Source organism: Hyaena hyaena, unplaced genomic scaffold (genome assembly GCF_003009895.1).
Source record: "Hyaena hyaena isolate Hyena2069 unplaced genomic scaffold, ASM300989v1 scaffold_452, whole genome shotgun sequence".
NCBI lineage: Eukaryota > Metazoa > Chordata > Mammalia > Carnivora > Hyaenidae > Hyaena > Hyaena hyaena.
The window spans coordinates 648,814-792,992 of NW_024081085.1; the positions used below are offsets into that span (position 1 = coordinate 648,814).

Genomic DNA, 144,179 nt, shown 5'->3' on the forward strand with positions numbered 1-144,179 from the left:
AAATAATATTCTATCCTTTTAGTTGTTTTTAAGGTGGCTACTAGAACCTGAAAGTTTTATTTGTAGCTTGCATTATATTTCTATAGGATGGAGCTAGTCTAGAACCAGCAGTTCTCAACTCCATTAGTCTCAACCTTCCCTTATAACAATCAACTTGTAACATGGCCTTCACTCTCCTGAAGTGAAAGTTATATATAATATAATTCGCCTGCATGCATAATTTTAAAAAATCAATATAATATAATGGCCTAACTGTAATATGAAGGATAAATGAAAGGAAAGCAATCCATAGGAAAAAATATATTTCAACTTAGATTAGACATGAGTACATGAAGACAAAATCATCACACTTGAGCACAAACGCAGAATCGTCATTAGTGGGGTAGCTATTTAGGCAGAGTAATAACTCAAATTCTAGGAATGACATTGCCATCAGAGATGTGATTTTCTGAAATGCAACAACTCAGTCAAGTTCCAACAAATCAAAGTACAATTTTTTATTTTTATGATGAAACGGAGTATAAATTTAAAATGGAGCAAAATATATATATATATACATATATATGTATATATATATGTATATATATATATGAAAGCTTAGATTTTAGGCTCAGAGACTTATAAATAGAGTTTTCACTTAAGTGAATGTCCAGTGGGTTATTTAGAAATCAAGAGGATCCCAGAGTGACTCTGCACTGGGCAGAGCTGTCTCATCCATTGTAGGACATCTCGTATCCCTGTATACCCTGGGTGTCTATTGAAGACCAATGACATCTTCCAACCACTGAGACAACCAAAAACAACCCCTCCATTTCCCAGTGTTCACATCAGAGGTAGTAGAGTTTCCAGTGGGAAGCAGAGATACTGTATCATGAGACCCAAAGGCTCAGTGCTCAGGGGGCTGCTCTGTTTCCTTGTCTGGTGTCCCATCAGTCCTTCAGTATGCCAACCAAGGCTGGTCCTCTGGTCCAGCACTGACCACTCTCCAGCACAGACCAGAAACCTAGACTCCAGTTCTTCCAGAACCTCAAATACAACAGATTCAGCATCTTTCCTTTCAAACCCATGCCTTCCCTTGACATCCAGGTTTCAATGTTTTCTTAGTCACCAGTGTCACCAATGTTTGCTCATGACCAGAAACTTCTTTTCCTCTCCCTCCCAACCTACTCCTGAACCTCAAATGTGGCAGTCACAAATATGCCCTGTTTCTAGCTCACTGCTACTTCCTTTAGTCCTTGGGTTTCTCAGTGGCTCCTCCTTGCTCTTCCTGACTCTGACCCCCCACCCCTGCAGCAAATCTATCCTAACCCTATATTGGGTTTGTATCCAAGCTTCACTTCTTATTAGCTGCCTATGGGCAAGTGTGTTAGCCTCTATGTATCTCCTTCTTCATCTATCAAATGGGATCACAACGCCTGCCTTGTAGTGCTGTTATAGACAATAAACAAGAACATGCTCATATGACATCAAGCTCTAGGGTAGAACATAGGGAGAATAAACAGTGCCAGTTCCTTAGACCTTATTTTCTCGTATTCATTTTTATTCCTTTTCTCTATGCACTGAGCCTAATATTTGCCCATTTTTCATGCCATCCCAAGTAGGCAGTTGTCCAAGAATAGTTCATAAGGTTGCTAAAGCATCATTAGAAACAGTACAAGGTGAATAAATCTGTGTTTATTAGAACAAAGGAAGGGCACTTTCAATAGACTCTAAGATTCCTGAAGGGCATGAAAAGTCACAACTGGTCATCACCGAATAGGCTAACAGCTGACTGACTGGCTTGGGTTTGCTGGGTAGGGTGGATGGGTTTGGGTAGAGCGGAATTGTAGAGGTGATAGAGTCCATGAGTCCTGCCCCCTTCGGTCCTGCATGCCTTACCCACTCAGTCCTCAGTCTCTCATCCAATAAACATCAAGCAAATATTTTTAACACATCGATGTGAAGGGGTTTCCAAATGATGCCAGCCCAGGGTGCCTGCGTCTTCATCTGGATATGGTCAGATCAATGCTCAGGCTGTTATGCCCAGACCCCAGGGCCCAACTGCTCTGGGAAGCTTGCCCTGCTCTGTTTGTCTTTGACCACCCTCCACTTCTGGGAAGTCCTGGAATCCACACCAAGCACACACCTGATAGACTCACTTGGATTACTTTGTGTCCCAGTGAAATGATGAGCCTCTCAGGGATAGGGACAGCACCTTCTACTTCTTCCCTTCCTTCACAGCCCCAGAACAGCTACGCTAAGAGCTGCACAATAAAATGTGACATGAATGAAGCATGAAGTTGAATGTCAGCAAATGTAGAAAAAGTGTCAGAGTGGGAGATGAGAGAGGTTGTGAGTTCACAGTCTCTGAGATGGCTTGGGCATGGTCCTGATCAAAGGGGCAGGGAGGTGGTCCTGCCCTATGGCTTCGCAGCACCTGTTTTATCATGAAACTTTGTTCTTTCTAACATACATCTTTGGAATCTCCAAGGATCCATCTTGCCTTGGGCAGATTTTGGCACAAATTATCAGAAATCCAAATTAGGTGTGGTTTCTTCTAACTAAAAAGTTGAAGACCACCTTCAAGGAATGCCTGAACGAGATGGACTTTATCTATCTAATTGTGCCTACCAAACAACAGCTGAAGAGCCAATTGTTTTGGCATGAAAATCCAAGCACCCATCTGGAGGTCCCTCCTAAAAAGAATTTAAAAGGAAAAGAGCTCATTCCTAAAGTGGTTTCTTCTGAATATAGAACCTCCTTGAAACAAAGTTCAACCTTTCTGGGGTTCAAGTTCATTTACTCTTTGCATATAACAATTTCAGCAGCCTCTTTATTTGCAAGAACAAAGGCTGTTCAAAAGAAAAAAAAAAGTCTCTAAAGTCTCCTTGGACATCAAATAGCTCTTTAGAGGAAATGCTTTGATGAGTTAAGTGTAAATGAGTAAGAAACATATGGATTAAATTTCTCATATATTACACATGGATTTAAGAATTAAGGGGGAAAATCTTTTTGGAAAATATGGTTTGGATTTGGGTTCTGCCTACTCCACAAACACTGATTAAGTTAAAGAATATGGATTTTCCTTGTGTCTCACTCTACACCTTCAGCCGCGGGCATTTGCCATCATTCTTTCCAAAGAGCAATGTCAGATCAGGAAGGCCAAGGAGGATTTTTAAATAGGGAATTTAAAGATTGCTAATGTTTAAGATCCAGATAGTTTTTTGGAACAGATTTTCTTCCCATCAGACAGGTTTAAAGCATTTTTCAGAAACATCTCTCTGTTGGCCAATGCAACTAACCAGAAGGAACTCGGAGCCCTGCGTTTTGGTGAATTTGAAAACACTATTCTCTGGAAAGTAGGCTCTATGGCAGGTAATCCCATTTCAAGGAGGCCTCCTCCTACCCTGGGGTAGAAGATTTTACCAGTTGTGGCCTTGACATGACATTATGCATACACCACAAGTTGAACCCAACTGAGACAGTTTCTTTGAGTCAGCACATGCTTTTCTACAGTGTTGATAAAGGATTATGTGGGATTAGGGATGTGAGAGCAGTTAACACTGTATATGGCACATGAAAGATGCTCATCATATGTTGGTCCTGTCAGAAAACTCTGCAAATAGACTCCTAATACCTCTGAGGATGAAGACTGCTCATCCCACACAGACCTACTAAGGGATGGCCTTGCTAAGCAAACAAGTCTCCATCCAGGGGGCTTGAAACTGGGTTACAGAGATTTCTTTTCTTAAGTTTTTTTATTTATTTGAGAGAAGGAAAGCACATGTGAGCTTGTGAGTGGGGGAAGGGCAGAGAAAGAAGGAGAGAGAGAATCCCAAGTAGGCTCTGTGGTGTCAGTGCAGAGCCCAACATGGGGCTCGAACTCATGAACAGTGAGGTTATGACCTGAGCCACCCGGGTGCCCCTACAGAGATTTTTTTAAAAAAAAATTTTTTTATGTTTCTATTTTATTTTTGAAAGAGAGAAACAGAGCACGAGCAGGGGAGGGGCAGAGAGAGGGGGAGACACAGAATCTGAAGCAGGCTCCAGGCTCTGAGCTGTCTGCACAGAGCCTGACATGGGGCTCGAACTCATGGACCATGAGATCATGATCTGAGCCAAAGCAGGACGCTTAACCGACTAAGCCACCCAGGCACCCCAACCCTACAGCGATTTCTATTGTATGAGCACGAGCATGGGGGCTGGGTGCAAAGTAGAGTCAGTCCTAGGACAGCCACTCTTCTGCTGTGCACAGAGAAAGCCCAGCCACAGAGCGGAATGGAATGGAAGCACAGAGAGGAAAGAGAGACAACAGGCTGCACACTCCTCCTCCAAACCAACAGCTTGTTTTGTCAGTCCTGTTCCAGGTGTGGGTCTCTCTTTTTTCAACAGCATTATTGAGAAATAATTCACATACCATACAATTCGCCCATTTGAAGTATACAATCCAATGGTTTCAGTATATTCACAGGTATGTACAACCATCATCCCAGCCAATTTTAGTTTCATCACCTCAAAAATAAATCCCCCTACCCTTTAGCTGTCACCTCCCCTCCCACCAGCCCTTTGTCCTAGGCAGCCACTAATCTACCTTGTGTCTCTATAGATTTCCCTGTTCTGGACTTCCAGAAGAATGGGATAAAAAAAAATATGAGGCTTGAGTTAATTAGCACAATTTTTAAATGCTTATCCACATTGTACCATGTATCAATCCTTCATTCTTTTTTATAGGTGAATACTATTCCACTGTATGGGTATACCACAATTTGTTTATCCATTCATCTGTTGATGAGCCTTTACTTTTTGGCTGCTATGAATAATGCTGCTACAAACACTGATGTACCCCAGGTATGACTTGACTTTCCCCTCTTCTCTCTACCTCCCTGGTGGAGGCCTAAGCCACTGTCCATGAGATTCCCACTGCTGTTCCCTCTCCTGCTCTTCCCCCTTCTCAAATCCACTCTCCATCTGACTTCCAGAAGGATCTTCTAGAGACATAAAACAGATATTGTCGCACCTTAGTTAATAACTTGTCAACGGATTTCCATTGGTCTGGAAAAGAAATTCCTTCTATAGTCAACAAGGCACCGAATGATCTGGTGCCCACCATTACAATCCCTTCCTTTCCATCTGCTACACTATCCCTCACCTACCCTGTTCCAGGCTCATGGCTTTCTCTCACTTCCTTAACACAACATCTCCTCTGCCTGGCATGTGGCTGTCACCTCCTCATCCTTGCACTTGAAGCTTTGGTGTTGCCTCCTCAGAGCAGCAATCAATGATCCGCTAGTTCCCTCTGATAACTTCACCTCCCTGATATTCTTTCTCACAGCATTTGATTTTTTTTTCATACAATTTACAGAATTTGGAATTTCTTATTTAGTTAGTTGCTAATTACTCACCTTCCCCAGCATAGAGTCGGTTTTATTTACAGTTGCATCCTCAAAGCCTAGAACAGGGGTGTCTGCAATGGAAAGAACAAATGTGGGTTCTGTTAGATGAAGAGAGGAAGTTAGTTTTTAACTCAAGTTTCTGACCCAGTTCTTCCTGAGGCCCCACTTTGGATGCCATGAGACACCCCTGTGTTCTTATAAACCCTTCTCTTGAGCTAGTATGAGTGGATCCTGCTCCTTATAACTTAATAATCCATGACTAATGACCTGTTTTGGCCAACTGTTCACTGGTGTTTTTTCAAAATTGCTGTTGTTGGGCATGAATTGCTTTACTGAGTTTTTTCTTTGTCTCTACAAATTTGTTTCCCTAAATATCACCTCCCACCTTTCCAAAATCTTAACTCCTCTACTCCTTTAAAAGCATTTCTAGGGACGCCTGGGTGGCTCAGTCAGTTGAGCATCTGTGATCTCACGGTTGGTGAGTTCCAGCCCTGAGCTGGGTTTGCTGCTTCTGTCAGAGCAGAGCCTGCTTCAGATTCTCTGTCCATCTCTCTCTCTGCCCTTCTTCACTCATGTTCTCTCTGTCTTTCAAAAATAAACATTAGGGGTGCCTGGGTGACTCAGTCGGTTAAGTGTCTGACTTCAGCTCAGGTCATGATCTCACGGTTCGTGGGTTTGAGCCCCCCGTTGAGCTCGTGCTGACAGCTAACTCAGAGCCTGAAGCCTGCTTCAGATTCTGTATCTCCCTCTCTCTCTGACCCTCCCCTGCTCATGCTGTGTGTCTCTCTCTCTCAGAAATAAATAAAAAACATTAAAAAAACAAAAATAAACATAAAAAAACATCTAAAATTTTTTTTAATGTTTATTTATTTTTGAAAGAGAGAGACACACACACAGCACAAGCAGGGGAGGGGCAGAGAGAGAGGGAGACAGAATCCAAAGCAGGCTCCAGGCTCTGAACTGTCAGCACAGAGCCTGATGCAGGTCTCAAACCCACAAACCACAAGATCATGACCTGGGCCGAAGTTGGACACTTAACTAACTGAGCCACCTAGGTGCCTCCCCCCAAAAAGAAGCATTACTATATTTGCAGAGCTATATTATTCACAATGGCCATATTATTCACAATAGCTAAAAGGTGGAAGCCACCCAAATGACCATTGGTAGATAAATGAATAAATGAAATGTGATCTATCTATCTATCTATCTATCTATCTATCATCTATCTATCTCTATATCTTCAATGGAGTATTATTCATCCTTAAAAAGGAAGGAAGTCCTGTCACATGCTATAATATGGATGAACTTTGAGAACATTATACTAATTGAAATAAGCCAGTCACAAAGAGACAAATAATGTATGATCCATTTACACAAGGTATCTAAAGTAGTTAAATTAATGGAAACAGAAAATAGAGTGGTGGTTGCCAGGTGGTGGAGGGAGGGGTAAATCAGGAATTGTTTAATGAACGTTTTAGTTTTGCAAGATGAAAAAATTTTAGAGCTCTATTGCACAATGTGAACATACTTAACATTACAAAATTATACACTTAAAAATGGTGAGGATGGTAAATTTTATATTTTATTAATTGTGATTAAAAATTAAAAAAAAAAGCATCTCTATTTCATTCTCCTTCCCTTCCTTCCTCCCTCCCTCCCTGTCTCCCTTCCTGGTCAAATAACTCTAGGTGTAGGCCATGGCCCATGCTGGGCTAGGATCTAACCAAGGTGCAGGCTCTGTCTGGAGATGCTCACAGGGCCTCCAGCACATGCACAAAACACTCCTTATTCTTCAGGGGACAACCACAAAAGGCAGGACCACAGCTACGGCCAGCTTAGTCTCCAGCATGGACTGACTGCATGCCGGGAGTTCCCCCAAGACAGTGCTTCAGACCAGCTCTGGCCTCGTCATCGATTTTCTGGCCAAGGCTAAATTGTCCCCACTTCAGTGTTTCTACTTTTGCTTTATTCCAGTTGATTCTTTGTCCCCATCGTTAATGCTGTGGGAACCAGGGTAATAGACGTAAGTAGGCTTTGGGGCAAGATAACCAAAAACGCTCTTCAGGACAAAATATTAGGTACTCGGGAGATGGTACAGGAAGAATCAATTCATCCCTGAGACTCTTACAGTGTAGTCAGAAACTCTTATGTAAGTACTAAACAGATTTAATTTCACTGGCAGCAACTACAAAAATAATAATATCTAACATTTATTGTAAACTTACTATTTTTATAAGGACGTAAAATATTCTATTCATTTTATCTCATAAAGCTGTTATTGCTATCTCTATCTTACAGATGGGGAAATGGAAGCCCAGAGAGCAACTTGCCAAAGTTCACATGGCCAAGACGTAGAGCTAAGATCTGAACACATGAACGTTGATTAAGTGCCCATTGAGAACAAATCCCTGAACAAGGCTGTAATGGAGCCCCAAAATAGGAGAGAAAGCACCCATACATAGGAAATGGCCAAAGAACAATGTAAAGTATGTCTAAGTAGCTCTTCAATATATATGAATGTGGAAGTTGAATATATATGAGTTGATTACATATCGAAAAGAACAGTACAGTCTAGCTGTATCTATGAATCATGAAATCTCAGAATAGAAAGAGATCTGGGGATCATCTGATCATACTTCCAACCCAAAGCAGGGATCCCTCCTATAGAATCTGTGCAAGTTCCACTGTCAACTTAAAGGCAACTAAGTCGGTTCCTTTGTTTTCCAGGTCTCACTTACTACAAGGTCCCTATTTGTCATCAGCCAAATGTACCTCCATTAAAAGAATTCTCCTACTGGTCCCTGTTTCCCCCTTGGATCTACCACAAAGAAATCACCTTTCTGGTTGCTACGATCGCCCTTCTTTGCATGGAGAAAGGAAAGAGAAGCACATGTTGACCACCCATTCTGCTCCAGGGCATCACAATAACCCCACTAAGTAGGGATGATGATTTCTCATCTAAGGGCTTGGAAGATAAGAGACATTAAGAAACTTGTCCAAGGACACACAGGCTAGAAGTTCTAGAGCAGACATTTGAACAAAGACTCACTTCATTTCTACTCGACTACACTGCTCCCAAAGTCAGTTATCAACATGCTCCTTATCGTCTCTTCTACAGACCACCTAAATGTCCCTGGTTTCTTCAGACTTTCCTCCTCACAGCACATGTCCTGATGGTGGCCCTTCTTTAGATGTGCTCCACTTTGTCAGTGTCCCTCTCAAAATGCAACATAAGACTGGAATGCCATTCCTCGCATGACCAGACCATTTTGCCTCCCTTGCTTGACTTGCAAGCCATTTTACCTGCCAGGATGGCTTCACTGACATTAGAAGCATGGTGGCCCTATCACACATTTGCCTGATATAGCTATGACCCCATGTCTTTCTCAGATGAGCTAGTTCCAAGTCAGAGTTCATCTATCCTTTACTTACACTATTGATTCTAACAAATTTTTAATGGAATTCTGTCAGGTTCCTCTCTTGGTTTGAGACAGGATTTCAATGTGTTATACAGCATATTTGCTTCTCTCACTTTAGGATATCTGAAAAATTTTGAGGTAAGTTTGGTCTTCAATGTTGTGGTACAAGTCACTGTAAGAATGCGGAACATGTCAGGACCAGAGGCAAAGCCTCAAGCCATTCTATTAGAGATGCCACATAGAGTGGCTACTAATGACTAATCAGTGTTCTCAGTACAGTTGTCTATCCAGTTGTGAGCCCAATGAGCTATTTTAGTCCCATAGTGTTTCCTCTCCTTCACAGTTTATACACTAAAAGACTTCCACCTTGCTGAAATTTGCCCAAACCATCCCTTTTCCAAATGTGTTCTGTGAAACATTTGCTCAGTTGAATAATATTAAATAGGTTTTTTTGGTGCTGGACTTCTCAGAACCTTTAATGTGCTAACATGCACTCTCTGGGAGGTGGTATAATAGCATACTGGGTTTCTCAAAGTTGAAGTGGGCTGTTTTTTAAAATATTTTAAAATTATTTTTTAGCTTAGATGGGATTTGTACTCTGAGATTTGAGATTTGATCTCCCAGTCTGGTAATCCTGTGAAAAAAAAGGACACATTAGCCTTGTTCTTAGCGAACCTCTGCTAATGCTCTGGGATTAATGCTTTCTTCTGTAAGGATAGTCACAGACCACCTTTCATAACTTGTTCTAGTATTTTACTGTGGATTAATACCAAGCTTGTTGATTTGTAGTTTTCAAAATCTACCTCTTTCCTCCTCTCTTCTAATGATGCTTTCTTGTTTCTCAGGGTTTAACCAACAACAGCTTTAAAATTCAGCACCATGCATACATGATGTTTACCTGGAGCTGATATTTTTAACACAAGTGCTATCCTGGGTTCCAATTCCCTCCTACCAAATGCATGTTCTGCTTTTTTTCCAGGTTGTATATCATACTGCTGATGGGGAACATATAGAGGAAATCAAAATAACTCACTTGTGGTCAAGGCAAAGTCCTCATGGACTCTGCCTCAAACTTTCTTGTTCTTCCCACTGCTTCCCATGGACTTCCTGCCTCCTCTCTGCTAATTCATATTCACTTCCTTCTAGAACCAGCTGGATGATCTCTCACTTCATTTAAGTCTTTCCTGACTAACTGCATCGCCCCCTTCCTATATTCCTTTGTCATGTATGACTTGTTTCATTTGCTCTATCAACTATCCATTCAAGAATTCATTTGCCCAACAAATGTTTACTAAGTACCTACTGTGTTGGGTATCTCAGAATGGACAAGCCAAAAACAGTCTTAGAGTTCATAATCTGGCAGGGAAGACAGGTGCCGTATAGGAACTAAGAGTTACAAGAGGAGATGGATGGAGCTCTCTGGGTGGTAAGCTAGTCTGGGCGTCGAGGAGGGTTTTCCTACAGAATCAATGCTCTGACTGAGAATGAAAGGCTATGGATGAGTTTACTAGGGGGGTGGTGGGTGAGGGGCAGGATGTGATGGGAAAGCCCCTAGTGAGTATTCAATAAAAACAGGCCAGAATGGCTGGAGCACAGAGAAGAAGAGCGGGAGGCCGTACACAGAGGGGTCAGAACTTGACTTACAAGCCATAGTAAGGCGCAAAGAGGAGTCACAGAAGGATCTGCAGCAGGGAAAAAATAAAACATAATAAGATTGAACTGGTTTTTTTTTTCTAAGTAGCAGACACCAATCTATTGTTGTGCTTTCTTGTCCTATATGTGACTTTCAAAAACTCTCCCTACCTCCTTTTAAAAAATTATCCTTAGCACTTTCCAGATAGCTCAGATCACTCCAGGCTCTGGCCACTCTGATATTCTACTTTTACATGGGTTTGTCCCTCTTTTATAAGCAACCCGGGCCATGTACACTCTGGTTTTATACATGCCTTTTAAAATTCAGAACTTGTGATAGAAGGGTTCTGAGGCTGGAGCAGGCTCTAAAGGTGAGAAATATACAGTTCCAGGGAAGGAAAAAAGAAATTTGGTTGAAAGGACAAATACCTTAAGCGCATGCAGCCTTGGTGGCTGAACAAGCACAACACAGTTCATTGGCTTCTGTAACTTGTAGGAGGACGTGGCAGGGGAGGGCGAGAGGATGTCGTGGGCGAGAGTGAGAGGACATGGAGGGCGAGGGTGGGAACACTGGAACGTGGATCCCGGGGCAGGCAAAAGCCTAGCTCTGATGCAGCTGGCTGTGTGACTCTGGCCAACTTACTTGACTTCCCTGAGCCTCAGTGTCTCTCTCTTTTTTTTTCTTCAAAGTTTTTTTTAATTGTGGTAAAATATACATACATAAAACTTACCATCTTTACCATTTTAAGTGTATCCTTCAATGGTTTGAAATATACCCGTGATGTTGTGCTACCACCATCATCATCCATCTCCAGGACTCTTTTTACCTTATAAAACTGAAGCTCTTTATCCATTAAATAACAAGGCTCCACTTCCACCTTGCCCTCAGTCTCTGGCAACCACCATTATGCTTCCTGTCTTTGTGATCCTGAGCACTGTAAGTGCTTCATATCCGTGGAACCTTACAGTATTTGTCCCTCCTTGACTGGTGTATTTCACTCAGCATAATGTCCTCACGATTCTTCCATGAATTTCCTTCCTGATACACTCATCTATCAATAGACATTGGGTAGCTTCCACATTTCCCATATTGGGAATAAGGCTGCCATGAACATGGCTGTGCAAATATCTCTTTAAGACTGCTTTCAATTCTTTTGGACATATACTCAGAAGTGGAATTGCTGGATCATATGGTAGCTCTATTTTTAACTTTTTGAAGAACCACCAAACTGTGTTCCATAGAAGTTACACCATTTTACATTCCCACCAATGTGGCACACGGGTTTCAATTTCTCCACATCCTCAACCAACACTTCCTCTTTTTTCATTGTTTTGGAAAGCAGCCATCCCAATGGGTGTGAGGGGCATCGTGGTGTCTTGACCTGTGGACTGTAGGGGTTTAACCACAGGCTGAGCCCGAGCCCCTTCCTCCCAAGGTCTCCTGGTTTCCACCATCTGCATGTGTGCGTGTTACAACATGAAGGTTAGGTCACACAGGCTCTTTGCCATCCACAACCTCCTTCTTGAACAGTTTGCCAGTCAGAGTTGGACTGCAGAAACAACATCTGGGAACAGCTCTTTTTGGAGTGGAAAGGAGGTGAAAATGTGCTATTCTGTGTCATTTCCTCAGCGATCTTTTAATACAGTCCAGTCTTCTGGCTTCAATCAGCAGAAGGGATCGGTAGGCTGATTACGGGATTGTAATCTTGCAGAAAGGCAGGTCAGCCTCTCCCTGCAGCCATGGGAGTGATTTATTTTTGGCTCAGTTAACCCCAGAGAGAAGTCAGATTCACACAGACGCTTGCTCGGAAGGGGCGGATGTTGCACATGGCTTTCTTGAGGAAACACAAAAGTGCTTTATCCAGGGGATAAAACATTTTACTCGATGGTCTGTCATTGCCTATTTGGAAAGCTGGTGGTGAGCAGATGCGAGAGGGAAGAACATTTGCCTTCAAAAGCAAAAATAATTCCCCAAACTAAACCGGTCACAGCAGGATAAAGTTAGCAAGATGAAAGATAATTATTTCAGTTTGGGGAGAACCACCAATAGAAGTGCCTTTTCTTTGGGACCCTTTTCTCATTGAAGCAATAACCAGGCCTTACAAGATAATGGAAAGAACATCTTCCCTAGATGCCCAGCAGACACAGCCCCTGGCAGCCCAGCCCCTGTGGCTCCGGAAAGAACCCCTAAGAACATTCCTGTCACCATCTGAAAACTGGAAGGGCTGTAGGTCTCCTCAGGAAGGAAGCAGCGTCTATAGGAGCGGGAGCTCCTCTGTAAACTGTCAGGTCCAATGAAACAGACTCAGCCAGCTCCTTACAGGGAAGAACGGTTAACACTGGGAAACAGAACTTTTTCGGTTGTAACCTGGCACCCAAAGGCAAGCTGTTCCGAGCTTGTGGAGAGAACAGAGCTGCTGAGAGGCCAAAGGGCATGAGAGAGGGGCTGAGAGCTTAACTCTTCTCTTTTGGGGTGGTGCTTATGGGAATCTCTTGGATGGATTAGCTAGTCCCAGGCAGTGATGGATACTGAGGCCCCAAAGGAAGACTGAGCCTGAAGGAAGGCAGTGCCTGGCCAGTGAATGGGGCTCTGCTTCGATTTTCTCATTTCCCTTTATAAGTTTAACTTACAAACCTCACCCTAAATACAAGGCTGACTATATGAGTCAAGCCTCTCCAGAGAAACAGAACCGATAGGAGATACGTGTATAAATATCCTATATACGAGTTGGCTCAGGAGGGTATGGAGGCCATGGAGTCCCATGACCTGCTGTCCACAAGCTAGAGAACTAAGAAGGCTGGTGGGTGGTGTAAGCCAGTCTGAGTCTGAAGGCCTAAGAAATGTGCGTGTGGTGTGGGGGAGGGGCTAAGTCATGGTCTGAGTTTGAAAGCCCAAGAACCAGGAGCAATAATGTCCCAGAAGATGGATGTCTCAGCTCAAGCAGGGAGAGCAAATTCGCCCTTCCTTCACCTTTTTGTTCTATTCAGGCCTCAATGGATTGGAGGGTGCCCACCCACGTTAGTGAGGGCCATCTGCTCTACTCAGTGTACTCATTCAAATGCTAATCTCTTCCACAGACACCCTCACTGACACACCCAGAAAAAACGTTTTACTAGCCGTCTGGGGCCTCCCTCAGCCCAGTCAGGTCGACACGTAAAATTAACCACTCTACTGACAGACACTTTCTTTGCCAACCACTGCTGGGCTTATCTTCAGTTTCTGTTGAAACTACTTACATGTTCATCAAACGAAAGTTCTGGCTGAGCCGCAATGTGGAGACCAACAGCAGGGGTCATCCCGGGACCAAAACGTGCACTTCCGCGTGGACGTTTCTGAGAGCCTTAGCCCTCTCCTCCACGCCCTGTGTGTGGTCTGGCTCGTCCCACGCTCAAGCGGAGCCTGGCATTTTGTGAATCGAATGTGGTCTGAAGAAAGTGGCAGGAAGAGGCGACGGGCCGGTGTGGGGGTGAACAGGTGCTCGTGAGGTTCGGGGTTTCTGTGGGTGGACACGACTGCGATCCTCGGCGCCGTGTTCTCACACGCACTGCTCTGCTGTCAGCACACTTGCTGACCGCACACAGAAAACACAATCCTGTGGACTTTACTGGATGCTCTGGCGCACCTGGGCTGTTGTAACAGCGGCTTGGGAACTCTGGGGCTCCGGGTGTTTTTTCAGCTTTCGCCCCTCCTCGTGAACTAGCACGAGGTCGGGTTTAAGGGGGAAGGCGCTACACGCCAGCACAGCCATCGCAGGCCTGGCATTCTTTGGTGTGAGACCCACAACGGGAACTCCCACCGTGAGCAGGCGGTTCCTTCTCGCCTCAGCAGAGCAGGGCGTGGGGGAGGGGTGCCTCTGCCCGGCTGGAGGTGATCCCACCCCTGGAATGGAAATTCAAACTCACACCACTGTGTGGGCTTCAGGATGACTTTGTGGCTGTCCTCACTGCTCGTGACAGCAGTTAAAAAGTCTGTTCCGGGTTATAGCGGAGAGCCTTGACTGACAAGATGGTTGGGAAGAGAATTTCAAAAAACTCACAGGAAAACCTTCTCCTAGAAAGTTAAAACTGGGGTGGGAGGGGGCTTGCTAAGTGAGAACACCGGGGGTTGGTCTGGAGTAGCACCGGGTCAGCGGGAAGAGTGTAGGTATGTGACAGTCACCTACTATCTTATGTTGTGACGAGTGGCTTCCAAAGTATTTGGCTGGCGAGTCATCAGAAAATGCTATCTCTTGTTCATATCTCAGCGGGATATTTCATTGCTATCTGTTCTCTCTGGAAATATGATGGTGGTTGGGGGAGGGGGGAACCCAGCCCTTTGGAAATTAAAGCCATATGCATACCATATTAAAAAAAAAAAAAACCCAACCCAGGCCATTCCATTATTGCTGACCATAGGAATTCAGTATTTATAATTTACATTCTTTCCCATACTTTGCTGTTTTTCAGAAGTGAAGAGCAGAGGTTTATGGCCTCACCAGATCGTAAATCAGATTCCTGAAGGTAAAGGGAGCTGCTGTAGGCTGAGGAACTGCCTTTTGACAGTTTGCAGAATGTGTCAAAACATGAGGGAAAGAACCCCCAAATGGAGATGGGACCTGCTTCAAGGAATGACATCTTGATTCGCTTGAAGCCACAGAAATAAAGGGCTCATGAGGCCAGAGCCCATCCACTCATACCACACTAGTTATTGTTCCATCTGGCACATGACCAGCTGAAATCACATGAGGAGCCAACGTCTGGAGAGAGGCCTGTAGGTTTGGTCTTCCCTTAGAGAGTGAGCACCTGAGAGCAGAGTCACACCAAGCCTCCTTCCAGGGGAAGGAGGAGAGACAAGGGCCTGAGCGCCTCCATCAGAACAGGCTTCTCCCTGTCCACGTGTCAGCCACTGACACTGGCTGGAAGGAAAGTGAGGGCAGGGACAGGGAGGCTCTAGTTTGGCAATGAGGCGTAAGATCTGTGTACAAGAATCAAGTCAAAGAGCCTCCAGTGGAGGAAAGAGCATTAGGCTCTGGTTGATCTGACAGCCTCTAATGGCTCTGTGCTCTTGAGTCAAGTATGTCTCCTCCCGAAGCCTCATGACCTCGGAAAATGGGGAACACATCACCGAGCTCACAGGATTCACACACACACACACACACACACACACACACACACACACACACACACACCAGAGTGCTAGATTCATGGAGTAGGTGAGAGGGATGGTTTCAGGGACACCCTTTTCCCCCGGAACTGAAAATGCCATCCTGTTCCTTGGCTCACTAGCAAAACCAGCTGAGTGTTACTGCTGCTGTGGGAAGATTCATGGGAGCAAAGAGGTCCCAGGGGGCCCACCCAGAGGTCTTTCCAAGTTTCTGAGTCCTCTGAAAGCCTGTATGGAAAGATAGGTTAGCAGTGGCCCCCGCTCCTGGTCTGGGTTTTGTCCACTCCAAGAGAAGGTGGGGGATTCTAAACATTTTGAAAGCTGAAGATTTCTTAAGCCTTTTCTGGGTTGAACCCGTAAAATACCTAATCAGTCCATGACGTCTACAGTCAGACTGAGGAGAATGAGCCAAAGCAGCACTTTGTCAGGCAAGAGGGACTCGTTAAGGTTTACAGTCCAGATTTTCCAGTATGGATTATTACATAAACCCTGCCTGCAATTTGACACCGTAATTAAGGCTATTGTATGTATACTTCAGACACAAAAATGCAGGATTTGGGTTCTTTAGTCTCAGATTTTTCTACTTTTCTTTTAAAGGCAACCAGGTCTTATTTCCTGTGGTTTATAAAACCATTGGTTAGTTACCATTTCTGAGCATCCAGAACGGGGAACACAGACTGCGCAGAAACTCCGGTACCTGAGGCCCTGGGGAGACTGCGTGGGGAGGGGTCTAGGAGGCCAGGCAGATGGAAGAAAACCTTCAAGACATTGTGGGACATTATCGGCGCCCACAAGTTTCAGACCCTTGGAGCATGTTTCCAGAGCCTTCCAATAACAAAGAAAAGAATAATTAATACCCGGGGCACAAGAGGTTCAAGTGTGAGCCTGGAATGGCTAAGGAGGCTGGTGGCTGGCTGCATCAGCTGTGAAAGCAAAACTCCTGGGCAAATTTTCTTTTCTGAACGATCTTCTTATCCTCATTGGGTTTATAATGGATTTGCCAACACTCTTCTCCTTGCTCCAAGGGGACAGGAAGGCTGGGGACCACGAGTCCCTTTTGCCAGCGCTGCAGGCAGGAAGCTTGTCTGTCACCCACCCCTCTGGTCAGCCATGGGTGCTGTACATAGAGACCAATCTTCAACCAAGATATCATGTGTATATAATAAAAGCCGAGCTTGGCCTTGGAGCCACTTGGACCTGTTACAAATCCTTACCAGTGTGAGGCTATAACAAGTATTTTCTTATAGGCCAGGCAGCTTCAAAATCTACCCAACAAAGCTGCAAGGAAGGGAATGTCAAGATAGACAAAGTCACACATGAATTTTTGAAATGCATTAAAGGTAGTCTTTCGTAAACACAGAACACAAGGAAGCCTTTTACAATTTGGCATTCCGACAAACTAAAAAACAAACAAAAATATCACATGCAACTATTTTTCCTGTTCTTGGGTAGACATTAATAAAATCATTCCTCTAAAGTCACGGAAGAGAGCAAATTTTTTTAAAAGCCATATTTATTGCATCAAAGGTAAAAAAAAAGTTCCAATTAAAATTTTTTGTGACCTTCGTTTATGGTGGTCCTTGCATCAGGTTTAGAACAAAATGGGATCAAGGGAAATGCTATAAAAATAAAATTCTTATGGGCTAGCAGTGAGACTCTGCAGCCCATCAGTCTTAGCCATTACTAATGCTGACCCTTGCAAAGAACCAAATCTCAAAATAAAACCCTTGCAAAGGCACACGCACATATGAAGGAGAGATGCATCTAGATGAATCGCTGATGGCCAAAAGTCATGGCTCTCCTTACATCTTGACTTCAATCCTCTAAGTGGGAAATACATTGAGGATCACAATAGCTTGCCTGTGGGTCTTCTAGTTTCTCTAACAATAAGAATGCTGTATATGAAGCCCACCTGGTGAACACTGTGGTGGGGCCAGGAGTTCTAAGGAGGCGCTGAACACAATTCAAAGAGCACACAAGTCAAACCCCTGTGTTTAAAGTCCTCACTTCAGTCTGGTTTTCAATGGTTAACGGGTGGTTCTATTCCATCTTGCATTTAGCCTCCCTCCTATAAGGGCCTGACCGAGTGCACACTTAGAAATCAATGAAACAATCTGGGATCCAAAGAGAGATCTCTGACAAAGAGAGGTGTCACTCAGAGATGCAGCTTCAGGAGGAAGACAGATAGGGCTGAACCTGATGAGTTTGGTAAAGAATTTTATTTTATTTCTCCTGGGTGAGCAGTTGACGCATGAGCTCACTATAGAAGAAGTTCTAGTGGAAATAAGGCTGGCATTTATGGGATGTCTTTTATCATCAAAATACTTAACAGGTCAATGAAATGTCCTAGCATAGCTGTGGGAGCAATGTTGGCCACGTTTTTTTACAAATGGTGAAAACAGACACAAGGAAAGTGGGGAAGGGCCACGGAAAGCCCAAGAATGACAGAAAGGGAAAAGTAGCTAACACTCGGTATAATGCTACTTACGGAGAAAAATATGTAAGACGTTCTTCGAGCATTATGGCCAAAACAATGGTGTCTTGAAGAGGGCAGTTTGCAAATGGCCAATGTGAGATGATTTGCAATAGAATCATTTCTTATATTAAATGATGCCTCTGATCTATTTCCATCAACATGAGGTCCATCTCCATAGAAACGAGGGAAAAAGTAGGCCAAACCCAGCAGTATGGTGTCTAGGAGGAGTGGCAGCTGAGGGTTGGGCCAGTCACAGAAAGCACTGGTTTTGTAACTACTGTCCACAACTCTTACTGGAAGGGAAAAAATAAAATGTAAACTCAAAGAATGGGCACAGACAGCATCTGAGGGCTTTACTGGGATTTCATACACAGCTGCAGAGGAAAAATGGTCCCATGTGCACTTTGCTTTTCAAATATCCCACAGGAAAGTCAGCCGCCGCGTGCTAAACAGGTACCTCCCTCCATGCTGGCCTCGGAGCAAGGAAACACGTTACATCAGTCTGACCGAGCTAGGAGTCAGAGGACCGTTGGGGTGCCAGGCCAGGCTCTCCCAGATAATGACCTGGGAAATGCTCAGTGATGTGGCCCAGGCACAGGAAGGAGAGTGGAGGTAGACCACGTACGTGAGATTATGGTGTACTCGGGCACTCAGTGCTCAGGGAAGCAGAATGCGTGGGGAAACAAGAGGAACCCACCTACTTGCAAAGAGTTTACGTTGTGCGGATATTTACAAAAGACCTCGTGGATGGGCTGTGAAAGTGTAAGTGGGCTTATGAAAGGGGCACCTCTGCTCTCTCAGTCCTTTCTAGGGAGGCCGGGGCTGCAGTGTGGACTGCACGTGAAAGCGCACAGCCGCAGCCCCTCACAGCCAGCCCGCCACTCCAGCCACTGCGTCGGCTGAACAAACGCAGGCCTCCTCCACCAGGAAGACGCCTGGCTGCTGCAGCAAGTCTGTGCGAGGCTCTTGACCAAGTGGTCGCCAGAGGCCCAGAGCATGGGACATGACCCCGGCTTTGTGTGATTCATTTAACCCCTTCACCCCGGAATTCCTTTGCAGGAAAAGAAAAACATGACACTTCTGTGGTGAAAGATTTCCTTAAAGGGGTAGAAGACATGGAAAACTCTGCTCTCTGAAATGAGGAACAGACGGTTTTCCTTGGGCAAGTTGAGATCTATAAGCCAAGCAGCTGAGTGCCAGCCGCTTGGTAGAGAAAAAAAAATCCAACGTGGTTGATGTGACCATTACCATGTGAAAACACAATGACTATCTTGTGCATTTCCTATTGATCACTTGGGGAGCTTAGGAAATGTAACATATGTGTCTGTAAGTCCTCTAAAATACATATTTTTTCTTTTTTCTTCTCACTGCATAGAACACATGCACATTCATATTATTCTTAAAGTCACTTGAAAAACACAGTGATTGCTTACAAACGGTGAAAAACACCAATAGGATGCAAAGAAATGAGCATTTGACAGAGACTAATCTTTGATGGGCTTTAACGTGTATTATTTTATTTAAAACAGGGATCCATCGGAGGTGGTGAACTACCAGTGTAAAGGTTCTAGAGCATGGCACACAGATGAAAGGTAATACTCACCAGCACCTCACATGGGACTAAAAGACAGTGTCAGCAACACACCATGGAAGGGAAACAAATAAAATGTAAAAGGCACCTGGCTGGGAGAGAAGCCGTGGTGTGCACCGCCTCTCAAGCAGGCTCACTTCTGCGCACTGTGGATAACTCTGGACAAACGACACTCAGAACAAACAAAAAAGGTTCTGATCTGAAGCCCAGGATCCTATGTGGGTAGCCAACCTTTCCTCGGGCTGGTTTACACCCACCGTGCGGTTTAAGGTCCTAAAAGGGGGATGGGTTTGCCAGACAGTAACACAAACGTTCTCCCTGTTGTTTTCTTTAGGAGAGAGAAGGGCTTTCCCCCAATTCAATTTCAGCAGCGGCTTCTGAAGGCTTTTAAGTATCCTAACTTAAGAACAAATAAAATAACAACAATAAAAGACAGAGTGGTGGCCTGAACTTAAACCAATCAGTCAAATGGGAGAGGCAGATTCATAAAAATAAAAACCGGTCACCAGTGTTAACATACCGTTAATGCCCTGTCTGAATGAAGGTGTTTCAACTAACTGCAACCACAATACACGCAAGCAGTGCTGCTCCGGGCAGCTGTGAGTGAGAGGCCGCCCTTCCTGCAGACGCTCCGTACAGCTACCCGAGACCGGACACCAAGTGCTGAAGTTGGAGGAGACCCCGAACTGGCAAAGGATCCCAGGCACTGACCTGCCTCATGTGGCTGGGTCTGTGGGGAACAAGACTCTCTCTCTCAAATAATGACCCCAAGTCCCCTCTCCTCGTCCCGATGGCACCGCATGGTTGCCCTCCCAACAGGGAGGTGTGCAAGCCTTTCTGTTTCCCTCTCGGTTCTAGGCACTCTCTGGGACGTCTGCGATTAACCAGTTTCTTTCATTTCTTTCCAACTCCGTTGGTGACTTTTGACTTGGAATGTCGATTCCTTCTTCTGGAAGAGTGGCTCTCGTTGTTGCCCGGATGCTTGGGTGGGCTGTCTTCAGAACCTGGCCAAAGGAATGAAAATACGCCGTCACCCTGGGTGTGGGGTTTGCGGGCTTGCTCCGCAGATAGGCAGCCCCTCCCGCTCAGGCCGCCCTCTTCTGCCGATACACGTGCTCCACCTAGTGGCCTCATGGATACATGAAGACAGGGCCCTGACACCCCAGCACGAGGGAGCCTGTGTAAGCAAGGGGAAGGCTCCACAGAGCTGGGGGCGGGGGCGGGGAGTGAGGGCGTCCTGAAGTGAGTGTACACTCTCTCTGTGTAAGGTGGACTGTGCTCATGGCGATGGGGTCCAGAAGTGAGTCTACAAATGAAATCAATTAAACCACATGGGTGTCGGGTCTACCCTCTCAACCGAAGGATGTATCCCCTAGGTTTCCACACCTTGACCTGTTACACACCACAGTTTCTACATCTGTAAATGAGAAAGGATTCCTGACTTTATGAAATTAAAGACAGCATGCTCTCTCTCATCTGATCCAGAGAACACCTTTAAAACCTAGGCCCCTGGGGCTCACGACAGCTCTGGAGCCTCCCACGAAAGACGCCACACCCCCTCAAGATGTTCACACCCCCTCAAGATGTTCACAGTCTACGGGGGCGGCAGTATTTGTCACGCTCTTATTTGTTTGCGACCTCAGGGAAAAACTTCCCTGTCAACTGGATGCTGAGCCACCCGCAGGCATCAGGCAGGTGGAGGGAGGAAGTGGGGGAGCAGGCAGGGTTGGGCCTTCTGAGTAACCGTGCGAAAGGAAGGCCTGGGAGGTGAGCAAAACTTCCTGAGATAGGGCTGGCTCTGCCTGAAGACTGAGCATGTGGCCCACCTCTGGCCCAGCAGTGAAGCCAGAGAGTTCTCTGCTCCAGGGCTCAGATCCAGCCCCCGAGGAAATCTCCACCCGAGAAGGTCACTAAAAAACAAACAAAAAAACAAAAACAAAAAAACTTCCCAGAGTTTGGTCTCCATTGCAAAGGCCATTTGGCTTTATCCAAGAGATTCTTTTACTGCTCTGAAGATTCTCGTTTTTGTTTATTCTTCTGTCTACCTTTCATTTCTATCTCTACCACTGCTTACTTCATGCAGTCTTTTCAATGGAGAAGGGCCTGTAAGAGCCAAGAGCGGATCTGTGAGGGGATGGTTCTGAAGGACAGAGCCCCAGGGAACCCCTCCGTCCACTTCTATCAGCATTCCAAAAATCAGGCACCGATCGACCCCTTGATTCGCAAGTCTCGAAAAGGATGATCAGCAACTCAGAAGAGAGCATGCTAGCATTTTCCCCAGAAAGAACTCTCAAAAGCTTGACCCCAAAAGAACTCTCAAAAGCTTGACTCCAAGAACTCAGGAAAGCAACTGCAACAGTAGTGCCTTCCTCTCCCTGGGCTCACGGTTTCTCCAGGCAATTCTGTGAGCTAAAATTCACCATCTCCAGCATTTATAACTCTCTTCCCTCAGACAGCTTTCCAATCAGCTCATGAGAATTGACCAGAGATTACTGGCTGGTAGAGCCTCCTTGGTATCATTCCATAAGCCTTAATTCTTTAAAATAGCCAGGTGGCCCCAGATCTTTCCAAAAGGCTCCTTGGAGAGGCCAACGGCAGACCCCTGGCTATAATACCAGAATCTCTCTCACACAGGCTTGCCTCCTGAATAAATACAATGAAATCAATCCACCTCTTCCGAAAGACTTCTCCCAGTGCACAATTCTTCCTAACCCTTTTAACTCAGGATGAAAGCCAAGAGGAAGAACATTCCCAACAGGGTGCTTGGGACAGGAAGGGCCTCGTTATGTTTTCCTGTGTCAGAAGAGGCAGAACCACATGGTGCCTCTTCTTAAGGAGCAAGTTTCTTGGGCAGATCCTGCCAGTACGTTGCAGTTTTCATGAATAAGTAACAGGCGACACGGGATGAGTCGGCATGAGACCCTTCAGGGCATATACTTATCTCCATTCTGAGGATAAATCTTGATTCCAAATCTGCTCACTGGGCCTCGGAGGAAGAAAACCCAGGAAAGTTGTTTGTTTGTTGAATGTTTGTTTATTTTTGAGTGAGGGGGGAGGGGCAGAGAGAGGGAGACACAGAATCCAAAGCAGGCTCCAGGCTCTGATCCCTCAGCACAGAGCCTGACATGGGGCTCGAACTCACGAACCGTGAGATAATGACCAGAGCTGAAGTCAGACGCTCAACTGACTGAGCCACTCAGGCGCCCCAAGAACCCAGTAAAGTTTTAAGCGGTGAGGAAGAAATACCTTTTGTACCTTTGCCATGAGACCAAGAGATATCCGGACTGTAGGTGCCATCTTCACACTCGGAGAACGTCTGGAGAGAGAAGCAGACTTAGTGATGGAGTTTCAAGGACTGCCTGGGGCCGCAGGACAAGCCAGGAAGGTCCCTCCGCCCCTGCACCACCACCGAGTGACAGAACCTCCCATCTTATGTTCCTTGGCTATAAAGCCATGACTCTCTCTCAGGTGATACAGAACCATTCTTCTAGGAAGAACCCTTAGTTCCTCAGACGTAAGGTATGAATCGAGTATGAAAGCTATTATTTTACTTAAAAAGATCTTACGCTTTGCAGGATTGCTACAGTGTTATAAGCCTGCTCGCAGTCCACTGCGCCGTGGGCAGGGCGCATGGCTGACAGTGGGGGAGCGGCCCCAGGCTGGGTCACAGAGGCCCCCGCAAAGCACAAGAGCCAGGAACAAAACCCAGCCTTTCAAAACCCGGTCCGGGGCTCTCCCCGCAATTTTATTTTTAAACAGACACATAATTAGGTTTTAAGCCCCTTATAAAAGGGAGGGTAAAAAACACCAACCTACTCAACAGGGCGCTCACAAGCGCGGGCAGCAACCGATAGGGGAGAGGTCCTGAACCGGTTATGTTTCCAGAGCGGCAGGACTGAAGCTGCGTGTGCACACAGCGGGCTACACCACATTCTCACAGGAGTGGGCCTCCCTGCTGAAGCTCCAAGCAGGACGTCATTGTTTTACAGACAGACCATCCCTGCCTTCCCTTCCATACCTTTTCTCGGTGACCATAGTGCTCTGCGTACCAAACCATGCCGTACAGACACAGGAAGGTGGTGAAGGCCTGGCAGAGAAAACGAAGCATATTTCATAAAACGATGTTGCAGCAAAAAAACCCCAAAGCCCATTTCTCAGAACTTCAGGGTCCCAACAGTGACGCAAGGAGGATGGCTCGCTGTGGTTCTGCCATCTCTCCGAGGACACTGGTTACAAAATGACAGAGCTCAGCGGGGTTGGGGAGAGTGTTCCCCCACAGCTTTTGAAAAGAGTTAGGACAAGGCCATAGTTACTATTTATGATGCTAATAATCAGAACACAAGATCATTTTTAGGTGTAGGAGGTATTTTCTGCACAGTTTTGCAAGTCTTCCTTGAGAGGGTACATAGGATTGTATATATGCTGTATTTCTGGTTCTCACGGCCCCGTCCTCTGCCCCCATCAGCTGGAAAGTTACAAGGACTCTCAGTTTGTGACCTTCCATGGGGAAAAGACGAGTTCTGAATGAAAAAGGAGCTTCATTCAGTCTGGGATCACGGTGGCGCTGGAGGGCATCTAGGACCGAGGCCCACTGCGTCTGAGTGGGTGGCCCTGCACTGCTTTCTCGCTGTTGTTTTATCTCTGTGGACCCATCCCAACCCCAGTTCTGGTGGCTTTTGTTTCTCTTCTGTAAGTAGATGGGAACAGTCAGAGGAAACAAAACCGCTCTGTAAACCCCTGAGTGAAATGAGAAGGACATGGCCCGTGGGTGCCCAGGGGCAGGGATAACCTCTACTTCCCCCCAAGACTCCCCACCCACCGTGCACCACACCCCAAATTATACTCCAATTTATGCAAAAAATGGCATCTACAAGAGTCTGAAGTTTTAAAATGTGCCAAAACACTGACAATCAGGGAGAAGTTTCTGGCTGCCTTGCCAGAGCACTAAAGGAGAGAGGGAGGATGTGCGTCAGCAGAGGTCTGGACACAGAAGTCTCTGCCAGGCCCTTCGGGCAGGCCTGACCTTCCCAACAGTAAGTGAATCACCAAAACAAAATGACTGTCTGTCCCTCCTGTCCTTAGAATTCCTTGCCTTAGGAACTCACTGACACCAAAGCATCTGCCCTGTCTAGTCTCTAGCTCTTCTCCTACGTTTCCTGTTGAGGGCTGTCACCTTGAACCAACCATGTGACAGTCATGAAATCATGGCAGAACCTTCTCTTCTTGAATAATTTTAATTCTTTCCAAGAATCATAACTTTATTTTTTTAATTTTTAAAAATGTTTATTAATTTGAAGAGAGAGAAAGGAGTGGAGGAGGGGCAGAGAAAGAGAGAGAGAGAGAGAGAGAGAGAGAGAGAGAATCCCAGGCAGGTTCCACATTCAGCACAGAGCCTGATGTGAGGCTCGATCCACAACCATGAGATCATGACCTGAGCCAAAATCAAGAGTCAGATACTTAACTGAATGAGCCACTCAGGTGTCCTAAGATCCTAACTTTAGATCCAAAAGATCTCATTCATTGCAACTCCTCTCATTTCACAGGAGGGGAATAAATGTTTAGAGAGGCAAATGGCCTTTTCAAAGGCACACAGCTAGTATGTGGCAAAAATGGAGCCTGAACACAGGTCTTTTGCTATTCCTGGATCCAAGTTTTAGAGATGGCGGGAGAGACAAACAAATACTGATTTTATGTCTATCCATCCACCCACTCACCCACCTCTGGAGAAAGAAAAGCATCCAAGGACCAGCCAGGACTAGCTGCATCCCTGTGCACAGCCCCCAGACAAACGCATGGAGCCAAGACTGTAGGGAAGGCAGGGGCTGTGAACGCTCATCACTGCAGCGCACAGCCTAGCTCTGGCCCCGTTCCTGTCAGTCCACAACATTTGCTAAGCGTCTGTTGGGTGTGCAGTGTCCTCTTAAGTGCAGAAAGACAGGAGTCTGAGTGCTCTGGCTGGCCTTCTCCTAAGTCAGTGAAGTTTGAATTTCAGCATGGTGGAGACATTAACATGAAATAGAAGACCCATGGGTTCGTTTTATTTTAAATCCATATGCAAGCAGACATACACATGCAGATGAGGGATTTAAAGAAAAGGAAGCTCATATCCTCCCCCATCAAAAAATTAGGCAACGGTGGTGCCTCGGTGGTTCACTTGGTTGAGCATCTGACTTCAGCTCAGGTCATGATCTCGCGGTTCATGGGTTTGAGCCCTGCATAGGGCTCTGTGCTGGTAGCTTGGAGCCTGCAGGCTGCTTCAGATTCTGTGTCTCCCTCTCTCTGACCCTCCCCTGCTTGTGCTCTCTCTCAAAATAAATTTTTTTAAAAAAAATCTTAAAAATTAGGCGATGAATGAATATATTAAGATTATAAAATGATAGTAACTTATAACCTTTAACATATTCTAGTACTTACTCAGATTTCTAATATACACCACCATTACACACACCATTTTCGTGGCATGGGAAGAGAAGGGAAGACTAGACGATTTGCAGTGTGTAAGCTTATGTGTGTGTTTGCACCTTTACGAAGGGCAAAACAGACTGTCCGAGGTTTGAGGGGGTGGAGAGTGGGGGGGCAGGTTCCACCTCCGCAGACCAGTCATTGGCTGTGCCTGTGCGATGGAGGTGGAGTGGGGAGGCCGGCAGACAGCTGCGACTTCACAGGACTAAGGGGGCGGTGAGCGCGGAGCTGCCTGTCATTGTGAGTCCTGCCCACTGGAGGGCAGGCATGTGGTGCTCTGCCTTCTCCAGCCAGGTCCCTGGGAGGGCAGGCAAACACTGGCACCTCACAAGCGACAGGTGCTTATCGTCACACAAAGGGGCTGCCGTGGTTGCCAAATTTACCACTTCAACCTGGGTAATTAGAGACCCATTTCACACTTGTCCCAGGAGACAAAAGCTTGTAATTTATGGGTTTGCAATCACACCTGTGAAAATCTAGGCCCGTCTCCATTTAAAATGTAAGGTCCTGGATTTAAAATAGCAATTGTGCAGATTTTGTTTAAAGAGAGGGAAGGAAAAAAAAAGGGGAGAAAGAAGGAAAATATGTAGGATGAGAGCCAAGGCAGCACACAACGGCGTGGTGTGTGCTGGCAATGAGGGTGGAAGATCTCCCTGGGCTTCCAGTGAGAGTAATGAGCATGCAAATCGCCGATGACTGATCCCACGACTGATGAGGAGAAACTTAACAAATCAGCATGCGGGGATCTCTGCTTCTGCATTAATCTTGACGTCTGGAGATGTTCTCTTACCAAGCAAGGGAAATAATTAGGGGCTTTGTTTCTCCGAGTGGTAAGGGAGGCATGGCCAAACTCTCCTACTGAATAACGTTCACCTCACTCCAATCTTGATGTTTAATAAAGGCCATGAATACAGGCAGTGGGGACACCTAATCATCCTGGCCAAAGGTCTCATTTCAGGCCAGGACCCCTCCAGGGCACTAATAATGCTCATTAGGGGAGTCTGCTTCCTCTTGAAAGGCCTGCTCTCTTGAGGCTGTTTCTCAGGCTTGGCCTCTTAAATGCGGCTGCTCCACAGAACATTCTCAGCCAGCTTCTGCCCATGCTATGTTCCCCTACCCACATCCAGTGGCTCCCATCCTGCCCTGTGCAACAGCAGTCCCCAACTCTTTTACCTCCATTGCTGACCAAGTCTTTCCAGTGTTACTGGACAGACCGCCATTTCCAACGATAGAGGACATGTTTGGCTGCAAGTTAAGGGTCCCTCAAATCCCAACACTCTAACCCAAACCATCTCCTTTCACCCAACGGGCTTCTCTGATATCCCCCAATCTGTTACTACCTACCACCAACACAGCCACCCAGTGGCACAAGCTAGAGTTGGGGAGTCACCCTCACACTATCACAAGGGGTTGGCATCCTGTGGGGCTGACCTCTTGAACAGCTCTCAAATCCAGCCCTCTCTATGCATCTTCCATGCCACCACCCCTGGGTCAGCCTCAGTTATTTCTTACCTGGGACCCTCAACACCCTCAGACAACACCTCTGTTCCCTCCAGACTCTCCCACCCACACAGCCTTCCTCTGTGAACAGGTGTCTTCCCACCGGATTCCTCTCTTTGGATCTCCAACTTCAGACACACAGGGTGCTTCCTAAGCAGATGTCCCTTGTCCCCTCCCCCACCTAGATCCTCCTCACTCTCGCTCAGAAGCGAGTCTTCCTGGGAAGCTGGGCACGGGCACAGCTGCATGCCTTCATACATGCCTGTCTCTCTGCCTGCCTGTGTGTCTCCTGGTCCTTGTCTCTTGAACTCACTCCTTTATTCTCCATGCATTTGCTGAGTGAGTCCCAAGCATCAGGGACTGCACTAGAGTCAGTGGGAACAAAAAGACAACAAAAACTTAGGCTTCATGAGCAAGAAGTAAAATGCTGAGGAAACAGATGTAAACACCACAGGTTACATTAAACTGAGGTTAGAACTCAAAGAAATATGTACCAAGTGTGACTGGTCCCCCATAGGGGTTATCCAGGCTGCCTGGTGGATTGGGGTGCATTCATAGAGGGCGTGAATTTAGTCTGGTCTTGGCATAAGAGTCACTAGGTAGAATAAGCAGGGAAAAGCACTCAGACCAGGCAAAGAAAATGCCCTCGGTGAAGACAAGAGAAGTGTGGAAGGATTTGCTGAGGTGGCTAAGTCCAGGCTGGGGTGGCCCAAGAAGAAAGTACCAGAGGGCAGGTATGATGACTGCTCCAGATAATGACCGTCCTAAACACACAAGCAACATATTTCAGCTGGTAGGATGTACGGTAAGGATCCTTCTTCCTTCTCGATGTTTCTTTCTACACAGAAGGAGCCTTGCTGGTATAATACCCCTGCTCCTCTCTACTCCTCACCCCTTACCCCAGGGAGATTGAGTTCTCTCTTAACCGACTGGTGAATATGAAATGAGAAAGCTGGACATTTCCTGTCTTCCTTGGGTGCAAGGCCACCAACATAACACAGGGAGGCCTACTTCCTGGGGTGGGAGAGTGTCTCATTTGGGGGCTCACTATTTGGAAACCCCTTGTTGCCAGGCATCTAAAGCTGAGGTTGAAAAATGTGTATCCTCCATGATAAAGATGCTATTCTGATCTCCACATCCTTCTTTCACCCTATCTTTTGACTATTCTGAACTGTAAAGTGTTGTATTATTGGCTCCTCTCCAGCCCCCAATGTCAGGGAATGGTCCTGAGCAGGGAAAGAGATACAGATCTGAGTTCTAGAAGATCTATGCCTGGCAGCGGCATAGAAAGTGGATATGAGAGGCAAAATGGGGAGGGACATGCATGTCCAGAGAGCGGGAATGGAGAGGAGGGGACAGAGCTGGGCTACATAGTTGGGATGGACAGAACCTGGTGACCCGCTGATTTCAAGAGTGACAGAGGAGAGGAAGCAGCCTGTGAGGTTTCCAGCCGGGAGAGCATCTAAGGCAACCCTTCAAAATCCTGCTCACATGTTTTATCAGGAGCCCTCAGCAGCTCCCCCGCTTGCCTGGTGCTCTCTAGCGCCCCTTTAGCACTACGAACAACCCTTCATGATCACATATTAACATGATGAGTTTGCATGGCCAACTCCCATCTGGACTTGGACAGCCTTGGAAAGGGACACCTTTTGCAGGGGGGTAGGTGGGGGAACAGGAACTCTCTTATCAGACTATCTGGATGTAGGCCCTGGCTCTGCCACTTACTATCTGTGTGACTTGAGCCAATGAGTGAACCTCTCTGGGCCTTTCTTTCATCTATAAAAGATGGCTAATAAAGTATCTCCCCTCAAAGTAACAACTGAACATGCAATTCAGGGGAAGTGCTTAGAAGAGAGCCTGGCATGTTGTGAGCATTAATAAATCTTATCTTGACCATTATCTATCCGTGCAGGTCCAGCATTGGGCGAAGCTTTGAGGAACACTCAGTAAACGTTCTGTGAACAAATGACAGACTTACAGGGACAGTGCCAGGGGAAGGAGAGACCAATGAAGGAACAAGAAGTGATTCATGTCCTCACTGAGGTGACAATGACACAGGCACCATGGCAAACCAAAAGTCACCAACATATAGGAGCATATGCTAAGTGTCAAATAAGTAAAATAGAGAAAAGTCTCGAAAACTGAGAGACTAGAGGAGCCCGTGCAGGGCAGGGGACCAGAGAGGGCTTCTTAGACACGGCCTTTCTGGCTGCTCTTCTCAAAGGAGTCCCGCCTGCCTCGGCCTCTCTGTGGTCCACGTGGCTCTGGCACCAGGTGAGGGCCACACCCACCTCTAGCTGCTTCCATACTCAGTCATGATGCTATTCACACACCTGAGGCACGTGTGCCAGAGAAAAACGGGAGAAGCATACGGTGAAAATCTCCAGGCACAACTAAACACACTCCCCTAATCAAGTCTTACATCTAGTCTCACTGGGCTGGAAAAAGAACACTTGAACATTAATTCTGCAGTATAGGTACAAAGGAGATCATTATTTCTTTTCATTATTCAAGACAAAACAGGACAGAACAGGCTCGAGCGAGGTTCTCTGGTGCAGTTAAGATTTCTAACAAGTAACCCTAAAAATAGATGCTGTGAGAGGAAATAAAAAACACCTTAAAAAACAGTCTTGCCAAAAAAAAAAAAAGTAGACCTGAATCTGTTTAAGCCTCTAGATTCAACTACTAATTTGCAGAAAATACAAAGGACAAAGAAATCTGTTAAGTTACAGTACACTATGAAATCAGTAAAATCCAGACTGTGGGAAAATCTACGGGACAGAAGAGCTGGATCCTTCAATCAATAAATCATGAAAGACATAGAGTTTAAGCCAGAGGCTTAAACTATACATTAAGAGAATTACAGGGCACACCAACCAATTGCAACAAATGAATGTTGTTCAAAGAGACTGTTCGAAAAATATCTAATTTTGAAAAATATTAAAAGTCTGAACGCTGGATATTTGACAGTATTACGAAATTATTCTTTTTCAGATGTGATAATGGTATGGTGGTTGCATTCAACAGGAAAGCATTCTTACCTTCTTGTACAGATACATCCTGAAATATTAAAGGTGGATCCGTTTCAAAATAATTCAGCAAGAGAGTAGGGAATATAAGGAAACAAGGCTGTGCAGGAGGTGAGCATTGTTGAAACTGGAGGGTGGATGAGTACATATACTCATATATGTGGATGAGGGCTCATATACTCCATCTACTTCCACATATGTTTGAAATGTTCTATGATTACCAAGAAAGTCCAAGTTAACTTTCTGGACCAAGCAAGTAAAAGTGAAGAATCTTAAGCTTAAATGTAACATAAGACATCTGTCCAAAATAATAGAACAAATTAAGAAGGGCAGACACAGAATGCTTAAGGTAGGTTAAGATCATACTTAATTTTGTTTTTTTTTAAGATTATTTATTTATTTTAGAGAGAGAGAGAATTCTAAGCAGGCTCCGCACTGTCAGTCCATAGCCCGACTTGGGGCTCTATCTCATGAAACGCGAGATTATGACCTGAGCCAGAACCACAAGTCAGACGTCCAACCGAGTCAAGATCGAGCCCTACGTTGGTACAGAGCATGCTGGACTCTCTGTCTCCCTCTCTCTCTGCCCCTCCCCTGCTCATTCTCTCTCTCTCTCAAAATAAATAAACAGACATTAAAAAAATAAAGATGATGGAAAAGTCCCAGGACAGTGGAGCTAGAGACCCTCAAGAGCTCTTCCCTTCAGAGAGGAAGCTCATCCCATAGGGTTTGGCCCATAAAGTCAGTCTGTGGGGCAGAAACTACATGGTCTGATTACCTTCAAGGACACCTCTCTTGGGGCACCTGGGTGGTTCAGTTAGTTAAGCCTCTGACTTTGGTTCAGGTCATGATCTCACAGTTTGTGGGCTCAAGCCCCATGCTGGGCTCTGTGCAGAGCCTGGAGCCTACTTCAGATTCTGTCTCTCTTTCTCTCTCTGCCCCTTCCCTGCTCGTGTTCTCTCTCTCTCTCAAAAATAAGCATTAAAAAAAAAATCTCTCAAGGCCTATGCACCACAGTCTGTCGTTTTGTCCATAAACCTTTGTACAGCAATATATACACTATAGGGCACTATAATTGTCCTTGTTCCTTCACGGAGGCCTGCATGTAGGTGAATTCCCACAAGTGACATTAATGCACGTATGGTGCACCTGCTGAGGGCATTTGACCAGAACTTTCCAAGGTGACCCATTTTGGATGCTGGGTGGTCCCATGTATTTAATCTTGACCTTCAGACTAGTGACCAATTTAGGATTATTACAAGTAGAAGGTCTGGTCTATGAATTTCTTAAAAAACTAGGTGCACAAGAATTTTTGCTGTTGTTGTTTGTTTTTTTAAAAGAGACACCATGGGGAGTTTCACTAACACTTTTGGGTAAAAAAGGGATGTTTTTTAAAAGAAGTAAACTTACCACACAAAGAAGCCAAAGCACAACGTAGAGTATTTGGGTCTTAGAGAAGAGATCTTGTCCAAATTTTATGCACACGATGGCTTCCAGGAAACCAATGACCCTAGTTAGAATAAGAGGTTAAATATGAATCCATCTTGCCAGAGCATACACATTCTACATAAATATGCATTACGCCATCATTACATACTGCTCACACGTTCCCCACAAAATTACACTTGTTCTTTTCCACTGCAATTTCTTCAGAAATAACATACATTTATATTTAATACTAACCATATTTAACTCTTATTTCTCTATGACTTTATTTTTTTAGAGCAGTTTTAGGTTCATAGCAAAACTGAGGGCAAAGTACAGAGATCTGCCATATACCTCTCCCCTTATCACAATCCCTGACCAGAGTGGTCCATTTCTTACAACTGATGAAGCTACACGGACACATCGTCATCACCCAAGGACCAGAGTACACACGAGAGTTCACTCTTGGTGCTGTACATTCCCTGGGCTTCAACTAATACACAGTGATGTGCATGTAACATTAGAGGATCACACAGAGTAGTTACACTATCCTAAAAACCCTGTGTTCTACTTTCCCAGAAATATTAAACTATTTTTCACTCCTTCCCTCCTCCCAGACCAGAACCTCCACTCATACATTTTAATAGCTGGAAACATCCATTTGAGCACCAATCATGTTCCAGGTGAACTGTCACCACCTTCGTCAGCACCCTCTCAGCGACAGAGAACCTACTACCATGGTGGGTGGGCTTATTCTGCCACTCAATCTCTTTAGCTGTGGGGAAGTTCTCCTTGTCTCAGGCTGGTATCTGCCCACTTCTGCCTGTGGGTCCTAACTCTGCCCTCTTGGCGTACAGGGTGAGTCTGAGCCTTCCAAGTAAGTCAGTAATACGAAGGCAGCAATCACATTCCCTCCCAGACTTCCAAGCATTGCCAGGTTCAATATTCCCCATTCTGGATGGCAATATAAGTAAGCCTTTATTCTCTAAATACAAAAATGTTAAAAACAACAACAACAACAAACTTTGTTTTACTTTTTAATTAAAAGAGCCAAGAAAAAGTCACTCTTATATTCTGCACCTTCATTTATAAATATAAAAATCGAACCTTAAAATTAAAAACTCAGGAAACAACAGATCTTGGTGAGAATGTAGATAAAAGAAGAACCCACTTGTGCACTGCTGGCAGGAATGCAAACTGGTGCAGTCACTCTGGAGGACAGTATGGAGGTTCCCAAAAAATTAAAAATAGAACTACCCTATGACCCAGCAACTGCACTACTAGTTATTTATCCAAAGGATACAGAGGTGCTGGTTCATAGGGGCACATGTACCCTAATGTTTATAGCAGTGCTTTCAACAATAGCCAAATTATGGAAGGAGCCCAAATGTCCACTGACTGATGAATGATTACATGTGGTACATATATACAATGGAATACTACTTGGTAATCGAAAAGAATGAAATCTTGCCATATGCAACAACATGGATGGAACTAGAATGAATTATGCTAAGCTAAATAAGTCAGTCAGAGAAAGACAAATATGATTTCACTCATATGTGGAATTTAAGAAACAAAACAGGTGAACACAGGAGAAGGAGAGGAAAAATAAGATAAAAACAGAGAGGGAGGCAAACCATAAGAGACTCTTAAATACAGAGAACAAACTGAGAGTTGCTGGAGGGGAGGTGGAGGAAGAATGGGCTAAATGGGTGATGGCATTAAGGAGGACACAGTACTGGGTGTTATATGTAAGTGATGAGTCACTAAATTCTATTCCTGAAACCATTATTACCTTATATGTTAACTAACTGGGATTTAAATAAAATTTTTTTAAAAAATTTAAAAGATCAGGCCTTTATTAAGGTTCCAAGAGTGCAGGTAAGAACGGATGAGGTGAGCATGACAGAGCTGGTCATGTGATCCCAAAGACAACCCAAGAATACGGATTTCAGACAACTCCACCTCAGGGGTTCCTTACCCCAGATGGAATCTGGTCAATCAGGGTTGGCATAGTAGCAGATATTCACTCAAAAGGCAAGAAGGGGCCCAGAAGGTCCTTGGTCCCCCCCACCCCTGGGAAGACACAAAGATCACTGCCAGCATCAAATGTACAGATGACTCGAAACAAGTGAACGCCCCAAATCTAAGCCAAAGCAGAAAATCCCCTTAATTTATCTTTAGAAAGTTTGGGGCTCTTTTCCTCTAGCCCCAAGCAAACAATGTTTAGGAGTGACTGGCCTGAATCCTTTAAAGACCACCTCCAGCCCACGCCCCCGCCCTCCCCACCAACAAAGGCCATGTGTGAGAAAGCATCATTCAAGCTGCGATACATGAAGGGCTTTTTTTTTTTTTTTTAAATAGTTTGTCAAGTTAGTTTCCATATAACACCCAGTGTTCATCCCCCACAAATGCCCTCCTCCATGCTCATCATCCCCCTACCCGGCCCTCCCCCATCAGCCCTCAGTTTGTCCTCAGCGTTCAAGAGTCTCTCATCGTTTGCCTCTCTCCCTCTCCCCACTATTTTTCCCCTTCTCCCCCATGGTCCTCCGTTAAGTTCCTCCTAATCCTCCTATACGTGCAAACATGATATTTGTCCTTCTCTGCCTGACTTATTTCGCTCAGCATAACACCCTCAAGTTCCATCCATGTTGCTACACATGGCCAGATTTCATTCTTTCTCACTGCACGAAAGGCTTTTAAGTGTAGGGCTGAGTGTCCCTAGAATCCTCAAGTCTGGACTGTGAGCCGACACTAGATGGCAGCACAGTGCCAACAGGTGCCTGTGGAGGGGACTCCAAGAATATTTAATTTAACCTTTGGCTGGGACTTCTTGAAGGACTACAACAGCAAATGCTCAGCCCAGAAAGTCAGTGTGCTTATCTACCTTTAAGCCAGACTGAACACCCAGAGTATCCTGTGAGATTTTGGGGTATTCAACTTGATCAAATCACCTTTCAAAAACACAGTGACTAGGGCCATGGTTCTCGAACTTTTATGATCTGAGACCCACAGCAAAAAACACATTGTGTGTGTGTGTGAGCCAGTAGACAGACAGACAGACAGACAGACATACACACACACCCAAAACAAAAGTTTCACAAAACAGTCTGTTCCTTTACTTTGGACATTTTTTTGTATTCTATTTCATGTTAAGAAAATGCTGGTCAGGACCCACTCAACTGACTTTACAATGACCCGAAGTTAAAGACCACAGAGCATTTCAGTCAGCAACTTTAGGGTTAGGATTTGCTCCTCTGTGCTGAGGAAACTTAGTTAAACTGTTGTCTGTGTGCATGGACTTCTCAGTGAGAACGCGACCACTGGGCAAAGCAGGGTGGGGGAAGGGAAGGGGAACACTGATCTTGAGGGCCACACTAGGGCTTAGCTTTTAGTCTGAGAGAGGGTTTTGAGCAAAAGATTTTTTCACATGATTCAACTTACATTAGGAACAGGGAGTCTTCTAATCCAGGGAGGGGACCCAGGGAGTAGCTGTGGAGGTGTGAGAAGGGGTGGGAACTGGGATACATTAAGCCCAGCAATCACATGGACCCTTTCACCACCAGTCATTGCCCCTCCACCATTATCCCTGCCCCCCCAGAGGGAATCCCAATAAATAAAGTCCTTAGGGAAGACTAACACTGCTTTTGTGTAAGATCCAATGGCTGCTCTTTTAGGGCTGAGTCCAAAAGGCTTGGACACACTGGGAGCCTGTATTATTGAGCCTGTCACCTGCGATAGCACAACCTCCTCAGCAAGGGGGATTTAAATCCATCCGATCTTTACCAGCCTGAACTAGGCGGCCAAACTGTGGTCTGGTGGAATTTAGTCAGGACAACTATTTCCTTAGATGCCTCTGCCCATCCTTATCTTTAATTAGAAAGGTTACAAAGCAGACAAGCACACGGGCTAAGGTGCTCCTGCCTGGGGACAAGGGCCTTCTCAGCTTCCCTGCCCTGTAGAGCCTGCTCTTTCCAGATGTGGTGGAAATAAAGATGACATGAATGTGGAGTCCAGGGTAAGCTCTTCAGTGAATGGGATAAGAATGTAAGCAGGGTCACTGCAGAAACCTGGGCACGAAAGCACTAGGCTCCATGAGCATAAACTGGGTGCATGAGCCAAAAAGCAGAGGAAGTTTTCAGCTTGCCAACAGAAACTGCTTTTGGATTCTGAGGACGCCATAGCCTCGGTGCACCTCACATACGCTGCATGTACTGCCCCATGGCTGCACCGGGACACCCTGCTGGGGTGGCTCGAGGTGTGTAAGCCTCTCCGTCTGGCCAGCCAGGAGCTGACCCCCCCAGCAGCGGGAAATAAGACGTGCGTGCCCGTGACATACCTACCACACAGTCACAATCACAATCACACAGGTAACCAGGAGCTTGTTGAGGAGGAAGGTTCCAGTTTGGGTTAGGGGGAGCAGAGGCACCTTTTTAAAGGAAGTGATGAGCTAGGCTTTACCAGATAGAAAAACAAGGTTCCACCGTGTTCCATGGAACTTTCTGACTTCCCAAAAACCCCAGGGGCAGGGTGGGGTGGGTAGGAAGAGGGTCAAGAGGGTCCTTGGCAGCATACCCATGACAGTTCTGCTCAACTGCTTCTTTTTTTTTTTAAGTTTATGTATTTTGAGCGGGGAGGAGAAAGAGAGAGAATGCGAAGGAGAGCAAGAGACGGGCAGAGAGAGAGGGCTGGAGAGAATCCCAAGCAGACTCTGCACCATCAGCACAGAGCCTGATGTGGGGCTCAAACCCTTGAACCATGAGATCATGACCTAAACGGAAATCAAGAGTTGGAAACTCAACTGACTAAGCCACTCAGGCGCCCCCTGCTCAACTGTTTTGCTATTGTAATGGATTTGAGGCAAGATGTCATGGGATTCAACCGCTAAAAAATTTTTTTGTACCTACCGTGAGGTTTGGGGCTGTCAGTGGAGGGGTTTTTGAGGAAGGAAGCGGGGTGGCGAGATAAAGGACAGACAATGGATCGTGACAGGATCCACAGACAGGATGAAGGGAAAGACAATGGAAAAGGGAAACTATAATGCTAGCCCAGCAGCATGAGGATGGAGGGCATGACCCAGAGGTGGGCAGACAGGGAGGGAAGGTGAGGAAGGCAGGAGGCTGTGGACAAAGGTCAGCAGCAGCGGGTGAGGACCTGGCGGTGCTGGGAAAAGGTCAGAGTGGGATGACATCTCCCACAGACATCTGTTCCCCTCGCATGCACCCTCCTCCTGGAAGAACCCTATGCCTCACAGCTGTTGTCTATCCTTCCAGGGGTGGGGGGCAAAGCCTGGAGGAACAAGCCCCATTATAAGAAACTGTGGAGAGGAGTGATGGAGAATGGATGGCCTGCAGAGGAAACTGAGAAGGAACAGTTTCAAGATGGCAGATGCCGCGGGGAAGACGGGAGATGCGGATGGAGGAAGGACCTGCTGATCTGGGACAGGCCTTGGCGAGGACAGTTCAGCAGAGCACTGAGCACTGATGATGGAAGCTTATCATCAAAGGGGCACCAGTAGGGTCAGGACAATGTGGAGTAAAGGGCAGTTCTGACAGTGAGGCAGATGTGGTCCTGGGCCACCCAGAGAACAGTGGACTCTTACCCAAACCAGCCCCCAAAGGTCCCTCCCAAGTACTTGTAGGGCAAGGAAAAGTGACTGCTCACTCCGACTACGACCAAAGCTTGAACACCTTCCTTCAGGGCCATGTGGTCAAATTCTTTTCTTTATAAATCAAGTTACTTCTCTCTTTGCTCAGAACCTGCCCTGGGGAACCTGTTCACATCGGTCTGTCCCTGACGCCCCCACAGAGCTGGAGCAGTGCAATGGGACTTTCTAAAGAGAGCAGGGGCCAGCCTTTTCACACTACTGCTTTCTCCTTGGTGGGGTTCCCGTTCCCCGGCTGGATGGAGTCCCATCTCTCCACTGGGCACGGCAGGTTTAAGTAGAAAAGCCTTAAAAGCTCGGATTTATGGCACAACTGTGGGAGACCACATTGTGAGTCCATTTTTAGTTAAATCAGCGAGTAATTAACACAAACCTTTTCAGGGTGTAACATCTGCAGAAGAGAAAAAGTGCTCTTTTCAGGAGAAAAAGATGTGGAATGGTGGGTAAGACACCTCAGGAGGTCCTGTTTGCCCTTTCCTTTCCCGTGCCCACCTTCCCTAAAGGCAAAACTTTGACTGGCACTGTGTGGGGCGCTTCTATTCTGTTCCCCCACCTCGCCACATCTTGCTAACTAAAGCCTGAAATTACTCCAAAACTAGTGGAAAGGAAGCTATAAAGCAGCTACTAGGAGACGGAAAAAAGACGAAATGAGGGCAATGGGGAGGGGGCAGAAGGAGGAAGGTGGCGGCCTCCGAGGGACAAACCCGCAGAGAGAAGAGACAGCTCGGGCCCCTTGCTTCCCCGTCGCTGGCTGACAAGAGGTGGCTCTCGCCAGTGCTCACGCACCCAGGCGGATGGCTGGGTGTGGTTTATGGAGAGGAATCTGTTCTTTTCGGCGTGGCCCACTAGTTCTCAAGATGCACAAGTCCTGTTACCAGCATTCTGGGAGCTCGCGATTCTCGGAAAGCACATTCAATGGGCCAAATGAGATCTCCTTTGGCATTTTACTTTCCTTGAGCCCTTTTCAACAAGGTGTGGCTTTCTGCAGCAGCGTTTTCTGCCGCTCCAGCCTTGTTTAGCTCTGCCATTTCTCCTACCGGTAGGGATGGTATTTTGGCTGCCTGATTAGAAACCAGCTTTGCTGTAACACCACCTCTCTCTCTGATCAGCATCTCCTTTTCCTCAAAGGTAAACAGACACAGTCGTGTGGAGCATACGTGCACTCACAGCAGAATAAGGCTTTGGCAAGGACCTCAGAGTCTGAAGAGGAAACTGCGTGTGGAAAGAAGGCATAAGCGATGGAGGAGGTCTCAAACACTGTGTGGACAAGGTGCAAGGGCAATGCTTCTTGTCCTCCTTCCCCCTGAGGTCCCCTTACTATGGGACAATAAGGAGAGCCCACCCACCTCCTTTATGTGACTCTACAACAGTGCGATCGCATGGCCTTTGCTCTGTATTTTGGAAATCTGGTAAATGTGTAAATTCTCTCTCCTGTTAGGTCACTAAACAATGGAAAGCTAACTCACATTATCACCCCTTAAACTCCTCTGGGTATGAAAATCAGCTTACATCACAGAGTGTATGAGAAGGACAGACAATGGCCCTTTGTGTTCTAGGTTCAAGAGGGAAGCCTGCCTACGTCTTTAACTTGAGCAAGCCCTCAGAATCTGAAATGAGAGCTGGACACACACCCACATAGGGAAATGTTTAGGAAGAATAACATAGAAAGGTTAAGGGCAATGATCCCTGATGGGCTAACTTCCTTGGATGATCTTTATTTTCTTCTTTAGCCACTTTTTCTAATCTAAATGTATGAATTACCTATTTACTGGAAAAAAAAAAGTTACTCGGTTCAAAAATCTGTTAAAAGTAGTAATCTCTTGCCTACTATGGGTATTCATTTTTATGTTGCCACACTCAATTTAGATCCTAGATTTGGTCTTGAGTCTAAGTTATCTCAGAGACTTGACTTCACAGATGTGCTAGACATCTCTGGGACCTTGGCTCCTAAATGGAACGGTATATTATTGGCTGTAGTTAAGCAAAAGAACCACTTACCTGAGACACTGGCGAAGGCCTCACATTTAGCAGTACAGTGTTGGACTAGATAGCCTATGGCCTCTTTCAAATTATTTAAATAATATATAAAGACAGCATTTGTATTTGTAACAAGACAATAAATTGTGACTGTGTGACTATGTGTTGGTTCTCTTTGGAACAATAAACTTATACCTTGCTAGGCAGCAAACAGCTGTTTTGAGCAGCCTTTTTGATGTAAAAGTAACATAAAGCATCAGTAAGCTTATCACAAAATGATGTCCCAAGTTTGTCATCAAATTTAGAGGGAATTTGAACAATCTGCTGTCTCTCTAATTTGTTTCATAAAATAAGGTCTCTGAGTTCCATGCAGCAAATATCTTTTGATTTCCTATTTTTTGTAAAAAAAAAAAAAAAAAAGGAGTTTGTTCTCTTTCTATGCCAATTAATGACAATATTCTGAATTTAAATCAGAAAAGAAAATGTTAAAGATGAAAAGACATATAACAAAACAATGGCAGGCAAATTGGAAAATTGTACTGAAAGGCACTTAATACAGGGTCAAGAAATAACAAGGAAATTTGGAGGCTTAAGTGGTTTTTAAGCCTCCACAACAATAGATTACTCACCCAAACACCCAGCACTGGGTCCCTACGCGTTTGCACTGTGTGTCGGTGAGGTAAGCATAGTACTGCCTGAAAGAACAAAGGTGGAATTCACTGAAAACTTCTGGAAGACCAACAGGTCAGTACAGAATCAAATCACTTTGACAGGGCAAATATAAAAGATGTTCCGCCTTGTTCTACATACTCCAGCTAACTGGTCTACTTCTAGTCAAGGGAATAGAAAGCCAGTGGCTGCTGGAACATTCTTGGAAAAGGTGAAGAGTTCAGGCTGGGTTGGAGTGGGGAGAGCATGGCTTCAAGAGCTGATTGTTCACAAAGGCAGTTTTGATTCAGGGACAGAACAGGTCTCTATGCAGGGACGTGATTCCAGAGGGTCACCTACATTGTCATGAACTGTCTCCTCTGGCACTCTCCAGGACAAAGGTTGCTGATTGTAACCAGGCAGGGCAGACACATACTTTTGGCTCTCAGAAAGTGGAATGGGACCTCGGATATAGTTCACTGTTCACTCAACACCAATGACTTTGAATGTTACTGACAAGCTCAGAGAAATGAGGCAACAATACGGAGTTGCTTAGAGCAGCACTGTCCGACAGAATATAAGCCATAAACACAATTTAAAATCTTCCAGCAGCCACGTTAAGGAAGTAAAAAGAAACAGATAATAGATGTTTTAGTAACATGTTATTTAACCCAGTGTATTGAAAACAATTATAATGAAGTGTTATACAGGGTTTTTGCACTAAGTCTACAAAGTCTGGTGTGTATTTTATATGTACAGCACATTTCAATGCAGACTAGCCACATTTCCAGTGCTCAGCCACCACACGTGGTTAAGTGGCTGTTAGGACAGTGCACGCTTAGACTTTGATGACCACTCCCCAAACCCAATCCGTCCCTTCAGAAGGAAGATCTGAAGCAGGAGCTATTCATCTTTTGGGGGTCGCAGACTTTCTTGTGGATTTAATGAAACCTATGATAAAGGTGCATGAACACAAAAAATTTTGCATTAAGTTTCAGGGGACTCATGGATGCCTGAAGGTCATCCATAAACTACCATCTCCTTACCTCGAAGGCCTGAGTGAAGAATTCTAGTCATGAAGAACTCAGGTCTACCTCTCACTTCTCATTTTCATGATCTAATATGCTTTTACCACTTCAGCTTCTCTCTCCTCCAACTAAAGCCACCCCTTTACATTGCACTTGATATTATGAGAATAAAAGAAGGTTCAGTCAAACTTCTTTGCAAAGCAGGAGAGTTGAGTCAAAAAGGAAGAAAATGGAGATATGGTCTGTATGATTTATCCCAAAGCCTGTAAGCTTTCTCTTCTTTTAGGGCCTGCCATTTGCTACCCGGGGTGGCTGTGTTAGAACCCGTTAGAACACTTCCATCTTCCCAAGCAGCTTGCCAAAGCATCTTCTTAAACAGAAGATGCCTCAAGTTGGTATAAAAGCACAGAAAAGGGGCTGACTTTTAAACAAAAAAGAAACCATAGGGTTGGGCAGAAATTTTAAGGGGCTCTTAAAAATTCAAAACACTGGACATGCAGCCTCCGGTTTTAACTTCGAAATGTTTAACAATATATTGAAATTTCATGATAAATCAGATGTGCTTTCTGATTCTGTTTTATAAGCGGTTTCTTTTCCCACTTACTGACTTCGTTGATCACTCCTAATTTAATGAAAAAGCTGCTGCTAATCTTTCTTGAAAATAACTAATAAATAATTGTAATAAATAACTCTAATAATAACTTGAAAATAATTCGATAAATTAAATTAAGTTTTAAATGAGAGAGGGAGGTTCCAATCCACTGAGGGGAAAATAGCATTTACAAGAAAACTACTTCAACAGACCATTGGTCTGTAACGTGTCAAAACACTGCCTGCCTACCAACTACTGGGTTTCCTGTTTGGTCCTTAATGAAAACAAGAGATGGAATTTTGGGCTTTAACTCCACAGGACTCAGTTGTATCTTATTCGGTTTGTTCAATCCAGGATCTGGGGGGCAGGAGGAGGGAGGTGGGGGGCATTATGGGGGAGGGAGATATATATAGATATAGATGTTTATCTATATCTGTTTTCTTTCTGTAGTAATTAATGTGGATAGAAGAGGTTTGACCAAGAAGAATACCCACTCTTCTTGGCAAGTGAGGCCCTCTGCTTGTGTGGTTTGCATGCACACTGAAAATGATGAATTAAGTTATCCTATAGCTATAGCTTCTGAGAAACTAACCCCTGTAAGCTGCTTAGTTTCTATTTGTATCAACTTTGCAGATAACTTCGGTGTTGTTACTGAATCAGTGCTGGTGCTCCACATGAACTGTAAAACCCCAACGCCATTAGTTCTGGAGAGGAGGAATGAAACAAAGGACCATTTCTCTCTGATGTGCGCTGGGATCAGTCGGCATGAGGGACAGTCTCCAAATCATGCCTCACCTCTGGGGCCCTACCCAGGTCAGGGGCATAACAGCATGAATGTTCAAGCTTATCTCAGTTGTCCTGGAGGATGACGTGGAGGGCGCTGAGAAAAGGAAAGGAACAGGCTCTAAAAGAGCTAATGAAGCATCATTCTAAAAATACCATCCTTTATGACTTCAGATCCACTGTTGAAACTTTTGTATTTTTCAATCATCTCATTAAAAAAAAAGTCAGCATCACTGCTACTCATTTTTTTAAAAAGATGTTAAAGGGGAAAAAAAAGAACAGCAGTGAAAGATTATAAAAAAGCTTTGAAGGTAATGGTGTATGTGATGTTCTCACTTCATGTTATTAGATCTGAGAGCAAAACATTTTCTTCATATTCAGATGTATACTTCTTTAATGTTTTCATGGGAATCTGCTAGCCTATGTGACTTTCCTTAGGCTGGACAGGAGAATGCATTGCAGGGTAATATGCTCAAATGACAGTCAGACTTGTATAGAATTACCTCACTGTGGGAGCCGTGATGCCACCAATAAAGAGAATTCTACACCAACTTAATGGATGACTGGCTTGGAACACAAAGATATGTTTCAAGAAGAAGGTATTCAACTCAGTTAGCTGAAAAAGAAGGATGCATTAGTCAACTTGATACTGCATGCTAAGTCATAACAACATATTCCTCATTATGAACATTCTAAAAAACAACTAGTATGTTCTGAGCATTTTCAGAAAATATATGGGGTCCTCCCAAGTGGCTCATGGAATAGCTGCTCTTTAAGTAACAGCCAGTACAATATGGGCACCAACCAGCTGGGGGCTCAGGGGGAGGTGCTAGTATAGAGAAGGGGGACGTGGTGGCATCAGCTATTTGTCAGGTTTCCTGGTGCATGGCTATCATTGGGTCACGTGTGTGATCTGCTGCCATAGTGGGGAGAGGGACGTTCTGAGAAGAGCAGAAATCATGAAAACAAATATACACCACGGAATACCTCTGCAGCCTTCCAGAAATCAGGCCCGACCTAAAAGAAGTCTGACCATAGGAAAGTGAGCTCTTTGATAACCAAAAGAAGCATGAGATATGTCAATGAGAAATGACTGGGAACCCATCTAGCACATGCCTTGACCAAAGGCAGCTCTTAAAGGTGGGAGTGAAGGGTGGGTTCAAGTTTCACCGATGGGTGGTACTTTTTCCTGAGGTTATTAGCATCCCGGTGCAGCTCATCACATGAAAAACCTGTGGCAGCACGGAAGTGACCGGCCGGGATGAGGTCTGTGCCGTCTCCTGCATTTCCCCTCCAGATTAAACCAGGAGCAGAGATTAGGAAAGGAGAACATATAGAGCAGCAGGTTCGTTTCAGTGACGTGAGACATATGTCTTTCCCCACAGCACTGATTTCAATGATATAAAATTTAAAAATGGTCCACTAATTAACACCACACGTGGAAAGCTGGTCCCGGCTCAGTGAGTGTGAGAATGGGCTCCGTGAAATGCTATCATTCTAGGACCATATCCGATCTCTCCTGTACTAATCCAACCTCCTCCTCAGATCTCACATTAAAGAAACACCTACACCGGGGCGCCTGGGTGGCTTAGTCGGTTAAGCGTCCGACTTTCGCTTGGGTCATGATCTCGCGGTTCGTGGGTTCGAGCCCCGCGTCAGGCTCTGTGCTGACTGCCAGCTCAGAGCCTGGAGCCTGTTTCAGAGTCTGTCACTCCCTCTCTCTCTGACCCTCCCCTGCTCACGCTGTCTCTCTCTCTCCTAGAAATAAATAAAACATTAAAAAAAAAAATTAAAAAAAAAAAAAAAAGAAACACCTACACCTTCCCAGATATTGCTCCGATAAGGAAAAACTGAACCCCCACCCATTTAAACTCCCATTCTCATACAGACTTCCCCAAACCATGGTGACTACTTATTCACACCCAATTCTATATCTGTAAATTCCACTTGCTGAGATGAGCATTATTATTCTCCACGTGTGGACACGGAAGACTGTCTTAAAGGTGACACACGCTTATTTTGTTACGTTGGGAGCATTTTGTGCATGTGTTCAAAATATAATTTCTCATGATTCCAAAACACTCTTCAAGCAAAAGCTGCTCTCCCAAAGTTGTAAAATAACTAACCTGGGGACAGGAGGGTCAACACAAAAGCTATCTCTAGAAAACAGAGATGTTGAGTAATCCTTTTCCAAGACCCCTGGCTGTCTGAATCACACGAATCACATAGTGGGCTGCTTGGAAGGAGACCTTCTCTCCACTGAGGGCACCTTTCTGGAGGACCCAGGTCCCCAGAGGGTTCCATTGACCCACACGGAGTAGGGGCTTCTTTACTTAGCTCTCTACAAGTTACCTGAAGTGGTAACAGCTGCAGCCCAATTTTTAAAAATCAAACATTAAACTTAGAATGTAAGAAAAAGCCTTTGCATCTGTTCCTTTGGTTCTGAAAATGACCCCTCTGAAAAGCTATCCGACGCCTGACTCCTTGGGTGACAGATGCTGTGACCAAAAGCTTCATTTGGGGAATTTTATACGTGGTTTCTAATTTCCGACTCAAAGAAAGATATTTAGAAACGTCTTTATGATGAAGCAAGGCCTTGGGGGTAATAACACTGCTCTGTTTAATTATTCTGTATGTCAGCTGCACAATTTTCTCTTCCAAACCACCCAGCTGGTAAGCAGTGTCAACTAGCGTCGGCTCTAAATTCCAGGGTGGGTTTTATTTGCTTTTGCTTTTGTTTTGTTTTGTCTCCAGCACCACCCCCTCTCGCCCCCGCCTCGCCCTGCTAGTTCTGGGCCTCTGGAAAAATACCTGCCAGATAATCATGAAAAGGTATATCCCAGCCACTCTCTGAAATGAAGATTTGGGGTCAAACCATCGAACGTAGGTCCAGCTAGCAGGAGTGAACTGGAGCACAGCTCTTTTGATTTTCCCGGTGGTGGTGTGGATGTCTCTGTAAGGAGAGAATGGCTGCAGTGAAAATCCAAAGAGATAAGGAAGGGGAAGAAGAAAAACAAAAAGACAATTAAAAAAAAAAAAAAAAAAAACAACCCTGCACTGACAATTTTACAACAAATGCTCAGGACAAGAAGATTCCTTTCTGGGTAAACCATCTCCCCAACAATGATGTCTCTATTTACATGAAGTGTGGACAGCTGTACCCTCGATGGGAAACTTCAGTGATGACAGGCACGGGGCAGGGGTCAGGTCACTGCAGAGCCAAGAGAGGTCTTTACTTGTGAACGGGTGACAAAAGAAGCTGAGGCATGACGACAGCCCCCTGGAGCCAGGCCAGCGAGAATGAGACGCCCACAGGACACGATCCCACCCACTCTGTCTCTCCCAAGGCAGGGCATTTACAAATATATATTTTTTAATGTTTATTTATTTTTTGAGAGAGAGAGAGAGAGAGAGAGAGAACACAAACAAGAGAAGAGCAGAGAGAGAGGGAGACACAGAACCTGAAGCAGGCTCCAGGCTCTGAGCTGTCAGCACAGAGCCCAACAAAGGGCCCGAACCTATGAACCGTGAGATCATGACCTGGACTGAAGTCAGCCACTTTGTCGACTGAGCCACCCAGTGCCCCTCGCAAGGCAGGGCACTTTAGTAAAACAGAGAATATGCTCCACATTCTGAGGTCACCCACACCATGTCTTTATCCTATTTCTTCCTCAGATAAATGAACGGTTTGGGCTGACAAACAGCAATTTTCAAGCCTCCTTAATTTTAATCCTACAAATCACTCAGTTAAAAACACCCCACTGCCATGACAGAAATGAAGATTCCTACGTATTACATGTGAGAACAGTTAGGCTCAGAGCAAATGGCAGAGGAAAGTTCCCACTGTGAGCACCATAGCTAGCTATACGTTCTAGCCTCTCTTGCTAATCTAGGAGAGCCGAGATCCAAGGTAAATAGCATTCAGTAACTGGTAAAGATTCTTTATTTCAGCAAAGATTTTTATCAAGTACCTTTACCTCTTGGACACTGTGCTAAGTGCTGAAGGCACAAGAGTGAACAAGTCAGGTCTTTTATTTGAGGTGTGGGTTTGGTCCTTCATTCATTCACTCACCTACCCATCAAGAGGCACGTATTGAGAAAATCTTGCAGCAATAAGGTATGAGGCACAAGAGCAACAAAAAATAGGGATTCTCCAAAAATAAACAAGAACTATGAAGGACTTGTATGTAAAAAAAATAATAATAATAGCAAACTATATGGAAAGAGGTAGAGGGATATGGGAATAAATAGAGGGACAGAGCGTGATCAAGTATTGGAACACTTATTACAGGTCTTCCTTAACTTATGAGGGTTTCACCCCGATAAACCCATCATAAATTGGCAATATCGTAAAATGAAATGCACTTAATACACTTCACCTACCAAACATCATAACTTAGTTCAGCCCATCTTACACTTGTTCCCGACGCTTTCCTTTGTCCACAGTTGGGCAAAGTCCTCCTACGCACAGCCTATTTTATAACAGAGTGTTGACTACCTCATGTAATTTGTGGAATACAGTACTGAAACTGAAAAATAATGTGTGACTGGGTGCAGAATGACGGTGAGTGTATTGTTTGCTGACTGTCACGATCGTCTGGTTGACCAGGAGCTGCGCTACCCCTGCCCAGCATCGCAGGAAAGGATCCTACGCTCTTCACTAGCCCAAGAAAAGATCCAAATGCAAAATCCAAAGGATGATTTCTGCAGAATCAGAATGCGTGATCACTCTCACACCACTGTAAAGTCAAGAAATCATTTAAGTCAAACCATTATAAGTCAGGATGGTCTGTACAGTAAAGAGGTTAATTCAACTTTATATTCATTTGTATATTTTATGTCACTTAAAAGAAAAAACACCAATGGGATTTCTGCTTATTAGCTGGGCTTGTGTTTTGGTAACTTGACCAAATGATTCTCAAGTTGAATCTAAAGCATAAATGTATGAAAATGGAGAAGCCTTATGGCAGTGTGTAAAGAGCCAGAAGACCTGAGATAAATTCAGACTCGGCCACTTGCTAGCTGTGTGTCCCTAGGCAAAGTACTGAGCCTAGTTCTTACTGTCACCATCCCTAGAATGAAGAAAAAGAGTGTCACCCTCTAGGACTGATGGAAGGCACAAATGAGATACTGTTTACAAAGCTGACTTAGAGCAACATCTAGCACAGCTCCGGTTTTTATTCCATTATATACTGTCTTAAATATATTAAAGAGTGTGCTTTTAAGTCAGCACCCACAAGAAGGGTGATTTAAAGAATAGGGAACAGGGCTTAATCAAGTGCAAAAAACATTATGAAATCTTTCCCTCATACTATATACCAAATTAAATTGGAGACAGATTAAATAAGTTACTTATAATAAAATACTCAACCACTGAAGAACTGTAAGAAAATACAGGTTAACATTTACCTAAACAAAAAGATTAAAAGCTTTTAAATTTTAATGGAGTACCTACCATAAAGAAAAGTGTAAGTGGATGACAAAATGGAAAATAAAGTCACATTTATGTCAAAGTGTTAATGTCCTTAGCCTATAAAAAGCACGAATAAGAAGAGAGAAATTATAATAGAAATAGACTAGAAATTTGGTATCACATAATTATATGTGATAACATTGAAAAAGGCTTTAAAGTAAAACAAGTTAAAAAATTTTAAAAAGGCTTCAAAGTAAGAAAGAGTGAAATGGACATATACATACATTAATGAATGTGGGTGAGAATATAAATTGGTGTATTACACTTTTAAGAATTTATTTATAGGGGCACCTTGGGGGCTCAGTGAGTCAAGCGTCCAACTCTTAATTTCAGCTCAGGTCATGATCTGACAGTGTGAGATTTTGCCCTGTGTCGGGCTCTGTGCTGAGACATTCTCTTTGTGACCTATACTCATTTTCCCTTATTTATTTAAAAAAATTTTTTTTAATTTTTGTTTATTTTTGAGAGAGAGAGAGAGAGAGAGAGAGAGAGAGCACACGAGCATGAGACGAGGAAGGCAGAGAGAGAGGGAGACACAGAATCCGAAGCAGACTCCAGGCTCTGAGCTGTCAGCATGGAGCCCGATGCAGGGCTCGAACTCACCAACTGTGAGATCATGACCTAAGCTGAAGTTGGACGCTTAACCAATTGAGCCACCCAGGTGGCCCTCATTTAACAACAACAAAATTATTTGTAGAAAAAAAAAAGTCTATAAAGATACATGTTCAAGAATGTTCACTCTAGCTTCCTTCATAAAACTGAAAACTTTGGGGGCACCTGGGTGGTTCAGTCGGTTAAGCACTAACTTCGGCTCAGGTCATGATCTCACCACTCGTGGGTTTGAGCCCTGCATCAGGCTCTGTGCTGACAGCTCAGAACCTGAGCCTGCTTTGTATTCTGTGTCTTCCATTCTCTCTGCCCCTCCCACACTCACACCCTCTCTCTCAAAAATGAATAAATGTTAAAAAATAAAAATAAAAAAATAAAAAAACTGAAAACTCTTTGAAACACCTAAATGACCACAGAAGGGAACTGGTTAAACACCTCATGAATCAACCATATGTTTGATATAAAGAAGCCCTTTGAAATCATGTTTTAGGATACTTAATGATATGGGAAAATGCTCACATTTTGTTTGATAAATAAATGAAGATGTAAACTCAATAAAGACAACTACTTTCGTTATCCCACTGCTGTTCTGTTCCTGCTTCTCAATGGCATAGTCCCTGCCATAGTCTCAATGGCATAGTTGGCAAGTCCCCAACTTGGGGAGAGAGTTCAGGGAGGCAGGATAAGGAATGACGGAGGAGAGTGCTGTCCCCCCTGGAGGCACAGAGGAGGGACATGCGACTTGAATCAGAGAGTCAGAGACAACTACCTGAAGAGGCATCAAGGGAGTCGAGGCAGGAAAGGAGACGACCTGTCAGCCTGGCACATGGGGACATGGGTCAAACCCAGGTACAGAGGACCATGTGCTCATAACCGAGGGAGCCCCATAGTGCGTGGAGGAAACGACCAGACCTGCCCAGCCCACGACATGCACTTTGTCCTGAAGACCAGGAGAAGCCATCACAGGAGAATGACACAATGAATCTGACATTCTTAAAAAGATCACTCAAGGGGCGCCTGGGTGGCTTAGTCGGTTAAGCGTCCGACTTTCGCTTAGGTCATGATCTCGCGGTTCGTGGGTTCAAGCCCCGCATCAGGCTCTGTGCTGACTGCCAACTCAGAACCTGGAGACTGTTTCAGTCTGTGACTCCCTCTCTCTCTGACCCTCCCCTGCTCACGCTGTCTCTCTCTCTCTCTCTCTCATAGAAATAAATAAAAACATTAAAAAATTAAAAAAAAAAAGATCACTCAAGCAGTGGTGTGAGATGGCTTGCAGGGGGTAACTGAAAAACAGGGGACTAATTAATCGGCAGTGTGAATGCAGGCTGAGGCATGAGAATGAAAATAAAATGGATGTGAGAAAAATCATAAATGATTTAGCATTATCTGAGTGAATGCCTGCAGTGAGGTCTGTAATAATTCGTGAGTTTCAATTACTAACGTGTAATTTACTTCTTATCATCAAAGACCATACTGAAGTCACTTGCTACTAAAAGCGGCTCAGTGCGCATTGTGTGAGGCTGTGACTAATGTCCAGAGGGGAGGCGACTCACTTGAAGCTGGCCCAGTGGTAGGTCCTCATCTCTAAAAACCGGCAAACCACCATACCCAACCAGATGCCGCCGCCGTTGCAGAGCAGGATGTCCAGGATGACTTGGTCCCACCAGCACTCGGCGAAATTGGGCAACAGATGCATGAAGAAAAGCTGAGGAACACGAGAGACCATGGTTTTAGAAACAAAAGTGCAGGAAGATATGTTTCCTTTTACTAATATGTTCTTTCAGGAGAAGTCATGGATGGTACAGGTTTCCCTAATGCATGACAAAAATACATCAAAACAAGGTCTGTCATCAGGTTTGTTTTCTATGCTGTGGGTGAGTTTACAAATTTTATGAATCCAAACAGTCCTTTGCTGGACACAGTGCTTTAAAGACATGGTAATTCCTCCTAAAAAAGACTACTGACGAATTACCGTGGCTAACAACAGCAAGACAAGGATCCAGGAGGGGAAAAGGAGAAGTCTTCATTCTTGCCAACAGAGCGTTGGCAGAATCCTCAAAATTAGCAGCTTGAGAGCTGAAGCTGTGCACTATCCCACAGATATTTAGGTTAAACAGCGAGGAGGCCGTGAAAGGAGAAAGGTCAGGTTTTGATGACATGAGGTAGGAAATGGAGAGCTTAACAGGAAACTCTATGGCAACTGATTCGCAGTCATCATCTTATTAAGTGCTGATGATGTGCAAGGGGTGAGGCAAAATAAAGTCAAGTTCATGATCCCAAGGGCAAGAACAAGTCAGATGTTTATCCTAAACCACTGAATAAGGTAGGCCGTGGCAAATGCTACCGTGGCGACATAAATGGAGTACGGTGGGGACAAATGAGAGATTCATTCTGACAGGTGGTTACTGGAGCAAGTCCCATTGCGACAGGGGTCGCTGGGGGCAGGCATGACTGGTTTCAAGACACGAAGATGAAGACTGAGGACATTCCACAAACAGCAGGATCAAGGGTGGAATAAAAACCTCTCGTGGAAATCCTTTTGTCCAAAACAAACAGCCTATCAGCCCTGTCCAGAGTAGCACACGCCGCTGTGTGAAGGCCAATTTCTAGAAGGTCTGAAATAACAAAGGCGGTACACCTGGGAATCCTCTGGAAAGAGGCAACCCCGTAATTACAAACCTCTGAAGTAACACAATAAATACTGCAAAATAAAACTTGTTCACGAAAGCATCCTGTAGACTGTAAAACAATGCAAATATATGGCGTTTGCCTTCTTAACAGGCCTGTTGCTGAAAAGACGCAGCACAGCGACCGCATGGGAAGGCCCGAGGCCACGACCCTCCCTCAGTGAGCCAGGTGCAGCCCCTGAGGTGTATTCCCCAGTCCCCAGCTATCAGATGAGGCATTAACTGTCGTGTGTGGACAGGGAAGAGAGAAACTTCAACAGAAGTCGATGACACATATCTGCTAAAACTAGACTCTGCACGAGGGTGGAGGGTGGAGGCCATGCTTCAGCCTGAAGAGCCTTCCTGGAGAGTACCAGGTTCTGGGGGTGGGATGGGCCATCCAGAGGAATGCCAGGAACTCACAGAGGGGAACTGGGCAGGAGGAGCCGGAGAGGGCTGGACTCCTTCCTTCACTCCTCAGGACTTTGGGAAATGTCTCCCACTTGAGGGGCAGAGTATCTGGGACTATGCAGATATAGGCCCTGCCCTCCTGAGGCTTACCACTTAGCAGAAAAGAGACACCGTAAGTACATACAATATGACGGGCGTTTCAAAGGAGAAGGTCCAGGTACTCTCTCTGCAGGCGTACAAACCTGGAGCCCAGAGGGAGCGGGGAAACGAGGGAAGAGCCTGTCGGTAGGCTCTGGGATAGGAAAACACACGGCCTCTTTGACAAGATGAAAGCAAAGGTGGCCGGAGCAGATGGCAGGGTGGAGAGGGTCTTGAGCAGAAGAGAGAGGTGGGCTGGGGCCAATTAGCTCCAGAGGCTGGTCCAAGAGTTTGGATTTTGTCTTCAAAGCAATGGACAAACACTACGGTTTTAAGTTGGAGAAGGACGCAACTGGATCGACGTGTGAAAAAGATCACTTTGGCAACTAACAGTGAAGGGAGGAAACGAGTAGTTCAGACAAGAGTAGGTGCGAGCGGAGCAGGGGTGTGAAAGACACAGACGGAGCAGAGGTGCTCACAAGAGTCTAGAGGATACAGAGGAGCAGGGAAGGAAGGCCCAGACGCCATCGGCAGTGTGAGGGGAGCGAAGCAGACAGGCTGAGAAAGGCCCAGGGCCTCGCACAGGCCAGGAAAACACCTGGAACTCGGGGGAACGTGGGCCGTGCACCTGGAGGCCAGCACATGTGGAATCCAATCCTGGCTCACCCCCCTCAGGAGACAAGGCTCTAGGATCTCGTTCCTTCGTCTGTCCACTGGGAATATATACACCCTTTTATGTGTATGGTGAGGATTTAGGAGACAATACATGTACGGTGTTGGGTACTGTGTGGGTTGAATCATGTCCCCTCAAAATCCTCCTGTCGAGCCCCTAACCTCCAGGTCCTCGTGACATGAACTTATTTCGAACGAGAGTTGTTACAGATGTAATTAGTAAAGATGAGGCCATCCCGGAATAGGGTGGGCCTCTAATCCAGTGTGACTGGTGCCCTTATAAAAAGAACGCCACATGAATGCACATGGAGAGAACCCCGCTCGAAGACGAAGGCAGATTGGGGTGATGCATCTACAAGCCAAGAAACACCAAAGATGGCCAGCAACCCAAAGAAGCTAAGAGAGGCCTGCACCAGATTCCCCCTCGCAGCCCTCAAAGGGCACCAATCAACACCTTGAACTCAGCCTTCTGGCCTCTTGGGCTGCAAGAGACACATTAACCGAAGCTAGATCTGGCTGGCATGTTTCCCTTAGTTGGGGTCAAGACAACAGGTGGCATCAAGAAATATACTGTACACGTGGCCAAATTTTGTTCCCTGGGAGTGGTGAAGGATGATTACCATAACTGAACAATAAATAAGTTTCCCCCAAATCATTTTCCTAATAATTTTTTAAAGACTGTATCTCTTTCATTCATGAAATAAGACAACCTTGACTCCTGAGATATTAGAGCTATATCCATTTTTCACCTCCAAAATATCCTGGGTGCCCTCATAACTCATAAACACAATTCTATTAATTTCAAACTAGAAACTAGCTAGTGGGTAACCCACCTAGTTACCCCTAAGCAGATCTCCTCATTACCATGTATCTGTCTCAGTCTCACTGGGGATTTTAATATCATTCTTTACTGTTTCATTTCATTTGTTTCTCTTTAACACTTGTGAAACAAGAGACACATTTTAAGTTAATAAGGAATCATACACACCCCAACCCCCACAAAGGCATAAAATATTTCTAGGGGACGGTTTAAACATAGTGTTTCCCGCAGGGGCTGGAAAATGGATTGACTGACTCTTAATGGACAGACAACCTTTCTCCTACAGGTAAACTATCTGACCACTGCCCAAGGCCCCTTCTTACCTCGGTTAGCTCCCAGGTAATACTGATTGTCCAGCAGAGACCATAACTACGGATCAACAAGGCCTTCATGGCCCAGCCCCAGAAATGTCCAAATGCAAATATATCGAAATGGCTGATAATCCTCTCCCAGGTGATAACATGGCAGTTCACGGCATACTCCTATTCCAAGTAAAAAGGGAAATACTTAATGGATACTCTCAAAATCAACTTCCTTCTAGGATGCTGACAACAAATGAAAAGAACTGATCCAATCTTGATATGACAAGTGACACCTGTCCTGTCCCCCACCCCCGAAAGTTTTAATAACTGAAGATCCTTTAGGAAAAACGGACAAATATTAAAGTTGATGAATCAGAACTCCTTTGCTCTGAATTGCAAAAGTTTGATTAAAATGGGAAGCAGGGCGCCTGGATGGCTCGGTTGGTTGAACGTCCTACTTGGGCTCAGGTCATGATCTACTGGTTTGTGAGTTCAGCCCCACGTTCAACCCCTCTGGGCTGACAGCTCGGATCCTGGAGCCTGCTTCCAATTCTGTGTCTCCCTCTCTTTCTGCCCCTCCCCACTTTGTCTCTCTCTCTCTCAAAAATAAGTAAACATTAAAAAAATGTTTTAATGAAAAGCAAAAGAATTTTTCACAAGTTTAACATGTCTTAAAGAAGTGGAATCACACAGTTCAGGTCACCTGACTTCAGGGCAACTATGTTAAAGCCAGTAATAAAAACATAAATAGAATCTCAATTAATAAAGAATAAGTAGAATCCCGATAGGTTTGGAAATTTAAAAACACATCTAAATATCATGGCATAAAGAAGGAATCACAACAGAAATGTGAACTGCTCAGTATTAATGGTAATGAAAACACTATGTGTCAGAACGATGGGATGAAACTGAGTAGAATTTACAGAAAGATCCAAAGCCTTAACTATTTATGTTAGGAGAGAGGAAAAGCTGAGGCACCCGATTTCGGAAATTAGAAGGAAACAGAATCAACCTCCCATCCCAAAGTTATATTGATCAGATGCTACATAATTTAAGTATTGAAAAATTACAAAGCTTTCGAGACATTGGTTTTGTTTCTACTATCGTTTTGTTTTTATTAGGACATATTTTATAAGTTTGCTTTTTTAAAGTTCACTTATTTACTTTTGAGAGCGAGAGAGAGACAGAGCACAAGCGGGGGAGGGGCAAAGAGAGAGGGAGACAGAATTGGAAGCAGGCTCCAAGCTCTGAGTTATCAGCACAGAGCCCGACGCGGGGCTCGAACTCACTAACGATGAGATCACGACCTGAGCTGAAACTGGACACTTAACCAACGGAGCCACCCATGTGCCGCTAATTGGACACATTTTAAAGATATTTTAAGTCAACATCCTTATGTTTCTGTATTTATTAGGAAAGTAGCTATCATATGATAACATAACATTTCTCAGAAATCTCTACGTTTGAATTTTTTCTTCCCAAAATTAATCTGATAGGATACAATTCAGAAAATAGCCACCTATTATCTATCAGCTGGTTGAAAAAATTCCTGGAGCAAAGTATTAATATTTTCAACTTCTAGAAAGGATGCTTCCTAAGGGAGCAGCAGAGCAATCTGGTACTCCTCTGTCTCTTCCAAAACCCACCAATCAGATTCATCAAGCCTTGCTCAGATCTATCCAGTGCATTTCTATTTGCAAAGCTGAAAGGGCATTTAAAAAAACTGCACCTTGGGGAACCTGGGTGGCTCAGTCTGTTACGTGTCTGACTCTTGATTTCAGCTCAGGTCATGATCTCATGGTTTCTTGAGTTTGAGCCCCAAGTCGGGCTCTCTGCTGTCAGTCCAAAGCCTACTTCGAATCCTCTCTTTGACGCTACCCCACCCTCAAATAAATAAGTAAACATTTTAAAAAAACTGCACTGCAGTAAGATGCGCATTCTCATCCAGCTTCTGGAACAACACGTGGCTGTCGCAGGAATCACAGACTGGCGGGGGGCATACTGTGGAGCTGGAGCGGGTCCCGGTTAGGTTAAGGAGAGCCGCGAGGCCCCGTCAGCCCCAGATGCCTCAGCCGCACATGGCACAGATGAGGTAAGAGAGGGCTGAGTTCTGTTTTTAGAAGGCTACTCTTCAAGTCATCCGGGGCTGAAGACGACCTTGGAGGCCTTTTTACTCTCCGTGAGAATATGTCTGTGCTTCAACAGATTGAAAGACACTTTGAAAACCATAAAAGCCAAATGTAATTTATTAGCGTTGTAACTATTTTACTTTTTTATTTTTAAGTAATCCCTACACCCAACGTGGGGCTTGAAATCACAACCCCAAGACCAAGAGTCCACACTCCACCAACTGAGCCAGCCAGCCACCTCCAGCATTATAATTATTAATGCACAGAAAGATCTCGAGGTCTTGTGGGAGGGATGCACGGCGGTTAAGCGCTGCTAGGGAGCCCGATGCGGCACGACCCTGGGAAGCAGGAGGAAGTGGCGCTAAGTGAGGACATCCCAGAGCCAGGGAGTCAAGTAGGGGAGGGTGTGTGCGCATGAGTAAATGGGAGGTAAACACAGATTGTGCCCACCTCCCAACTGCTCGCGGGGCTGATCCTGGTGGCTCCCTCTCTTCCTCTGCCTGCTTACCACTTACCCAAATACCATGTCCTATTCATTTTGCAGGTCAATTTACTTTGTGATATAACCAATTTTGCTCAAAAACCCAAGAAAATTGTCAGAAAATATCGTACCTGGAATACTTTTCCTCCCAATCTCTGTTTCCTAAGGCTCTGGTGAGTGTCAAAGCACTGTCATTATTATAAGTATATACTTAAGGCACAGTGCAAAGGAAAAGTATAGGTTCTGAAGTCAGAGAGATCTTACCAGCTTCTGCTCTGAATGAGATATTTATCCAGTTTAAGTTTCCATTTCCTCCTTGACCAAATGGGGATATTAATGCCTAGCATGCATGGGTGAGGCTTACCCAGAGTATATGGTAAGTGTCTGGCAGAACAACCCATAGTCAGTAACCACCACCACCCTCTCCATAGTCATCATTATCGTTGCTATCATCAGCAGGAGCCTGAGGTCACCCCATGCCATTCTCTTCCTTAAACTAAGAAACTCCCAAACAGACTTTTCTTCCTGAGACTTTTCAATAATTTCTGGCATTCTTAACTTATGCCTTTAGCATGTCCTTTATGAGAGTTAAAGAGAAAATCTTGATACACCAATCAAGAAGGGTCTGACCTAGCTCAACTCCAGTAGAGTGATACTACTTGGACCGTTTATTAAGTCTGTTTGTCTTGTTTCTTAAACAAGGGCCTGCCTGTGGCCCTAATGCCTGTTCTCCTTTTCTGAGCATCACGAGGTTTGTCCTTCAGTTTATCAAATGTTACGTATTATTTAAAAACCAATAATAAAAACTTGAAAAAAAGGAAAGGAATGGCATTGGAGTATAAACAGTCTCTTCACTAAGAGCCAAAATACAGAGTAGCTTTTGCCAAGAATAAAATTATTTTTGTGGGTTTAAAAAAAAGTGAATGAAATGGTCTAGATCATTACAATTGGCCCCTTCATGATGATCAGGGGGGAAGTTCATGGCATCAGGGCCAGAGTGGGGAGCAGAGTTGCTGCGGGTGACTCTGAGAAGAGCAGCCACTACCACCATCACTGAGGACCCGGTGTGTGCAAGGCACCATGCTGGGCCTCATAGATAATGCTACTTTGTTAAGTTCACAATGAAATTCCCCAAATAAGTACTATTATTTCACTCTTACAAAGAAAGGAACAGGCTAGCTAGCAAGTACATTGTCCCAAATTCTACAGCTAACAAGCGACAGGGACAGAATTCACACCCAAGGCTATCTGACAATAATGGTCACACTCTTCGTACCATCCCCCCTTGCTCCACGAGAAGACATCATTTCCTTGGACTTGTTATCACTCATGGAAACCACACACCTCACCTTCCCAGAGACCTGGCTTTTAGAACTATCTACACAGCAGATATAGAGAAGGAACAATTTAAATGTGATGTCGACTATTTCCTACACCCAACAGTCTACCAATTTCTCTAAGAGAAGGCTGACAAGTACCTACCATGACGTCTGCTTCCCTTGTGGCGTACCGAAGATTTGGATCTAGCCAGTACATCAGGGACTTAACCTGATCAAAGTTCAGGAAGAGGAGGAATACCAGGAACAGGAAATACAGCACACTGAGTCCTAAGGGAAACAAAAATATTCGTGTGTTTAGGAGAGATCCGGGGGTCAGAGGCACAACACACATTACATTCAAATCATTTACGGCCAAAGCAGACACTGACGTTGGGATGTAGTGTACTGAGCTCCCCGCTACAATCCAGTATTTCCTTTGATGAGTGAGTCTGATATACAGTCCTAATTCAGACTGAGAGGTTCGGTACTATTCTCTGAGAAAATGATGTTCGAACTGAATCTTGACTAACCAGCAGCATTCAGGCAGAGAAAAGGCAGCCAGGCAGGCCTGCAGAAGGAGAAACATTCAGGAGCCAGCTGTGGCTGGGGGCCGGCAAATAGGGGCAGAGAGCGAGGCGGCACTGAAGCGACGGGGGTTGGGGGCCGTGGGAAGGATTTCACATTTTACCTTCAGGGAAACGGGAAACACACGACAGGTTTTACATGGGGCAAGAAGACAATCTGGGTGACGTTTTACAAGGTGGACTGTGGCTGCTGTGTGCAGGGTGCGTGGAGGTGGGCAAGCTAGCTGTGGGGCAACATCAGTAGAGATAAGTGCGAAGTGCCAAGAGGTGGCCCGGGGCCACACATCCGCATCTTAGACACCATGTTGGCCCTTCTGGGTTCCTGTCACACCGTATCATAATTGGTACCCTCATAGTCCCCTCGTATCACAATAATCTACTTTTAAAATGGCAAAAGCCTTTTAAGAAGATCTGAAAACACACCACCAGTGGCTTTATCGCTTCTTTCCCCTGAACCTGTTGCAACTGAAACGTTTGTGTAGGATACCCAGACACGGTGATGCAAATGACCTTGATCACAGCACTGCATGTGAACTTGGCTCAGCGCTAATCTCCAATGAGCTGTTCCAGAGGAGACAATGTCCAGGGCTGGAATGAAGTTCCCTGGAACATCTACAGCACCAAGCCTTCCAACAGGGCCTCCCTCTCTCAATCCTCAGGGAGCTCAGGGGACTTGAGCAGAGCGTGGCTGCCCAAATTGTGCATCCCAGGGCCCCACGGGCACACTCTTTAGGCATGTTAGTATGAGAATCTCCTCAGGTTTATTACCAGCTGTTTTAAAATTTTTTTCACCTCAAATGACCCCACTATACCCTTTTACTATAATCCTTTCAAAATAATTATTTTAAGACAGAAAGAAACCATCTGTGTAGAGCAGGGCTTCTTAAACTGGAATTCATGGTTGGGCTTCAAGGTTCATGAAGCCTCAGATGTAATATGTACAAGTGTGTGTGTGTGTCTGTGTGTGTGCGCACACACGTGCCAAGAAAGCATCTGCAGTTCTCATCAGATTATCAAAGGGCTCCAAGATCCCCAAAAGATCCCAGGTCAGAATTATACTAATTACCTATAATGGATCATTTGAAGTAGGAAAAACTCAAATGTGGCCAACTAGCTGAAAATAACTTATAATTTCAAACAGCAATAGTAAGCTCATGAGATGTATGATGCAACTAGAATAATCTATTTAAAAATGTAAACGGGGGTGCCTGGGTGGCTCAGTCAGTTAAGCGTCCGACTTGGGCTCAGGTCATGATCTCACAGTTTGTGGGCTCGAGCCCCACGTCAGCCTCTGTGCTGACAGCTCAGAGCCTGGGGCCTGCTTCGGATTCTGTGTCTCCCTCTCTCTCTGCCCCTCCCCTACTTGCACTTTCTCTCTCTCAAAAATAAATCTTTAAAAAAAATTCTTTTTTAATGTAAATAAATCATGTCACTTTTCTGCAAAACCTCCTCCTGGGACTTCCCCCTGCCCTTCCTATCTGCACTCTTTACTGGCCCATGAGCCCTTCAGGGTTCCATCCATGCCTGACTCTGGCCACTTACTACAGCCCTAGGGCCTGCTCGGCTCCGGCCACAGTGCCCTGGAACACACCACACTCTTTCTGGCTGGGGACCATTTCAGTAGCCTTTCCCTTTGCCCGGCTTCCCCTGACCTCCATCCTTGCACTCTAGATCCTCTGCATGCAGGTCTTCACTAGGCACCCTCCCTTCAGACCTCCTTGCACATTTAGTGAAAACCAGCCACTCAGTCACCTTCACCCCACACGGTTTTAATTACATTCCTAACCCTTAGTGGCATCTGATAGTTTTTGGTTGTGGATTTAATAGTTTGCAACAGCTGTTCTCCCTCCCTGGGACAGGAAGGACCACTCCTGAGGGGAGTCCCCTGCTGTGTGGCCCTCCCCTCCAACCTCAGGACCAGAGCAGCCCTGCCACACAGAGGAACTGAGTAAACATACACTGTGGTCATGAATAACGTCCCACTCCGTGCAGGGACCCACCTACGATGTCTGAAGGTTCCGAGAAAAATAAGTGACCTTGAGCAAAATATCCATTTTTAGGGACCTTTTTATAACACTACATTTTCTGAACCTAAAGTAATTTATTTGATGTCTTATTTAGGCAAGACAAAGCCAGGAGCTAACATTTGAAAGACATGTTTTTAGTCCATTCAGGGGATCAGACTATGGACTAGAAATCAAGTAAAAATAAGACATCCAATATTTGTAGAGATGTTTACGCTAATCCTTATTTCAAATCAGGACTAGTGACTTCTCCCTTTCCAGGCTCTTTCTCATTTTCAGTCCTTCCTGGATGCTGACAGGACAAATGTGCTCGCAGGGCACATTTGAGCTTATACCAGACAAGAGCAATGTAAAGGTGCGTCAAGAAAAACAAGCCACGTCCCTTTACGTCAGACCCCGTGTACAGTAAGAGACAAGAGCATGGGTGGGGGCGGGGGGCAAGACGTCTGAGACAGTTCACATATGAGAATCTGAAGTTACCACCGGTGCGTTTGTTTTATGGCACAGAATTTTCATAAAAATTTATGTTAAGAAAACCAAAAAGTAAAAGGTCATAAAGTTCTACTCTACAGCAGTAAGTAAAACTGCTATAATGATACACAGAAAACGGATTTTAAGTAAGATATATTTCTAAATCTATCAATGGGTAACTCACCAAAAACCATTCGCCATAAGGCTGGATGAGGTCGAGTAAATGGGCCTGGAGATAGAAAACACTGGGTTAGAACGAACTGATTTCAAATAAAAACTAAAAGCAAAGTAGTCTCTACAGAGATTTTAAAAAAGAAAAAAGCTCTCTACTGTTAAATTTTTTTTTCTACATAAACACTTAGAGGTCGAAGTCTGGGGTTGAAATGTTTTATTCGCAATGTAGCAACTGCCACCACAACTGTAACAAGTACCAGTTTCCACAACAGAGGTTTCTGTTTTTAAAGCTTTGTCTTTAACTCAGATCATAATTTCCCATGGAAACAATGTTACAACAGTGAGCAGGTTACCAGGCCAGCCTGTAAGTGATTGGAATATACTATAGTTTCATAAGTGAAATTGAGTGTGTGTGTGTGTGTGTGTATGTGTGTGTGTGTGTGCGTGCGTGTAGTGTGTGACACAGGGTAAGGGGTAGGTTCAGAAAATTAAACAAGAGAAACAACTGCTTTGAAAACAAGTAAGGTGAGGTTTAAAACTGAAAACAAATCCTTGGAGCACTGGAACGCACTAACACAGTGGCTTTTGATCATGAACCATGGTAACAAAATACTCTGGACACGGCAACCCAGTTCAGACACACAGATGCAGCTTCAGCACTGTGAAAACAAGTTTTACAGGATGAAAGTTACTCTTACTACAAGGGATACACCAATACTTTCTCTCCTATTTTATTTCTTAAAACAAACAAACAAACAAAACGGGGCAGGAGGGGGGGAGAAAGAAGGTTGGGCCTTGATCCACTAAACTGATTTACTATCCACTGAAAGGTTGCACAGTTCATAAATCCTGAACACTGCTCTCATGGGCACCTGACCAACTTGGGGCTGCCCACCCCTTCGCAAGGGCCTTCCTGCAGATTCTGGGAGCATTTCCAACATTATGAATCCAACATTTCCCAGGGAGATGCCAGAGCTTGCTGCCCCGCCCTCTTCATAACCGGGGCTTAGTTTTTCATTGGCCCCCTGTGCCAGATTTGATCTCTGGAGCTGGTGGTACAGATGTTAAGTATGCTGAGCTCTTTTCAACCCCTTCTTCTCCCTCTGCCATGAACTGGCATGGACAGCAGTGGGGGAGGGGGCACCGTGATGGTGGCAGTTCACTGCAGAGTAACAGTGGGACAGATTATAGTAAATGCTCACTGGGGTTTTGTAATGAGACCAACTCTGGGTGACATGCCAGTTTCTAGAAGCTTAGCCTGGGACCTGGCTTCCTAGCCCTCCCAGAGGTCATCCAGCCAACATCCTACAAGCCTTTTTAATCGGCAGCCAGCTTCTGCTGCTGGCAATCTGGAATCCTGACTGAAGGAAACAGGACATGGTAATTTTTATTCTGCAACTCCTCCTAAATTAGCCGCCTTATCTTAAAAAGATGATTTTGAAACATATTGCAACTGCTTTCTTTTGATGGATCAAGTTCATGTTAGGAAAATCAGTGAATTACAAGGATCAACATCACCCAAATCTGGTCAGTTCCTGAGTTTACACGGTGGGCAATTCAGAAGGCGAGTTAGGTTTGTGCGGGACTCTGCTTTATCCATGAATGTGATGTCTGGGTTTTTGAGGGCTCCCAGTGAGGGATTTAAATAAGGTTTCTCCAAATATGTTCCATTTCTCAGTTCTGGTAGCAAAAGCTCAGACCAACGAATGCCTACATTCTTTTTAATCCGCCACATTTTTTCTCAGAAAGGCACAGCGAGGCACAGAAACAAGGATTCCTTTCCAGGTAACTTAACATGGCTACCTGCCTTCAAGTCACTGGAAAACTGATGGCTAAAATGGTTATCTTTTAAGTCATTTTTTCTTCTAAATTCTCTTCTTCACTGCTGTTAGGTGATAGCTCAACTTGTCACCACGAATGACTTTTGTATTATGGTGGCTGGCTGGTTTGCAAGTATTACTTCATCCAAACCACTGAATTAACCTATTAGACAGAACACAGGACCCCAGCTTTCTCTCCCTGTAAATTTCCTCTTATAAGGTGAAAGTCGAAAATGGTATGATTATTTGGCTTGCCAACAGAATTCCATGCCCAATCAACACTCAAAATCATAGAAGAAGGGTTATTCTCAAGAGCATTCATAGTTCTAATAGTACTTTGCTGAGCACTTAATGGGGAGCAGTCTGGAGGGTGAAACAACCCCCTGCCCCCCATTGTCTCTCAGTTGTCCTCACAGCTGGGTGATGAGTTTTCTGTCACTTCCACTTTACAGATGAGGACACTGAGGCATCGGCACTTTCCCAGGGTCACAAGGCTCACAGGACTCCACTTTCGGTCTGAGGGCATTTCTGTGCTTTCTGATCAACTCTGTCAGGCCTGGGCCAGCTGAGGAGGACAGAGTGGGGGCGGTGAGTGGGGAGGCGTTGAAGGTTTGAAGCAGGACTGTCCCAAGGCCAGAAGAGCAAGGGGAGAGAAGCAAGCCAGTGAGTAGTGTTTGCAGGCGCTGCTTTGTGGAACTGACAAGCAAGGTCAGGAAACACAGGGTCAGGAAGGACAAAGGGACAGGATGGGGAACTGATATAAGTTCCCTCAGAGGTCTATCCAAGGTCATCTTCAGCCCATGATGACTTGAAGAGTAGCCTTCTAAAAACAGAACTCAGCCCTCTCTTACCTCACCCTATGCAGCGTGTGGCTGAGGCATCTGGGGCTGACGGGGCCTCGCGGGCTCTCCTTAACCTAACCGGGACGTGCTCCAGCTCCACAGTATTCCCCCCGCCAGTCTGTGATTCCTGCGACAGCCACGTGTTGTTCCGGAGCCCGGAAGAGAATGTTCGTCTTACTGCAGTTGGTTGTTGTTGTTGAAAATCTTGTTTTGACTTCTCTCTATTGAATCTTTCCCCGCTTTCTCCAGATTTGCCACTTACACATTGTAATATCACAATGTTTCTGAAAAAAATGCTAAGTTTTAAAATGCAAAATCAGCTTTGCAAATCGAAATGTACTGAAAGGATCTGAGAAAGGCCTAAGAAACCTGGTGTGATGGGTTTCAGGAAAGGTGTTGCTCTACCCTGCACCAAGCAGGGGTGGGGAGCGGTGGTATCTTTTGACCACAAAAGGAGAGATGCAGGACTGAAAAGATGACGCTTTCAGAAGCCAACTGCAAAACCAAATCCAGGCTTTATTTCAATGATCACATCTGCCCACTTCTTTCTGAGAAAACGCTCTCGATGTTTTTCATGTCGTATTTTAAGAAGTACGTACTAGGAGCATTACTCACTAAGATTACCAACTTTGTCATCGAAGATGACAGTATTGCTGAAAATATTCTTTTGCTTTTGTAAAAAAGGAGGCTGAGGCTGGCGTCTTTCTATATTGTATTAAAAACCCTGACACTTATGCTCACTGGATTACTCATATTTGGCTAATGCAGTCCAGTCCTGTTTAAAGCCATGCTTCCCACAGGGTTTATCTGTCCAGACATGTTAACACTGCCTACAGCCTTCCCTGCCTTCACTTTATCTCCATCTTCTTTCCCGACAGACTATTTTCTCAGTGGGCATGTACAGGCGGGGCTCCTCCGTTCTCCGCATGGTCAAGAAGTTAGGGGTGCTCCATCTCCTGGTGTGTGTGTCTATACTTTATTTCTGATTTGATAAAAGCTGCCTGCAAGAATTACTCTTCTTGATCATATGGGAGAAAGGGAGAAGGCTTGCCCAGGCGGCGAGGGAGAAAGAAGTGGTTTTGCTTTGGACTGTGCTCTCTTACGGGGTGCACTTAAACATGGCAGGATTTCTTTCTTTATGAGTCCCTCCACCTAGAAGATGTAAACTTTCAATCAGACATTAGGAGTGAGTTTGATTTCAAAAGAAACAGAAATCAAATGTCCTTGTCATGAGCAGAGCTAGCATTTAAAAGATCCGACCTCAGAAATTAGAAAATTAGAAAATCACACACAAAGAAAAAAGAAAAGAAAGAAAAGAAGATCAGTTTGACTTGCCAGAGACCTGTCATTCCTACCAAAAACTAGACTGAACCTCAGGGAAGAATAATTCTTTTAACCAAAATCAGGAGTTCTCTCTCCACAAGCTACACATCTGTGTCCCTGGGCCTCTTTATCCTATCCACGTCTTCTCTGGATTATCATTGTTTTTCAGCTTTAATGAGGTATCACTGACAAAGATTATTACTTGAAAAGTTTAAATTCCTCTAGGAAAAATCTAGAAAAGGTAAATAAAATGATCTTTAAGCAAATTTCAATCCTAAGAATTTTTTTGAAGAAAAAGTAGTAGAGCAGGAAACAGAATGGCCGGTGGAGGCCGGGGGAAAGGAGGGGCGGAAAGACTAGACTTTCGTTTTAAAGTTAGGGGACAGGGAGCCTTCTGGGGCCCCTTCAAACCTCAAGGAGATATGGTTAACACTATCTTTGCTCAGAGAAGTCAAATGAGGCCAAAGGACAGACAAAAGGATAAACTCCGGAAAATCAAGACACACTAGTATTTCATTCTTCTCAAAATACCTTAAAGAAGTGCTGAATGGCATTCCTCTTGCAGCCAAGGAATGGAGAAGAGAGGGCTGACTCTGTGAGCTTTCTTCCCAGCAGACCCATGACTTAATCCCACATTTACCTACTGAGAGAGAGGCCCCTGTGGGCCAGGGGCTGGGGGTGCAGATAAGGCTTGCGTAGTTGGGTAGGATGGCGGGCAGGGTGCAAGGGGGAGGAACAGTTCCCGAAGCCCTCAAACACTGGAAAGTACCTCTGAAAGCCACCTGTGGAAAGAACTCTCACAGCCAAACAGGTTTCTAGATATCACTGCACTGACACAGTGATAGCTATAATAACACTCTAAGGATACAGGGGTGGAGGTAAAAGCTCACTTCTACCTGAGCCTCAGTTGCTATAATGAGATGAGGCCACATTTAAAAAGACCTTTTCTGAAGGAACTGATAGAGAATGAGAGGGACGCTGGCAGAAAAGCAGCAGCCTGAGGCAATATCAGATCCTCCTTCCCCGGCCTCACCTCAGGGTCTTTCCCTCCACATGTGTCCCCAAGCCTGAAGGAAGGAACTCGAAAACCCACCCCAGCCACTCACCCTGTTGACGCCCAGAGAAATTCTGTTTTGAGTGTCCACGCCTCTCCCAGATAACTCAGTGATAAAGGCTCAGCCGATGGAAGTAATCCTGTTTCCCTTTTATTCTTTTGGTCACTGAAGATCTATCACATGCCTACTCCTTTGGGCAATATGGATTCCTGTCCTGAGGTCTGCTTGGAGAAACGGCAGGGGGCCCAACTCTAGTCAAAGAGAAGTTGACGACAAGTGTGCTGGAGGATTTCTCGAAAAGGTTTCTTTACTCTTAAAACGATCTACAGAAGAGGTGCCCTCCTCTTCCTCTGGGTGTTGCCCGTGACCGTATGTTCAGCACCCAACAGCTACCTCAGGATCATTAGCGCAGCACCAACATGAAGATGGGAGAGCAGAAGAAGGCAGAGTGCCTGGGTCTTCACATGCTGCAGGGCGGCTGAATTAGCCAACTCTGTAGCCACTGTATCTCACAACTTCCTGTGATGTAGAAAAGTAAACATTCTCTCTATCCTTCAAGCCATTTTGAAACGGGCTTCCTATTACTTGTGGCCAAAAGCATCCCAACTGTTATAAAACCCTATGGAGAAAGTCAAGGGCTTCCTTTCTTATTGAGACTCTACAAAAAGAATCATGCCCCCACCCCCCTTCTTGAAGGAGCTGCCTGATGCTACCACACAGATACTACAGAGGCACTCACGCAAATGAGACATATGGACGGCATCAAATTCAGGCCTGCAGTCAAACATGCAGGGCAGCCTCTGCTAGGTCAAGGATAAATGCATCCGAAGTTGCCAAAGCAGAGCCATTCTGGGAATGCCATCCACTGCAGGCACTGCCCCAAAACTGCCTTTCAAGGAGAAGGCTAACGTTGGGCTCGGTTTCTCCCATTCATTTTCATTACTTAATCTGACAATTCATGCCAAGGGGGAGGAGAATGGAAAATAAGGTGACTGGTCTGGAGAACAAGAGGAGTGTGTGTGAACTCCCCTCAGGAAGTGGCCACCCGGCATCGTGGCTCCTAGGAAGGCCTGAGGTCTGAGTGGCCACATGGCCTGGGACCATCCTTTCCCAGTGGCCCTGTAGTTCCCTCATCATCAACACCAGCACCCCCTAAAGCCAGCCCTCATTTAAAAATATTCAACAATAACATTCTTTAAGGTAGAAAACTTACAGTTTCACTAATCTTTTAGAAAGTGTGGATAAGTGAATCTTTAGAACACAAGTCAGACACAAAACATGTTTGCTTTGTACACAGGCTTCAAGAGAAGCCCTCTAAAAACATGCTACCCTAGCTCCTAATCCTTCTTACATAGATTATTAAACTGCCATTGCCTCTTTCTATATGCATCTAAAACCTTCTTTTACGGTATGATCTGCCTATATGTTCTGTAGGCACACACAGGAGCGGCAGGGGAAGTTATCAATAAGGCAGGGAGAGATGAGGAAAAAGAAAAAGCAGGAAGGTTCCAATTGATCTGCCAACACCCTCTGGTCACATGACCTCTGGGCAACACAGGAACATGGACACCACCACCAACCAACTCCACAGGATCCAAAGCCACTAGGTGAAGACCAACTAAGACCCTAAGGCTCTTCTTCCCAGGAAAAAGTAAAGCCAGACACTAAAAGAGAGGAACAGAAGTAAAAGGAGACAAAGCCACATAGGAAGAGAGAGATAAAAACACATCCCAGTGGACCTAACAGGGAGAAATGACCAGAACAACAGACACTAAAGAAAAACACAGGAGCTGAGGCCCTACTAGTGGGCTGACATCAAGTGGCTGGGTGACCTTTCGTGGATGAATGCGTTTCAGCTTTCACAGCTGTGAACTGGGTAGACTGGACAAGTTGAGCCTCATGGTCCTCCCCACTTTGTGTGTATCACGAAGCCCACAAGCCGGGAGAAGAAAAGCACAAAACAAACTTCACTTTTATCTTCCCAGAGGGAGAACAATAGCACGGTCCCACAGTGAGAGACTGAGTAAACGAAATGGGCTTTGGAGATGAGAAGACTTCATTAGGGAACAGAAAAAAAATGGCAGAAATCATATAAAATGTTACACGCAATAGACTTAATCTCCCAATCTTCAGGGCCTTTGGTGCCTGACAAAAACCACCTGCTAATGAAGCCCCAAATTCAGTTCTTGCTGAAGCCTCGTTGAAGGAATATTTATAAAGTCCTGGTTATCAAGAGACTAATCTTTGAGAATCCTCAGACTTCCAAAACGGTACTGGATTCAGAAAAAGTAAGTTTAAAAGAAAAAAAAAACAACAAAGGCAGAAAAGAAACCTTCAAAGCTATGAAGAAGTTACAGCTGAGAACTAAGTAACTATGAACACACAGCTAAGAAAAGCTGAAGACTTGAAGAACAGACCTGACACCTTGGGACTGTCAGTTCCCTGAGCACCTATCATGCCTTGACTGGTATTAAAAAAGTAGCAGGACAGGGAAAGAGTAGATAAGAAAGAAATAAGAATAAAGGGTACAGAACAAAACTGGTCATGACACTGACTAATGATGTAGAAGCAAGCAGCGGGCCCTTACAGGATAGGAGAGGTAGAATGGCTAAGGGGAGGAGAGGCAGTCACTCTTACCTGAACTGTCACCTACACACCCTCCTTTGGGGCTCACCATCTCCTTGCTTTGGACTGTGTTCTCATGCCACCTATGTATGAAAAGGCGGGGTTCCAGAGCTCAGGGAGACCATCCACAGACCTCGGTGGTTCATGTATGTAAAACACGTTATGCTGCAAGTGATCACTTAGCTACCCTACAACACAGGACCTTGAAAGAAGGGATAGGCTGCATGATGTCCAAGTTCTCCTCTAAACCAAAAATTCTGAGGTTTCGGGTGTTTGAAGAGGGACAGAAAAGAAAGCTGGCAAGTAGCCAAAAAGCTGTTTGATATCGGGGACTCTTCCTAGACAATTCTATAGTAAGGTTAATACCCCTTCATTCCATGGCCCAGCCAATATCATGGACATCTTATTGTCATACTCCAAAAATTGTGCATTACCAGAACTCTCAATCGTCATGGAAAGGCCAAACTTTGTCATATCTGCATAGGGTATATAGGTAGTTACAGACTCCCCAGACTCTTGCCAAAATTCATTATGTTTTAATCTGAACCCCTAAAGTGAAGATTTCTGTTGGACTCCTGGATCCTATAGGACCAGAGCATAGCCGACTTGGCTGTGAACATTCGTTATTTTTTAAGACACAGGAAGAAGGACCTCAAAGGTAACTGGGAGATTATCGGCTGTCACTTCCACCACAGGCCTCAGAGTGCATGGGCCACTGGGAGGTGGGGAAAATATCTCCACCTTGGTTTCTAAAGACCAACACCCAGCAGACCCATGGGGGCAGGCTAGACCCCTGCTGGGCAGAGGTATGGAAGAAACTGTTATTACCCCAGTAGGTCTGGAAGGCAGAGCCTTGATCCAAAGAGGATTGATTCTTCTTCTTTTTTAAAATAAACTCTATTCCCAAAATGGGGCTAGAACTCACAACACAGAGAACAAGAGTCACATGCTCTACCAACCTGAACCAGCCAGGTGATCCCAGGACTGATGATTCTTGAGCTTTAAAATCTCACAGAGTTTGCCTTCCTGACTTTGAACTTGCTTGGAACTTGTCACCCTTACTTCCTTCCTATTTCTCCCTTTTGGAATGGGTGTCTACCCTGTGCCTGTCCCTCTGCTGTATTTTGTAAGCATGTGCTTGGTTTCACAGGTTTACAGCTGGAGGGGAATTCTGCCACAAGATGAATCTTATGCTGTTCAAGCCATCCGGTCTAGAGCATTCTGTTACAGCAGCCTGCACTGACTGAGACAGCAGGTTTCCATATCGTGAAAGGTTTCCACTAAAAATAAAATTTAATCTAGAAGCTCGAGTGGTTGGAGAGTTAAACTCAGCTGTCAAATAACTTAGTTATCAAAAACAATTCATTCTCTGAAGGATTCAGTCATGGCTTTACTGGTTGGATTATTATGTTATCAGCAAAAATCACAGTGTTACGTAAGATTAAGCAAACATACAGAACAAAATCCCATTGCCACCATCTTGGAAAGACTTTGGCTTTGCCATGTGTGATAGTGTGGATTATAATAAGAAATATATATTTGGTCTTTTGCCCTTATCTGGCACAGGGCTCCTAAAACCCTTGGAATCTTCTAAGTGATGAGAGTGATGAATGTTTCTTGCTGCGTTAATGAGAACTTAACCTAAAGATAAGGCTGGCTGCCAGTGGAGCCAGCCATGGGATTAGAGGGTTGGAACTTTCAGTCCCACCCCCAGACCTCCAGGGAAGGGTGAGAGGCTAGAGATTGAGTTCAATTCGCAATGGCCAATGATTCAATCAACATGCCTATGTAAATTAGGCCTCCATAAAAACCCAAAAGGATGGGATCTGGGGAGCTTCTGGGTTGGCGAACACTTTTCTAATGCCAGAAGAGTGGCACACCTAGAAAGGGCATGGACGCTCCTCGCCCATTCCCACAAGTCTTCTCCAATGATCTGGCTGTTGATAAGTATCCTTTGTAATAAACTGGTACTGTAATCTAGTGAGTAAGCTTATTTCTTGAATCCTGTGAGCCGCTCTAGCAAATTAACTGAACATAAGGAGGGGTCATGGGGACTTTTGATTTGTAACCATTTGGTCAGAACCACCGGTGACAATCTAGACTTGCAATTGGCATCTGAAGTGGGGGCAGTCTTGTGAGACTGAGCCCTTAACCTGTGGGATCTGATGCTAACTCTGGGTAGACAGTGTCTGAACTGAGTTGAACTGTAGGGCTGCCAGCTGGTGTCCGAAAAGGCTTACTGATGGGGGAACACCCTTCCCCCCAGGCCTGCTGCTATCCCCCAACACACATATAGTGGAATTGACATTAGGACCTTATTACCATGGTACATTTCCAAGCAAAAATGAGTAGCATTCACAATGAGTTTCTTATATTATACATTGCATTCTACTGAAGAGACAGGAAGATAGAGAAGAAACATTCCCTAAAGTATGACGTTTGAATATGGCCCATGGGACATAATTCATAGGTAAGGCTGAATAATTTCAAAATATCTAAAGTGTAAAAGAAATGGGATATAAAAAGGAAGCATTTAGAAATGGTTACAGAAAATGAGTAAGCATATTCCAGGGAGAAGGTACTGAAGAGAAATAAGAAAAAATAAAGCAAGGGACAATTCAGAGGAAAGGGATGCATCTTAAGTATGTCAGATATTTTTTTTAAATAAAGACTTCGTCTCACTCTATAATCATGATGGGAGATAAAATTCACAGTAATAATGGACTTTTTTAAAGCTGATGCTGAAAATTCATATCCCAAATGCATGATCAGCAAAGTTTACTGTGATAAAAGATCACTTGGGACAACACATTATTTAAGTAACACTCATCACAGCACCGACCATGTCCTTAGCAAATAGGACTAAATAATAATTGCATATTTTATGACTCAGCCGATATATCAAAAATAGCAACAAAAACAAGAGCAGACACTTTTTGAGAGCTAACAATCTGTCAGTCACTATTCAGAGAATATAACACGCTTTAATTTAATTAACCCTTTCAACAGTACCTACCTGTTATTACCATTGTACAAAAGAGAAACTCAAGCACTCATGAAAATGCTAGGGGCCTTCCCCAGGACTATAGAGCCAGCAAGTGGCAGAAGGGACAGTCTGCCTCTAGGGCCTGTGACCTAACCACTGCAGGTTAATTTTTTACTCCACGTTCTGGTTTTATCTTCTAGGTGGCATGCATCTCAAAAACACCAAAAGGACACCATGCAGCACAGGAGAAAGACATCACTTACCATTGGGAAAAGCTAACACACTGATGATGAGAAAGAAGAAAACAACAGAAAGGATACCCCTCCAGATGTTGTCTTCTGGGACAGAGTCATCCCTGAAAACAGAAAAGAGAACACTGAGTATTCATTTTCAGGTTTAAACAGTCAACCCAGAAGACATAAGAGCTTTATGGTGATCTTTTCCCATGATCTTTCCCCTATGCCAAGCTGCCTCCTAAAAAAATTATCTGTCATCCTAAATCAATATGTTGCCAAACTGCCCTACATTAAAGCAGTTTCAATTTATACTACTATTGGTAATATGAGAGACTGCCTGTTTATGTTTTTCTTCATATCCTCTCCAGCTCAGTCATTCAATTTTACCTTTGTCCATACGTTCATAAAGAATGGTCTTTCAGTGTTGTTTCACTTGGTCCACCTCTTAACCATGAGTAAGACTGAACACCTTTTCACTTGCCTGAGAGCCTCTGGATTTCTCACTCTGAACTGCCTCTTCATATCCTTTGCCCATTTTTCTACTTGTTTTTCTTTGTCCATTTGTTGTTCTTTCTCTTAATTGATTTTGGACAGAGTGCTTTGTGTATTAGGGAAGTTAACTCTTTGCCTTGATGTAAGGACTAAGTTTATCATTTTTTCTTTACTGACTCTTTGTTGTGCAGATTGACCAGTTTTTTTTCCTTCATGCTTTCTGGGATGTATCATAGTTCAGAAAGGTCTTCCCTACTCTGAGATTGTTGTGTTTTGGTTTTGATTTTTTGATTCGCCCGTTGTTGCTTCCAGAATTTTTTTGCATTTTTGTTTGTTTCCAGTTTTTTCTTCCATGAATGTCTAGAGTATATTTTGGTATAAAGTATGAGTTACAGTTCACCTTTTCCCAGGCAATAGATACTCATTTCAGCCTTGTTTTTATTTTATCTGTAACTTACAAATGTCTGTTCTGTCAAACTCTCTTATGCCATCTTAGTACATCTAACATGATGAGTCAGATAGACAGCAGGGTTGTTAGATAAACTGAAAATGTACACTACAGGAAGATCAGACTTCTGTGATCAATGACTGGAGGGTAAGCAGGTGATCTTCAGAAGGAATGTGAGCCCCATCTGAGCTCAGCTTCACATGCAGCTTCTTGAGAGTGGAGAGGGTGTTCCCAGGGCACCTAGAACAGTCCCTTATAAGAGGTGGGTACACAGAAAGAACTGAATGCATGACTGATGAGGCTTTTTGCCAACCCCACCCCCCACCCCACCCCCCACCCCAGTCAACTCTCCGTGCCATGACAACCTTGTCCAAAGCCCTGACTTCTTCCCAAGGTCTGCTGCAGCCAACAACGACAAATGTCTCAATCTCTGGTGCTCTGAACTTTCCAAAGAACTTCCGCAGCTGTCATTTTCTTTTAACTGCTTCATGGTTGTGTGGGGGACTATTATCTTTACTTGAAGGATGAGGAAGATAAAGCTCTTTTTTTATCTTGCCCACAGTTACACACGAATAGGAGGCAGAGTGGAAGTGGGAGCCAGGGCTCTGGAATGCTGGCTCTAGGTCAAGATTGCTACATTTACCAAAATGATACAAACAGACAAGCTGGAGGGAGGGGGGCAAAGTCCTTTTCCCTCTGCCAAATTTAGGAGGTGCTCCGGGGGGGGGGAGGGGGGGGCGGGTAGTAAAAATACTGAATGGGCAGATTTTAATAAAATTGTAATTTAAGCTCCAGAGGGCACAGGTCCCACCTCATTCCTCTGAGGTACCTCCCATGCCCAGCACAATGCTTGGCACACAGCAGACATTCTCAATACACTGGGTGCCAGAATGAAAGAGATGCTATGGCTGAGTGGGTCCAGAGACTCAGGTCATATAGGAGTGAAGCACAGCCTGAGGCCATGGAGTCCACTAACAGTGACTTTCCTGTCCCAGTGCTGAATGGCCACAAATTCAAACACCATCAACTCCTTCTGTCGGATGCTGTTTCTACCCAGAGAGGAGAGAATGTCCTAAAAGCAGGAAAGGTGTAAGACAAGCCCTGAACTAAGAAAAAGTTTGCACTCAGAAAAAGTTCTGGACTCAGATTGTTAGTTTAACATCTGACTATAGGCAGTGGGCGAGGAAGACTTCAGGAAAGTGAAACAAACTCCATGTAGTCATAGACCATCTAGACAAGGCTTCCTCCCTGGGGCCAGGCAGACAAGAAACCCTTTACCATGACTCCTAAGGCTGCTAAGTGGGTTGTCCTCCCTCCCCACATCCTCTCCTTCCCTTCTCTTTAATAGGAGCCTTGAAATTGAGACACACAGGTAGGGTCATGTTTATAAGGCTGGTCACTGTTAAGGATCCTCTCTCCTAATGGAAAACTTAGTCCCAGGTTACATGGTGGATCGATGTTAACTAGCTTTGGTATTACGTTTAAAGACTATATTCATTTTATTTTACAGCAAGTTATAATCCCTGCCAAGAATTATAACTTAGATAGCAACTAAAGGAGAAGAGTGATTTTTTTTTTAAGTTCTTATTGGATAAATGATTTCTTGCATTTTATTCATTTAGCATTTTCTGGGTGTGTATCTTGGGATGATTAACATATTTGGGCTCAAGAAACGATGCTGTAACAGTTATTACAACACCCATAAGAGACACACAATAATAAAAGGTGTCTGGAAGTGTATGAACATGTCTTCCTGGGCTTCCTGAAGCAATCAAGAAAGGGGCTCAGGAAGGAGCCCAGGACGCCATGGGCTCGTGGACAGACGGAAGGTGCCAGGAAGTGCACTTCACTGGGAAAGAGCTGCCAGCCTGGCCCAAGGTGTGGGGCCGGGGAGCCATCCGGGCCTGCTGTGTGCCCTGCGTGCAGGTGTCATAGGAGGCAAGGCTGGAGAGGCAGAGCTACTTCATGATGGAAGACCTGGGTCCAGCCAGCAATTCCTATAGGTGATGGGGATGCAGTGACAGACTGTAAGCAGGGGACAGATGGGGTCACAACTTTGTCTTAGAAGGTCATGAGGGCAGCAGTGTGGAGGGTGAGTGGGAGGGAGATGGAGTAAAAGTCTGGGGGCATTCTGTCTCAAAGGATAAGGGGACTGTTGAGCCACAGCCTGGGCTTGGGAGGGAGAACAGCCCTGAAAGTGTGAAGGCCTTGTGAGACCTGGTGAAGATAAACCAGGTCTACTCCAGGTGAGCAGAGACCTGAACTATTGAATTGCTGAACTGAATTAAACAGGATGACAGAGCCGAAGGTTCAGGAAGCAGTCCTGGCTGACTGGACAACGTCTGGTTTCTGGATTCAAGGAGACTGAAAACCTGCTAACTTCGCTAGAGAAATCTGAGGCTACAGGGATTATATCACAAAACTAACTGTATTACACTTGGTAATAGAATTATAGCTCAAATGCTAACCACCAGGTATCAATTCCTAGGCATGGAATCTCTCTGAGGTAAGGCAGCATCTAAACCAAATGAATATCCGAAGTCACCCAGGAACCTACCTCCTACAGAAGACCCCACACAAATATAGGATACATTTTCCCCTCCAAGAACTTTATAATCTTATTAGGAACCTAAAACAGTAGACATAAATACAAGAAAGGATATAGCAGATGCTTACTTAGATCCATCACAAAATAGGATTCAAATAGGAAGTGGGAAAGAGAAACGTTAAGATCACTGTTAAGTGGACCTCTTCAGAGGGCTCTGTTCACCTCCAGGGTTGCTTGAGCCCCAGCACACAGCCGCTGTGGACCATCACTTAATAGAGCCGGTGTCAGGAACAAGGACATCCAGGCCTTCCGTTAATGGGAAAGAAAGAACACGATGTACGTAAAGGAAACAGAACCAAGACAACTGAATCAACAGTGTCAAGAGACGTTTTCTAATGGGATTTATGTGGTCTACAAGGGACAGAATAGGGAAAGCTAGCAGATATCCACGAGAGAGGCTGACAAAGAAGGCAGAACTACGGCTTGGAGCTCCAAGTCCACTGAAGGCAAACGAGAATAAAACCATTATCAACAAGTAAATAAGAACACATAAATCAAAAGTCTGTCCACTTCCCTGCCCTCACCTGTGCCCTCCGTCTCTTATCAAGAAGAAAGCTAGCACAGACAGACTAAGCGGCACTTGGGTACAGCAAGCTGTGGGAGGGCCATCTCCTCTGTGTAAGGGGCGATTGGACACGGCTGTGACACAAGCGCTCCTGGACAGGTGGATTCCGCTGTTTCATTCCCAAGTGCCTCTTAAGGAGGGAGTGGGCTGCTATGAGTGTGTTAGTAGATTTGGGTGTTTTCAAACCTAACGTTTGAGTTTTTGAAACTGAAGCCGTTCACTATTTCCAAGTTCGCCAGTCTCTGAAAAGCAGAGTAAATATGAGGCACCTTAGTAATTATACTCTGAGCTCAAGGCAAAAGTTCTCTTTGCCCCATTTTGGCTGAACAAACTTCCAAAACACATGCCAAAGCATTTATCTTATAAAAATACTTATCCTAAAATGTGGCGAAATGAGCTTAGGGAGAATGATTCAATAGTATCTGGCTTCATTTTTAATGAAGGTGAAAGAGACAGGAGATTTAAACACTACGATTTAAGAGTGAGTTGACCTAGTTGCTATTTAACAAAAGAACTACTTGACAAATCCAAACCTGTCTCTGACTTCTGTGCGTGATATCTAATTCTTCACGATCCTAAATTCTTGCTATGTGTCAGCAGCATGTGACCTGACCCAGGTACTGTTTCTCACAGACTGGTACTGTGGCACCTTGAAATTATTCTATGTCCTGTCCTCTAAGATCACTGGTCTTTGAAAAACAAACGTTAAGGCACAGTTTTAAAGTTTTACAGAAAGAATTGCACTGAACAGTCACCCAACTAAAAATCCTGTTGTAAAGTATGTACAAGGTACTGGAGACAATCATTATAAAAGAGTACAGAATGAATAATTTTCATTTAAGAAGTAATTACTTTCCATCTTTATGGAGAAAGATAGAGCGATCACCGTAATGTCCCAGTATAAAGGGTCACAAATCATTACAAAAAATGAGTAAGAGCTAGTAAGTACCAACTACCTTAATGGTGCTTATGATTTTATATAAGGTGAAACTTGTTATTAATGAGTTCTTCAATATACAGTTTCTTCTTATGAAATTACTCAAAGAAATAAAATGATTTTTGGAAAAGACCGTATTCTGAGGTTCAGACTATGCCTTTTCCATTACTTTTGACAAGCTGTTAAAATTCATATTCTTTGCTGTAATTTACTGACTGCCTTGACAGAATATGCTATAAAAGGGAAGTTACAAAAGACTGCGACTTTCTGTATTAGAAAAAAAGGAAGAGAGACCTATTCTTAGGGGACCTAGAATAATAGTAAAGATAAAAGGTGGAAACAAACTGCTCATTCTTACTTTTCATTCAGAATAAAATACCATTAATTACTCTTCTCATTTCCAAAGAAATTCGCGCACTACTTCCAACCCACACAGGAGATGAAGTTAAACCAAACCTAACACTAAACAGGAATGTTACCCAAGAAAAGCAACATCCACTATTCCAATGCCTTCATCCTTTTTCTCAATAATAGAGCATACTTCATCCTCGCTTGAAGGACAGATATAATCTAGAAGGCATTAGCATACAATGAAATGATGTAATAGTAATAGCTAATGTTTACTAAGCACTTACTATTTGTCATGAACTGAGCTAAATGCAGATTACCTAAAACAATGAATTGAACCCTCATGCTAGACAATCCTCTGGAGTATTATTAGACATTTTCATTTTACATATAAATAAGGAAACTATGGCTTAGCAAAATTAAGTGGTCACATAACTATTAAGTGGTAAAATCAGCTGACATGATGAATGAAGTATTTGAAGGGAACCATAAATAGGGACAAGAATGAGTTTTCTCTAAGGCTAGAAATATGTTCTTTGTTGGATACTACGGACATATCTGGTTTTATCCCACTGCAGAGCATTCTCAGACTTTACAATAATAGTAGCTATATCCCTCAATCATGAAGAGTAATTGTTACATATGCCTTATTGCTTTAGGTAGATTTATGTAAACAGATAAGCACAAAATAAGAACCAAGAGTCAAATGGTTTGCAGAGGTAAGAAACATGTGTGATGTGGGAGAGTATTATTAGTTTCAAGAAAATATGAAAAATCACAGTGATTCTTAATGGAGGCACCACTGGCACTTACATGCGTGCATGTGTGTCTATCTTGTATGTGTATGTACACACACAGGCATTTATAGAGGGGGCAATTCATTCTTTGCAGTACAGTGCTGTCCCATGAATCATAACATATTTAGCATCCTTAATCCTCACCCACAAAATACTAGAAGTTCCAATGCTTGTGACCACTCAATATACCTCTGCACATTTTCTGCTGACCTGAACTGAGAATCATTGATTGTCAGACAAAAATGCTAAGAGAATTGACATTAATTGTGCATTGTGTATGAGATACTCTAAGTCCATTCACACATATTCACTGAATGCTCATAAACCCATATGAAGTTAAGTACATATTTTATCCCCATTTTACAAGTGTGGATCAGAGAAAGGTTAAGTAACTCAACCAAGGACACACAGATACTTTTGAAGCCAACAATCTGGCTCCAAAACTATACTTCCCTGGGTTGATCTTTTTTAACCATAACAGCGTGATAGGTATGCCTTTCCTTTCTTTAAAGAGGTTCATTCAGAAAATACAAATCCTTGTTAAGTAGGACCCATGGTGTGCATGTCATTATGAACAAGGGATGGAATGGTTCCCTGGGTTAGGAGTGAGGGGCCGTATATTCAGTGAGGTACAGTTATATGATGTGGGTATCAAGAACTGGGCTCCTCTGCACAAGTATATATTAGAAGACCTTTGACCGTATGGGTGTGTGTGTGTGTGTGTGTGTGTGTGTGTGTGTGTGTGTGTTTTCAGGGAGAAAGAGTTGTGCTCTACTGAGGTTTATGTGTTTTATTTATCACTTCCACAGTACTTACTATGCACCAGGCACTGCCACAATTGCTTGACAATATCTCTCATTTCAGCATATGTGTTGGATGATGAACCCAGCAGAGTATGCACTAAGTGATATGTGGTAAGCTGGTGTTTCTATAGCAATGTGCACAAGAGGTGATAGATACTGGCTGCACTGGAAGGGGAAAGGTCAGCTTTGATATATGTCTACATCATTTGTGTTGTGGTCCTGTTTGAGGCTGGGGGAAGGGTTATGCTAGATGGTCTGTATGCTACGCATACTGAAGGTGCTGCATGGGCAAGGCTGTGTAGTGCAACTCACATGTGCATTTTGTGCTTGGCCGGTAGTGCTGAAAACCGGAGATCCAAGGGAAGGGGTCCAGATTGTGCCCTGGGCCTGTGTATGGTGCGCGGAGACGCTGTAGACCGGTGTGCTTTCAGCATGTAGCTGTAAGTGCTGAAAGTGGTGCATAGGAGATGATTCATGCCGGGTGCTGGGTAGGGACGGGGGCTGGAGCGGGGGGGCCGTGTCGTGATGTATGCGGGGAGCTATGCTCAGTGGGATAGGAGAGGTGGGGAATCGCTCTAAGGGACTCGCGAGTGCTCCCGATGTGACCCGAAGCGCTGTACAGGAGGAGATGGTATAGGGTGGAGGGGGTGAGGGTGGGGGTTGGAGGGTAGGGACCAACGCCAGGCCAGCGGAGCTGTAGGGCAGGAAGCTGGGTGTGCATTGAGACACCCGGCCGGTGGAGGAACTGACGCCTGGCGGGTCTGCGAGGGTGTGCGTGGAAGAGCCAGCCTGATTCCTCACCCAGAGCTACACCGACCCGTGCCCCTCACCACCGCCACCCGTCGGCCCCTTCCCTTCGCCCAAGGACGCTCCCTCCGCGCGGATCGGCCCGCCTCACCGGGTAAAGGCGAAGTACATGAGGCTGACGATGGTGAAGCTGAGCAGGGTGATGGTGTGCGGCCGGTAGAAGAAGTCGATGGTGATGTCCTCCACTTGCTGCTCGTTGATCATCCGGAAATGCATCTTATAGTTCACATCATCTTTGCTCAGAGTCCGGCTCCCCACGCAGGACGCCATGGCCCGCCTCCCCGTCCTGCGGCGGCAGCGGCGGCCCCGGCCCGTGGAGGCTGGGACCCCGGAGGTGACGAGCCGCAGCGGGCGGGCAGCGGGACGGCGGGGCCGGGTCTGGCGCTGAGCACAGGCTGGGAGCGGAGGGAAGGACCGGCGCGGGAGGGCGGGGTCGCGGCGCCGCCAACGCGGCCTCGGGCGGGGGGCGTCGCCCGCCGTGCCCCCGCTGGCGTTCCGGGAGAAGCATCTCTACGGACTCCTGGTATCTTCACATTCCCAGCGGACAAGACCTAAGGGAAGGGGCGTGCGGAAGAAGGGAAGCTGTGGCCCCTGGCCGCCTCTTTTCCCACCGCCTGCGGCCCGCTTTCCCCCCGCGCAGCCTCGCAGATGGTCTCGTCCACTCCGGCCGCAGTCCACGTGGGCGAGGGTGCGCGGCGGCTGCGCCTGCCGGCTGGGCTGTGACCGTCGGACGTGAGGCGCTGCGGGACGGTCTACCGGCCGGCCTGGCTGCCACCCCAAAATAAACCGCGAGCGTGGGCCTCGCCACAGGTAAAGCGGGAGCCGCCGGAGCGCGAGGGGCGCGCTCCTGGTGGGGTTCGGGCCCGGACCCGCCCACGTGCAGGCCCCGCCTGGGGCCTCAGGGCTCTCGGGTCTCCGCGGCCCAGTCGGGGGCAATTAGTATTGTTTAGTTTTGTTATTTTTCCTAGTCGACGAGTCGAAAACGCAACCATGCTTATCTGTTAGCACGTTTTGCGGAAGGAAGCCTAGCTTGTCAGCTGGCTTCCTGCGGAAGTTCGCTATGGAGACCTGTTAGGAGAGGCCCTTTCTTACGATGCCATTCTCCCATTCACCCCTTTTTCATCTCCGAATTTCACTTATTAGACTTACAGAGGTAGAAATATTGAACCTGGAAAAACGGTACTTCGGTCCCAATTCCTATTCCTAGCGAAGAACTAGGAACGGTTCAACACACCTGAAGGTGTGTTGGATTTACTGGTGTCACCACTCAGGGCTTTTATGCACGGCTGCAAACCTTACCCTCTTTTGAATACTGTGTAGACAAATGAGTTATCCGTAGTTGGAACTGATTCATTTCTATCCAACAAAACAAACATTGGATTAGTGCAAGGCTAATGGGAGGGTGGGTCCAGAGATGGGACCCAGCCCAGCTCCCGTGACCGAACAATTCATCAATTGTTCAGAGGTGTATACAGCGATGAAATGACGAAGAGAGGTTAGTGCACTTGTAATTGCAAATGGCATAACCGTTAGTTGTATGCAAAAGGTCCTTTAATGAATATGAATGGAATTCAAAAGTTCATCTGAGTGATATGGGAGGAGTATTAATGTGAGCGTGGGATTTCAGGAGTTTGCTTTGAAATCCAAGCAGGATGAAATGCTTAGACAAATTTAAAAGTCAAAAAACATTTTAGCGCTGCTTAGGGACCTTAAGAATCATCTTATTGTACCCATAACCTTTTTAAAAAATTGTTATTTAAAGAATAGTTCTTGAACTCTCCATCCCATGGGCCAGTAAATTTTCCCACCACCACAAGAAATAGTCTTGTCAGCTAGTACAACTGAGACCTTCTGGCTTCCTTCTGACAGAGAATCAGTGTTGTAAGTTTTAGTGAAAACTTGGCAGATTTGAAGGGTCATTTTCTACCAGAATTTAATAAAAAGCACCTATCCCACAAGGTTGTTGTGCATCCTTGCTTCCTTTCTAAAACCATTTCATAATGACAGTGAGACTTTGACTTTTATAAATCTCTTTGAGGAAATTTCCCTAAACTATAAATCTCCAGGAGGAGGTTAGACTTTCAATATCCAGTCCAATTCAGATCATAAAACCAGCTGAATTCCAATATGTAAAAAAGCAAATAAAAAAGTTGTATGCTGCACTTAACTCAGCAGCATTCATTTATATTTGGATGTGTAATCAATAATCGTGATAATGGCTCACGTTTGTTGAGCATTTTCCATAGGCTGGACTCCAGGCTGTATTTTATAAGGATTTTCTTATTTAACGTAAAATTATATGTAGCAAGTCTATTTTTCTAATTAAGCTGGATAAAGATAAGATTTCTTCATAATTTCCTCATGAAAATCTTTTTAAAAACTGCTTTTTCAGTCAAAGTGTTCATGTGTTCATTGCTGGTTGCATTATGTATTTCTGTCACTTCATTTTGCTTGCTAGTTTTGACCTTTTGTTTTTGAAGGCTTTTCTTTTTCTTTTTCAACAGCCAAAAAACAAAATTTGTCAAAATTGGTTTTGTTCAATTCCCTTTTGAGGAACAGCTTTATCTTAATCAACAGTGTTCAGCCCTGAGAATAAAGCAAGAAACAGTCTTCTAGATAATAGTGATATTTTGATAATTCATTTAGGACAAGGTAGATTTCTTCTTGTTTTTTATTTTGTGAGTAATGTATATACATAAAATGCATTTGAATAATTCAGTGGTTTGATCAACAGTCTGCTTCTTAGGTGTCCTTCAAATTTCAAGAACGCTAAATTACATCATCTTATTTCCTCTGAATATTAAATAAACAGATTATTGGGTTCATCTGTAATTTAAACATTTACAGATTTTTGTTTTAAATGGTGTTCTTCTACCAATGGTTTTGCTTTTTTTTTTTTTTAATTGTAAAGCAATCTTTATTTTTCCAGTTCAGAAGTTCCTGTCTTTTGGTTTGTAACTGGGACTACCTTGCTTTTGGCTTTTCTTGTGCTTAAGGAACATCTGACTCTATCATCTATATTTATTAAACATCTTTTAGTTAGAAAAAAGATTCTCCAGTTTATCATTTTATTGTTTGAATACTGTTTTAAACATTTAAGTAAAGTAAGTTTCTTTTGATGGTTATATATTTCCTTTGTAGGCTACTTTAAGAAAAATGGCTTTGTCAGCCCAACAGATACCCAGATGGTTCAATTCAGTTAAGTTGAATAGCCTCATTACAGCTACACAACTCGGAAAACATTTTCAGAGACCAGGAAGAACATTGTCGCATGGCTTTTCTGCTCAGCCTCAGATGTCCTCTGACAATTGCTTTCTCCGGTGGGGATTTAAGACGTATAGGACTTCCTCCTTGTGGAATAGTTCCCAGTCTACCAACTCAAGTAGGCAAGAGATTAGTTCCGCCCAGAGTGCTCTGCTTCCTTCCATCAATGAGCAGACACAGAAGACACAAAGGATACCCAGCTTTGATTCTGAGCTATCTCTAGAAGGTAATTCTGAACTTCCAGAAAAGTCCTCTTTGCTCCACTTTGTTAGTTTGAACAAGTTAACTGTTTATAGTCTTTTAGTCCATGTCAAGTCATAACTTTGTACCACACAAGAAAAAGAACAATGCTGGTTCTATTAATTTACTTCTATTATACCTTTATGTGACTAGAAAAACAAGTTTGTAAATTAACATTTTATATATATATGTGTATATATATATGTGTGTATATCATGTTACCTCTAGTTATATGTATATAACAGTTGCTTTCTAAATACTTTATCATTTAGATTCTTTATAAAAAATTTTTCAGCTGGTAATTAGGTTTATTAGGGAATAATTGATCCTAATTTTATATGCCTGATTAGGATATAATTTTATCCAAGTAAAATTCATTGCTTTTGAGTATACAGTTTTATGAATTTTGACACACACCTTTAATTGTATAACAGCCCCCACAATCAACAAACCAAAAATAACACAAATGGAAGGCCCCTGAAAGCACCCTTGTGTCATTTTTTAGTCAGTCCTCGCCCTTCTGTGTTTCCTGTCTTAGGAATATTTGTGTAAAAGGAATATTTCACCACAATGAGGTGATGTTAGGTTGAACAGAATATGAAAGAAAGCTGGGTTAAGGATGGCAGGGACGAAAGACTGGCTGTAAGAAATAAGAAAGAGCAGTATTATGAAGCAAAAAATAGAACAAAAAAATCATAGTCTTGATTCTTTAGCTTAAGGTTGGTCACAGTTCCCAGTGTCTTCCATACCTTGTTTGGTTTAAACAAAACAAAATATCATAATAAAGGCTGTACCAGAGAGAGTCATGTCCTTAGGGAAGGACTACAGGTGGCAGAAATAGAATCACAGAAGTCCTTTTAAAGTACTTTTTAAAAATTTTTTAATGTTTATTTAGTTTTGAGAGACAGAGCATGAACAAGGGAGAGGCAGAGAGAGAAGGAAACAAGCAGCCTCTAGCCTCTGAGCTGTCAGCACAGAACCGAACTCAGGACTTGAGTCCTGAGATCATGACCTGAGCTGAAGTCGGACGCTTAACCAGAGTACTTGAGAATAACTTAGAGGAAAGGTGATTGCATCAAAAGACATTTCAGGGGGCCCCTGGGTGGCTCAGTTGGTGAGGCATCTGACTTTTGATTAAGTTCGTGAGATTGAGCCTCATGTTGGGTTCTGCACTGACAGTGTAGAGTCTGCTTGATATTCTTTCTCTCTCTCTCTCTCTCTCTTTTTCTCTCCCTCTCTCCCCCCACACCTCTCCTCTGTTCACGCTTGCTCTCTCAAAATAAATAAATAAACATTTTTTAAAAATTTCAGATGATAACGATTTTAACCCATAGAAATCAGGCTGGTAGAATATGTTGTGTTTTGGGCCAGTTTAACAAACTATGGTAGAATCTATCTCAAAATGTGCTTGAAGGTCAGTTGATCTTTAGCATTCTTACCTGTTGATTAAAAGTAAAATAAAGGAAAGGAATTTTGTATAGGACTTCCTTTCTTATCTCACAGGAATAGCAGTTGATTTCTCTATAAATAGTCTTAACCTTACCTCTTAGAAGGTGGAAAATATTTGAACTTCTCAGATCTTTAATTCTGAAATGGTTCCAAGATTTAAAAATAAGCAAACCAGGGAAGAGGTCTAGCTTTAGTCATACAGACTGGAGAGCTAACTGCCTCTCTCTCTCTACATGGCTGGCTTCAAAGCACTGGACGATTTGCCTCCATTGTCTCCGTTGCAGCCAGTGTCCGAGGAGGAGGCCATTCAGATTATTGCAAACCCTCCGTTGCCCCCAGATACATTCACGCTTCGAGACTATGTGGATCATTCTGAGACTCTGCAGAAATTAGTGCTTCTAGGTAAGTCTGAATAACCTACAAGTACTTCCTGCTGTATTCTTCACTTGTTTTTTTTTTTTTTCTTGCCTTACTTTGTTCAAATCAGCATTCTTAATCTTTATCAAGATGAACAGAAGTCAAATAGTGTGAAAAGCCTTCTCATGAAAAACCATACTCTCTGCTTCTTCCTTCCTGACCTTCATGCTTTTCCCCAGAGGTATCCACTTAACTTTCATAGCTCTTTCTGTTTGCGGTTAACCTTTGTTTATATAATTGTTTATAGTGTTACTGCTTGGTTCATCAGTTTTAGATTTTAGTTGATCTCTTGTGTGTACACACATACTCTTCCCCTGCTCAATTTGCCCAGTATAGTTATGGTAACAATTTTTAGATGAATCATCAGTCATCAGTTACATTATGACTATAAATATTGTTTGCTGTTCCTGGGATTGTTTTCCTTCCTGTACAACTTTTCATTTTTCCATAGTTAATGATAATTCTTGTTTTTCCTTTGATTAGTTTTCTTTATTTCTAGAGCCAAATTTTCCCACACCTTCCACTGGCCTCACAGGACAATTTTTCCTACAGTAAACCCTATTGGGTGAGGATTTACTTCCTTCCCCGTCTCCCCAACTTTTCTCCTGAAGCCCACTGCCCCCCTAATTTGGATGGTTTCTCTCTAGGCCTGCTCCAGACTATTTTAGCTTGTTGGCTGAGAGGACGTACTTGTGCCTGGAGAGTTGAAGGCAGTCAAGGGACCCCACCACAGACTTTTTTACTTGGTCCTTTCATTTTCAGTCCAGCACCGTATTGCAGCCTTCTGCTTTTCTCATTATCTCTGGGTCTGGCACTTCTCAGACTTTGTTTTCCCAGGTGACAAGCCTCTCTCCTGGGAGATTGAGAGGAACAGGGTAGGTGAGGGATTCTCTCTCCAGTCCATCTCCTTCTCTCATTCTCCAATCACTGCCATAGTTTAGATCCTCATTTCTCACTGGAAAATTAGGAGCTTCCTAACTTGATAGTCCTCTTATCAGCAACATTACCCTGATGATCCCTAATATCAGTTCTCTTTCTAAAATGCAGGTCTGACTCTGTCAGTGAGCTACTTGAAGTCCTTCAGAGCTTTCCCAGGACAATCGAGCTGTGCCTGGTCTGGCCCCTGCTTACCTTTTCAGCTTCACTGCTTGCCCCTTCCCTCCTTTTGGTTGGCCAGCTCTGACAGCTGGAAAACTTAATTCAAGTTCAAGTAACTTCTAAAATGTCCCCGGTGGCCCTCCACTAGGCCTTCCTATCACCCGCAGCTTACTGCCTTTCTAGCCTTAATGACAGTATTACAGTTGCTTACTTATCTGTTCCTGTGCAAGTTACCCAAATGTACAGGAAATGGCCTTTGTTCTCACAAAGCTTCAAGTCTTCAGAAGCATCTAAATAAAAATCTGTAAGAATAATCAGACTGCAAGGATGAAAGGTAAAGTGATACGTGCCACAGAAGACATACGAATAAAGTGTTCTGTGGGTTCAAAGGAGAGAAAAAGATAACATTTACTGCAAACAGGAGAGTCTGCCCCCTTCTTTTTTTTTTTTTTTTTTAATGTTTTTAATTTATTTCTGAGAGACAGAGAGAGACAGCATGAGCAAGGGAGGGTTAGAGAGAGAGGAAGACACAGAATCCAAAACAGGCTGCAGGCTCTGAGCTGTCAGCACCGAGCCCGATGCGGGGCTCAAACCCACAAATGGTGAGATCATGACCTGAGCCAAAGTCGGACGCCCAACCGATTGAGCCACCCAGGTGCCCCAGAATCTGGCCCCTTCTTTTTGGAACAGGTTCCCCTAGCCTTATGAGAAGTGCTGTGGATAATACAAGGTAAACAGAAGACATGGCCCCTGCCTTTAAATAATTTACAGCATATTTACTAGTTTTAGAATATGTTTCAGCTCTTCCTTCATCTGTATGTTGATATGTAGACAACACATCTTGGAAGTAACTTAAATGACAGAACCTTAGAGGAGCCATGATTGCATGGTCAGACAGTATTTTTGAGGACCCTAGCATCCTGGTGCCCCCCTGCTTCTCAGATCTGTTTTCTGCCTTTCTCTGCCCATTCTGTATCCCAGGAGGCGAACCTCTGTGCACTAGATCTCCTTTGCCAGCTGGCTCCTGGGCAGCTTCCACCAGTGGGAGGCACTTGGAGGAAGAGAGGGAGAGCAGGTGGGAGTATTGTTTTCCGCGTTCCCTCCCAGCTCTGGGTCCTGTAACTGCCTTGCTCCATGACAACAGCTCTAACCGAGCAGCCCTTTCTTAATAGCTTGCAGCTCCCTGTGGGTTCGGGTAATACTTTTTGCGCCCTGTCTCGTTAGCACTAGGAATGCCCTTGTTGATCCCCTCAACTCTGTGACACCACAGGGTAGGGTCTCTTCATTAAAGTCTTTTTGTTTGCACTTTCTAGGGCAATATCTATTGCCTGCCAGACTTTGATGGATACACTAAATATGTACAACCATAACGGTATACAGTGGTCATATTTTTAGTTACTGAACAGATTAAACCAACTTAGACTGTGGTCACTTAGATGTTAATGTCGTGTATTATTCATTTTTTATATCCCCAGAGCCTCACAGGAGTGCCTGGTCCATAGTAGGAATTCAGTGATTATTTTTTCAAGTTAATGAAATCTTAAGTAAGCCCAAGTGATTTGTGCCGACAGCAGTGTGCACTCCCGATGAGATTCTGCTCTCCTCTTGCTGTTAAAAAGCAGCTTTTCAGGATTTCTATGTCAGCACAGTCAGGGTGTGACAGCTCACGCTGAGCAAGGCACTTCAGCACATGTCAGCTGTAAGATTAAGTTAAATTTGAAGTCTGAACCCTTTATGTTATTTTTAAAGTACCTCTTCCCACATTTATCACAGATTTTTAGAACTAGTTTCTCTCTTGTCTTTTCATCAATTTTAATTTATTTTTCTATTAATGTTACTTTTAAATTATAAAAGAATTATATCTAGTTGTTAATAATGCAAGTATCTTAAGAGAAAGAACTCTCACCTTCTCTGCATATTCATTTCCACTTTCCAAAGGTAACCATATCACCAATTTGTTAATAGCTTTCCCTGCCTTTTACTCTGCAGATATATTTATTACAGAAAACTGTACAAGGGTTTTATATTTTTATGTAGTCAAGCTTAATATTTTTAAAACTATGTTCTTCTAGTAGTTGTAGTTAGTACACATTTAGATTCTAAGTGTAGTTATGAAAACAGTTATTTTTTAAATGTATAGCTAGTGGTCCCATTGTATTTTAATGAATTGTCCATCTTTCATTATTAATTTGAAGTGCCATTATTATTGTATGCAATCGTTTATTTTATTTAGCTAATCCTGGATCTGTTTCTGTTCTTCATTCTGTGAGTGTGTTTGTGTAATCTGTTTTTCTGTTCATGATCATCTTATATCAATGCCTGTTTAATATCAAGAAATACGGGTTTAGAAATATGTTTGTATATAATAATATATGGAATTATAAATTATTTTTCTGGTTGTGTACACCATTAAAGAAAGGGTGTTTTTATTTCTTTGCTTTTATATTTAAGACTATAAAGTGGCATCTGGAAATCAGTTTTTAGAGTTACTTTTAACCTGAAGAAATATTTTTAAGAATATAAAATTTAAGTCTAACCTGAGGTTTTACATTATCTTCAAAGGTTTATTCTCAAGGTAAGAAATAGGCCTTTCCTCTTCATGTTTATTTTTTTTAACCAGATAAAAGGGAAAAAATGAGAAAATACAATGCTCAGTTTTAATGAGAATTTTGAATTACAGGTTACTTTGATTCCTTGCCTAATTAATGTTGACATCTAATTATATCATAACCAGAGAATACTTTAAAATAACAACTTGCTTTTTCCCTCTTCTTCCTTTCTCCTGTCCCTTGTCTCATATACTTAGACTACCTAAGATTATAAGGATATGTGAGGGTTAAAGGTTGTATACTTCCTCCTGTGTTGCGTATTTGAGGACTGTATATGCTCACCTCTTCTCACACAGATATTTCTTGAGCTTCTTCAAGGTACTTGTCTTTATACTGAAGACCTGGAGATTACAGTGAATAAGACATCAGGTTATTTTTATTTCCCTTCTAGAGGGGATCATAAGTATATATATACATATATATATATATTTTTTTTTAATTTTATTTATTTATTTAGAGAGACAGAGAGAGGGAGAGACAGCATCCCAAGCAGACCTCGTGCTGTCAGTGCAAAGCCTGATGCAGGGCATGAACTCGTGAACTGAGAGATCATGACCTGAGCCAAAATTAAGAGTTAGACACTAGCAGTGCCTGGGTGGCTCACTGGTAAGGAGTCTAGCTCTTGGCTCTAGTCAAGATCTCACGGTTCATGGCTTCAAGCCCTGCGTTGGGCTCTGTGCTAACAGCTCAGAGCTTAGAGCCTGCTTCAGATTCTGTGTCTCCCTCTCTATCTGCCTGCTTGTACTCTGTCTCTCAAAAATAAATAAATGTTAAAAAAATTTTTTAAAAAAGAGTTGGACACTTAACCAACTGAGCCACCCAGGTTCCCCATCATAAGTATATTTTTTACATAATGCTTATAACTAAGGAAATGACAGACTTCAAATAATTTATTTCTAGGGTTTGTTACACTGTAGAATTACCAGTTAAGCAGTTCCTATGGAAATCACCAGGAGCTCATAAACATCCTTAAACAATATTCAAGAAAGCTTAGATAAAAGTGATGATCTTAGCTAGGTCAGTATGACTCAGTAAATTTGTTTTGGGTAGAAATTTAGCCCCAAATGCACTGTTTTCCTCTATACATGACTTTGAAATAAGTACTATATTGCATTTTAATTTAATTTTATTTCTGCAACCAGTTTAGTTTAAATATGTTTAGAAGTTTCCATTGGCCCATCTCGGTTTTCCTTTAGACAGGTTGTTGATCTTCATCAGTAATTTTTTGTGTTTTTGTCTATGAAGTTTAATGACCTAGCTAAACTGTTTTCCTCAAACAGTATTTGCAATTTATTATAGGAGTGGATCTCTCAAAGATAGAAAAACATCCAGATGCAGCCAACCTCCTTCTGAGACTGAATTTTGAAAAAGACATTAAGCAAATACTCATGTTTCTTAAAGATTTGGGTTTAGAGGATAACCAGCTGGGAACATACCTGACTAAAAACTATGCTATCTTCTCTGAAGACCTTGAAAATCTTAAAACCAGGTAGGGCTTTTAAAATGGTTTGTATATAACCCGAGAAGTGGTTTTGGTTACAAAGGAAATGTATGTGTAAGTTATTTTTAAGTCTTAGGTGCATAAGGATTGGCTGATAATGAACATGAATGTTACCATTTTTCTTGTTATAAATTTTCTTTGATCAAGATTAAGTATCTAAGACAGTTTACTATTCAACTACATACTTTGATGTGTTCAACTTCTTGCTGAGTCAATACTTAACTGTTTCTCTTCAGAAACTAGAATAAAAAATTTTTTAATCCATTAACAGATGGCTCAGTTATCTGAGAGTGCACTTAAATTATGAAAGCCTGAACTTTTTGTGGTTTTTTTATTTTTCTAGCCAATTTTTGATTGTAGACATTTGACATCCTCTTGGCACATTATTATATAATTTGCCTAATCATTTCCGTAAGTTGGCTATTTTGGTTGTTCCTTTTTTTCTTCTTTAAAAAGCATTACTATAAACATCTTTGTACTTCATTTAGCATTCAAAGAATTTTTTAAATCTGTGAGAATCAATACTGTGAGATGAGACACCATTGATCTGTGAGATAAGAATCCTGCTAGGCATTGGGAACACCACAGAGAACAGACAGAGCCCTTGTTCCTCTAAATCCACGTTTGAATTATCATCATCCCCACTTCTTACCCAAGAGTCAGTTCTTCCCTGCATTCCCAGATAAAGCACTACTCACCTTCTTGCCCAAATTAGAAATATGTGTTAACTTTGGCTTTTCTTCTTTTAGTATCCTCATCTAATAAATTACCTATCAGCTCAATTTTTATCTCTCTCAAATCAGTCAATGCATTTCTCTTAATCTTCACTACGAGGGTTACCTCAGGTCCCCGTCATTTCACATGAAGATTACTGCAACAGTCTCCTAACAGGTCCGCCTCTAGTCTTCACCTCCAGGTTATTCTTTCACTGCTGCATTTCAGAGAACTGTGCAGTTCCTTGAGCCATCAGAGTCCACAATGTCTTGTCTCTGGATTAGGAAAAAAATACATGAAAAACGGGATTCCTTACATTGAACAATTTGAGCTCTTAGATATGTAAGGCACCTAGCTAGACTTGAACCCCAAAAGATAGACCTGCACACTCTCTCGTCGTGGGACTTACAGTCTGGTATAATATAAATAGGCTATTAGAATACAGGGAGAGAACGAAGGAAACACAATCTGACTTTTCCAGACCTGTTTCTCCTGACTGTCTGGAACACTGATCCCTCCCTGTTCAAACACCAGTTTGCTCTATTGTTCAAGATGTATTCAGAGGAAGTGTGTGTACCTGGAGGTGGGGATTGGGAGCCATTTCAGATGCTGCCTACTGCACTAATACTGTTTTTTTTTTTTAATTGAAGTATAGTTGATACACAATGCTACATTAGTTCCAGGTGTACCACAGAGTAAATGCAGCAAGACTATGTGTTACACTATGCTCACCACAAGCATAGCTACCATCCGTCACCATCCAACACTATTTCAGTACTTAACTATTGCATTAACTATTAACTATTGCACCATAATATTAATGTCCCCATTTTACAGAGGAGGCACACAGAAGTTTAATCATTTGCCCAAGATTACATAGGTAGTATAAGTGGCAGAGCTGGGATTCAGGCCCACTTAGTCTAACTGCAGAGTCCTGCTACTGAACCATGCTGTCTCCCCACTCCTAATTGTGTGAAGGAAACCTAAGTTTAAAAGAAGTTGAAGATCACACATGCTCCTAACAACTAAGGGATATTCTCCCATAGGCAGCATAGTCTAACGATTCCTAAGTCTGGCTGACTTAACATTCTGGAGCATTTGTTTTAATTACTTGGAATTTTTTAATAGGTAGTTTATCCACATACAACAACAAATAAGCTTCTACTGTAAGAGTCAAGAGTAAGATAATCTTTATTTAATTGAACTTAGCTGCTGTCTCTGGTATGTACAGCAGTCTTATTTTCTTGGATTTCTATAAAAGCAATGATTTTATTATTTTTTTCCTTTGAATGAGGAAAATTTCAAATGTATAAAAAAGTTATTTGATTCTTCATAAGAATTTTCAAATGAATAATCTGCATTTAAATTATTTAAAATTTTTTGTCTGGGCCTTATATCTTTTTATTAGAAAAATTATTACAATGTAGACAAAGGTTTTGATAATGTTTTAATCAGATACTGATTTTTGCTGTGACCAAAAAAAATAGGGGAGGGGGGCGGGGGGGGTAATGCTCCTTCCCCCTACTTATTCCTATCCCTCATCAACCTTCTGAGACCTATCTGTGGAGGCAGCTACTATTACCAAGTTTTGTGTTCAACTTTGCTAAGAATGTTCTATCATCTGCAAGCATATGTGTAGATCTATGTGTACAAATACACATGAATACATACAGTTGGCAGCATTTATGCATACTATTCTGCACCCCACTTTCTTACCTGAACTATATGTTAGAGATAGTTTTGTATTGGCACTTTCTATTCTTTTTAATGCTAGTATAGTTCATATTGAGGATCATCTAGTCCCTTACGGTAAATATGGTGGTCGTTTCCAGTCTCTGCTATCACAAGGCTGCAGTGACTCGTTATCATATGTATCATTTCAAACATAGTGATATGTATCTGTAGGACAGATTTCTACAGGTGGAATTGCTAGGTCAAAGGTTATGTGCATTGATAATTTTAATAGATATTGACAGGTGGTCCTTTGTAAGGTTGTTTTCCCGTTTACACTTCCACCAATATCTTACAGAAGTTCCAACTTCTCTGGTACCCTCACTAATACTGTGTTGTCTAACTTTATGGTTTCAGTTCATTTTGTAGATAAAAATAGTTTCATAAATGAAGTTTGGAGTATCTTTTCATACACTGACTTTCCATTTCCATAAATCACATATGTCCTTTGCCATTTTAAAATCGGGTCTTTTTCTTTCTTACAATGCTTACAAAGCATTTTCTATATTTTAATAAAATTATTTTTTTCTCTATAACATGTAAATACTTGTCACTTGTTTTGACTGTGATGGTGGTGTTTTTGGTTTTTTCTTTGCCTTGCATTTAAAATGTTTATATAGTTAAATTTATTGGTCATTTTTCTCATGAACTCTAAGGGAGTCCTTTAAAGGAGTAGTAGTCACTTTAAAATATAAGCTCTGGTGGCATATGGTATAGCAATATCATTGGCGTTCAATGTAGGCACGCCTGAGTTCAAATCTCAGCTTGGTCATTTGCAGGGGTCCAGCCTCTGCAAGCCAGGGTTGACCCGGAGAGTGATGGTTGGAGTCGGCGAAGAAGACATGGAGCCAACCTCTTCAGGTGGACTGCTCAAATTTATTTTTCAGCTTAGGGTTTTTATATAGCAAATCCAGACAATCATGCTTAAACAATTTACATTTTATGAATACAGTCATGGGACTTAACATTTCTAAGTTTTCTTGGCAACAGTGATTTCATGGTACATGATTTCCACTTCAACCAATAACATTTAACCAGGTAGTCATAACAAAGTTCTACATATTCTTTACTACTTATAGCAGGGTATCTAAGGATAAGTGAAGCATATTGCCAGAATACATGAGATCACAGTGCCCTTTAATTGTTTAAATTCAGTGGGCATGCAAAAACAGGATACACTTGTACCCGCGGTTGCACACAACTGACCCCCAGTCACACTTACTAAGAAAGAACAATGTCAATATTTATCATAGATGACGTATGGAAATGTTTTACGTGGATCAACTAGAATTTGGTCTTTGCATTTACCGATCTCATTCTTTGGCCAGAACAATCCATAAGTTGCCTTACAGGCTTGAGATCAGCAGGCAAATATTTCTCTAACACTTTTCCAAGAAAGTCCTCCACAACTAGTAAGTCTTGTTTTTGTCTCTGCATATGGCATAAAATGTATTCTTTCTGGCAATTAGACCCATACAAGGAAAATGAATTCTAGGTCTCTTATAGACCCCTTGCATACCGGACTGTCTCCAATTTTGCTAATTGCTATAATATTCATTAGACAACATCTGATTGAGGGGGCAGACATGATATTTAGGTACATTCCTTTTTGGAGGGAGAGGGGGAACGTTGGGCGATTCTGGTTTCATATTAAACCTAGAATAGACTAACAGTGGAAGTGACAGTAAAAGGCACATACCAAGTAGAGAAGAAGAATTCTTCAGGGTGTTCTTCTGACTGCCTTGCAGTCTTTTCCCACAGGTTTTTCCCTGGGCCTTGCCATCAGGGATGACCTGTGCAGTTTCGGTCTCCGGCAGTCATTAATAAGCTTGTGGTCTAACAGAAAGTATTTAACTTCTTCGAATCTGTGTTTCTTCAAATGCAGTGTGGAGAACTTACCTGGTTCACATGTTGTTTGTTTTATCTGATGAGAATTAAACAAGATAATGTCCTGCTACATAGTAGGCATTTAATAAAACTGTTTCTTACTGTGTTTTTAAGTTTTTCAAATCAATAATGTTATTTCATAGTCATACTTTCTATATTTTACTACCTTATTTTTGTTCCCAGAAACCGAACAGGTAATTTCTCAGTTGTTAACAAAATGCACAATGGAAACCATAGTAAAATTATTTATGAAAATACATACTCAGTAAATTGATTAACTGAAAAAACTCTGGATTTCAGCCATGCTTGAGGATCTTTACAAAAAAATTTAGAATCTCTTATTTTCTTAATTTATGGATTTTCTGTTCTTAAACAGATGCTATTTGATTTTTTTCTATCAAGTAATAAAACAAGTCAGATTAACTGAAAAGAGAATCAATCTGTTAGTAGATTTCAGAATTATTTGGTTTCTAGGTTAAAATGGGAACCATTCTAAGGTTGGATGGATGCTTGTTTTGCATTAACCATATTTGGGCCATTACTATAGAATGTTTTTACTTATCCCTTTTTTTGTTTGTTACTTTGGGAAGTAGCATGACATTAGTAAATGTTTATCATGTGTACATGTGTTTTTGTTTGTTTGTTTCTCTAGAGTGGCTTATCTACAGTCAAAAAATTTCAGTAAGGCACATATTGCACAGATGGTCAGAAATGCGCCATTTTTGCTGAGTTTTTCAGTGGAAAGATTGGATAACAGATTGGGATTTTTTCAGAAAGAACTTGAACTTAGCATGAAGAAGGTAAAGGGGAGAATTTGTATATTCCTGTGTCAGCTTCATTTAGTAACTTAAATCTCACATTTCTAACAGATACCTAGCCCATATGAATTCTATAAATGCCTAGTATTTTTGTACCAGAATGAATTACCCTGCAAGGTTAAATGTATAGCTGTATCATTTTATAATATTCCATCAAGTTGGTGTCTTAAGTTTGCTTTTCAGTATTTGTTTTGTTCTTAAATAGTATTAGGCTTATCTTTTTTCAGGGTTCCTAGCATTTTTCTGACTGGGTCATATTTTAAAATTTAGTTTTTTGTTCCTAATAATGCCTTGTTTTTCCAAACTGGTTGAATATGCATGCATAGTAATATAGATTGTTTTACAACTATAGACTAGAGATCTGATCATTCGTCTCCCAAGGCTACTAACTGGAAGTCTGGAGCCTGTGAAAGAAAACATGAAGGTAGGATGACTTTAAGCTTTTCAGAAATCAGCTTCATTAAGTGTTTAAGAAGAGGGTAGGTTTTGTACTGTCATCTTAAAAGAAAACTAGATTGTGAAAGAAGTTATTTCTAAAAAGGTGGATATAGCAAAGGATACGATAAATACCTAACAAGCATTTTATTTTAGCTAATAACACGTTCACGTGTTTACCAGGTGTTATGGGAGTAAATCACCTTGTAGACATTGAAACATAATCCTGGAGTAGTGAATTCGGTATCTGGGTGATGCCTGGAAACTGCATCTGTTGCCCAGTTTGAGACTCCAGGTTTATGTCATCTCGGTGGGAGATGAGTTTTGGAGGCTGGATCCAAAAGACATCTGTGAAGAAACTAGTGGCCAGCACATTGTTCTCCTTAGAACTCTGCCAACTGCCAGCTCCAGTTCTATCATAGAACATACCAGACACACTTTCCTTCCTTCAAGAGGATAGTATAAAGCCAAAGGCAGCTGACAAGTAAGCAAAGCTATAGTAGTATTTGAAGTTATGATATAAGGCCTATTTTCCTGAGGTGCTTAAAGTGTTTCATGTCCAGTTGTTGAGGAAATTTTTATTGAGCACCTGCTCATGCACTGCTAAGGAGATCATCACTGCTCACATGGAGCTTATAGTCTAGTGGGGGCATAGCATGCAGAGTAATAAGAGTAGTGGATTGATGGAGGAGCATAGGATACTATAAGTGCTTCCAGTAATCCACATTTGGGTATTTAGTTTTATCATCTCTGTCTGGAATTTTGAGATGGAGCTTTTCTAAATAACACGTATATGAGTGTGCTTGGGAGCAGAGGCTCAAAAAATACTTTGAAAATCTTAACTGCTGGTCAGTGATGTAGGGCCCATCCAGATAGCCTGACCAGGCCTTCCACATCCAAGCAGTATTCTATTTCATAGCTATGATATACTGTAGTTATGGTCATCATGATGCTCACTGTGCCATGAGTAGTTCGTCCTCAGGAGAGGGGCTTGAAATTCATGTGACCCCAGAAGCAGGAAGCTATGAACCCTCAAGGGCATTGGCATAGCCATCTCCAGATTCTAATGTCCTCATTTCAAATTTTGAAGAATCAATGTGTCCTCTGGCATATTACCAAAATAACTGTTTCCATTCATATTCATAGCAACTCTACTTTCTTTTAGGTTTATCATCTTGAACTAGGCTTTAAACATAATGAAATTCAACATATGATCACCCGAGTCCCAAAGATGTTAACTGCAAATAAAAGGAAACTTACAGAGACTTTCGACTATGTGCACAATGTGATGAGCATTCCCCACCACCTCATTGTCAGGTTCCCACAGGTAACAGGTGCACAACTCAAAGAGCTGTCGTTGTCCTTCATCCAGAACTGCTGTCTGTGTGCATAGTGCTGATCCAGTGCAAAACTAGCTTGCTGTTTAGGAAGGAATTGAACCAAATGTAATCTCTTTCTGAGACTGACCATTGTAGAAAGGTCATATTTCTTTTGCTCATCTTTTTAATCAAAAACACAGCTAGCAAACGAAGTTGAGTGATCACTTGTGAAAAGTTAGCAATTTCTGGGACACCTGGGTATCTCAGTCAGTTAAGTGGCCAACCCTTGATTTCGGCTCAGGTCATGATCTCATGGTTCACAGGTTCGAGCCTCTTATCAGGCTGTGCACTCAGCGTGGAGCCTGCTTTGGATTCTCTGCCTCCCTCTCTCTCTGCCCCTCCCCCTGCAAAAAATAAATAAATGTTAAAAAAAATGTTCACAACTTCTGGAGCACACGTGTATATCTCCAGAGGAGACACAGTAGTTTTTATCTTTGGTCATTCTGCCTGTTGGAACCTAACGTATTCCCTACTATGTTTTTCTTCATTTAAATCTAAATTAGAATACTTCCCTTAAAGTTTCTTTCAATTCTATGTGTACATTTTATTCAGTCTATCTAAATCCATTAGTTAACAAGCCATATTGTAATGATCACCTACCAAAGCATAAAACAGTTCTAGTTTGCCATTGTACCAAAGCCATATTTCTATTTTCCAATCTAATCAGACTTTCCTGTTCTTGAGTGAGACATTATCTCCTTGTTCACAAGAATGTTAACTTTTTGAAAGTAGAGATTCTGTCTGATTTATACACTACTGGATTCCCGGTCCCTGTAACTATACCGGAAGATTTAGTAGGCACTAGATAGATATTTGCTGAACAAGTGAAGGATTGAATTTCATTAAAGTGATCTCCGTACCCTGTTTGCTATATATGTTCTTGATACCAAGATAGGCAAAAGAAACATGACTTTAATGTAATTCAGAACTAGATTGCATTTGGTACAATTCCTTCACAAATAGCAATGTTTATTGACCTATCATACTACACTATGAATGGGCCTTTAATAGAGAATTTTTCTGTCTCATCAAATGTGTATGTATTCATTATTAAAAGTGTCAGAAACCTGCAGTGGTACAAATTTGGCTCATTGGAACAATTATAAAGTAAGTGGTCTTCAACTAAAAAGCAATGACAATTAGTCTTCCCTTGAGTTGTTAGATAATTCAGTGACAGAGCATGATAAAATAATCTGATTTGGGGATACAAAAATCAATCAGACATGGTCTGTAGTCTTGTGGAATTTGTAATCTAGTGTGGAAGACAAGCTTCTAAAATGTAATTTAATTTACACAATGTTAGAATTTTAACCAGATAGCTTGTAGAGCTATTGATTTAATTTGGTAGGAAAATCATAGAAATCATGATAGCTACTAAGTGTTCACTGTGTGTCAGCTGTGTCTTTGCTCTTTTACTCGTATTGATTGATTTAGTCCTCCCAACAACCATACGAAATAGGTACTATTATTATCCCTATTTTACGAGTGAAGAAAGTAAGCATAAAAGAATTGTCCAAAGGCTACCCAGGTAACAAGGGACAGAGCCAGGATTACAGCTCTGGCAGTCAAGTTTAAAAACCCATGCCCTTAAGTAGGATACGCTACCACTCTAGGAACTGACATTGTCAGTAGAATGAGTGGGGTCTCAAAGGTGGACAGAAACTTTCTGAGGAAACTATAAACTTGACCAGATGCATCAGAATCACTTATTTAAAAACACAGAATTTCAGGCATGCTAAACCCTAACTTCTTAGAAGCCTAGTTATAGAACTGTGATTTCCTTCTTGGGATTCTCAGAGTCCTAGGAATCTGACTAATACTGTTTTTAAAAAATAATGGAAAAATACAATAACTGACAGGGCTGCAAGGGAACTGATATAGACCTTAAAGTTTTGCCTGGTGCTTTAAAAACAGTGGTGTGAAACAGATTTTCTCTTGGCAAAAAAACAGTTCTGGTTGATCTGTTTCTGATTCCTTTTTAAAGTTGCTGCCACTCATGCTGCTCCTTAGGAGCTTTAACCCCAAGACGGGTAAGCCATGCTTTTCCCTGGTTGCTCTTCTAGAGGCCAAGTTAATTTCATTCTGATGCTAATCAGGGAGAGGGAGCAAGCAGAAATTTTACAAAAATAATAAGGAAGCTTCACAGATTGTGAAATCTTACAAATGTTTTTGGTATCATAGACCTTGATTTCTAACCTTTCTCAAACTTGGCAGTTACCAGACTCACCTGGAGCACCTGTGGGCCCCATTCAACGTTTCTGATTAAGTACTTCGGGGGCAGGGCCTGAGGATTTGCTGTTTTAACAACATGTCCTCTATCTGGGTTAGTTAATATTCTTTGCCTACAATATGGCCCTTAATTACTTTATAATTGTTCTGTTTATTTGTTTTGAGTCCCTTTTTAATCATAATTTCTTAGCAGAAGCTATCTGGTTTAAACCCTGTGGCATTTGTCATAGTTACTGAGTATGTGGTCAGTACTTTATAGTTGTTAGCCTAGTTAAAATTTTTAGTGAAATAGACATTTTAATAGTTCATCTTTCAGTGAATGATGTTTTTTATTTTAACTTTTTTTTTTCTTTTCTAGGTGTTTAATACAAGGTTGTTTAAAATCAAGGAAAGACATCTGTTTCTTACCTATTTAGGAAGAGCACAGTATGATCCAACAAAACTTAACTACATTTCTTTGGACAAATTAGTGTCTGTGCCTGATGAAATATTTTGTGAAGAGATTGCCAAAGCTTCAGTACAGGACTTTGAAAAATTCTTAAAAACTCTTTAGTGTGTGATGAATGTTAAGATGTAATAATGTAAAATGAACATGTATATGAATGAATTATATATATATATATATATTTTTTTTTTTTTTTTTTTTTTTTTAAATAAATGCCCAGGCCTCAATTGATACTGGAGCAATTTCTTGATATTGTGAATTGGGGCACTCTTAAAGTAGATCTTTCTTACAAGTTCCTAAGTGACTTAATTTTTCTTTACCTCAACCATTTCCTTTCTTCTTAGGAAGGACAGAACTTAAAATACACCAAGCTTAGAGAAAGAGAGAGTCGCTTTACTATAGGCTGCCACATTGTCATTCTGGTGAAGATGAGAACAGAGGTTTTCCTCTGATGTTCACAGGTGTTTTAACGTGGTTTTGTCACAAGACATCTTTATTTTCTTTGAAATACTATGAGTTTCTGAAGCATGCTATATTATTATTCACCTAATATCTATTATTCATTTAGATAATGCTACAAACACATTCCATTTTGGATTATCTGTACTGTTATCTTCCTGAGCATAGATACTCAAAGTTGCCCACAATTGGCTACTGAGAATCAGGAAAAGGAAAAGGATGGGGGGAAAGTAGTTGGAAGGAAAGCAGAATGAGACATAGTAAAAGCCCATAGCAAACCTTTGACTTACTGCCAGTAGGCAAGGATTTACAGCATGAACTGATACTTTTTTCCCCCTCCATTTGTCATTTAGACATTTAATCCTGAGCCAATAATTTAACCTCTGGGTCTAGTTCTTATTTGTAAAACTAGGTGTGACTTTAGCTATCTGCCTTGAGATCGCAGGCTAGGCAGTTAACGCTGGTGGCTCCCAGTGAGCCAGCCTGGTGTTTGCACTCCTTCTCTCCTTCCACACTGACTCTGAGCCAATGAGATTTGGTCCCTGAGACATTATCAAGCAGAAGCTAGATAAGTACTTGCACACTGGGGCTTGTCCACTTGGAACCCTGAGCCACTACGGAGAGAGGTTGGGGGACTCTATTAGAGACAGGAGGTGGAGATAAGTCTCTGGCCAAACCGCAGCTGTTGCAGCCGTGCCAGCAGAGCACCACATGTGTGATGGACGAAGCCACCTCCGATATTTCACCTCAGCAGATACCACATGGAGCAGAACCACCCAGCTGAATTCAAAACTTGAGGAAATAATGAAGTGTTTTAAACCACTAACTTTGGGGGTAGTTTGTTGTGCTCCAGGGTTTTGTGATGTGCTATATGTCCAGAAGCGTCATGAGCAACTAAATTTGTAACTGATCAGGGCCAAGTGTAGTGGCCTTCCTGTTAGATATTTTATTCATTTGCCCAACAGACTTTTGAGTTCGTAAAATGCAGTGGTGAGTGTGGCATAATATGCGCCTTCGTGGAGTTCTCCAGTGGATGAGATCAATACACAGAAAACAGTTTCAGCTAAATGACAACTGGTCTTTTTATGGCTCAGAACCTCATTTTGCCTTTATTGAAAAACCACTCATATCAATCAGAATAGGCTATACCGAACAGTCCTAAAACCTTAAATGGTTTAAAACCATAGAAATTTTTATCTCCTACATGTCCAACTTGGGACCAAAAGAGCTCTGCTCCGTATCATCTTTAGCAATAGAGGTTGATGGAGCCTCCATTGTGTTTTAACTGTAGCCAATCCATGAAAGGGGAAAGGATTGTGAATTGTACATATAGGAGGATTAGGAGGAACTTAATGGAGGACCGTGGGGGAGAAGAAGGGGAAAAATGGGAGAGGGAGGGAGGCAAAGCATGAGAGACTCTTGAATGCTGAGAACAAACTGAGAGCTGATAGGGGTGGGGAGGGGGGGTGATGGGCATGGGGGAGGGCACTTGTGGGGATGAGCACTGGGTGTTACATGGAAACCAACTTGACAATAAACTATTTAAAAAAAAAAAAACTCACATTTTTCTTGGCCAAAGTGTCACATGGCCCTGCCTAGTTTAAGGGAGCAGAAAAATGCAATCCTGTCCATGTGCCTGGAGGGAAATCAGATGTAATTTTTGAATCAATACCGGTGACTGCCAGCAAACATCCGGGATCTCTAAGCTCAATACCTATAGGAGCTGGATTTTGTGACAGTCTTGGGGATCTGACCTCTTGACAAGATCTTCCTTGTCTTACCACCTTCACTCTATAACCAGCAAGCTGAAACTTCAAGGTAATGAGGAAGGAGAAAGAGTTTAGTAGAGTGCTTGTAAAGCAATATGCCAGTGTACAAATGTATTGCATTTCTTCACATCTTTCAGACTTGACTTTGGCTAGTGTAGTCCGGGAGCAGCCATTCATCAGTTTTTAGTGCTGCATACAGGACTGAGTAGTGTTGAGAATCTGGTGGCACGAAGAAGAAAAAAGGGGAGGGCAATGAAACTTTAGGACTGGAATGTGACTGAGATCATTAAATCTAACCTTTTGAATTTACAATAAGATGGTGTTCTATATGGTTCCAGTTCTCAGCTTAAGCCTGAAGAAAACAAAAGTAGGTATTTGTGGATACTTGTTATGGATTGAATTGTGTTTCCCCAGAATTCGTATGTGGAAACCCTAACTCCCAATGTGATGGCATTTGGAGATAGGGCCTTTGGAAGAAATTTAAGTTTAGATGAAGTAATAAGGGTGGGATTTAGTACCCTTATAAGGCACAAAAGAGCTTGCTTTCTCTCTATGGGAGGACACAGAAGGCAAGTCCTCTACAACTCTCAGGAAGACCGTTCAACTGAAACTGTGCTGGCACCTTCATCTTCGGCTTCTAGCCTCCAGAACTGTGAGAAATACATTTGTTTTTTAAACTATCCAGTAAATCGACCCAGTTCGTAGAAGAGAGGTGGTAAGAAGGGGAGGTAGAGGATGTTTAAACTCCTATAATGTTTTGTTACGGCAATTGGAGCTGACCATGACAGTAATGCTGCTAGAGGTTCACTAATAAATAAGTCAGGCACACTAACTCTAATTGTTTTCTGTCCCAAGATTTTAATGCCTTAGACTTAACATGTTGGGGCTGAGACCTTAAGAGTATACTTGTATCTAAAAATTGTACACAAACTCTGCTATATATCTTAGTTTCGGTATCTATTTTTGTTTTGTTCTGACCTAACCTTCCACTAAAATGGCTTGGTGTAGATCTTAAACTGGATAAACGGAAGGCCAGAAAAGGTTAGGGTGCCTGGATTAGTAGTGTAGTAAGTACATGGCCCTAGAATTAAGGACTCCCAAAGTTTTACCTAGTCTGATACTAGAAGATGAATCTGGATTCTTCCTAGCTCTGTGGTCTTGGACAATCTATCCAACTTTTCTAAACCTCGGTTTCCTCTCTACAATGAGGATAATTACAGTACCTACCTTACAGATTTAGAAATGAAAGAAAATGAGAATATGCAGGTAAAAGGCTTAGCGCGTTACTCGGTACCAAGGGCGCAAATAATCCATAAATTCTCAGAGCTTGTCCATTATAGAACCCAGGCTAAAGCCCCAGTGTCCTTATTCCTTGCCTAATGTTTTTTTTCATGAGTAGAGGAGGGTCAGAGAGAGGGAGTCACAGACTGAAACAGGCTGCAGGCTCTGGGCTGGCAGTCAGCACAGAGCCCGACGCGGGGCTCGAACCCACGAACCGCGAGATCATGACCTAAGCGAAAGTCGGACGCTTAACCGACTAAGCCACCCAGGCGCCCCCCTTGCCTAATGTTCTTCCCACCAGGTCCCATGAACTGTCTTAGGGAACACGGTGCGCATAGTGCTCGGCTTACGACAGTGGCGTGACCCTAGGGGAAGAGGGCCGCCAGCAGGTGCCCAAAGTCGGCGCCAGAACTGCGCCTGTGCGGGCGTCCTTCCTCTCCTGGTGACGCGACATGAAGCGCCTGCGCATTGGGCCCAGCGCGTCCTTCAGGACTTACCCAGCAGGCAACGCTCCAGTCTCGGGTCAAAATGGCGGGCCGGCCTGCGGGTAAGTCACTGGCGACCGCACTGACAGGCGTCGCCGCACCCAACCTTATATTCTTACAAGTTTGCTCCGCTTCCTCTGCTCTTAGTGTCCAGGTGTGCGGCTACAGGGAAGGTGGCGGCTCCGCTCCGAGCCTGAAGGACGCCTTTTCCCTCACCCCCTTGCTGTCCCCAGGGCGGACTCACCTGGAGGGTTGGGAGGTGAATCTGCTGTTGGCGAAGGTCCCCGCGGTGGCTCCACAGCCCTGGCATTCCAGCTGCCCGTGCTCGGCAGTCCTTCCGTTCGGCCTTAAAGTTCAAGGGTACAAGGAGATAGATAATTAGTTTATGATTTTCAACCAGAATGAACCGAGTGCTTGCCTTGAGTCAAGCCCTGTCGTGTGCGATAAATTATCCTGCTAGTGAGACAGAGGAGATACTAGTTTCTCTTTTACACCGATCGGCTAACCAAGGCAGAGTGGCCAGAGGAAATAAGTCTGCAAACTCGGTTCAAACCCCACGCTTCTCAAACGGAATTAGGGGCAGCTGAGCCCGGGTTACAGCGAAACTTCAGATGAACCTAGGTTTATGTGGAACGGCAGCTCTGTCTGTAGATTTGGAGAAATTTGTATTTGTTATAGGCACTGGCAGAAACATACTTATGGAATAGAATACAGAAATTACCGGAATATTTAAAACAGATCGTGAAGACCAAGTAGGATATTCCCTCACCAACAAGCACCTTTTTTGCCAGTCTCTGCCCTCTGGAGGTATAAATTGGAATAGCTTTTAAAAAATATCGATCCTTTTCTCCTCGCCCCCAGCAATGGGTGAAGCTGTTAGAAAACATCAGATTGCCGGAATATCCATTAATTTAAATGACACTGAACTCTTGGGGAGTCAGGGAGACATTTAAGTATCCATTGTTTCATTAGTCTGACAATTGTAGAAGGCACTCCCTCTGTCCTGTGTTTGAGAACTAGATAGACCTAGTCTCATCTTGGATTCGATAAATTCTGTAAACTTTATTCTTCTGCAGGGACAGCGTGTTGTAAATAAATCGAGATAATGTGGGTAAAGCAGATAGGATAGTGCCTGGCTCGCAAGTGTTCAGTGAATATTAATCATCACCATCAGTAGTAAATATGTTTACAGATAATTTTTCTTCTACAAGTATGTTTGTAGATAGATTGTTGACTCTTTGGTACTTGTTTTTCTAGAAGCAATTTCATACATGGTGTTTAATTTTCAAGGAGACTTAACCAAAGCTAGTGTGATATACTAAGGAGTAGGGATGAGGAGGGATTGAAATTAAAGGGGAGTTTGCTTTCATCCCTTGGTGAGGGGCTAGCCCCAGACAAAACTTGAGAAAATTTAGACATGCTCTACCTCCCCTTATTACCATCTCTCTTGAGAACATCGGGCACTGTCATGTTGCCCTGAGGCCCTGCTGGGTTATCCCATCAGGCTCAGTCCTGCTGAACTTTAACATTACCTATTTCTTCTCATCCATTTTCAAATACCCATTTCCTTGTTGGAAAGTTAGTTACTTGGGAGGAGGAAAATGGGCTTCTTCTACTATAATCCATATTAAATGACTGGTTAATGGTACCATAACCCTCCCAGAAATACATATATATTTAAAGAAGGCAGCCAAGTGAAGCAAAGGTAATGTAGAATGAAGATTCTGGAGGAAGAGGGTCATTGAGCCTGTCCTGAAGTCTTACCTTCTTTTCATATAACTCCAACTCCTCTGAAAGTTTATACTTATTTCCTGTGATTTCTGAAACTGCAAAAGGTGGGGGGCGTTCTGAGTTCTATTCCCACACCCTACCCCTTCAGTTCTGGTGGTAACAGGAGTACATGAAAGGATGGAGCACTTGACATGGAGAGGCTGGAGTGGTAATAACTACTGCTGTATAGATCTCGTGTACATCAGATGTTTGAGTTTGCCCTTTTCCCCAACTTGCTGCCTGTTTTTTTTTTTTAACCTGTAGTCACTTTTGCTCAAAGATAAAATAAGCAGTTTTGATCTACAATGTATAGAATATACGCTTTTAAAAGGAAATTCCTTCCTATGTTTGCGTTCTCTAACAAGGTAATAAGAGTACTGGTTGCTTGTGTGTCTGCGTGTTTCTATAGTATAATAAGTGAATTGCAGCAACTAACAGGATGACAATATCAGTTGCAGCATCAAGCCGGTGGCTGGAGGGTATTCGAAAATGGTACTACAATGCTGCAGGGTTCAATAAACTGGGTGAGTATCTGAGTTTTCTTCTTTGGTTTTCTTGTTTTGCTTTATCTGAGAGTAGTGCCTTTTTGCAAGAGTTACGAGTCCCAAAAACAGTTTAACTAGTTGTACCTGTGTACGTTAGAGAATCTTAAAATTAGGTCACATTTTATTAAGTCATTCTTTTTATTATTTTGAGAAGAGAGTAATAGAATCATCTCAGATGTTTGAGATGGAAATAAATTATGTTCTTGAAATATGGGAGCAGTACATTTTTCTTATACATCCCCTCTCCCTTGGGGCGCCTGGGTGGCTCAGTCGGTTAAGTGTCTGAGTTCGGCTCAGGTCATGATCTAACAGTTCATGGGTTCAAGCCCCGCATTGGGCTCTGTGCTGACAGCTAGCTCAGAGTCTGGAGCCGGTTTCAGATTCTGTGTCTCCCTCTCTCTCTGACCCTCCCCTGCTCACGCTGACTCTTTCTCTCAGAAATAAATAAAATATTTTTAAAAATTTTACATTCCCTCTCCCAACTCCTCCACTTAGCATTTGAAAATTTAAGTTGTATGAACTTTGAAAGTAAGAGATTTTTCAAATGTTAAAAATTGTCTGGCATTTTTACTATCATCTGATACCTGAACTTTTTTAGAACTTTGTAATTTGCCTTGAACGTCATCTTTTTCTTAACTGAAGCTTGATGGAAGTGTCATTAAATGTTACTGGTTCCTTAGTACACTGTCATCTTAAGGTTCTTTAATACCTTGATCTCAGATGTAAAGTATAAGAAAATAGACATGTGTTCATTGATGTGTGTTTCAAAACAAAGTGGATGTTTTAAATATTTTTAAAATTGTTTCAGAGAAAATGTGAGTTTTGTGGCAGTGGATTTTAAAAGGCTCTTACTTTGTTTCTATAGTACTGTTTAAGAAATAACGCATTATTATGTATGAAATACATGTTTCACCTTAGTCTTTTAAGTTATAACTCATAAACATATTTACCTGTTTTTTTTAAATGTCTGATTTTTGAGATGTGTATTCAATCTGACTGTCTTGTTTTCTATCATAGGGCTAATGCGAGATGATACAATATATGAGGATGATGATGTGAAAGAGGCCATCAGAAGGCTTCCTGAGAACCTTTATAACGATAGGATGTTTCGCATTAAGAGAGCACTGGACCTGACCATGAGGCACCAGATCTTGCCTAAAGAGCAGTGGACAAAATATGAGGAGGTAGCACAGCTTTTATGTATCTGACAGTACTGGCCTCGAAGGACTGAGCATTAGAAAACAGAGACATGCATTTGTACAGTCAGACTTCTTAAGGTTATGTCAAATAAATATCCTCGCGGCAGTCCAGTGAGGTTAGTAGAGCAAATGTTAGCTCCATTTTAGAGATAAACGCCAAAGACTTAGAAGTGATGTGACTGTTCCAAAATTGCTAAGCAAGTCTCTAATGTAGAGATCCAGGGCTGGGGTCAAGATCCTTTCTCTTCCAGGCCATTGTTCTCCCTCTACACTCTGCTTTCTGCTCAGATGAAAAAAAATGGTGATATCCGTGTGATCAGCCCATGGAGTGGGCCTCTAGCTCCCAGAAGGACTCTGAAGTAAACCGCCCCTCCCGAACTGCATTGAAATTAGGCAAAGGCGTGTACTCTCATTTCTTCTTCTCTGCCAGACTTTCCTCTCAATCTATCAAAGCAACGATTACAGTATCTTTGTAGGCTTTTACATTTTAGAAAAGTAGATGGTTTTTAGTCTGCTTGAATATACATTTTTCTTAACTTAGAAATAAAAATTAATTTTGATGGATTTCTTTTGTCAGAGACCTGTTGAGTGTTAGGGATATATCAGTATGTAATGTTGGCATATAATACTTTTCTTTTATTCATTCTTTAGGATAAATTCTACCTTGAACCATATCTGAAAGAAGTTATTCGGGAAAGAAAAGAAAGAGAAGAATGGGCAAAGAAATAATCATGCTGTTGAAATCTGTGGTTGCAGCTGCCCTCAAATATTTTTAAGAAGTTGGGTAATCCCAAAATGTACAATCTGGAGCTATTTGAGCTGCAAGTGTATTACTTTAAATAAATGTGTATTGTAATTATTGTTGGGATGTTTGAATTCTAAACCTTATTCTGAGCAACTACTGAATTTACTTACCTGTTAAAATTCTAAGATACTTTTTAGTTAGCATTTTACTTCTTCCTGGAGCTTAACAAAGCTACTTTAGTAAGTTTTCCTCACTGAATGGATAATTTCGTAATGTACTGAAGGATATAACATTCTTCCAAGTAGAATCGTCTCCTTTATAAATTATCAAGGTACTTAGGAGCCCCTTCAGGGCCTGATTTGCAGGGACGGAATAGAGCAATTTGCCTAGATCCTCATTTGATCATGGATTTGGTCATGGTAAAAGCAATTCTCCTTTAACATACTTAATATTTTGTAAGATTTGTGACTTGATTTTGTAACCCATTTGAGCTCTATTGTTGGTACAGTATCACAAATCACAGAAAAACGGATGAAGATGTTGGTAGATGCTAGTGTTGGGGTTGGTTTAGTGAAGGACTGTATGAGATTAGTAAAGACTTTGTCACAATGCTTCCCTATCAGCCCAACGAAGTAACTAAGACAAATTCTCAGACAGCCAAGGACCACCGAGTGTTTCAGTGATCTAATTTCTTCCTCTCTCACACCTTTTCAAATAAATTTGAATCTCATACATTGCCGATGGGTGTTCTATGGATATGACCCCTTTGGATAACATTTTGGCAATATGTATCAAGAACTGCAAAATCTTTCTAAGTAATTCCACTAACAGCCACCATAATATTGAGTGATTGTGATTATTTTAACACTGTACTTTATGATCATTGATCTCAGTGCAATGCACTGAGATAGGATTATTACTCCTTTACAGATTGAGGAAGGCTTACCTACAGAGGTCAAGCACCTTGTCCAGGGTCATGCATCCACAGAAATAGTGTAGGACTCCAAAACCGTGATGGAATGCCGCTTTATGAAAAAGATGTTTTTGCAGCATTGCTTATCAGAGTGAAAAACTGAACAATAAAAGCTTTCAACAATAAGACATGATTAAGCTGTGCTAAGTACAAAAAGTATATTTATGAAGACAGTTTTAAAACTTGGACACTTAATGATCTTTAATGAAGAAAGATGTAACCAGGTGAAACAAAATCCCTGACCCTTGGTTAAGGAAAGACTGGAGAAACAGATCTTTTAGTGAGTAAAGGTAGTTTTTATATTTTTCCTTTTCTCTAATAGTTAATTTTTTATAACTGAACAGCAATCACTTTTACAGTAGAAAAGGCTATAGATAATTTATTTGTGTTCCTGGCACAAAAGCTGTAGGTCATAGGATCTCTTGACTTGTTTGAGCCTCCTGCCCCAGGGGCTCTTATGGGTGAAATGGTAGCTAACAGTAAGACTGAACAATTTTTCTAAAACATGTTCAGGCTGAATAGGGAAGACTGGACTGAAGGCCAGCAGCAAGTTGTGCTCTTGTATTCCCTTTTTGCCAGTGAATTCCTAGGACAAAGGAGGATTGAAAACTACCCAGGCCAGATTAAGATTCCCTGGAGGTTTTTAAAGATCAGGCCGCACTTGAAGGAGGTTTTAACACAGTCCTTGGCAGAGGCAGGCCAAAAAAATGGACCATCCTGATCCCCTGTTTTTAAAAGCATTTGAATTTTCCTTGACTAGGACTCTCCAGAGGTTCCTTTAAGTTCAAGATCACTTTTGCAGGAGTCTATCACAAGGCATCCAATGTGCACCTTTGCAAGGAGACCAGAGCTGAAGCGTCTCAAACCGGACCCCTACAATGGTATGTGGAGAGAAGGACAGGGTGGAGGGAGGCTGAGGCACTCAACTTAGGAACTATGTTTGTAAATGCTGTTGACCTTTAAAGCAAGCCTTAGGGCTATCCTGAAAGATGGGGGCAAACAACTGACCAAGGTTAAGGTGTAACAAACAGCTGGGTCATCCACCTGCTTGAGGCAGAAAATGAGGCATGACAGGGCAATCTGTGACTTTGTGAGAGCTCTTTCTATAGCCAAACTCTAAGGCTTTTCTGTGTCAATGACCTGATAGAAAAGGTATGCAAAAGTTCTTTGAAAACCATACTGTTTTGCTTGTTATGAAGAATAAGAAAGTAGAACCAGTATTTGGCCATTGAAAGACTAGCTGAAGGGGTGAGAATTTTGTTAATTGGTCAATGAAATCCTTTCTTTTGGGAAGAGGGTTTTTTGTTGCCAAAAGCTATAGTGTTTGAAAAATCAGCATGGGCGTATCTAAAATACAGAGGCTGATCATCCTATACTCAGAATAGAGTGATTCAGAGATGATTCTGGGTTAGACTGCGAGATAGGGGTCCACGATTTACTATGTAACTTCCAGAATATAATTTAGCCTCTCTGCCTCAGTTTCCTCAGCTCTACAGTGAGGCCAGTGATAGAACCTACTTTACAAGGATATTGTGAAAATTACCTGACTTCCTTACATGTCAAGCATAGTTAGAATAGTTCCTGGCACATGGCTAGGACAAGGAGGGTTAGCTTCTGTGCTCCTTTAGGTGAATAGAAAGAATATTCTGGGAAGATGCTGAGTACTGTCACATCGGGTTAACTGAGTAGTAGGGGCTCAGGTCCTGGGCTCGTCTCCTCTATCTGCCCCCTTTGGCTGTCTGACCTTGATGAAGTACCCATTAGCTGAGATGAGGACAGGTGGAATGAGACCTGTATGACAGATTCATTGGGATGGAGTCCAGCTAAGTCTTAGCTGTCTCCTTGTTTTGTCTTTTGAGTTGGCAGTTTTGTTTTGTTTTGTTTTTAACTCTCAAATGTTCACATCCTGCTAGTTTACATTGTACAGCATAAAATGTTTGGTATTTTATCGTTCAAACTTTGAGGTTGATTTAGGATTTTAATGTATAATTTCCTAGACATCAATGAAAGATAGATTCGCTTACTTTGAAGTGTTTTACTCCGTCTTTCTGTTCTTTGCAATTCCATCCAACACCTGGCTTATGTTCACTGCTGTAGTGCATCAATGAGCCTTCATGTTGCTGAGTCGTAGGATGCAGAGTAAGGAATCATGGGGCCTCCGGTCCCCCAATACTGTCTCTGGTTCTAATCCCAAACAGCCACAGCAATGTTTGGTAACATTCTCAAATGGAGTTTTCATGGCCTGAACATTTCTATGCTTCTCTATGAATGGTACCAACATTTTTCTTTTAACGTTTATTTATTTATTTTGGGAGAAAGAGAGGGGTGCACACACAGGGAAGAGGAGGGGCAGAGAGAGAAGGAGAGAATCCCAAGCAGGCTCTGCACTGTCAGGGCAGAGCCTGAGATGGGCTCCATCTCAGGAACAGGAGATCATGAGATCATGACCTGAGCCGAAATCAAGAGTCCCATGCTTGCCTGACTGGGCCACCCAGGTATTCCCGTACCAACATGTTAGTGAAGGAATGCTCACTGGCAGCACCATTGTGTGTTGTCAAATTCCAGAATATTAATAAAGCATCAAGTGTAGATTTCGATAATGATTTTGTGTTTTACTTTAAGGACTCCCTTTTTTAGGCATTAATTCTGTGCTACTTTTGACTTTCTAAAAGATTCAATAATAAAAGTTAAAACTGGGCCAAAGCCCAGAGTTCCTATAGCCATAATAATCCTTCTATATTCACAGACATGATGGGGTTTATTAATAAAGACATCCTGTGTGTGGCGTTGAAAATAGCCAAAGTACTTGGAATTTTTAAGTTAGGTGAACATAAAAACTGTGCTAAGCAAACCCGTGACAACCTGGAGGATGAAGGGAATTGAGTTTACACTGAACGGATGACATGAAGTTTAGGAACTACCATTATCAGAGATGAACACAGTTGAAGGGTGAATAAAACAGAACTCTAGAAAATACAGGGAAAGGGTCTCTTGTTGGAAAATAGGTACTAAATTCTGCCACTAGGTGGCGATGCACTACAACTTTACAACTTCAAGGTCCACCACACCAGTGAGATTGAAGATTTATCCATTCTGTGCCCCACCAACTCCCTCCTCCTTTCAGGATGACAACACCTTAGAGGTTTATGACCATCAGGAGAATTTACAACTAAGCTATATACTGATGTAATGAAATCTAATATATGCTGTGCAATGAATTATGAGATGTTATTTAGTTTCAGGATTTTATTACTTCAATCAGTTATGACCATATTTCCTTTTATATGATTGCTCACTCTTTAAACATACCAGATGACTGTATAAGGAACACCTAATAAAGTCTATAGATGTTAAAATATAAATGTTTTAATTTATTTGCCATAATTTGTTTAAATTCTGGTTATAATGGTATTCATATTAAAAGTCATAACATGTTAGAATCTGAGATCTCAGATTGGATGGTGCCTCCGAATTCTATTTTGCTAAGAAATGCCATTGTATGTATTAGCAATTGAGCAGGGAAGAAGAATGGAATCATTACAAGGCAGTTAATTTTTAGCATAGATTCCAGAAAGTCTGTTAATATTTGAGAGGCTTATGTATTATGACAAACTATTTAAATTGTTATTCTGGATTCTGACTATATCTCTCCTACAGTCAAAAGAATGCATTATTTGTTTTACTTTGTATTTTAATACATTTGCCTATTTTTGCATAAATGCCAAAAATGTAATTTCAAAATAAATCCCTGTGAAACTTCTGGTAACATTATTCAATTGAGTCATTGCTTTGTTAGTATTCTATTTTAAATAAATTTTATACATATATATGAAAACTATATTTACAAGCCAACCTCCCCCCCAAAAAAGGGTAATTTCTTTGGTTTACAAAAGAGTCAGCTTATAATTCCTTTCTTATGCATCTATTTAAAATGTGGTTTGCCACTAAACTGGAAACTCAGATCTGATGCCAACAATTTAGGCAAGTCATTAACCTTTATAGATTGGGGTTTCCCAGCTGTAAAATGAAGGGGCTTAACTGCAAAGACTTTAAGACTCATTTCAGCACCAAAACAGTCTGGGTCTGTGATTTAATTTATGCACATTATAGTTAGGAAAAAGTACTCTTGATGGAGCATCAGCTCTGTACCAGGCATTGTTCATAATTTGTCTCTTAATCCTCTCTGCAACCCTTTCACATAGATATCATTACATCTACTGTATAGATAAAGAAATTGGGCTTGAAAAGTCATTTTCCTATTGTTCATTATATAGTTAAAGAAATTTTTTTAATGTTTACTCATTTTTGAGAGAGAGACAGAGCATGAGCAGGGAAGCGGCAGAGAGAGAGAGGGAGACACAGAATCTGAAGCAGGCTCCAGGCTCTGAGCTGTCAGCACAGAGCCCAATGTGGGGCTTGAACCCAGGAACTGCAAGATCATAACCTGAGCTGAAGGCAGATGCCCAACCTACTGAGCCACCCAGGTGCCCGTAAAAATTTTTTTTAGTGTGTGCTTTTTTTTTTTTTATGTGGTAGCTAGGGCTAGGACAGGGTTTATCAACATTAGCACTATTGACATTGGAGGCTTGATAGTTCTTTGCTGTACATTTTAGGATGTTTGGTAGCATCCCTGTTTCCCTCCACCCCAGTTGTGGCTACCAAAAGTGTCTCTAGACCTTGCCAAATATCCCCTGGGAGACAGAAGTGCCCCCAGTTGAAAGCCATCAGTATAGGGATACAAAGAGAAGCCAAAATGGTGGAAACAGATATGTAAATAGATAAAGAAATATGTACATCGATATGCAAATGTGTAGATTATCTCCAAAAATCTATGTATTGGGTATTACGGAAACATGGAAGAAGGGAAACTTACTCAACCAGGAGGGTAGTCAGGGAAGACCCTCTGACAGCTTAGCTGAGTCCAGAAGAGTAAGCAAAGCCAGCCAGGCCAAGAAGGGGTGGTGGAGACTTTCCAAGCAGAGGCAAATAAGAAGGACATGCTCAGAGACACAAAAGTGCAAGGTGTATGTCTAGGGAAGAGCAGGCAGTTTTACATTAGCGGAGTGGCAAATGTCAGCTGGAAGAGGTGAGACGAAACTTGGAAGGTAATTCCCTATCGACATACTTGGACTCTGTGAGCAGGAAAGTATTTGAAAAAAGTCTGAGAAGTGAAAATTCCCAAAATTTTCAAGTTGAGTCAAGGGGATGAATTTTAAAGTTTCTCAATATTGAACTGCCAATTTGCTTTGCGGAACTTTATAATGATTTATACTCCTCTAAGCAATACATTTGCACCCCTGCTTGCACTGAATGCTCCCCTTAAGAACAATCTTTGTGAACTTGGTTGGAGAGCTTCTTGTTTAAATTTGCATTTCTTGGATTGAGTAGTTAAACATTTTTCCATTATGCTGTTATCAAATTGTTTTTCCTCCTTAATCAATCTTGTTCATGTCCTTTGCCTACGCCTCTATTTTTACTCTTACAATTTTTTCCTTATTTGTTTAGTTTTCTTCTTAGTTCTCCCTGCCCCCAAGTTTGGGTCAGTTCTTATCTATTTGGTGTGAGACCTTTATGTATTTATACAGTCCTCCTTTTACTTAAGTTTGTTGAGATGATATTTTCTTATTTCATTGTTTGAATTTTGTTTGGATTATTTTTGATGCCTTTTCAACTTTGTTCATGGTGGTTTTTGTCAAATGGAAGTTTCCAATTTTTATGTTGTACAATCGATCAGTCTTCTCTGTGGTTTTGCCTTTGAGGTCATGCTTTTAGAAGTCCTCTCTTTACTCCAAAGTTATTTAAATATCAGTGAGGTTTTCATCCAGTACTTTTAGCTGTAAGAGGTAAAACCATAAATCTTTAATCTCTAAGGAATTTAGGTATATGGTATGACCAGAGCATATTTTTGAGAGATACTAGGAGGTCCAATTGGCAAGACTGGATGATCAATTAATTACTTGTGCAGAGGGTGAAGGTAGGAGGTAGGGGATCCACTAAAGGGAATGCCTTAGGGCGAATGCAGGCTGGTAATCAGCCCATTCTGTGAGCTTGTCATTCTGTAACTCTGTTTACTGTGCTGGACATTCCAGATGCATTCTCTGCACTTCTCCATCTTATTTTGCACGTGGGAGGCTGTATGGATTGCATCAATAGACACCCTTGCCCACTGGTTTCTGGCTTGAGGTTGGACAACGGAAAGTCACTTGCAGGAGAGGGCAGACAAGAGAGACTGGGGTTTACTTCCCTAGCCCCCCCCCGCCGCCTCGCTGGGCTAGGTTTGGCAGTCCCTCTCAGGATTATTACAGCTCTCTGCCTCCCTATAACCCTGCCTGCCCTTTGTTAGTATTCTCCTCACTGAATAGTCCTTGGTTGCAGGAATCTGACTGGCAACCGAGGACCCTGACTCAGACAGAGTTGGGCTCCCCTCAAGATAAAATCATGGTTTTCCCACGGAAGCACCAAGTGCCACCACTTGGAACTGGGTTGTGGTCCATCCCTGGAAAATGTCGCAAGCTTGCTTCTTTGAGGTTGGCCAACTCATGGCCCAGAGTCAGCCTCTGAGAGCCCACACAAGCTCCTGTCGAAGGGAATGAGCTTCCAATGCCTGTCTCCTACCCCTCCCACCTCTCTGCCTCTATGCCTAATGGATCTGCTTCCAATCAGAGACTTAGTCTTCTACACAATTTAATTCAGGGAAATGCCAGTGCTAAAAAGATGCTGTATGACAGAAAACAGAAGGTTCACCCATCCTGACATACTGCTGCGCTGTCTTTCTGGGCAAGCTCTTTCTTCTTGTTTAACTCCCTCGTCCCCAAACACACTGCAAAATCCTACCTCTAGGCTTTGTGTCCCCTGTCCCCTGTCTCCTGGGATGCCACTCACAACCCTCACCATCCTCTCTGCCCAAGTTCTAGCTTTACTTTCAGCCAAAAGTTAAATTCTACATACTCAAAGCCCTGCCTGATCCCAAAGTACCTGACATTTCTATTTTCTTTGAATTTCTTAAGCATTGACTGCTTCAACCAATCATTTGTTATTTAAAATTTGGGGCGCCTGAGTGGCTCAGTCTGTTAAGTGTCTGACTCTTGGTTTTGGCCCAGGTACTAATCTCAGGGTTTGTGGGTTTTAGCCCCACTTTGGGTTCTGTGCTGACAGTGCGCAGCCTGCTTGAGATTATCTCTCTCCCTCTCTCTATCCCTCCCCTGCTCATTCTCTTTCTCTCTCTCTCTCTTTCAAAATAAATAAACATGAAAACATGTTAAAAATAAAATTAACTACAACTATTTACCTAGTGTTCACTGTGTGCCTTTAGCAGTCTTGTTATTTCTTAAAAAACTTTTTTTTAACGTTTATTTATTTTTGAGAGAGAAAAAGGAGACAGAGAATCCGAGAAATCGGCTGCTTAACCGACGGAGCCACCCAGGTGTCCCTCCCTAAAAAACTCTGTAAGTGTTTCATACAGGCTTCGAGGTGTTAGGTAGTTAGTTGTACAAGGTCACAGCCAGTGAGCAAACTGAAGTTTAAATTCTGTCTGCCTCGAAATTGCCATGCTGTCTTTTCCATACATGCTGTCTCATTTATCATCCTTATATTTGCAAATTCAATTCCATCTCATACTCATCCCTTGCTTATACTTTCCTTTTTAAATTCTATCAGTCAAATGATAGAACTTTAGTTTTAAAAGTAGTGTAATCATGCCCTCTCTGAAGAGGTGGCATTTGAACTACATCCTAAATATTGGAGAGGAACCACCATGTGAAGCCACGCTGATTCTCAAGTTGAGCTGCGCAGAGAATCACCAGGGATGTTTAAAATAAACAAGTAACCCAAACCAAAACAACCTGATGCCTGGGGACCACCTTGGAGATTCTGAATTGACTAGATGCAGCCTGTAATGCGGATGGTTTTAATAAATAACTAAGGCTGAGAAACACTGGTTTAAGAAAGAACATTCCCAGCAGAAGAACAGCAAGTGCAAAGGACCTGTGGTGGTAGTTAGCTGGGGGGGGCAGCTGAGGGGAAGCCGCCGTGCTGAATCTGAGTAGAGGAGGAGAGAGTGCAAACCTTGAAGTCAAAGAGGCAGGTCAGCCAGGTGGAGGACATTTTAGACCAGAGGAAGGAGTTCGAATTTTATGTAAATGCAACAGGGAGCCCTGGAGGTTTTTAAGCAGAGCACTGAGCTTAAGAGCAGTTTTTAGAGCTTTTAGAGCAAGTGGTATGTATAAAATTATCTCATTCTTTTTAAGGAAAGCAGAGCTCTCCAGGTTATGGGCGTCTTATAATTTATTCAACCACTTTCTCATTGATTGACATTTGGGTTGCTTCCAATGGAATGCTATTACAAATAGAGCCGCAGTGAATATCCTTCTGCACTTGTGATTTTTTTGCATTTTTATAGGATAGAGTCCAAAGGCTTAAAAAATTTAGACAGGGAATATGGTTGGTGGAGAGGGGAGAAAATCCTTTAAAACTCCCTGTCATGCAAGGAAGAGAGATCTCTTAAGCCCCAGTGTCTCAAATGCATGTTCCACACCAGCCAGGATAAAGCCAGGCTTAGCAGACCATCAAGATTTTGCAACTAGCCGCTGGAGTGTCCTACAATAACACCGAAGTGTGAGAAACACGGACACACCCAGCATTACTGAAGCGGACATTTCATTTCCCCTTAGGTTTTAATAATATCATAAATTGATTACATTTGCTCTGCTTTCTGTTCTATCCAAGTGATTTAGCTAACATATTGTATGTTTAGTATTTTACGTTCACATAAAAGTCAGCTTTTTAAAATCCTGTTATAAATCAGGACAGAACTTTCCCTTTCAGTAGATAAGTCTACTAGTTTTTGTAATTCCCATTGTCTAAAGAAAAGGTGCCTAAGGTGAGCGTTTCTCCATTTACTCAAAAAAAAAAATTTTTTTTAATTTCTTAAGGCATTTCCAGCTTTTCTGTACATGTCTGTGTACAAATAAGTTTTAATGTGTTCATTGAACTAATATTTACTCCTACATTGTGCTGGGCGCCAGGTTCCAAGGATGAACCACATTGAAACCTTGTCCTAGTTGCGACTGAAGTCTGGAGGGGAGATGGCTCGGTGCAGAGACGGTCACAACTTTTGGTGAGTTGGGCTTCTTTGGGGAAAGCGGGGCATAGAGAGGGAGCGTGGAGGGTAGGACCCACCCAACACTGGGTGAGCTGGAGGTGGGTGACATTTGGTTGGTGATAAGCAAAGAGAATAGATTGTCATTAAATTAAGCAGACATTTGTACTGGGAGAATATCATGGAATCAGCAGAAGTTGTTTTAATTTCCCATTGCTGCTGTAACAAATCACCATAGACTTAGCAAAAAACCACACATATGTATTTTCTGACAGTTTTGGAGGTCAGAAGCCCATAATAAGTCTCATGGAGCTAAAATCAAGGTGTCTTCAGGCCCAGTTCCTTCTGGAGGCTCGGGGGAGAAGCTGTCCTTTGCTTTCCAGCTTCTAGAGGCTGCCAGCATCGCCTGGCTCATGGCCACATCACTTCGATTTATGATGCTATTAGCACATGGCTTTCTGCTATCTTTGACCTCCCTGCTTCCCTCTTATAAGAACCCTCGTGAGTACATTGGGCCCACCCAGATGATCCAGGATAATCTTCCCGTCTCAAGACTCTTAACTAAGTCACATCTGCAAAGTTCCTTTTGCTATATAAGGTAATGTACTCACAGGTGCCAAGGATTAAAGCGAGGACCTCTTTGGGGACAGAGGCTGTTATTCAGCCTACCACAGAAGGCAAAAGAGAAACCTCCAGAAAGGAATGGATGGACTCAAGCACAGCCAAGTTCCTGTCCCAGGGTGGACTGAAGCACTGTACCGGTCACTGCAGCTGCTGGCCCCTGGGCTGCTGGCCTGCGTAATTTCTCAGCTATCTCACATCTGCATTGCTCCCACAAGACAGGATCGTGAGCTGGAACATGCAGGTGGTGGAGGCTGGCTCAGGCACCCCGTGCTGACTGCTGGCAGAAGGTGTATTGCTTCTGAAACTCTGGTGGCCCGAGGCACGGGTTTGCCTTCCACCAGGGCTTGTACCGGAGGGTTCCCTCCCACAACCTGCCAGGAGCATGTCCGGACTCTGGCGGCTACGGTGTGGACACACTAACACATCTATCCTGGTGAAGGAACCAATCACCAGGTGTGTTGTCCTGGAGGGAGATGCATGGGCTGGTGGCCTGAAGAAGGATATTAGAGTAACTCTGGTAAGTTCTTATGTCCTTCTTCATCAAGTGGCTTGTTTAAGGATACTTGGGCCCTTTATCAGGCTGTCATTTTTCCCAAGGAAAAGGGACTAATACTAATACTAATAAAGGGGATCTGAAAAGAAATCAGAGATACATGATATGTTCTAAAAGCAAACAGATAAAACATTAGAGTCCCTTGCTTTAATACACTCCTGGTGGATGTGCAGTTGCCAAGGTCTTTAAAAAAAAAAAATAGATGCCAAGAGCCTTTAAAAGGACATAACATTTAGAGGCGCCTGGGTGGTTCATTCGGTTAAGTGTCCGACTCTTGACGTCAGCTCAGGTCATAATCTCACAATGCATGAGATCAAGCCTCACGTCGGGCTCTGTGCTGACAGTGTGAACCCTGCCTGGGATTCTCTCTCTCCCTCTCTCTCTGAACCTCCCCCCACTTGCCCTCTGTGTCTCTCTCTCTCTCTCTTAAAAACAAATAAACATTAAAAAAAATTTTTTAATGTAAGTCCATGGATGTGTATTCCAGCAGTGTTTATTGTGGCATGCATTGATGATATTATTGTCAACAAGGGGGAGCTGGGAGTTGGAATATTATTCACCCTTTATAAGTGGTTCTCAAAGGGTACTTAAGGCTATAGGAATATTAAGGATGTGTCTTGTTAACTGAAAAAAAAAAGCAAGCAATTTCAAAACAAAACATATGATGTTAATATTATAAAAGCCATATATATACTTGAGGAAAAAAAGACAATAGTAATTTTCCATAAGTTTTCAGACGTTTGGGCCAGGGACCCTCTGAAATCCATCCAGGGGTTCCAGATTTAGACACCCTGGACTAAAAAAGATATGTCAATTTAGAGAGAATTTTAACCTTTTTATGTGTACTCTTTCATGTTTTCCAGATTTTCAATGAATTGTTTTTATAATTTGAATATTAAAAAAATAACAGCATTGGAAAAATTAAACTGCGATATTAGGAGAAAATAAAGAAGGAAAAATATACTTGCAGCACACATGTTCTTAACCAGGGTATATGTTAGAACCACCCGAGCGGAGCCTCTTCCACGATATACTCCTCCCCAGAGATCCTGATTCCATACACAGATACAAACAAACAAACAAACAAACAAAAAACATCAGAATCATCTGGGTGCTCCTGGTTAAGGATTACCAATTCCAAACATGTATGTATTTCTTATATGGAAAAGCAAATTCTAACCTCTCTGGACACTAATGCCTTAACTCTCTTCATTTCTTCCTAAAATATCTGCTGATTCTTTAGTCCCCTTTTCACTTCTTTACCTCTCTTTCTTTTCTTACTAGCATGATTCTTCCAGAAAGCACTATTCTAACTTATACCTTGGAAATCTCCTGGCCTTTAATAAGTCTCGGGTCACTGTTATCACATGTAAAGTATTCTGGGTTGAACTGGCTGGCAGAGTCCTTCAATACAGCAAGCCACTGCTGCTTGCCACCATTTTTTAAAAAATTTTTAATGTTTATTTAATCTTGAGAGAGGGAGACAGAGCATGAGCAGCAGAGGGGTAGAGAGAGAAGAGACACAGAATCTGAACCAGGCTCCAGCCTCTGAGCTATCAGCACAGAGCCCAGTGTGGGGCTCAAACTCACAAGCCATGAGATCATAACCTGAGTTAAAGTCAGATGCTTAACCAACTGAGCCACCCAGGCACCCCTGCCACCATTTAAATTAGGTTAAACATGCAACTACCAGCCCATCCTTGGGATGGTAGTTTGTGGAGAGCAGAAAGAATAAGTCCTAAATTGCCCTCCAGAGCAAGGATCAAATCATAATGCCCTTAATTGGAAAATTGCAAGACTCACTTACTTAACTCAGTGAACAAAATTTATATAAAAGCAACAGTCACAATGGCTTTTTTTTTTTTTCCAGGGATGAGCTTCCTACTTGAAACTGAGTGAGAAGGCAAAGAACGTGCTGATCCATTTGCTGGAATTTGTCCGTGGGGTTAGAGAAAGTGACTGATATCTTTACCTTACTCAAATATTTACAGCACAAATGGGTGAGCCAAAAGAAGGAACAGACATTTTTGGGCAGTGGTTCATTTTTCTTTTTTCTCCCCAAATTCCTTTTCTTTCCAATCCACACTGAAATTTTGGTATAAGATGTTGTAAGTTAACGAACTTGAGTATTGAGAACTAAAAACATAGCTTAGCTCACTGGCCCACATTACAATCTTTTAACTATTGAGACCATTATCTGAAGATCAGGAAAAAGTAAGAAAACTGATTTGCTGATGAACAACTGTTTCAAATTATGACTTTGACTTTAAAAAGCAAAATATCAACATTAGACCTTAACACTCCAACTTGGAACTTGGTCTTGAGGCTTGACTGAATTTATAACTTCAATTCCATAACTCCGTCATTCCTGGGAGAAAAGGGTCTGGCGACTTTGGTTCAGAGATTTGAGATAGGGGTCTGAGAGTGTAAGGATGGATGAAGGCAGCTGTTGAAATGTCTGAAGAGAATCTGTCACTGGAAAAACAAGATTATTTCTTTCAGTATAGGAGTTGTGCCTGAGTTAAAAATAGAGGTCTAGCGTGTTTAGGTTTCTCTCTGATTGGGAAATCTTTGAATTAATCTCGACCCTGTGTTACCTTTACTCTAGAACCTTTACTTTCTTTTAATTATGAGAATATTGGCAGTGACTACAAATTGTGTCCATCTCTGCTGTGAGTCAACAGAAGTAGATTAGTCTCGTCAGAATCTAGAGACACTGTGTGAGATTTGGACACACCAGAGCCTTTAGGAAGAAGATACAAAGGTATGGACAATGATTTCACGGAGGAATGGAAAAATCTGAGTAACTGAATTCAATGATTCAGTTTCTGAGTTCCAGGCCATGAACTTGGGTGTACATGGTGAACAAAACAGATAAGCTGTCTGCCTTAGTGACAAGGTGGCATTAAATAACCCATTTGGGAGCAAGTGGGTAATTGAATCTCTCAGCCAGGTCCAGGCCTGCATAGTTTGTGTGTGTGTGTGTGTGTGTGTGTGTGTGTGTGTGTGTGTGTGTGTAATTTTTTATGGTGCCTGTGAAGCCTTATAGCGTGGCATTTGCTATGGACTGAATGTTTATGTCCCTCCAAATTCATATGTAGAAACCCTGGTGTGATGATATTTGGAGATGGAGCTTTAGGAAGGTAATTGCATAATGAGAGTGGAGACACAACGATGGGCTTGGGACCTTGTAAGAAAAGACAGGAGAGAGCTTGCTTCCCCTTTCTCTGCTTACCGCCGTATAAGGAGATGAGAAAACAGCTGCCCATAAACCAGGAAGTGGCCCCTCATCAAACATCGCCCTGCCGGACCCTTTATCTTGGACATTCCGTCTTTTAGAACTGAGAAAAATAAATGTTTGTTGTTTAAGCCACAGAGTCTGTGTTACGGTATTCTGTGATAGTCGGCCAAAGTGACTAAGGTAAGAGCTAAGAGATCTTTAGGTTGTATTATGATCATCAGGGTGTTTATTTTCTAGTCCACAAACTGAATCCAAGCTCCATATCTTCAGTGGGTCAATAAACGACTAATAGAATAGAATAGAATAGAATAGAATAGAATAGAATAGAATAGAAGAGTAGAATAGAACATCACACACACACACACACACACAATACCCAGCACTGGTACTTCAATCTCACCCACATTGGAGGCCAGTGTGCTGGCTTTGCCTTGTGTCCCGTCAGGGTGGGCCCCCACCAACGACAATGCAGTGTGAAGGCACCTCTTAGTCCTCTTATAACAGGGAAAGATAGGATGAAATAGGCAGAGACGGAAAGGTTAGAACCTGAGGTCCCTGGGTGGGGAAAAAAACAAGTATTTTGGAACAATGCCAGGAGTGTCTGACCACAGTAAACCCCTCAGGCGTAAGGTCCCTCTTAAGAATGTAACAGACCCCACCTACTCCCCCTCAGGTTTCCCTCAGGAATTTGATAAAAGGCCTGACTAAAAATAAGTAGTAGACCATAAAACCTTAGGACCCACAAGGAAAGGTATGGCCACAGACCACCCGTCACACAATGGAAACGAGCCAGTCAGGAATGGACAGCCCAGCGCCTAGAGTTATCCAGCCAATGAGGGTAGAACCTGAGAAGGAACAAGGGTGAAGGGGGGAAGGGCGGCAAACAGAATTTTATAAAACAAGGACCCTTGCCTATAGTCTTTGGGCATTCGCTTTCGAATGTCCCCTCTCTTCAAAGAGAGCTTTCCTACTACGCTTCCTTTCTAATCCGCGCCTCTAATAAACTTCTGCCTGCTGCTCATTTTGTGTCCACCTCTTCCTACTTTGAGGTGGAGAGACCATGAATCCTGGGTATTGAGGTAAAAAATCCTGCAATGCTCGCTGCTTGGTAGGTTGGCACGCTGGCACGTAGGAGCCCCGTGCCTGGCTCAGCACAGTGAGATCTGTGCTCACAGCAGGACCCGGGCCAAGGAGTCACCAATGCGGCTGCCTCCTCCTTGTGTGTGTCTCTCTGCCCTTCCAAGCTGCCTTCATTTGCTCCCTTTACCTATGGAAGTAAATGCAGGAGAGAAGTGGCGTCCGGGCCACTTGGCCATTGGTCACATACCTTTACTTAGGGGACGGGTCAGGTCTGTGTGGGGGTGGCTAAGAGCAAGGGCTCTGAAGTCAGCCTGCCTGGGTTCAAATCCCAGTGGTGGGACCTGAGCCCAGTTACTTAGCCTCTCTGTGCCTGGGTCTCCTCATCTGAAAAAAAAAAAAAAAAAAAAACCAGGATGATGATATTACTCATCTCGTGAGATTGCTTGAGTAAGTAGGTAGGCATGAAGAACAGCACCTGGCACTTAGTAAGCGCTAAGTACATGTGGCCCGTTAGGATTTCATAGGTTTGAACAAAAGTCAGCATTCACCTTGGTGTTCCTATTTCCTGCACGAAAACAGACTATTCTTTAGGTTTAGACTCCTTTGTTTTTAGGGAGAGGAGCTGACAGGAATTGAAAAAGGGCTTAATTAACTGACCTCGAGGAGCGCTGCCCTTGGAACACATAACCTGGAGGGAAATGCCAGGGAAACAGATGTGGGTCCTAGAAGCCAGCATCCCTTCTTGAAGTAGATTGACCAGCTGGTCTGTCCATACCCAGGTCCCTGCTACCCCCCCCCAAATTTACCCTCAATGTCTTGCCCTTTTTGGGGTGTGTTTGCCTATGAGTAGCTGAGGATAAGGAAAAAGGGGAAATAGGCAAGGTGGGTTGTGGTGTTGACCAACTGAAGCACAGATCTCGGCCTTTCTGTGAATTCCATGTGCTCCCTCCATCTGAACCTCCACCTTGCCTTCCCCTCCCCCACCAGGCAACTAGCCCTGAACTATCAACAAAGGGTTGCTTGTATGTTGGGTCTTTGAGAGGGAAAAGTCCCAGATTCATACATTTGTAAAGAAAAAAACTATCTGGCCCATATCTCTGCCTGCCGTTGTCAAGACGGCAGATCAGTGGCTTCCAAAGTTTCCCCAACCACAGAAAGCTGAACTCTCCAGCTTGAGCTTTCCGAGTAAGGTGAGACTGACCTCAGAATTCTGTATTTATCAGTGAATTTTGCCAAACAAACCAGCTTAACGGAAAACATGGAATTGAGACCGTCTTTGCGGGGCCAAAACCCGAACGGTAACAAGAACAGAAACTTGGCGTTTGGGTCTCCATTTGTTTCTGAAATGCTTCTCTTGTCGTCTCCCTTCCTTCCCCCAGGAGTGTTTAAACAGTGAAATAAAGATTTCATTCAAAGGGAACTGATTGGCTCTCCCACAAATGGGGTAGAGGATGCGTCACCGCGCGTCAGCAGCCTCGCGGAGGGGGGAAGGTGGTAGTGCTGGCACCTTTTGTGTCGGGAGATCGGCTTCCTCTTCTGGCTGGGAGTGTTTTGCTATTAGAGTTTGTTTAAAACTGGAATCCTTGGGGTCCTTTTCTGAATAGCATCATCAGCATCTTTCTAAACAGCAAAGACGTTTCTTTCCCTGCCTCAGTTCTGGCCTTAGAAAACCAGACCATGGCCACTGGCTGGTTTTGGTCTTCCAGACAATGGAGTTTCAGACTTTTTGAGGTCCTAGAAATTTTACCTTCAATATAATGAGAATCTTGATTTTAAAAGATATGATGGGGCACACCTGGGTGTCTCAGTTGGTTAAGCATCCGACTTTGGCTTAGGTCATGATCTCATGGTTCGTGAGTTCAAGCCTCGCATTGGGCTCCGTGCTGACAGCTCAGAGCCTGGAGCCTGCTTCAGATTCTCTATCTCCTTTTCTCTTTGTATCCCTCCCCCACTCATGCTCACGCTCTCTCGCTCTCTCTCTCTCTCTCAAAAATAAATAAACATTTAAAAAGATTTAAAGATATAAGGCATATGTTAAAATACAAAGCCCCACTCTTTGTAGGCAACAACTGATGTTAAGGGGGACTTAAGAATGGTAACTTTGTAAAATATTAATATGGTGAGTTTGAAGGTGAAGTTCAGGGGCTATAATAAAATCCGGTTCAATCCAACAAACCTTTATTGCAATTATACTGCTATGAGCTTGCCTAGCAAATAGTAAGTGAACAGGGTCATGGGCAGAAAGGTAACAGGGAATCATGGGGATGAGGGAGGGGGAGAGGAAATAGGCATAAGTTGAGTTTTAAATTTTAGCAGGTGGTTAGATAGATGGTAATGTCTTTAACTGAAAAAGAAGTCGATTTAGAGATAGAAGATGGTAATCATATTTTGGATGTGTTGAGTTTATGGGTCTGTGTGGCATCCTCCACCCAACCATAAACCCGAGGGAGACAGCAAGACCTATTGTGTGTTTTATATCTAGAACACTTGCTACCAGTAACTGTCTGTAAATGCTTGAACTAATGTATTAATGGCGGCATGTGGAGTTGTCCACCATACTGTTGGGAAAGGAAATCTGGTGTTCCAGAGGAGGCCAGGATCTAATGGTCCCAGGAAAGCCTGCAGAGATTAAAACTGAAGCCAGGGGAGCAGATACATTGGAGAGTATGAGTGAGAAGAGAAGGTAGTAAACACACATTTGGGTCAGCCCCTGGGCGGCCCCCAGCCTTCCAGACCACTAGGGCCCTATTGGCCTTTCACAAATGCCAGACTGGTTTGAATAGAAATCTGAGGATTAGACGTACATGAGAAATATAGGGTCTCTCCTACAAAATGTCTCTGTCAGTAGGTATGTTGCAGTGGAAAAAGCAAGTCTTGGAGGAATTACGCCACACACACTTAATCAGCAAGAGCAGCGAAAGACATTCACCCAGCCTTTTCTTTTAGGTTAGGTGAAGTCCTAGATCTCCAACAATACTTTGCATGTAATGTTCTCTCTTTAGAAATTTTTTTTAAGTATAGTTGACATATACTATGACGTTAGTTTCAGGTATACAACATAGTGATTGGAGCTACCATCTGTCACCTGCAATGCTATTACAGTATCACTGACTTCATTCCTTATGCTGTACCTTTTACTCCCATGACTCATTCACTTCATAACTAGAAGCCTGTACTGCCCATTGACCTTCACCCGTTTTGTCCATTTCCCACCCTTGAACCCCCACTCGGTTTATTGTCTGTATTTATATGTCTGATTCTGCAGCAGATGTGACGATGGTGGTGGGATTATCTTTTCTTCTAGGCTGATGGGATGAATCCTCCCTAAAGTAAAGACACATAGGACCAAGTGGAGCTTGAAGCCAAGGGCCATGTAGTCTAACATCAAGGCCCCATAGTTTATGCTGCCTTGACATCTTGTAAAATCAGGAAGGCCACAAATTCCTCTCCCTACTCTACTCCTGTAGATAAGGTCTTCTGGCCAAACAAACCTTATCCCAAAGGCCAGGCAGTGTGCCTGCTCATCCCCAGTAGCACTCTTCTGCTGCCTGCCAGCCCATGGAATCACTCAAACAAGCCAATCACATCCTGTCCAAAGAGCCAAGGGCCACTTCCCCCTCTTGTTACGACAAAGCCTGCCTCCTACAGGCCCTGGTTGTTCACTCTGTTCCTGAATACAGCCCCGGCAGGACATTCCGTGCCCTCAACCCGCCGGCCCTCAGTGTATATGATACAAAGCTCTGTCCAGTGTCGAGTATCACACGCTTGGTCATCTCCATAACCCTAGGACAGGAATGCCTCCTTCGCCAATGGGGTGAATAGATGGTGATTAAAGTAGGCTTCTCCACAGGCATTAAGTGCTGGATTCACCAGCTCTGATATCCTGTTCGTGCAAAATGCCTCTACAATGTTTCTAGTCAATGCCCATATCTTCACCCATTTCCATTGTAAGATATGTTTTATAACATTCTTAATGCTACTTTACAGAACTAATTGTAGCATTAAAACTCTTGTAGTAGCTGTTTCTAGAGCATGGGTGCCTAATGGGGTCTTCCAAAAGGCTAACTATATTTCTGATAGGATATTCCTAGGGTGTAGATTACATACCTATCACTCTGTCTATGCTGCAGTATTCTAAATTACATTACAGACAATATGTGAATGATTATTTCCTTTAATGTTGAAATTAATTGGCTTGAACTTTTTTTTCATATAAGGCAGGTACCTATCATACGTTTTCTAGATCTGTGGGGCTCTCTGGTTTACTTCTGTCCTGCTGTCTCTGAATTTAGTTTCTTGTGACTGTTCTCCCTTCCTCAAACCCTTGCTTCTTTATAACACCACCTTGGTTCCTTTACTCCCCAAATTACCACTGGCTGGGAGTAGCAGACTTTCCTGAAGGTTCAGGGCAAGGGGAGTCCATTCACCTGAACTGAATACTAGCAGGGTTGCTAGATTTAGCAAAGAGGAGACTCTCAATTAAATTTGAATTTCAAATAAACAATGAGGAAAGTGTTAGTATAAGTATGTCCCAACTAGTGCACGGTAACCTGTATTTAACCTGTCAACCCTAAATACTGAACCCTAAATAGACATCTCTGTTCTTACCCCCAACCTCCCTGTTCCCTTTGCGAAGGCAAGAGCATCATAGATGTCAGAGATCAACATATGGTGTGGAGTGAAACCCAAAAGGGGTGGGAGATGGTGTGCAATGGAGAAGGAAGAGGTGATGAAGATCGGGGAGAGGCCACAGGCCTGGGCTCTGTGACTTCTGGAAAAGTGATTCCAGTGGATGTTGGGAGGAGAATGATGGTTTCAGGTGATGAAACAAGACCAAGAGAAGGTCTGTTGAGTTTGGCAGAAAAGGAAAGGAGAGTGTAGAGGAGCTGCAGGGGATGGGAACAGATGAATTTTTTAAATCAGGTCTATTTACATGTATTTTTGGGCTGAAGAGAAGGAGCCACTAAAGATAGAAAGATGAGAGGCAACTGGGTGGCTCAATCAGTAGAACGTCTGACTTTGGCTTAGGTCATGGTCTCACTGTCTGCGGATTTGAGCCCCGCACCGGGCTCTGTGCTGACAGCTCAGAGCCTGGAGCCTGCTTCAGATTCTGTGTCTCCCTCTCTCCCTGCCCCTCCCCCTCTTGCACTCTGTCTCTCTCTGTCTTTCAAAAATAAGTAAACATTAAAATTTTTTCAAAAAGAAAAGATAGAAAGATGAACTATAAACCAAAGATTTAAGAATAGGGGGCCCTCTCCTTCTTTTGTCAGCCGTCTGAGGAAGTGCTGTTCCCGGCTGAACTGTGTGATGCCATGTTTTGAAGCCCTAACCCCTACTACCTCAGAATGTGCAAGTGTTTGGAGACAGGGGCTTTAAAGAGGCAGGTAAGATAAAATGAGGTCATATGGGCGGGCCCTAATTCAACGAGACTGGCCTGGCATCGTGATAGGAAAAGGTTAGGACACAGGCCTGCAAAGAATGAAGACCGTGGGAAGACGAACAAGAAGACAGCCATCCACAGGACAAGGAGGGAGGCCCCAGAAGAAACCAACACCTCTGGCCTCGAGCCTTGAGAACTGTGAGAAAACACATTTCTATTGTTTAAGTCGTGGCCAGTGGTGCTTTGTTAGGACAGCTCTAGCTAACGAATACAACGGGCATTTGTAATCATTGTGTGCAAGGCTTTGGGGTCAGGCAATGTGGGTTTGAATCCTGGCTGGGCTTCCTCCTGGCTGTGTGATCTTGGGTGATTTAATAAACCAGGAAGCCTCAGTTTCCCCCTCTGCAAAATAGGAAATGACACTTTGCACTCATACCGTTGTGAGGATTAAAATGAGATAATGCATATGAGACCCTCAGCACAGTGTCTAGCAAAGAGTTAAGTGCTCAATACCTTTATTCTTTCAACAAATACTTACTGAAAGACTATGTGCCAGGCGTTGTTCTAGGTGCTGGGGACATATCAGTGAGTTAGACAAAAAACCCTGCCCTCTGGTAGCTTTATTCTGATGGGGGAAGACAGATACTAAGCAATTATATAAAATCTATAAGAAGATGAAATGGTAAAATCTATAACATAAGTACTAAGGATAAATGTAAAGCAGGGAAGGGATGAATAAAATGCTAAGAGGTATTGAAATTTTAGATAAAATGACCAGGGAAAACCTCACTGAGTAGGCAGATTTTGAGTTAAGACCTCAAGGAAGTCAGCAAGCCAGAATTTGAGCAGAGGAAACAGCAAATGCAAAGGCCCTGTGGCAGGAATGAGCTCAGTTTACATAAGGCACAGCAAGGAAGCCAGTGAGTATGAAGAGAACAAAGGTAAAAGGAGCAGGAGATGAGGCCAGAGAGGTAACAAGGACAGATCACATAGGACCCTTAGTGATTGAATAGTATCCCTTAATCCCTGGAACCTGTGAATGTCTCTTATGTGGCAAAAAGTGAATATTATTTCCTACGCCAAAAATGTGGTTAAGGATCTTGAGAGGTGGAGTTTATCTAGGATTATCCAGGTGGTTTCTAAATGCAATCACACATGTCCTTATAGGAGAGACACACAGAGAAGAAGTAATGGGAAGACAGAGCAGAGAGATGTACCACAAGCCGAGGGCACCAACAGCCACCAGAAGCTGGAAGACCCGAGGAATGCGTTCTCCCCTGGAGCCTCCAGAGGGAGAGCATCCCTGTCAGCATCCTCAGACCCCTGACCTCCAGAACTGTGAGAGAAAAATTTCTGCTGTTTTCACCACTAAGATGAATGCCTAGGAAAGGTCATATTGAGGTCATCTTAAGGAATTTGACTTATCTTCCGAGTGATATGAGGGACCATCGGAGGGTTTTAAGGAGTGGAACAACATGATCTGATTTTTTTTTTTTTTAATCTGCTTGGGGACAATGTTAGGGTGTGGGGCACAAGGGGCAGAAGCAGGGAGGCCAGTTAGGAGACAATTGCTGGAGTTCAAGTGAACGAAGATGGTGGCTAGACCAGGGTGGCCCAGTGAAGGCGGTGAGAAGGGTCAGATTCTGGACACATGTCAAAGGTAAAGCCAGCAGGATCTAAGAGCAGAGTTGCCGCTGCTGCGATGGGGCAATTGGCTGTAGGACCTGGCTTTGGTGGGTGAGATGAAGGGCCAGTTAAGTGCTCAGTTTGGAACATGCCATCTCTGAGATGCCTATTAGACACGCGAACGAAAGTACTGACTAGCGGCTGGTACGTGGGCCCCGAGTCTGCCTGAGGGTGAGGCTGGCACTGCAAATCTGGGCGTCAACAGCACACACATGGTATTTGAAGCCAAGACATGCTAGCTCTTAAAGTGAGAGCAAGCGTTTGTTCCATTTGGTGTTGTTTGGTTTTAGTTGACTGGACGACCACACCGCAAGACCTTTATTGAGTCGAAGCAGCACAAACAGTGGACTCTAGATGTCTCAACTCAGCACTGTTGGCTCTTGGCGTGTCCTTAATTGACTCTGAGCGCATGGATCACAACCCCCAGGATAATGGCGTCATTTGGCAAAGGTACTGACTTCAGACTTGGGACAATGCAAAATATTTAAAAAATCAGTAATTTTAGAAAATCAGTCCAAGATTCAGTTCTCTTGCAAAATACCCCCTGCCCCCCCTCCCCAGTCTCCACACGGTCCTTCCTGAACACAGTTTGAACAAAGAGCTCTGTCTGGTTCAAACAGAACACCTGTAAGGAAAGGAAGTCTTTCACTGAGACCCAGGGAATGGGTAAATCGGCAAATCCCATGGGATTTTTTTAAACGATAAATGTATGAATTTCTTTAGGTTGAATTGAAAGAGCTGCAAGAATTAGTTAATTTTTCTGAGAAAGATTTGCAAGGGATAGCAATGACTTTAGCTTCACAGCTATGATGCTTTCTAAAACACCTCATTCACAACCAGTTTAAAAAATGGTTGTGCTTCGTATAGGAGGATTAGGAGGAACTTAACTGAGGACCATGGGGGAGAAGAAGGGGGGAAATGGTGGGGGAAAGGGAGAGAGGCAAACCATGAGAGACTCTTGAATGCTGAGAAACAAACTGAGGACTGATGGATGTGGGGGGGGAGGGGGGAGATGGGCATGGAGGGGGGCACTTGTGGGGATGAGCACTGGGTATTATATGGAAACCAACTTGACAATAAACTATTTGTAAAAAAAAAAAAAATGGTTGTGCTTCTTACCGTTAACCACTTCCATTCTGCTTCCTCTTGAAAGGGAAGATGAAAATTGCACTGACCTAGGAGGGAAATAAGTTTAAAAATCACAGAGAGTAAACTAGATTACTTAGAGAAAAAAAAGATTTTTCTAAATTTTCTACTTTGATTTACTTCATTCATTACAGGACTTTATAGGAGCCAAGTACCCGTTTGCTTAGCTGTAGCTGGGGTCTCAAGCAGAGGCAGCAAAGTGGAGGAAAGTAACAGGCATTAGTGTGAGAATTGGATTCAAATCCCAATCTGACCTTCAGTAGCTATGACTTGGGACTGGTCACCTGAGCTCTCCGACACTGTCTCCTCTCCTCTTAAGCGGAGTCATAGCCACTACCTTACAAAGCTGTGTGGATGAACCCCACCACACACCTGCTCCCGCAGCGGAGACCTGTTGTGGGCGGGACACCGCAGCTGCTTTTCTGCACACACCTCCAATCTGCATTATATCAAGTAACAAGCTCATGTTTTGTCCCAGGCCCACCATGCCCAGATGCTGGAGGTTGAAGAATGACACAATCCTGGCTGCTGAGGGTCTCACAGTCCCTTAGGGAATTTATTCATTCATTCAGCAGACAGTCATGAAGGGCTTATTACATTCCAGGCTCTCTTCTAACACAGAATAGACAAAGTCCCTGTCTTCAGGGAGCTCATATTTTACGTAAGTGACAGTAATCACGCAAACGAAGAATAGGTCATATTAGCCTGGTTGGGGTTGGAGCTCTGAAGAAAGCGGGCGAGATAGTGATGGTGGGGTTGGGATTTTGGTAGCGTGTTTGGGGGCGGCATCTCTGAGGAGGCTTGGAAAGAAACCTGAAGGAAGCCGGGGAGCCAGCCACGTGTCTCTGGGGCGAGAGAGTTCCCAGGAAGTACAAAGCTTGAGGTGGGAATGTGCTTGGTGGAGCGATGGGCGAGGGGCCAGTGTGGAGGGGGCAGGATAAACAAGGGGCAGTGAGGGCAGAGAGATAACCAGGGGTCAGGTGGCAGGGAACAGAAAGCCTCGCCGCTGTGTAACACAAGTGCTCTGCTCTTGCGTATGTGATGGCCTGGGGATGCAGCAGGCTTTGTTAATCCTGCCTGGGAATGAGAGTCTGTGCAGGGGTTGGTGTGAGGGAAGGCTTCTCAGAGAGCTGGAAATGGAGCTGAGCCACTCAACACAGGCTTAGCTCTGCTAAATGCCGGGGGCAAAGACAACAAGACAAGGTATTTGTGCTTAAGGGGTTTTACAGTCTACTGCGATTATGAAGCAAAATACTTGACTTGATGGGGACAGATGGTAGCTGGGCTTGTGGTGAGCACAGCATAAAGCATACACTTGTTGAATCACTGCGTTGTACACCGGAAACTAATGTAATACTGTGTCAACTGTTCTCAAATTAAAAAATGTAGACAAGAAAATTACTTGACCTGATAAAGTCTGCATAGGGTGCCATGGACCCCCACTGAAGAAGAGATGGGTGGTGTGCGGTGAGTGTAAGGTATGAGGTCACCGCATTGAGCGGACCTATGGGAGCCAGGAAAGCTCTTGGAACAGTAATGTCATTGGATCTCATGGAAAGTGATGTTGAAGATGGAGAACGGACATAGTGGAGTAAAAACTACAGGAATCTGCTGAAATTAATTCAAAGATACACTTCCTCTCCCGTGCCTGAGGGAGGTCTTTGCCAACATGACACAAGGGCATGCCTTGTCACAGGGGTGTGGCTGAGCGTAGCTGTTGGTGTTGGGGTTTACTCTTGTCTGCCACTGTTGTGTTCCCATGTGGTTTTGACCTCCAGCTGGGAGGCTGGATCCACACTAAGAAGGATAAGGAAATATGAGGAAAGGGACATCATTGTCTCGGGGGATGGGACCTGGGGAGGAGGAAGCGCTCACTTAAATGGACCTCGGGAAATTGTGAGAAATAGCAGGCGTTGATGACTCGAGGTGAATCAGGAGGACCTAGGTCTGATTTCCTGTTGCATCCTCAGAAACTGACTTTGGGCCACTTGCTAAACCTCTTTGGGCTTTATTTGCTCATCTGTAAACTGGGCTATGATTGAGTCAATTTCACACGCTTCTGGGGACAAAACGAGTGAATAGGTGTTTAGCACAATGTCTGGCACATGTGTTCCAATACAGGTTAGGTATTTTTTCTCATTACAAAACATCTTGTTAAAGGTAGAAATGAACGTAATACGGTAGACATATCGGAGCCAGAAAAGCTCTTTGACCAGTAAGGTGACTGGATCTTCAATGTGAGTGATTTAAAAATTAATAAGGCAGCAAAGATAGGTTTCTGTTTTAAGACATTTGGTTGCAAAAGGAAGGAAAATTGGATGATAACCTGAGGGGAATTTTTAGGATAGATTTTATGCAAATCTAGGCTGACACAGCTGATGTGATGTGTCCTACAGTGGATGCCATTCACTCCCACAGAGGTGGGTTTGGTCCTTTACTCGGCCAAGGGGTCGGTAAGGGAAAACCGTAGAATCACGGCCATGCTGAGGTGGTACCAGCAGAGCCAAACAAGGACAGAACACTTGTTCAGACACTGTCAGGCACTGATGAACTTTGTCAACACCTATGGCCATGCAAACTGCTTTAGCATAGTCCTTAAGCATTTGACTTGTTACTCTTTGGTCAGCGTGTTCTCGTCACTGGGAAAAAAAACCAACCAGCCAACCAACCGACCAGCCCCCTCACCATTCTTCACCACGCGCGGCTCATAATACATAACAAATAATTACTTCTTGGCTGCATAAATCAATCTATGTTTTCCTCTAATCAAACATTAAATCATAATCTATTATTGGATAGAGCTCAAAGTCATCCTGTGGGCTAAATCTGATGATGAGATTATTTGGCCAATGTATCGACAATTCAATTTTATGGCCCTAAACTAGAAATACCTTGCAAAAAACTACTAATGCTTTTCCAAGTCACATCCATTTTGCTAGCCCCTGTGTGCCGGGGAAGTGACACAGGTGGGACAATAATTGAAGTCAGCCTTTTTTAATGGGAAGCCATTACTCACACTGGCAAAGGAATAGTAGAAAGGCCGTGCGATCCTTTGCAACTGAGAACCTGGCAACATTAGGACTTCTCAGCTGAGATTTAAGGCTGGAAGAATGATGGCATGGCCAGGTTAAGTGGCTTGGTCACTGTGCCAGATTTAGGGACATGTATTAGCGGTGATTATTAGTGATAGCTTTCCTATGAAACTCATCAACAGAGTGCCAAGCAAAAACCATCCCATTGTTCCAACACAGAATTCACTAGAAGGGAGAGGTGGCATGAGGAAGATGATTAAGCAGTAAAACTCTTTTTAGAGGGAAGTGAGACTGTGTCCAAAGTATATAGACAAGAAGCAATATTCGAGTTAGCCAGGAGAGACCCAAAGAGCTACAACTGTTTAAATAAAATTGCCATTTTATATTCACAATGGGCCAGATTTTATCCCAGTATAGCTCTGCAGGAATTCTTTGGAAAGGTTCCTAACTCTAGAATTACTTGGTGAGAGCGAATTGGGGCCCTATGAAAATGATACTTGGTGATGATTTTATGCAACTGCTTTTTAACCACCTAACAGACTTTCCTACGAGTCCCACATCGGTACAGCCTGGGACGAACATTCAGCAAATCCCATTATAACGTGGACTCGACTTTTCTTTCAGTTAGATAGCTTTTGTGGAAAGAAACTTTAACGCGTTGTGTATTTGTCCAACTAACTCAGCATAAATACCCTTTTGCACAGAATATGCGCACTATGCAAAGTTGGCCCTGCCCGGTAAGCTTAAAACAGACCAGCATATATTGTAAGGATCACTTAAGTGGTGAGACCAGAAGCCCCAGCATCGCCTATATACCTAGAGAATTGGGTTGCTTCTACCTGTTCCCTTGCTATGGGCAATGAATACCGAGGAAGTTCATAATGTTCTCTCCTGCTTCTCCCCTGGGTTGGCCCTACTACGATTATATCCTTTTCTCCAATATTTTAAAACGTTCCAGACAACTTAGTCTTTCCTCAAGCTGTCCCTCAATTTTGGGAACCGGTGCTCTCTTTCCTTACGTTTTGCCATCCCAAAGTCACCATCTGTGGAAAACCTCCTTCTGCCTCCTTTCCCCCCCTTTTCTAAGCTCCTGTGGAAATGGTGACACAAAAGTGAATAACACAATTTTTGTCCTTAAGAAACTTCCAGCCTACTGGGAGGTGGAAATGTGGTGACCAGGAGACACACAGAAGCTCTAAATAAAGATATACGTGCCAGCCTGGGAGGAGATCCCGGAAGACCGCCAAAAGAAGGTGGCATCTAAATTGAGTCATAAGATACAACTAGGAGTTGTGGCAGGTAGGCAGAAGGAGGTGTGGGGAGAAGGAATCCAGGGCAAATATGAGCGAAAGTAAAGAGGCGCGAGATAGGATAATTGTGTTGTAGGGTGAGGGCGTGGAGGGCTACAGGTCTTTTGGAGCACCAGAAATGGCAAAGTAGGGGGCAGGCAGCTAGGGAGATGGGGCTGGAGAGGTTGACAAGGGCCCAAAAGAAAACCTTCTTCCTCATAGTCGTGGCTACGTAACAATACATTGTTGGAGGACAGGAAGAATGAATCACCGAGAAACCGTTTTCACAGTAAGTCTCACAGAATTGTTGAAAAATGTACATGAAGCTCCAAACATGATTCAGAGCAAGGGTTTGGTTTTTGTCTAGGTTAGTTTAGACTATCAATTTGCTTATTGATTTACTCAGTTTTTCTTCTTTCGTTATTACAATTACAATGTGCCAAGTCTTTTTCTAAAAAAAATTTTTAATGTTTTATTTATTTCTGAGAGAGAGAGAGACAGCATGAGCAGGGGAGGGTCAGAGAGACAGGGAGACACAGAATCCAAAACAGGCTCCAGGCTCTGAGCTAGCTGTGCTGACAGCTAGCTCAGAGCCTGATGCGGGACTCGAACCCATGAACTGAACCGTGAGATCATGACCTGAGCCGAAGTCGAACACTTAACCGACTGAGGCACCCAGGTGCCCCTACAATGTGCCAAGTCTTGAGCCAGACATTAAGGATAAAAAAAAAAAGGCACCAGCTCCAGGGTAGGGTGTTTTTTCCTTTACCAATGTGGCCTAAGAGAGGTCCCTGCCCTCATGAAATTCATGTTCTCGTTGCAAGGACAGCAAAGACAGCCAAGGAAACTCCGTTGAAGTACTGTAATCAAGGTTTGCATTAAGCAAGGTGGGGGGGGTGGTGAGGCCACTAATTTGCATTTGAAAAGAGGCAGCGTGGCGTAGTAGATCAGGAGCTGGAAAGCCAAGACTTGATTTTACACACCATTTTATGAGCTATGTGTGACCTTCACAAAGTTACTGAACCTCTCAAAGTTCGTTTTCCTATCTGCGAACTGGGAGTAATGACATCTATCTGATAGAGTAGTTTCCAGGATCACATGCAATAATGTAAGTGCCTGGAGCATTGCGGCCATAACACACTGAATTCCAACAAACATTGCTCAAACATGCAAATTTGTATTCAAGTCATATACTATTTCTTAATCCTCAAAGCACTGTGGATTGAAAGATGAGTAAGACACAGTTTGCATCTGTAAGGAACTCTCTACCAAGTGCTAGATTTCTTCTGAAACAGATAGAAATTTCTATTTTCATGTCTTAGTTTCTCATTTAGGAAATGAGGTTAGTTTTCTTGGTTTCCTTCCCTTCTCCATAGAAAGTCTCAGGACCTGACAGAACTTAAACACACACACACACACACACACACACAGTGCGGCATTAAGCACACACATTCCGGAAATAACTCACCAACCAACCAAATGAATGAAACTTCTTCATGTCCAGGTTCGCACTGAGCTGAAGCCGGTGGTGCTGTGGCTCATGGAGCTGTAGGTCAGGGCATGGCTAGTCTGAGGACATAGGAATCCACAGGCAAGTTTCCTGGCTTGCGTCCAGAATCCCTTATGGTTCCTTGGTGAGAAAAAAACAGACAAATTCACAGGAGCCTCAGGTTCTCATCCCTCTCCCAAATGTTGCTGCTGTCACTGGGCGGGGAAGTCAGAATTTCATATGCCAAGTGCCTTTTGATGATCATGATGGGGTGGGGGGCAGGTGGGGATTCCATTAGGATTTTGTTTCTTTCTTGTGATGTGCTATGCTTGTTCATCTGTTCCATGTGTCCTAACTGCTAGGCAGCAGCTGTTTTTAAGTTATCTGGGCCAATCCACGGGGACACTTAAGCATCTAGAGAACATTAGTGATAATACAGCTGATAAATCCATTTGTGTTACATGGTTTTCCTGCAGAGAGACAAGGAAAAGACCAGCATTCTGATGATAGTCTAGCTTGTGGGGCACATCTGCCACATATTAAACACATTTTAGGGACTCATTTCTGAGAATGATTTTTCTTCATTTTAGAAGGACAGCTACAGCTGTGTCTCCCTGTGAGTTATACTTGATTGAAGGCAGCCCAGACTTAGGGGTTGTTGAAAATTTCAGTCACCTGCAATGATGGGCCAATGAGTTTTAGTAAAGGAGGGTCTGTCCGATGATGTCATTGTGTATATTTTTTTCATTTGTTCCTTTCCGCTCCCCCACTTCTTCCTCCCTTCCTTCTCTCTCTTCCTCCTTCCCTTCCTCCTTCTCTCCCTACTCCTTCCCTCCCCTCCTTCCTTCCTCTCCTTCTTCCTCTCTTCCTCCCTTTCTTTTTCTTTCCTTCCTCCCTTCTTCCTTCCTTCCTTCCTTCCTTCCTTCCTTCCTTCCTTCCTTCCTTCCTTCCTTCCTTCCTTCCTCCCTCCCTCTTTCTTCTGAAAATGAATCTTTCTAGGCAATTCAATTGAGTTTTAACTCACCATAAATCTTGTCCCAGTGCCAAGACAGTCCAGTAAAATGCATGATCTGATGGGAAATCTTTGTAGTTTCTCTGCGAAAAAGATGGTATTTAGGAATCTGGGACATCGATCAAAGTTTAAAAGTAGAATGTTCAAAGTACAGTGTGGCTGACCTGCGTGTGTAGAGCACGGTCTGTACCGACCAAGGAGAGAGTGTGCAAAGAAGGAGGCTTCCTGTGTCTTGTAACAACAAAGTCTAGGGCAATTTTAGAGCAACCTGGCCAGTCTATTGTGAAAAATAAACCAACTGACACGTATGTAGTCTTCCTTCCTTTTATCCACCCCGGGACCCAATCTCATGCTAGCTCCCAGGCTCTTTCATCATAACTCAGAGGAAATAAAATAGAAACTTGACTTTTTAATAGAAAATAGGAGGAATTCCCAGTGAACTCTGACTGTGGCTTTCTGGGTACAAGGAATGGAAGCTTTCTCTATGCAGCCCCCAAAATGGAGATTCCTGTAATAAAGACTGAATATCATAGGAATCACACACTCTGTGGAAAAACAGGCTTCAGGGAGACAAAGACGGCTCAGATCAGCTCTGCAGCTGGTGAGTCTTCACTCCTGTCACATTTGAGGGTTTAAGCATCTATATGGATGATTCATCCAACACTCTGGCCTCACTCCCTTGACTTTATCACTTCCAGAAGCCTGTTCCTGCAGTCTTGTCAGCCACTTCCTCCCACCACCGTACCCTATATTTTGCCATTATCAATAATTTCACTGACACTGAGTTCATGGAAAATACACAAAATGCCACAAAACTATGGTGAATAGGTGTGATTAGAGATCTTTCTCTCAATTGATTGCATAATCTTGAGTCCTATCTCCACAGGTGGCCTGGGTGTGCCTTCTGGCCAGGATTAGCTGCCTTGTGAATTTGTATTTGCTCCTCAGAGCCCTTGTCTTTGAGAATTAAATAAAAATAAAATAAAATAAAATAAATTAAACATTAAAAATTTTTAGAAAAGAAAAGCGGGGGGTGGGGGGCGGCGCCTGGGTGGCTCAGTTGGTTAAGCGTCGGACTTTGGCTCAGGTCATGATCTTGCAGTTTGTGAGTTCAAGCCCCGCATCAGGCTCTGAGCCTGGAGCCTGCTTGGGATTCTGTGTCTCTCTCTCTCTCTGCCCCTCCCCTGCTCATGTTGTCTCTCTCTCTCTCTCTCAAAAGTAAATCAACACTGAAAAAAAATTAAAAAGCTATTAATATTTGACATGTCTATACTTGCTGAAAAACTTTTAATGTCATTTACTTAACTAAATTGTAATGTAAAAAATCACATATGTGAATCAATGACATATAAATATATTAGTAGCAATGTAATCAGATTTAAAAAATTTATTCAATTACTCAAGATTCAAGAAAATTATTTTCCAGCAAAAGTAAAACAATTGGGAAATTAAATTTATTTCTTATAAATTATTTTCAGTGAACTTAACTTTTCATTTTAATTCCATATGAGAAAATAATCTTTGCTTTAACTAGCTGCTATATATCCAATTGATACTGTGGACATTTTTTTTCTTTCCTGCACTTGACATAATTATAGGCAGAATAACTTTGGTAGAGTTTAACAGTAAACATACTTTTATTCAATTAATTATTTATTAGTTAACTATTTAAAAAAATTTTTTTAATGTTTATTTTTATTTTTGAGAGAGAGACAGAGTGTGAGTGGGGGAAGGGCAGAGAGAGAGGGAGACACAGAATCCAAAGCAGCACAGAACCTGCTGTCAGCACAGAGCCTGATGCGGGGCTCGAACCAACAAACTATGAGATCATGACCTGAGCTGAAGTCGGATGCTTAACTGACGGAGCCACCCAGGCGCCCCTAAAATACTACATTCTGATTGTGCACATCGACAGGCCAATCCTCACTTCCTGGTTGCAAGTCAATTATGTTTTTGTGACACCGAGTCCTCATATAAGCTGTGGTCAGCACAGCAATACGGCACTGATGGGGTAGTAAGAAGCTATGTGAGTGGAGCCTGGTATTAGGTCCAGGAGACACAGCTTTCGTGAGCCGGTCCTGTGAATTCCTGACTGGAGTGATTTGCTTCCATATTTCTTGTGTTTCTCAACAAGCCAGGTACATCTCAAGGGTGTTGAGATCACAGAGAGGTCACGTACTAGTTTGGTTCCGGGCTCTGCTGCAAATTCATGTCCTCTAAATGAATGCATGTCCTGTTGATGCCCACACTCGCAGCCCTGTCTCTTTCTCCGTTTGTTTTAATGTGTGATACCCACCACCACCTGACATCATATGTCTATGTGGTCACTGGTTTATTGTTTCTCTCCCTCATTAGATTGTAAACTTCACAGGAGGGAGCCTTTTGTTTACAACTGTATCTCCAAAATAAAGACTCATGAATAAATAATAGAGCCCGAGTTTGTGTCTTGGCTTAAATGGAGCACAGCTTGAATGTTTCTCCTTCATTACTTTAGGCAACCTTTCTACCTGATAATGGCAGTGAAGCACCCAAAGATGACAGACATCTCATTCTCGTGCATTCCTGCCCCATCCCTCTCTTTCTATCTTGTGTTCTGTTTCACACTTTTCACATTCCTAATGGCTGACACGGTCCAGGACCCTGAGGGGATAAATCCCCAGAGAGACCCTCTCCTACCTCTTGTCTCTCTCTGCTCTGCTTAGAACAAGTCTAGTGCAATTTTCTAGGCACACAGCCTTGGAAGAGCTTTCTTCACCTGGTGGTATCACTTGGTCACATGCTGCCGGGATGACTGTGGGCCTCTCACCCATTCCTGCCTACCAGGTCCTGCTGTCAGGTGTGAGTTACTGTGGGCTCACAGGTCTCATCCGAGTGTGATGACAGTCTCCTCCCCGCTTCATGCAGCAGAACATTTCTCCTGTAATATATTGCTCTAATCAATTTCAGGCATTGCCTTAGATGTCCTCGAAGCTTCCCAGGAACCATCTGAATGTACATTCCCATGAGACTAGCCCAGGACACCAGAGCCCTTGGAAATTAAACTGCCTGATGAGTTTAGACATAGCTATGTACATATTTCTGAGGCGATCTAAAAGCACAATGTAATTTCTATTATGGGACTGGGCTTGTGTTTGTCTATCATATGAAATCACAGAGAAGGAAACACATTGATTTTGCAAATGTATACTTTTTTATGGTCTCTGAAGAAATGGAAGAAATCAGAGACTCCATTTGCTATTGCCATATGGAATAGAGTGCGAGAAAAATTTACCAGCCTGCAAACCTGCAGTTCCTGGTCTTAAATCTTACCTATGAATTGTGTTTTTCTTCTAACAAATGGAAATCCCTAACAGAGAAGACTCACTGGCTTGTTCCTTGAAATGCAGTTCAATGCAGAGCCCCTTTTCACTGGAATAGATTGTTTAAATCCCTCTAGCCAGGAAAAAAAATTTTCAGGCCCATCCAGATTTCTTTCCAGAAAGTGAGTAGGTCAGAAGGAGAGATACCACCTTAACTTTTATGTCGATGACAAGGGCAATAGAGCTTACTAGGGTGAGCTTTGATGTTGGGCAGACAGGAAGGGAATTTTGTACTCTCTTTGCCACCAGTACAACAATCAGGACAAGTTATTGAGAGAGGGTATTGAAGAGCAGGTAAGAAGATGGACTTCTAGGTCAGATGGCTTGAGTTTAAATCTTGTTTCTGCTACTTATGCTATGATCTTGGACCATTGGCTTTAACTCCCTGAACCTCAGTCTCTTCTTCTGTAAACTAATGCTTTACTTTACTGGGTGGTTGTGTTCATTGAGTGAAATAAAGTATATAAAGCTCTTAGCACAGTTTCTGGCACAAAGCAAGGGTGCAATAAATATACGCTGTTACATCGTCATCATCATCATCATCCTCTGTAACATTAGTAATTGTGGTATTTGTTAAGATCACACAGCTAGTTAGTGATGGAATCTCAAAAACCCCTAGTTGCCTTATTCCCAGCCAAGTAATTTTTCTATTATGTCAAAATATGTAGCTTTGGGAAAAGATTGTGCAAGAAGTTCAACAACGAGGGTGGAGATGATGATGATGATGATGTTAGTAATGACGGTGAACACTTGAACCATAGCTTTCTTTAGACTAGTGGTTCTCATCCTAGGTCACAAATTGGAATCATCTGAGTAGTTTAGAAAACACCTGGATTTCACTCTGATTTAAATGGTCTGGAGTGCAGCCTGGGTGATGGGATTTTTTAAACATCTCTTCCTGGTAATTCTAATGTACAGCCGGGGTTGAGAACCACTGGCTTAGGGACACCTCTTACAGCTTGCTCTTCAATGACAACGGTCAAGCCAAGATCAGACAGACTCTAGTGCCCCCACAGAGGAAGGCCAACAGAGAAGTTTTATTTCCTGGCCCCAAAGTTACCTGCTGTTACAAGGTTGAGAGGACGTGAATTCAGGTCACCTTGCTGGACATCTAGAAAGGAAACTAGCAGCTGACTACCTCTCCACTTGGGACCACCAGCCCTGTATCTCTGTGGGTCTCTCTCCCTGCACCCAGATGTCAGAGGCTAACCCATAAGAAAAGTATGCACCTGCATGTGGGCTTGCACATGTTTAAAAGCATGTTATCCTGGAATAGCCATGAGACTCTCAAAATGTGTGTGTGTGCATGAGTATATATATAGAAGTGGAATCATCACAATCAATTTCACATTCCCCTATATTTATTTATATTCAATACAAAACAGCTGAATATTGAATAGGAAGATGATCATGATCTTTGAGAGAACCTTAAGGTTGATCTGAGTCACCTGGTGGCACCATGTTGCACATCTAGCTAATGGCCTTCTGTTTAAGAGGGCTGGTCAGGTCCACTTCAGGATTCATGGCCGTTATTTGTCAATGCATGATCCCCGATGTACCTGGAGGTGCACAGCTAGAGTAGGGCCAGCCTGGCTTGACCAGATCTCACGAGCTTGAGCAGATGTCCCCAAGTGCTGTGTCAGGCTTGAGGAAAAGAGATTGAGCATGTGTCCTTAAGGAGTGGGGAGTTGAAGCTGGGGCAGCAAATCCAGGCCAGGCTTCTGGAGCAAGAATCAAGGTGTGGGGGCCAAAAAAAAAAAGGTATTGTGATACCAGAAGGGCAGGGAATGGGGGGTTAGAAGAGCTAGAGAAACAGGAAGCGTCTTAGTAGTTCTGATAAGTAGTTCCCTTCATTTGTAAGGGAAGCAGGGACCAGAGTAAAGCAGACAATTGCCATTGTCTAATTATCTATTGCAAATTATTTGCCTCTTGCAACCCTGAGTGCTTCAGAAAGCTGAAGATGATGATTTTATCAATCTGCTAATCTCTTTTAAGGCACTATGGGGTCTTGCCCATGGTCATTTGACCCTTCTGGAGTCCTC

The 144,179-nt window shown here is 43.2% G+C and overlaps 3 protein-coding genes across 5 annotated transcripts; 2 read left to right on the forward strand and 1 right to left on the reverse strand.

Moving 5' to 3' along the window:
• Window positions 1–17,766: 17,766 nt before the first annotated feature.
• On the reverse strand, window positions 17,767–80,086 carry PTDSS1 (phosphatidylserine synthase 1). 3 transcript variants are annotated; one of them, XM_039253458.1, is made up of 13 exons: window positions 79,799–80,086; window positions 71,930–72,021; window positions 61,026–61,070; window positions 57,926–58,050; window positions 53,855–54,013; window positions 50,378–50,529; window positions 45,554–45,695; window positions 43,246–43,358; window positions 40,321–40,386; window positions 32,035–32,134; window positions 23,652–23,720; window positions 22,889–22,949; window positions 17,767–20,637 (listed from the first exon to the last, which is right to left on the reverse strand). In XM_039253458.1, exons 1-13 carry the CDS (start codon window positions 79,975–79,977, stop codon window positions 20,528–20,530), a joined length of 1,413 nt encoding a protein of 470 aa, XP_039109389.1. In that variant the 5' UTR covers window positions 79,978–80,086; the 3' UTR covers window positions 17,767–20,527. The 3 variants fall into 3 exon arrangements, with proteins under 3 accessions (XP_039109389.1, XP_039109388.1, XP_039109390.1); XM_039253457.1 differs by having other exon boundaries at window positions 22,880–22,949; XM_039253459.1 differs by lacking the exons at window positions 17,767–20,637; window positions 22,889–22,949; window positions 23,652–23,720 and adding an exon at window positions 26,608–26,881.
• Window positions 80,087–80,406: 320 nt separating this feature from the next.
• On the forward strand, window positions 80,407–100,119 carry MTERF3 (mitochondrial transcription termination factor 3). The gene is made up of 8 exons (XM_039253455.1): window positions 80,407–80,517; window positions 82,849–83,197; window positions 84,910–85,062; window positions 90,084–90,273; window positions 95,270–95,417; window positions 95,788–95,859; window positions 97,036–97,197; window positions 99,837–100,119. The coding sequence occupies exons 2-8, from the start codon at window positions 82,864–82,866 to the stop codon at window positions 100,029–100,031; spliced, it is 1,254 nt and encodes a 417-aa protein (XP_039109386.1). The 5' UTR covers window positions 80,407–80,517; window positions 82,849–82,863; the 3' UTR covers window positions 100,032–100,119.
• A 3,760-nt stretch (window positions 100,120–103,879) lies between these two features.
• Window positions 103,880–108,292, forward strand: LOC120246122 (cytochrome b-c1 complex subunit 7). The gene is made up of 4 exons (XM_039253456.1): window positions 103,880–103,979; window positions 106,140–106,211; window positions 107,250–107,416; window positions 108,083–108,292. Exons 1-4 carry the CDS (start codon window positions 103,961–103,963, stop codon window positions 108,158–108,160), a joined length of 336 nt encoding a protein of 111 aa, XP_039109387.1. The 5' UTR covers window positions 103,880–103,960; the 3' UTR covers window positions 108,161–108,292.
• Window positions 108,293–144,179: the final 35,887 nt, after the last annotated feature.

Excerpts from the sequence above, each read along its gene's own strand:
- PTDSS1 (XM_039253457.1), bottom strand. The coding sequence starts at position 79,977 with ATGGCGTCCTGCGTGGGGAGCCGGACTCTGAGCAAAGATGATGTGAAC. Across the intron at positions 58,051-61,025 it reads CTTATGGCGAATGGTTTTTG|GACTCAGTGTGCTGTATTTC; the intron begins GTGAGTTACCCA and ends TGTTTCCCTTAG. Across the intron at positions 32,135-40,320 it reads ACCCAGTGCTGGGTGTTTGG|GGTCATTGGTTTCCTGGAAG; the intron begins GTGAGTAATCTA and ends TATTCTAACTAG.
- MTERF3 (XM_039253455.1), top strand. The coding sequence starts at position 82,864 with ATGGCTTTGTCAGCCCAACAGATACCCAGATGGTTCAATTCAGTTAAG. Across the intron at positions 90,274-95,269 it reads CTTGAAAATCTTAAAACCAG|AGTGGCTTATCTACAGTCAA; the intron begins GTAGGGCTTTTA and ends TTGTTTCTCTAG. Across the intron at positions 97,198-99,836 it reads TCATTGTCAGGTTCCCACAG|GTGTTTAATACAAGGTTGTT; the intron begins GTAACAGGTGCA and ends TTTCTTTTCTAG.
- LOC120246122 (XM_039253456.1), top strand. Across the intron at positions 106,212-107,249 it reads TGCAGGGTTCAATAAACTGG|GGCTAATGCGAGATGATACA; the intron begins GTGAGTATCTGA and ends TTTCTATCATAG. Across the intron at positions 107,417-108,082 it reads AGTGGACAAAATATGAGGAG|GATAAATTCTACCTTGAACC; the intron begins GTAGCACAGCTT and ends TTCATTCTTTAG.